This window comes from Ovis aries, chromosome 2 (assembly GCF_016772045.2).
Source record: "Ovis aries strain OAR_USU_Benz2616 breed Rambouillet chromosome 2, ARS-UI_Ramb_v3.0, whole genome shotgun sequence".
Taxonomy (NCBI): Eukaryota; Metazoa; Chordata; class Mammalia; order Artiodactyla; family Bovidae; genus Ovis; species Ovis aries.
This window is the reverse complement of record NC_056055.1, coordinates 2343647-2487825: the sequence shown is the minus strand read 5'-3', so window position 1 is coordinate 2487825 and position 144179 is coordinate 2343647. Positions and strand designations below refer to the sequence as shown.

Genomic DNA, 144179 nt, shown 5'->3' with positions numbered 1-144179 from the left:
GATAAAACAAAGGAAGGTCTTGGAATGCAGGAATGGAAAACCAGACCCTTATTGTCCTTCCCTCCCCCATGTTGTAACTATTAATGGAACAGTATAACCTGTCTCCCCTCCTACTCTATAGGGAGAAGGTACTTGCCCTACTCTTCCCCCACCCATTATACATGCCTCATCCAATCAGCAAATGACCCACAAGACTCCTAGCCTACTCCTTGTACCCTTGGTATAAAAGTGGACTAAGGACAACTGTTCAACATCAGTCCTCCCTTGAGCTGGCCCGCTGTTCTAACGGTGTCTCCCACTCTAATAAACTTTATTTCCCTCTCATTCTGTCTCATGTCTGGAAATTCTTTTCCAACCCATGCCCAGACCACAACAGAAAATGGCAATAGGAACATATATATCAATAACTACTTTAAATGTAAATGGATTAAAAGTGCCAATCAAAAGACACAGACTGGCTGAATGGATACAAAAACAAGACCCATATTTATGCTGTCTGCAAGAAACCCACTTCAGACCTAAAGACACATATAGACTAAAAGCGAGAGGATGGAAAAATACATTCCATGCAAATGGGCAGCAAAAGAAAACTGGAGTAGCAATTCTCATATCAGACAAAATAGACCTTAAAATAAAGAAGATTGGAAGAGATAAGGAAGGACACTGCATAATGATCGAGGGATCAATCCAAGAGGAAGACATAACAATTGTAAATATCTATGCACCCAACATAGCAGCACCTCAATACACAAGACAAACACTAACAGACATAAAAGGAGAAATTGACAGTAACACAATAATAGTAGGAGACTTTAACACCCCCTCACACCAATGGACAGATCGTCAATACAGAAAATTAATACGGAAACACAAGTCTTAAATGATACATTAGATGAGATGGATCTCATTGATATCCTCAGGACATTCCATCCAAATGCAGAAGAATACACCTTCTTCTCAAGTGCACATGGAACATTCTCCAGGATAGACCACATCTTGGGTCACAAATCACAATTCATATGGAAACACAAAAGACCCTGAATGGCCAAAGCAGTCTTGAGAAAGAAGAATGGAGCTGGAGGAATCAACCTTTCTGACTTCAGATTATACTACAAAGCTATAGTTATCAAGAGAGTATCGTACTGGCACAAAAACAGAAATATAGACCAATGGAACAAAATAGAAAGCCCAGAAATAAACTCATGCCCCTATGGGTAACTTATTTTGACAAAGGAGGCATGAATATACAATGGGGCAAAGACAGCCTCTTCCATAAATGGTGCTGGGAAAACTGGACAGCTACATGTAAAAGAATGAAATTAGAACACTTCCTAATATCATACACAAAGATAAACTCAAAATGGATTAAAGACATAAATGTAAGACAAGAAACTATAAAACTCATAGAGGAAAACATAGGCAGAACACTCAATGACATAAATCAGAGCAAGAGCCTCTATGACCCACCTCTAGAGTAATGGAAATAAAAACAAAAGCAAACAAGTGGGACCTGATTAAATTTAAAAGCTTCTGCACACCAAAGGAAACTATAAACAAGGTGAAAAGACAACCCTCAGAATGGGAGAAAATAGTAGCAAATGAAACAACTGGCAAAGGATTAATTTCCAAAATGTACAAGCAGCTCATACAACTCAATGCCAGAAAAACAAACAACCCAATCAAAAAGTAGGAAAAGACCTAAACAGACATTTCTCCAAAGAAGACATACAGATGGCTAACAAACACATGAAAAGATGCTCAACATCACTCGTTATTAGAGAAATGCAAATCAAAACCACAGTGCGATATCAACTCACACTGGTCAGAATGGCCATCATCAAAAGGTCTGCAAACAATAAATGCTGGAGAGGGTATGGAGAAAAGGGAACCCTCTTGCACTGTTGGTGGGAATGTAAATTGATACAGCCACTGTGGAAGACGGTATGGAGATTTCTTAAAAAACTAGGAATAAAACCACCATGTGACCCAGCAATCCCACTCCTAGGCATATACCCTGAGGAAACCAAAACTGAAAAAGTACATGTATCCCATTGTTCATTACAGCACTATTTACAACAGCTAGAACACGGAAGCCACCTAGATGTCCATCGACAGATGAATGGATAAAGAAGTGGTGGTGCATGTACACAAGGGAATATTACTCAGCCACAAAAAGGAACGCATTTGAGTCAGTTCTCATGAGGTGGATGAACCTAGAACCTATTATACAGAGTGAAGTGAGTCAAAAAGAGAAAGATAAATATCATATTCTAATACATATGTTCAGAATCTAGGAAAATGGTACTGAAGAATTATTCACAGGGCAGTAATGGAGAAACAGACATCGAGAACAGACTTATCGACATGGGGAGAGGGGAGGAGAGGGTGAGATATATGGCAAGAGTAACATGGAAACTTACATTACCTTATGCAAAATAGATAGCCAATGGGAAATTTCTGTATGGCTTAGGAAGCTCAAACAGGGGCTCTATATCAATCCAGAGGGGTGGGATGGGGCGGGAGATGGGAGACAGGTTCAAAAAGGGAGGGAATATATGTATACCTATGGCTGATTCATGTTGAGGTTTGATAGAAAACAACAAAATTCTATAAAGCAATTATCCTTCAATAAAAAAATAAATTAAAAAGAATAAATAATGCTTTGTACACTTAATTTGTTATTAGGGAAAAGTTAATGCTAAATGTTCTTACCACAATAAAATTTTAAAAGTTTAACTTAATTTTAAAAATCTGCTGTGGGAGTAGTGAGGATTTAGAGGGAGAATCAATGTGGGTCCAGAAAAGGTAGTGTATTTTTATAAAAAGCATGTTCCTGTGAATTGGTTGAAAGCAATTACTTACCATCTTGTTGGGAGCCATCTGCATCTCACTGGTGAGGACAGTGAGTCCTGCTAAGCAGAACACTTCAGCGTTATTCCTGCCACCACCTGTTCCACAGCCTGGGCATCTTTATCTAAAGATTGAAGTATCTGTTCAGAAAGAAAGTCACTCCCTCAAAAACAATATTCAGTGGCTATTGCAGGAAACAGTTGACTTACGGATACTGTTCAAGTCATTCACTGACTGAATATTAAAATCTAATTCTCCAGTTTTCCCAGCCTTTCTTGATTTCCCTAGTTTTCACCTCGTGTGTCTACAGATACGTGCTGTTCAACAGCTAAGCCTTTAGGCAAAGAACATTGATAGGGAAGTTCCTAGAAAACAGTTTACACTCTCCTTTCTTGGAGCTTTATGCAGTGCATTAACTAATAAGATATCCCTCGAGCAGTTGAACGAACGAATAAGTAAATACTGACGACCCCTCGTGGTCCTTGCTAGCTCTAGTTTCTACATTCTGAACCAGATGACACCCTCTATTTTATTGTTCCACTCCGGATAGTGCAAAACACAAAGGGGATACGGATACTCAATGAATTATTTTTGTTGAGAAGGGTTGACTCCTCATCAAAATTTGTGACCATGACTTGTGGCACCCAAAAGAAGTTATTGTGGGTTGTTAGGGGATAGGAGGGGGAAAGGGCAGGTGAGCAAAGAGAGATTCATGGCTGCAGCTCTCATGGGTAACCATATAGTTTCCCAAATCACGCCCCTATTTTCTGCTCCCCTCTTTATTACTTTTCCAATAAATTATTACACTCACCTCACCAGAACACTAGTATTTTCAGTCATATAAGTTCCGTGGAGTGAGCAAGAAACTAATTTTATGCATTAGCTTAAAAGGTACCCTCTCTCAAAAGTCAGTAAGGTTATTGCTTATTCCAACGAATGGCTTAATAAATATGATGGTGTCATCAGTCACTGAAAGAAAGTTTACCATTGGTTGCACTTGAAAGTTTGTTGCTGAATGCAGATTGAATTATGTTTTAATTTATTCCCAGAGAAAACTGCCCTTTAGCATTTCATTGAGGCTATTCCCAAATATGTGTTCATCTGATACAAAATAATCAGCGAGTAATTTAACTGGACAGTTACCCTTTGTATACCCCAAAGGATAACTAAAGGGGTTAACTCTAACCAACCAAGTTTGTTTGATTCTACTCTGTGCAGAGATTCTATTCTGGCCCTAAGTAACCTAATGTCTCTTAGTTTTCCATTATCAGTAACATAAGAACTCCACTAGTAAGACCTTAATGTATTTTAAATATTTTTATTATTGATATGTCTCTCACAGGATTGTTGTGAATATTCGATATGATAATAGGTTTAAAGGTCTTATAATGATATTCAGCATATAGTAAATGTTCAGTAAATGTCAGTTGTTGGTGTTATTACGCTTAAATTTAGCTTAAGAGACAGACATTGAAGTAATCACATCTTATTTTATTCTTCTCCCATGATTAACCCATAGAACTATGAGACAGCCATAATGGCCATTTGGCCCCAAGTCACGCCAAGCATCAGTTATCACAGCATTTACCCTACTTAACTCTTTCCATATGATTTTTTGCTTCTTTCCTGGAAGCCATAAACCACTTCTCACTGATGACGATGTTACCCATGATTCTCTCCGAGTTTCCATAATAACAGATATAGCTTCATCTGGAGAATATATATCTTTATTTGGAGACAGATAGATCTGAAATTCAGAGAAAGCAATGGCACTCCACTCTAGTACTCCTGTCTGGAAAATCCCATGGGTGAAGGAGCCTGGTGGGCTACAGTCCCTGGGGTCGCGAAGAGTCGGCACGAATGAGTGAATTCCCTTTCATTTTTCACTTTCATGCATTGGAGAAGGAAATGGCAACCCACTCCAGTGTTCTTGCCTGGAGAATCCCAGGGGCGGGGGAGCCTGATGGGCTGCCATCTGTGGGGTCGCACAGGGTTGGACACGACTGAAGCGACTTGGCAGCAGCAGCAGCAGATCTGAAATTAACTGGAAAAGAAAGCATCTTCGTGTGAGATTAAACGGTTATTCAAGAGGAACTCCGGCGGGGGAGGGCATCTGCGGCTCACCTGGGGCTGGCTGCCTCACTTTTCTTCAGCATTGTGGCTCAGACGCCCCTGCTGCTGCTGCTTTCCCGTGGCGAGATAGTAGGCCAGCGCACAGGCAGCAGGAACCATGTGCGGAGTCACGGAAAGGCTTAGAAGTTGCTAAGATGAACCTGTGAGTTTCCTCTCTGTGCTGAAGCGTACAACTCTGCCCTCAGAGAAAATCTAAAAATACACAGCGACAAACGTGCATCAGAGTGGGTCCAATGTTGCGCTGGGAACTAGAAAGGTGATAAAACTGAGGAGAACTGATGTTCATCAAGCATCTTCTATACATTAGGTACATGTACTTGAACACATTCAATCACAACTGTATATTGTGGCTTTATTAACCCCACTTAGTAGTTACAGAAATTGAAGGTCATAGATGTAAGCTGTCCCAATAGTTTAAAAGGTACCTCTCTCAGAATCAATAAGGTTATTGCTTATTCCAACAAACGGCTTAGTAAACAAGATGTTATCAGTTACTGAAAGAAAGATAGTTTGGAACTGTTTGTATTCAAAGGTTCGCTTCTAAACGTGGATTTATCGAGGCAGGAACCTTGATCTTGTTGACTCAAAGCTCACGCCTTTTCCAGTATATCATGTTGCCATCCTTGCTAGTGTATATTTTGAAAAACTATGAAAAATGCTTGGAATCACTGTATCTGCCCTTGAGCATAGGACTTAAACTCTTCTCTTTGTAAACATGGTATGTTCTTGAGGAACGTTGGCAAGGCTTAGCAGTCCAACGCTCGGTAATGCTCTGCTTGGCCATAAAACATTGCCGAGGTCACAGACTAGTCTGGGGACTGAACGCAGGCTCTGATCAAACCCTGGGCACTGTGCCCTGGAAAGAAGATCTGTCTAGGAGTCAGAAGATCTTGAAGGAAATCCTAAACCTACTAATTACCTGTGAATATGGCAGGTCACTCAGCCTCTCCAGGCTGTTTCACTGTCTGCTGAGATCAAAAAAGTGTCATGAGACTCTGTGGAGAAGATGTTTGTGAACGTGTTCTATGGACTACAAAGCGTGACGTAAGCTCATCCATTCATTTGCTAAACATCCACTGGATACTGCCCCGTGCTGGGGCTTCCCTGGTGGCTCAGCAGTAAAGACTCCACCTGACAATGCGGGGGGTGGGGGGTGGGGGAGGGTTCAATCCCTGGGTCGCGAAGATCCCCTGGAGAAGGAAATAGCTATCCACTCCAGTATTCTTGCCTGGGAAACCCCATGGAGAGAGGAGCCTGGAGGGCTACAGTCCATGGGGTCACAAAGAGTCGGACACGACTGAGCAACTAAACAACAACAGCAGCAAGTGCTGTGTGTCGGGTAAGGAACCATTTAAAGAATTATTTCCATAAGTAAAGAAAGCGTTGCAAGTAGGGGACTAGATGCGAGTAAGATATTGAACTTACCACGTAATTGTGTGTAATCTTGCCAGCACATGGACTTTTAGGGGTAACCGTTATGCTCAGATGTTCTCCCACAAGCAAACTCTTGTAACTGTCCAGCTAAGCAAAGGGAAACTCTGGCTGCGTGATGAGTAGGCTACTGCTTGATAGTCATGGCTGGCCTGATATTCTTCTGAAAGGTCTGGGTCATCAGTTCTAACCTAAAGAAGACAGTGTCAAAAACTTGTAAAACCTGATACTTTACTTTGCATTGCTGCTGATGGTGGTGGTAGTGTGGTGCTGGCAGTAAGAGCACTTTGCTAGCCTTCACTTAGCGCCAGGTGTGGTTCTGTGAAAACATTTTACGAAAAGGTAAATTAGCATGCCATTGCCTTAATCGTGATAAGCTATGTTATCAAGTAACTACAGAAAGGCTACTGATTTTAAAAAATAATAAAGTTATATGTGAATGTCTAGCCTAATTATGGAAGAGTTCAGTGAAGTGAAATAGAGGAAAGATCCCAGGGACCTCCCTGATGGCCCAGTGGTTAAGAAATCTGCTTTGCAATGCAGGGGATGCCGATTTGATCCCTGACGGGGAACTAAGATCCTACATGCAGTGGAGCATGCAACTACTGAGCCCGCATGCTCCAGAGTCTGTGTGCCACAGCTAGAGAGCCTAGGTGCCCCAGCCACTGAAGCCTACATGCTCTGGAGCCCACACCGCCCACACACCACAAGCAGAAAGTCCATCTCCCCAGCGAAAGATTCGCGTGACGCAAGGAAGATTCCACGTGCTGCAACTAAGACCCGACACGGCCAAAATAAATAAATTAAACAAACAATTTTTAAAAAGAGAGAGAGAAAAGATCCTAGACCTAGGGTTGACCTCCTTTCTTAAATGACGTACCAACTTACTGACTCCTTTCCTTCTGCCATAGGCTAGTAGGAATTAAGAATTTGAGGAGTGGGAAAATGTGGGTAGGAATGTGGCAATTGTTCCTAAAAGTTAATAGAAACGTTGGTTGTGAATGAAAACAGTGGTGAATAATCTCACTGCTTCTCAGGAAAGGGGCAGGGAGAAGAATCTAGGAGAGTAAACATCTGTTCACGACGGCAAAGTACAGGGTAGTAGTGGGTGAACATAGAGAAGGCGCTCAGTCGTGTCCGACCCTTCGCGACCCCATGGACTGTAGCCTACCAGGCTCCTCCGTCCATGGGATTTTCCAGGCAAGAGTACTGGAGTGGGGTGCCATTTCCTTCTCCAGGGGATCTTCCTGACCCAGGGAAGAACCCGGGTCTCCCGCATTGCAGGCAGAGGCTTTGACCATCTGAGCCACCAGGGAAGAGCCCCTACAGGGTAGTAGGGAACTCATAAACACGAGAGTTACGCTGTCCCATCTCTTGAACAGGAGGCTGGAACCATCTGTGTTTTTCTTGAAGCTGAAAATTTTGATATTATTTGCTAGTGAAGGTGAATGACAACTAATGAACAAAAGAACAAAGAAAACATACTTCATGCTATTAGCATAAAGGGAGACTGACACTTGGCTCTTGCGTAGGTTTGGAAAGAGAAATATGTATGCATTTAGCCAGTCAATATTTTATGTTCCCTAATGTATGTCAGGAAATATGCTAGTTTCTGGGGACACAAAGATGAACAAGACAGACACAGCTCTTGCCCTCAAGAAACTTGAAATCCTATCATGTAAGAATTGAATCGCCAGTCTATGTCTGACGCAGGATACAGCATGCTTGGGGCTGGTGCATGGGGATGACCCACAGAGATGTTATGGGGAGGGAGGTGGGAGGGGGGTTCATGTTTGGGAACGCATGTAAGAATTAAAGATTTTAAAATTAAAAAAAAAAAAAAAAGAAAGAAACTTGAAATCCACGAGACTTTCATGGAGTAAGAATACATCCCTTGATCAGCAGAGGTAGTTACAGAAGGCTCCTTGGAGGATATGATTTAATAGCTGACCCCCAAATATGTAGGAGTTAGAGAATCAAAGAACTGGGAAGGAGAGTCTAAGGTGGGTTAAAAGGCCTTGTGGCAAGAGGCAGCAGAACATTCAGGACCTGCAAATTGTCCAGCGTAGCTGGGGTTTGAAGGGTGATAGAAAGAATGATGACTAATTAGTTTGGAGAGGGGATCAAGGGGTCAGTTGAGATGACATTTGTGTCAGAGAAATCACCCCATTCCCTTGCACAGTGAGGACAGTGGCTGGGAGGAGGGTGAGGAACCAGCTGGCTGTGGGGTCATTCACTAAAAGGCAGGAGGAGGAGGCCCAGGCTTGAGGCTGGCAGGCAGTATTCAATTTTGGACAAAGCGATGTTTATGCTTCTTCAGAACAGCAAGAAAAAGATATGAAGAGGCAGTTCTATAAGAATCTTGAGTGTTTAGGATGAGTCTTCAGTATAAGCTATGGGAACCATAGAGATAAATGTCATGTAGGAAGAGTGGAGAGTCTAAATAGAACCCTGAGGATCACCCTCATTCAGACGGCAGGTTAGGGATTCTGGCTTCAAAATGGAGGCTATGAAGAAGAGAACCACGACAAAACAAAGCAAGGAAATGTGAAGTCACAGGGGCAACACCGGGCTACACATAGTGCCCCCGAAAGAGGACGCAGGCTATTCTCTAGCAGCGTTGGCACGCGAACTGTGAGAGAAGGAGAAGCGATAATACCTGGAAATAACGGGCGAGAGACTATGTGTGTGCTTGTATTCCGCCGGCAATTCTTACCTTAAGTTGTCCAGATGTGAACAGCACCATTTAGCCTAAGAAGAAAAAAATTATTTCTAAAATATAAAATTGACAAACTCATAACCTTTCATGTGATACTCAGTACATTAAGTTGTATTTCTTGTGCCCATAAGTCAAAAGTTTCAGAGAAATTCACTAGACTTACATATAAAATTTCCCTCATCTTTCGTGTATTCTAGCTACCACACAGACTGAAGGGCTATTAGAAAATGCAACAAATGAGAATTTGGCTCATGTGAAACTCCAGAGCTGTCACATCAGAGGGAATATTAACCACAAACGAAGCTACTCCATCAATATAATTTGTTGTACTTTTTCTTGGAACAAGATCTGTCTTCTTCTGAGTTTTATCCACTGTTCCTGCTTTCAAGGTTACTCTAATCCCTCCTATGAAATGGGCAAACACATCCCTCACCTGGACCTATTGGGCCAAATTCATTTCAGTAGTTAATGTTGAACCTTTTACAAAAGGAAAACCTCGACTAAGCCCCAAGCAAAACGTTGGCAGAATTTAGTTCAGCAGTCAAATGTGGGTCTCTTAAGTTGGTACTTTAACCACTCCAGGGATATATAATATGAATCACATTCAATTCAATGTATAGCTATTGTTTTTTTAATAAGGACACAACACTGCGCTATATGCTTGTATGTATGCTGCGTGTGTGTGTTTGTGTGCGTGGGTGCGTGCGAGAGCGTGCGCACGCGCCTGCGCGCTCAGTCATGCCACGGATTGGGTGAAATGATTACCGTGTGTAGACTTCTGGTTTTCATCACAGACTTGGTGATTGGCTTGTACTATTCCTCACCCCCGCAGTGAACACCCCCACGGTCTGTTCAACATAATAGATTTTATAATCATCTAACTTTTATGAAGTACTCTTGCCTGGAAAATCCCATGGACAGAGGAGCCTGGTGGGCTGCAGTCCATGGGGTCGTGAAGAGTCGGACACGACTGAGCGACTTCATTTTCGCTTTTCACTTTCATGCATTGGAGAAGGAAATGGCAACCCACTCCAGTGTTCTTGCCTGGAGAATCCCAGGAACTGGGGAGCCTGGTGGGCTTCTGTCTATAGGGTCGCCCAGAGTTGGACATGACTGAAGTGACTTACCAGCAGCAGCAGCAGCAGCAGCAGTAACCTTTATGGAATATGGAATCCCAGGTTTCAGGAAAAGTGAAGTAGCAACCAGATCCAGTGAGTAAGGAGAGAGGACATATTTGACATCAGTTAGTTTGGTTTCTTGAAAGAGTCTACCTAATGGAATAATAGGTTGATCAATCTGAGAATTTGACAAGCACAATGTAGTCCATTAATCTGCACAGGGGCCCACTCTCTCATTTTCTATTTCTTAATTTGGATAAGGACATGCCATTTGCCAAACCCTTGGTCATTTCACGTGCAATTGTGAATCTAAATTCGGATTATTGCTATGGTTACCCTGAAAGAATCTGGCCATTCCATGAACCAGTAAAGTGCAATTTGCATGAGGTTGGTGAGATGCTCATTCATCAGTTTCAACTACAGTATCCTGCTGCAGGGGCTTCCCTTGTGGCTCAGCTGGTAAAGAATCCACCTGCAATGCAGGAGACCCCAATCCAACTCCTGCGTTGGGAAGGTCCTCTGGAGAAGGGATAGGCTACCCACTACAGTATTCTTGGGCTTCCCTTGGTAGCTCAGCCGGTAAAGAATCTGCCTGCAATTCAGGAGACCTGGGTTTGATCCCTGGGTTGGGAAGATCCCCTGGAAGAGGGCACTGCAACCTTCTCCAGTATTCTTGCCTAGAGAATCCCCATGAACAAAGGAGCCTGGTGTGCTACAGTCCATGATGTCGCAAAGAGTCAAACATGACTGAGCGACTAAACACAGCACATCCTGCTCCAGACTGTTTATCAGATCGTTCATCCCTCCTCCCTCCCTTTTTTTTTTCAAGTAATGGAGCAGAATGTCAATAATCCTGTGAAAACAGACACTCACTTGTGAATAGTTGGTTATAATTTCCAAGGCAACATTAAAAAATTTACCAGGTAGTGTGGTAGAAAATATGTGTTAAAAATTTAATAATATGTAAGCAAACACTCAAATGACTCAGGAATGCTTTCATATACGAATAATTGTAATATATCATTTGTTTGTTGCAAGCAAAATTGTCTGGTACCAGCATTATCTGCTCTTTTCAATGACTTAAAAGGCTATCCATTACATGTGGGAGAAGGGGGTCATCACTGCAGAAAGATGTCTTTCATGAGCATTTCCCCTGCACAGAGCTGATGGATAGTAGTTTGGTAGAGCATATCTGGTAACTGTATTTGCCCAACATTGCACCAATAATAAGTTTCAGATTTCTATCTGAACTTCGGAAAAAAGAAAGAAATGTGAGAAAAGAACTTATAGATCAGTTTGGAACGCACCTGTACTTTCTTGGATTTCCACAAAAATACTAAGATACTTGTTATTTAAATCTTTTAGACTTTTATATGACAGGTTTTCAATTGCTTCTGCTGTGTTAAAAATGATTTGTGCAACTCCATCAATCAACTGTTTTTGAAAGGAGGACAAAAATGTAGAAGGTACAGTATTAGAGAACAATTCACTGCTAGGGATTAACAAATTGGCTTTCATCAGCCTGCGAAATCTTCACTTGACAATGACATCATAGTTACAGCTAGTGGTAATACAAAGCGTAAGCTTGATTCTATGGCATGCATATTTTTGTCTTTAACTGAAGGATAATTGCTTTACAACACTGCTTTGGTTTCTGCCATACATCAACATCTATGGCGTATATTTTTAACTGATTAATATTTAGGTCATTTCTTTTAAGCTTGAAGCCTCTGGTCATGGAGAAATGACCCTGGGTGGGGCTGAAAATCTCTGATTCAAAACCATGTCTCATCCTGTTCAGAAACGGAGACTATAATTTGCATTCTCTATCTGACGGAAGCTCATCTCAGGTCCAGGATACCATGTCTATAAAGGGAGAAAACTGCCTCTGGGAGTAGGTCTTTGCAAACTCAAGCCTCAAAATGGAAGACAAACATCACTGCAACTTTCTGCTTTCATTAATAGAACTTCCCAAAGTCCCAAGTATTAGTTGTTCTGTTATGTTCTGTTTGGTGCTGTGAACTCTTGGGGGTGAAAGCTCATTTTAAATCTCTACACTGTGATGAATTGACCCCCAATTCTCCATTTCTATGAAGGTAACTTGATTTCTTCTTTACCTTTGTTTTCTGTGTTGCTTCAAGCATCATTTCTTTCCTGCTGTCATTTAAATTTTCTCTTATCTCAAAAGAAGCAGAAACTTTAGCTTCAGTTACATTCTTATTGTAAGAATACCAGTTTTAAAAGAATACAATTACCCCCTTTTTTGGTAAAGCAATTATTGTAATGAGATATAGATGTATTTTTATTTCTGTGACAAATGAGGAGATTGAATCCCAGAGGTATAAAAAGAGCTTACTCAAACTTCCCACAGTATTTAACTTCATGGCGAGTTAGTGGAGACATGAACTAGAACCCAGGTCTCCTATTTGTGAGAGGCCACACTTCTTCCACACCACAGCAGGGTGTGTCTCCCAAGTGATACTTTTAGCAAAAGGGGCGACATCATCTTCCTAACGTGTACTGGAGCTGTTATTTTTAATTTAGCCTCGTATTTTTCCTTTGAGTCAAAGAAAAACATTAACTTTCCTTATTTAAATATTAAACAGGCTAGCCAGTGCTCCCATGAATTTGTCTGCCAAGTGTGATTTCTGGGCCTGTTCAATCAATTCCATAAATACTTTTCTTAATTGTATGATCAATTAATATTAACAAATAAGTGGATATTTTCATATCATATTTTTAATACTTAAACAGTTACAGTCACCTGAACAGCCACCGTGATATTTCAATCTTTAGGATTCTTTGCTTTTGTTAAACAGCAGTAAGACTGGAATCAGCAGATGCCTTTCAGGCAAATTTCCTTGAACCCACTTCCCACAGCTATGGCAGATATTATTAACCACAGTATTTTTGACATTGAACCTCAGAGTCTTTCTCAACACAGGACCTCAGGCAAGCACTAGCAATAAGTCATTTTTTAACTCTTGAATGGAAACTGCTTGCCATTCAGAGGCTAAATTGAATCCGAAAATAATAATTTTCTTACCTAGCTTTTATAGTAATCTTGAAGTCCTCAAAGGGTTTATGGCTAATGAAGAAATTCTCTAGTTCTACTAGGATAAAGAAGTGTGGTTTCACTGAATGTAAACCTAAGCAAAACAATTACACAGTTTAAACTATATTTGTAACTGTATTTCAAACAAAAAACTTTAGTACAATGAGCTAGAGCAACAGCAGCAACAGATACTTCCCTCCTCATCATGAGGGCCATCAGTACCCCGGGAGGCCTCTTCATCCTTCCCTAAGGGGTCAAGCTCATCTCTGCCTCGGCAGTCATGTCCTTACTAAAGCATGTGTGTTACTATCAAATTATGAGCTCCATAAGGATGTCTTGATCTTGCTTGTCTTCATAAAGCCTTTCACATATTAATAGTGTCTAACAGATATTCATTAAATTGCATCTTGCGTTTAGCAATTCTCTTCCATTCAGTGTCCAAAGTATGAGCATAAATCGCGTATCGGAGAGACATCTTCTAATTATTAACTGTAGAAAATGACTTTCTCACAAAAATGAATTCGAACAAAGGGGAGTTTTAGACGTTCTAACTCTTTGATACCGTAATTCAGAAATAACACTTCTGACTGCTTACAGATCTGTGTGCTTTCCTTATGCCTGTCCGGAAAGCTACTCTGCGTTTCACAATCCTGTTTATCACGCACTGCTCTGGAGGCTGATTACCCAGTGGGAGAAGCCTGCCCTTCGGAGAGAAAGGAGCCTTGGCTCGAGCAGGGCAGGTGGTGAGGGGCTGACTGTTCAAGGGAAGAGAGAGTGTCTCACTCTACCGGCTGCCCTTTCTGTGTCAGAGAAAAGTGCCCTCCGGCATGCTGTCGAAAAACAGAGCAAGGGCTTGGTAAACTACGAGCAGCGTCCAGGAGTGCTATTAAACAGCTCCAAAGTGGAGCTTAATTGGCTCAGAGCATATTCTGTTGCTGTGGTTTTAGCATGTTAAATGTTTCAGATTTTTACATACGCTTGCCCTTTCTTCCAGAGAAGGCAATGGCAACCCACTCCAGTACTCTTGCCTGGAAAACCCCATGGGTGGAGGAGCCTGGTAGGCTGCAGTCCGTGGGGTCATGAAGAGTCGGACACGACTGAGCGACTTCACTTTCACTTTTCACTTTCATGCATTGGAGAAGGAAATGGCAACCCACTCCAGTGTTCTTGCCTGGAGAATCCCAGGGACAGGGGAGCCTGGTGGGCTGCTGTCCATGGGGTCGCACAGAGTCGGACACGACTGAAGCAACTTAGCAGCAGCAGCAGCAGCCCTTTCTTCATTATAAACACCTCTCTGCCTCCCTCAATCTGATGGGCAGAAATCATCGTTTAAATAGCTTTAACAAAGCTATTTAAGAACAGACACGTTAACATTCCAGTAAATGCCTCTGAGAGGTGAACAGAAGGGAATATAAGTTAACTGCTAGTAAAATTAATACAGATAGCTCCAAAATAAGTGTATTTTGTAATTGTCCGAACACATCATCAATTTTCAGGACTGACAGGAGGGGGCACTGGCTTGGGATTCAGAGGGGGCATCCTGCATTCTCATTCTCAACCGGACAAAGTGGCTGTGAGAACGTAGATCAGTCTCCCCGATTCTCCGGGGTCTGATTCTTCTTACCTGGACTCATCTTTAGATGAGGAGCTCAGACTAGGTCATCCTGAAGACAGTCAAAGAACCATGGATCTTGCAAGAACATTATCTGATCCTACCTTCTTATAGGACTTGACCTTTGCAGAAGGATAAGAAAATAGGGTCCAGAGAGTCCGTGACTGAACTGTGGCCTGACCCCCAGGTCACCTCTGTCCCCACCCCTCTGTGCCCTTTATTTCTTAATGAGTTCTTGGTCAACAAAGTTATTGAGAATGGTTTAGTAAAAACATACATTGGAAATCTCAGTAATTTATGAGAGATTACCAAGATTTTTAATCTCAAAATATGCAGTTCCTATTGTTGTAAAGTCCTCTTTGTATTTAGCTTTAATTGTCCATAAGCCATACCTGTGAAAGTGACACATTTAAAATGTTAGATATCATCAAATAATGTATCTGTAATTCACCCAGTGATTGTAGCTAATATTCATATAGGCACTGGTATGTGCTTTACATATGTTAACACATCGCATCCTCACCAAAATACTAGAGACTAGCTTATATTATCATCTCCACTTTATTAGCAGAAAAATGAGGCCCAGAGAGGTAAAGTAGCTTGCCCAGGAACACACAGCTAAAAGGTGGTAGAGCTGGGATTTAAACTTGGTCATTCTGGTTCCAAAGTTCTTGGCCACGCTCCACACTTAGATGACTCTGACAGCAGTTTCAGATTTATGCTCCATCTAATTAATATACCGTATCTGAAAAATGTCTTAAAATCATGAACAAAGAAGTTCATTTTAAGAGAAGTTGTACAGATACTGAAATTTACATTATTAGCTCATTTTCTAGGATGCAATATATACATATTGAGCTAGAAAATATTTTTCACTTAGTGGCATTGTTTATACAGTTAATGAAGCAATTTTAAAGTTTAATCCTATTAATAGATATACTATATAGTATATTAAAAAATCAAGACATCATTTCTAGGACCATTTAGTGTCAGGTTAAACTTGTCAAAATAATATAAGTATATAGCTTTGGAAATATTGCAATTTAAGGGCAGTTTTTGAGCGGCAGCGGCATATTACAGAAGGAAAGAGTAAGGATGAATCTGGTCATTGGTGAAATCTGGGTATCCATTTCAGCTCCACCATCAAAGGCTGTGTGGTTGAACAAACTTATACATTTCTCTGAGCCTAAATTTCCTCATATTGGAAATAGGAATGATACAGGATTTAGCAAAGTGCTCCGCACATAACAGGAGAGCCATAAATGTCCCTTCCCTCACTGCTTTGAAGTGTTACATTTTCAAGGCATTACGCAATGTAAAAGCCTCAAATCACGCCTCAGGATGTCTTCCAAGTTCTAAGAATAAATGTCAGAGAAAATTCCGAAGCATCTATGTAATATTAAACTCTGCTAGCAGACATCTTCCATTTGCACAGTTTTTCCTCTTTTGCATTTCATGCTCAACATGTTAGGAGCATGATCAATCTGCCACAGTGTCTAGTACCTGGACTTTGCTGCGGAAGGTGCTCACTAAATTGAATAAACACACTAGCATGGTGCTTACAGCTGGCAGTTGTTGTATCAGTATCCCCCATCTCGATGCGGAAGAGTCCCAGCCGGTGCCACCTTCCATTAGGTAGGAAGGACATTCACTGGCGTGTTAAGATTAACCGAGGAACATCTGCCTCCTTCAGTCACATGCTGATGGTTCCATCAGACTGTTCAGTAACCCAGTTACCTTCACTGCTTTTAAGAGAAACAACTGTACCAACAAATCATTTAAAATACTTAGGATTAGATGGAATCTTGAAGTCACGAAAACTGATAATTCCGGTAAAATTGTTTTCCTTGTCTCAGCAACTTCTGACCCTTCTGGATCCTTTGAATGAAAAGAAAAAAAGTTTCATTTTTTAAAACTATCTTTAAGTACAAAGGTTCACACATTGAGCATAATCTGTAATTGGTAGTTCTTATAGAAATATTCACTAAGCTCTATGAAACATTGTTGAAATTAAGCCCATATAGTGTTTATGTGGATTTGAGGCAATGGCTGTCAACTGGTCAGGTTTGTTAACAAAGACTAATGTCTAAGGCAGAAAGGCACATTTTCAACAGACAAAAGAAGTGCAGTGGATATTTAGAATGTTAAATAAACTCCCAGTGAGGTTCTTCTCCACCATGCTTCTTCTTGAACAGGACCTCCAGGATAATTTTCAGACACTGTGTACACGATGCCATGCCATGCCCAAAAGGCTTCCTGGGCTCCCTTTGTCTTCAAGATCACCCTGGGACAATGCCACAGCAATGGCCTCTGACCTGTTCAACGTCTTCTCTCTGTGGGGAATTCTAACAAGGGAACGATGGGTTCCATGGGGCCATCTACCTCTGTGACGAGTTCACCGAACCTGCTGTCCCCTCCCAGAACTCCCACAGTGTAGAATGGCCCACCGAAGCTGCCCTGATCCTCCCGGGAGTTTCCAGGCCTGGCAGCCGCCAGTCCACTCACTGCCACGGTCAACTCTGCACCTAGCTTCTTCCTGGCTCCAGACCTCTGCGCCTCTAACATGGACCCAAAACGTGGTCCAGCGTCTCTCTATCAAACCCCCTCTGTGGTTTAAAGGCCTCTCTTGGTCTTAAAGACCAAGCTCAGGACCTGCTCTCATCCCTCCGTAATTCCCTCCGGAGTAATAGAATAATTATCTCCAGCACCTCCTTTCCTTCGGGCTGATCTGCTATTGGCCCTTCATTATCCCCTGCTTGGCTTACTGTGTTATGGGTGCGTATTTGCCCTTCTGAACTCAAATGCTTATGAAGGACACATCCCATAATCCCCCAAATAAATCAAGAAGGGCTAAGTGTGGAAGCTCTGGAGAAAGACGGACCTGGATTTGAAGCCTGATTCAGCTAATAATTATGAGAGTAACCTGAGCGGCTACTTAATTTCTCTAAGCCTCAGTCTTTTCGTCTATAAACAGGAGACGATCCTGTTGATCCTATAAGGTTGTCATGACGACATGGCGTACACCGTGCACTCCCCACTGGTGCCACAATTACACTGTGGCAGCCCTCGCCACATCTGCCCGCGCTCCACAGACAGCAGGAGGATGCGAACTAATATGACTCACGCAGGAGCACAAAGAACGCCACCAAAGGGCGTTCTTTAACGGGTCCATCAAAACGTATTTCAACTAGCATTAAATTTACACAGAAAAAAGTCAGCCAGGATAACAGAAGTGTAAAATTACCAATCGTACCCACAATAGATGCTAAATATATACTTGCTTCTATTCTATAATGGATAATTTAATGCCATATTTTACTGGTATTATAATGATGAAAGCTGTTCATATAATGAAAATGCCATAGTTAAATTTCTATTTAAATTAGTGGCATACTTAGTATAATAGTTAAGGTAACTTCTTTTTGCAATGGTTTTAGGTTTTCATCCAATGAATAAACTCTAACTTTTACTGTAAGAAAAAAACTGTCATTATTAGAAACTCTGTTCAACTCATAAGCTGACAACATTATTAATAATCCTACAATATGAGGGCCCTGAAATTGAAAGTGAAGTTAAGAAAGTCAGAAACATTAAATCCAAGTTCAAAGGGAAAGATGAACCAGGATGTTGCACATGAACTGTAAGGTGGAAAAAAATATTCTTTTCACCAAAAATTTCCTGGATGGGGTTCCTTTAAATATTTCTCTTTTTTCCATTTAAAATATCATTAAATTTATTAAAAAGCAGTTTTATACAACCTTTTTTATTTTTAACCACTGATAGATAAGAAAGACTGCAGCTCACCGGTGTCTGAATGAACTGTAGAGTAGAGGAGAAGGAACATAAGCAGTGAGTTGTGTTCACAGAACCTAGTGAAGCATTCTCTAACACAAAATCTGCATGTTTAAGCACTGGAGTACATGGAGGCCTTCCCCAGTGGCTCAGCGGTAAAGAATCCTGCAATGCAGAAGACACGGGTTCAGTCCCTGGGTCAGGAAGATCCCCTAGAGAATGAAATGGTAACCCACTCCAGTGTCCTTTCCTGGGAAATCCCATGGACAGAGAAGCCTGCTGGGCTATATGTATGTGGTTGCAAAAGAGTTGGACACAACTTACTGACTTAGCAACAACAAAGTAGGCCTGCACGTTCAGGGAAGGTTACTGGAGGCATCAAATTTGAACAAGGCCAACCCCATCCCATGCTAAAATCTAAGAAGAGGGAGGAAAACAAATTTTGGGGGCCTTCCCAGGTGGCTTAAATGGTAAAGAATCTACCTGCCAAAGCAGGAGATGCAGGAGACTCGGGTTTGATCTCTCGTTCGGAAGGTTCCCTGGAGGAGGAAATGGCAACCCACTCCAATACTCTTGCTTGAAAAGTTCCATGGACAAGAGGAGCCTGGCAGGCTACTGTCCACGAGGTTGCAAAGAGTCAGACACAGCCGAGCGACTGAGCATGCACACACGTGCGTAGAAGGATGGAAGCTTCTCCTTAGATACAGACACTTCTGATCATGTGTCTAAGAAATACTTCTGACAGTCTAAAGCCAGGTTAATTGTATACTGGCAGGGACCTGATGCTAAAATTATGTCGGTGATCTCCATCTTGGGTCCGTCTAGTCAAAACTATAGGTTTTCCAGGAGTCATGTATGGATGTGAGAGTTGGACCATATAGAAAGCTGAGCACTGAAGAATTGATGCTTTTGAACTATGGTGTTGGAGAAGACTCCCTTGGACTGCAAGGAGATCAAACCAGTCAATCCTAAAGGAAATCAGTCCTGAATATTCATTGGAAGGACTGATGCTGAAGCTGAAGCTCCAATACTTTGGCCACCTGATGTGAAGAACTGACTCATTGGAAAAGACCTTAATGCTGGGAAAGATTGAAGGCAGGAGGAGAAGGGGATAACAGAGGATGAGATAGTCAGATGGCATCACTGACTCGATGGACATGAGTTTGAATTGAGTAAACTCTCGGAGTTGGTGATGGACAGGGAAGCCTGTCATGCCGTGGTCCATAGGGTAGCAAAGAGTCAGACACAACTGAGTGATTGAACTGAACTGATCTCCATCTTATCTTATTAGATGATGTTTATATAATCAACACCATCTTCAATGGTCATTCATAAAGGGCAGCTGCATTCAGTACATCCCCATTAGATCAACCTTCCTTCCCACACTGGAGATAACTAGTAGACGAAATTTCCCAAAAGAAGACTGAAACCATTTTGAACTGGAAACAAGGAGGCAGACATAGCTAGGTGAACTTTGCAATATAGTTCACAATTTTCAATGTTAATATGAAATTGAAATATTTTTATACAGGAAGATGATATTAAGAATTAAAAATTAGATTTTTAAAGTCAAAATTCAGCCTCTGTATTAAGTTCTATAATACATCATTGTTTTTTTTTTAAACTATTTTGAAAGGAGTCTTGGCATCATTCTAACAAAGGTATTTCTACCTCCAAATTACACTCATTTTTTGCTGATTCTTTGTTTTATAATTTAACCTTTAGTTTGTCAGATCTTTACTTTTGTGTAGGGTGTAATTTGGAAATTAACTCCATTTTTTCACCACAAAATAAACCACTTGCCCTAATACCATTAATCAGGCCATCTCACTTTCCCCCCAGAAATTATAACTCTCTTTTATTATACCTGACTGATCTGAATCGTAAATAGATTTATCTGTCTGAATGATGAGAAATCCATTGTCATAGTGTAGTGGAATTTTTGCTGCTTTTGAAAAATAAGCAGATAAAGCTTCTAAATATACATGTGAAATTGCATTTGGTCCTCCAGATAAGTCTTTTGGTTGTATCTGTTAAAAAATTAATGGATGAATATTATATAACTGAGATATTAAGATGATATAATTTATTATATTAATTATGAAACATGATTATATTAATCATGTTATTAACTGACTTATATAAATATATTAAGATAATAAAAACATATGTCTTTTAGGTATATATGAAAATGAGTTGAGTTGTTATCTACATGCAACATATAGAAATTTTATAAAATTAAACAGTAAATGTAGTTCTACAAACACCTCTATATTTTAGTTTCTTATCAAATTTAGTTTGAAACAATCACTTTTAAAAAGTTGATCCAGGGTAAATGTCTATTAAAAATGACAGTCACTAAAGAATTCAATTTTTAATAGACAAGATAACCAAAAGTCATTAAGAAACATTAAGAAGCTCAAAAGTTAATCAGCAATGGGTGAGTGGAAGAATGGGAGGATTCAGATATCAGGTAGAGAATGGACTAAATCACTTATCACACGGTAGTATAAGTGAATAAAATATCTCATATTTATTTAGTTACACCTAGACTTCTATTGAAAATCAAAATCTTTCTTTCCATGATGATTTTCATGTCCATTGGTCATTATATAATTAGTAAGCAGCCCTCTTCAAGTACACTGCATATGATCAGTATATTTTATAGAAACAGAATTTTGACTTTTTTTTTTGAGCATCATTAGCAAATTTGTTTGGAAGAAAATTTGCTTGATTCAAGCCTAAACAGAAAGTAGTAAAAGCCTGTGATAGATACATATGTTAGGGAAAAAATTAATTTTTCTAGAATACCATGGGATTAGAATGTTAAATATAGTTTAGGAAAGCAAATGTTCAAAGTGTTCTCTGCTAACTTCTCTGAATTTTTAAAATCAAGTCAGACCGATTTTTATGCCTCTATATATTAACATTTGTTTTCCTCCTAGTAAATAAGTATCTAAATATTTAAGTATCTAAATTATCTCTTTTTAGTATTTATTGTGTAATTTTAAAACAAGTACATGTGTTGGTTGATTTGGTTTTCAACTCATGTCACCAAATCTTTTCACCTAATAACCTTTATCTGTTTCATTCAAACTTTTACATTTTTCTACGTTGCCCCCAAGTCAGAAACAGAGTCTCTATTTAACATTTCCCACTTACTTCCAAGTAAAATCATTTGGCACTTATCTCTCACTAACTAGTGAACTCTATAGTGTAATGTATCCACATCTTTATCCACATATGTAGAAAGGATCAGTACACCATCTACATATGGGTTCTATAAAGAAACATTTTGCATATAAAAAGAAACTATAAGAAGAATACATACAGTTAGGCTTGCAGAGCTTTGAAATTTATTTTCTGGAGATAAGTTAACTTGGTCAGAAGAATATGTAAAACTTCTGTCAGGATAACTTTTAACAGCAATGGTTACTGGAAATGATTTTGTGTATCCATGAACTTGAATTACCACATTTTCAGAGGCTCCAACATAGAATACATTAGGTGCTGAGACAACATATCTGCTGAAACAGTTAAAATTATTCAGTACAACATAATTTTTAATGTTTTTTACTTAACTCAAATTAGCAAATTTTCTTACATTTAACAATATGTGTTTTACTTCTCAAAATTTTATTATCTAGGATAAAGTCAGGACAGTGTCCTGAAAAGCAGGCAGATGGAAATTATTTTAATCAGTTGCAGCCAGGGTAACACTTAATAGAGTCCTCTATAAGAAGTGAAAATAGGATCGTGCTTCTGTCTGGAATTTTTAACCAAACATCAGTCAGTAAATTACTCTTCCTCAGGGCACAGGCCAATAGTCTGGGAATATACAGAGTACTAGAATACAAGTTATACTAGCTCACAAAGTATTCATATTAAAAAGCAGGGAAATAACATTAGACAATAGAGAAAAGAAATTCACTTGGATTTCTCAGGACTAGAAAGTTAATTTCATGTGGCATTGATTGAATTCTGCTCTCTATAAAACTATAATCAAAACACATTCTAAATGAAAAAGGGATCCTTCACTTACATTTGCTCCTGTTCCCAACTTCTTCCCAAGCAGAAAAAAATAAACACTATGCTTAAAATGTCCATGGCTGGGTTAGGATTCAACTGTTGATACAATCTTTCTTGAAACTGCCCTTTCTGTGTGTGAACTCAGTTTGAAGAATTTGGTTAAATAAGTCCTCAGGTTAATTATTAATATCAGATAGTGGGATCACTGAGAAGGAAACCTAAGAATTTAAATGATAACCTTTTAATGTCCACAGATAAGTTTGGAATTCAAAGCAGAGAAACTTGTTTTGATGACTAAAACAGAAAAGATACCCAAATGGGAGTCTCTAGGAAAAATGTTTCAAAGACAGACACAGAATATTTGGAGGCTGCTGTGGTCCTGAACACTTTCCTGATATAGTAGATGCAGTTGATGCCCTGGTCAGATCCCCCTTTCTGGGCCTGGTACACGCATGCTACAGATGCTGTGAATATTGGTTGCTTAACTTTTCTAATTGCTCACTTCTCCAGGTATTACTAACTCACCTCAGCCACTGGAGACGGCTTGCCCAGAAATGCCTGAGAAGTTATATCCTCTTCCTGGGAATGGTCCACAGTTAAAATTGACCAGTTCTGGGGATAGAACAGACTACTCCCTTGACTCAAGGTGGGACAACCTTGTAGTACCACTCATGCTACAGAGCCTCTCATGGGATCAGGTTGAAGCAAGATCTTGGTTGAAACCACATTTTTGCTTATTTTCTCTCCTGCCCTGTCTTGCTTCTCTCACTACTTACAAACTTCTCTTAAGAAAAGTCTCGCCACAAACCACTTGCAGAGAGTATTTCCCAGTCTCAGGCTCTGCTTCTAAGAAATCATTCAAAATTTAATGAGCATGAAAGGGGACTATCTTCCTGGACTCTGGGTAGAAAGTCTTAGATATGGAAATGATTCTGAGGCTTCCCTATAGTAAGTCTGGTTTGAATTGTGCCCACAAGGCCTGTACTGATCCATTTTAGAGCAGATCTGAAATCCCAAGACAGTCTTCCTATGTGCTGGGCTGTTCCCAAGAACTCTCTACTCTGGGATTAGAAATGACCCATCAGTGACCAGGATATGGACAAGGAAACTGTGAAGCTATTGCTGTCTTATTTTCCTCAAGGCTGCATTCAATTACCTATACAGATTCATCCTGAACTACAAGTTTTCAGATGTCATCAGGATGGCTGGTGGTTAGGATGGTGGACTGTGTAGTTGCTGCTTCGCTTGTCTGATTTCCCTTCCAGATTACAGTTCTATGATGACAGGTACTGAGTCTAACATATACAATGGGGATACACACAGAACTTTTCACAGCACCTAAAAGGTACTTAGCCACTCAACAAATTGTTGCTAAATGAATATGAACAAATAAACGCGTCATCAGGTGCATCCAAGGAAGATGATGTTGAAAGGGCAGTCGAGGGCCGGATTGTATATGGCCATGAATGTCACAGTAAGGTGTACAGAATGGAAATTAAGGACATTTTGAACTTGCTGCTGTGACACTGAGGATGTAGCCATCTTTTCTTGAGGTACTAGTATTCTTTATAGGCTTCCTCGGTAGCTCAGACAGTAAAGTGTCTGCCTGCAATGCGGGAGACCCAAGTTCAATCCCTGGGTTGGGAAGATCCCCTGGAGAAGGAAATGGCAACCCACTCCAGTACTCTTGCCTGGAAAACCGCATGGACAGAGGAGCCTGGTGGGCTGCAGTCCATGGTGTCGCAGAGAGTCGGACACGACTGAGCAACTTCACTTGCACTTCCAAGTATTTTTTATTTCATGAAAAGAATAGACAGGTAGTACATGCTATACAAAGAATTAAGAAAATTGTTCTCTACGGTAAAACACAAGCAGAAACTATTGAAAGTGTGAGACACTTTCATTCATTCACAACAGCAACTTTAAAAAATGATCTACCATAAAAGTATAAGATTTTGATAGTGTTTGTTAAGTAGGAACCTCATTGCTGTAAAGCGAGACTTCATTTTGTTGGTAATTGTAATAACAACGGAATTGTATGAGGAGTGAGTGAACATTCTCATGGAAGTGATGCCGCTGACGTGTATGCTGTTGCAAGACCGTCTTCTAAACCGGGACCAGTAGGCTAATATTTGAACCACTGAGTCTTGAACCATATCAAGCAGGAACAATGATAAGACAATTACTAAGCAAAAGTATATTAAAAAGATTTAATGTAAAAGGATTTTTAGATTGCAACTGGTGCAACTGATAAGTCTGGCATCAATTCAGTCCAGAACATTTTCACACCGAGAGTCAGAAACACTCTCAACTCTGGTGAGAGTGACTGTAGCTGTAGTTTAATTTTTGGCCAATTGGTTCTGTAACTGAAGCCACGAAAAGGGAAAAACATTTTATTTCAAGGTCATATTTAATATATGCCAACTCTTCTCACACAAACTTCAAAACTCTGGTCACAAGTAGACAATGTGTGTTTCTTATTTTGTGTGCAGGCCTACGCATGGACTTAAACTATAGCTAAGAAGAAACAAACACAGTGACACAGACACGGAGCCAAAAGAGCTTCTGGTCAAATTTCACATCATTTTCAGTACTATTTACACAGTACTGAAATAGGCCACAAACATCTGTCACTCCCTAATACTGAGGAGGGAGATTCCCCTCCTCCCCACTTGTGACAAATAAAACTATGATAACAATGAACAAAAAAATGGTAACAACTGAGGTTATCCAAACTTCCTCAATCATAGCACTACTGACATCTGAGGCTGAATTACGTATTGTTGTGGTTGCCCTGTGCATTGTAGGCTATTTAGCAGCATGCCTGATACCATTAGGTGTCAGTACAACCTTCCCAGTCATGAAAACAAAATGTCCCAGACATTACCAATGTCCCCCTGGACAAAATAACCCTTGGTTGAGAATCAGTGGGTTGCTGCTGTATGGCTTAGTATTTAAAGGGAGAATGAGGAAAGTACTTACTTATGCTCCTATCAAAGATACAGAATTTAGCAGGCTCTCACTTGAGCTGTTTGACTATTTTAAGTTAACATTGCAAACTGTAATTCCCTCGATCCTAGTAGGTTACAGTCCATGGGGTCGCAAAGAGTCGGACACGACTGAGCGACTTCACCTTCACCTTCCCTCATAAAGATATTATTACCTCAAATACCATCTCTCTAATGATGACTTCCAAATTGATATCTCCAGTGAGAAACTCTCCTTCTAAATATTGGTTTGCTCCAGGGTTCTGGTCTTTTTAAAAATCTTTTTCTACATACATTTACTGGCAGGCAATCTCATTTAATGGCATGGATTTCAATCCCATCTCTGTATACCAATGCATCTAAATTTCATTCCCTGGAGCTCTCTTCTACCTGCCTTACTCAAAACCTCCACTTGAATATCTACTGCCTCACTTAAAATCTCCACTTGGCAATCTAATTAGCATCTTAAATTTAATACATCCCAACTGAAATTCTAAAGATCTCCTCCACCACAACAGAGCAAACAACGAAAAACTGTCAGATGTCTGAAAAAAGCTTCTAACATAAATTTGTTAACATAAACTTTCCCCCTAAAATTAAGGAGGGGAAAATCTTGCAGGAAATATAGCTTATACAAAGTGAAGAAGACTATTACCCTTTCCACAAAACAAACAAATGAGACGTAACATTCTTGTAAAGATATATTGCATTCATGAAGCTAGAATAGGATACTATTAAAAGGAACATTCAGAAACAAAATGAGCTCTTGGATATGAAACACATGACAGCACAAACAGAAAACTTTGGAAGATAAAGCAGAGTAAATCTTCAAAGAAAAAATTAAAGCAAAAAGACAAAGGGATGGTAAATAAGAGAAACAAGGAAAAGATGATTAGAGGGCCAGCATGAATAATGGGAGCTCCAGAAAGAGGGAACAAAAAAGAATGAAGGGAAGTTTCATCAATGAAATAATAAGAAAAAAAATTAAGAACAGAAGGACATAGTTGTTAGATTAGAAAAACCTTCCAAGTGCCAAGCAGAAAGATGAATATATATTGATACCAAGGCACATCATTTGAAACATTTGAGACACTAAGAACAGAAAAATAGATCCTACTAGTTTCCAGAGAGAGAGAAGGAAAGGTGACATATAAAGGAGTAGGAGTTGAAAGGATTAGGAGTTAGAATGGAGAAAGGTTTGGGCTTTTCAGCATGGGAAGAAGACGACGATGAAGTAATATCTTCAAAGTTCTAAAGGAAAATTATTTCTAATGTGGAACTCTATATACAACCAAATTATCCATCAACTGTAAGAACAAAGACATTTTTTAAAATGCAAGATTTAGAAAAAGTTTTTCCCTTCTGTAACTCTATGCGAATGTGCTACTACCAGAGTGGTAGAGAATGTGCTCTACCAAAATAAGAGAAAAAACCAACAGAATAGAGATACGGGATACACGTAACAGGAGGCCCAATGCAAGACGGAGGCAAAAGGATTTCTCAGTAGAATAATGAAGGGAAAATCCTTGATGACAGCAGTATGCAAGATTTACAGGAAAACCTAAACACTTGGAGCAGCTGGGACTCAAAGGACCTAGATTTATGTTGCTCTTATATCATTTCTCTAACTTGAGGTAAGAACACCCACGTGAATCTGATCTAGGTTCCTATTTGTATTTGGCATAGGCCTGGCGTGCTGTGATTCATGGGGTCGCAAAGAGTCAGACGTGACTGAGCGACTGAACTGAACTGAACTGAACTGAATCACATTCTCTGGAGAAGAATCACATTCTCCTACTCCAGTATTCTTGCCTGTAAAATCCCATGGACAGAGGAGCCTGGTGGGCTACAGTCCATAGGGGTCGCAAGAGTTGGACATGACTCAGTGACTAAACCACCACCACCACCACCAATCACATTCTGTTGAAATTCCTGCTTTTTGCTCCTGACCCACACTACTCCCTATCAGGTGCCTAGTTGCCATGATTTCTGTTCTTACTCACTATGTGACCATGTACACTGACATCCTAAGAAACAGTTCCTATATACTCTCAAGAGATAAAACAAGGTTGTGATCTAGAAACTATTCACCTATCTACTTTAGGGATCCTAATAATGGCAATCTTGACCTTTCCTTAAGTAGGCTTTCTACTTTTCGTTTTCTACTCAGCTATTCAAAGCTAAATATTATATTTGTTGTTGTTAAGTCAGTATGTCACGTCTGACTCTTTTGTGACCCCATGGACTGTAGCTTGCCAGCCAGGCTCTTCTGTCCATGGGATTTCCCAGGCAAGAATACTGGAGTGGATTGCCATTTCCTTCTACAGGGGATCTTCCTGATCCAAGGACGTAACACATGTCTCCTGCATTGGCAGGCAGATTCTTTACCATTGAACCACCAGGGAAGTCCAAAATTATATTAATTAAGGACAAATATACACTTGGAAAAACTATAGAGAAAAGCAAGAAAATTATTAAAAGTAAGAATTATTAATATAAAAGCCATTTTCCTTTGGGAAAAAGGGTGGGAAATGATATAGGGGATGGGTACATTAGGGTTACAAAGAGAGCATTTGTTTCTTAATGTGGGTGGTAGATATGCAAGTATTCATTATGTTATTATTCTTTAAGCTGTATTTAAATTTTTATAACCTCTTCTATATATGTGATAAATAATAAATGCCATGTAAAAGATTAAATAACACATTTTAAGAGTGATGAGTGCTTTTTACAGAAAAATCTAAGCGGAAGGTAAGCACAATATATTCTATAAATATTTATGTGCTCTCCTTTCTTTTGTCAGATTCTTTAATAAACTTAAATTATATAAGGTAATAATAACAAAGTACTGGGTGTGTTAGTAACATATATGTGGGTTGTAAGTACTATAATAATAGCACAAAAATGGGGAAAGAGGAAATAAAGGAGTAGCATTTTTATGTTTAACTGGCATTAGATTAGCACAAATATGAAGGAGATTTCTATAAGTTAAGGTGTATATGGTAAGCCATAGAGTAATCATTAAAACAAGAAGTGTTTTTTTAAAGTTAATTAAAATGCTAAAAAAAAAAAAAAAAAAAAACTGCAGATGGTGACTGCAGCCATGAAATTAAAAGACGCTTACTCCTTGGATGAAAAGTTATGACCAACCTAGATAGCATATTCAAAAGCAGAGACATTACTTTGCCAACAAAGGTCCCGTCTAGTCAAGGCTATGGTTTTTCCTGTGGTCATGTATGGATGCGAGAGTTGGACTGTGAAGAAGGCTGAGTGCTGAAGAATTGATGCTTTTGAACTGTGGTGTTGGAGAAGACTCTTGAGAGTCCCTTGGACTGGAAGGAGATCCAACCAGCCCATTCTAGAGGAGATCAGCCCTGGGTGTTCTTTGGAAGGAATGATGCTAAAGCTGAAACTCCAATACTTTGGCCACCTCATGCTAAGAGTTGACTCATTGGAAAAGATTCTGATGCTGGGAGAGATTGGGGGCAGGAGGAGAAGGGGATGAGATGGCTGGATGGCATCACGGACTCGATGGACTTGAGTCTGAGTAAACTCCGGGAGATGGTGATGGACAGGGAGGCCTGGCATGCTGCGATTCATGGGGTTGCAAAGAGTCAGACACGACTGAGTGACTGAACTGACTGACTGACTGAATCCCTTGAATCTATTTGTCACTTTGGGATTTGATTTAGGTCATGCCTGAATGGTCTAGTGATGGTGACTGCAGCCATGAAATTAAAAGATGCTTGCTCCTTGGAAGGAAAGTTATGACCAACCTAGACAGCATATTCAAAAGCAGAGACATTACTTTGCCAACAAAGGTCCATCTAGTCAAGGCTATTGTTTTTCCAGTAGTCATGTATAGATGTGAGAGTTGGACTATAAAGAAAGCTGACTGCAGAAGAATTGATGCTTTTGAACTGTGGTGTTGGACAAGATCTTGAGAGTCCCTTGGACTGCAAGGAGATCCAACCAGTCCATCCTAAAGGAGATCAGTCTTGAAAATTCATTGGAAGGACTGATGTTGAAGCTGAAACTCCAATATTTTGGCCACCTGATGCAAAGAACTGACTCATTTGAAAAGACCCTGATGCTGGGAAAGATTGAAGGCAGGAGAAGAAGTGGACGGCAGAGAATGAGATGGTTGGATGGCATCACTGACTCAGTGGACATGAGTTTGAGTGAACTCCGGGAGTTTGTGATGGACAGCGAGGCATGGTGTGCTACAGTCCAAGGGGTCACAAAGAGTCAGACATGACTGCACAACTGAACTGACTGACTGACCATTCTCTGGACTTTGTGTATATTTTCGACAGCTACTTATTAGATCTACACCAGCATACCATGATTTGACAATGGACCCTACCTGAATATCATTACAGACTTTAACAGGTATAGCTGTGAGGTGACACAATAAATCTAATTCTCTGTCAGAAAAGAGAAGAAAAAACAAAACAAAACAAAACAAGTGTCAGAAGAAAACAACAAAAAATAATAGAGCTAAAAGTCAGCAATGTACACATTCCAAACTAAATATCATCTGAGCTTAGAATTTTTTTTAAAAAAGGATAGATCTTCCTTTCAATTTAAAATGTGGGGCTTTTCATGAATTTTGACTTTTCTAGAGCTCAAAGGGTCTCCTGTGTTGCTTAAATACTAGTGGGGGAGAGAGAAGCATCATTCACTTAAATGTGAATGTGAATGGAGCCCCCTGTTGAAAACTACCCGAATTTCTGATTCCTGAATCCATCTCTGCCTTTCAGAAAAATTACAAGTGCTTAAGATGGTTCATAATAAGGCCCCTCTTCTTGCTTTAGCTTCTGCACTCCAGATTTTTGGCTGCCATCCTGATTTATTTAACATCAGCTCATTGCCAAGCTCCTTCTCCCCATTCTTCCTGGGGTTTGCACAAGTTGCTCCCTTTGCCAAGCAAATTTTTCCCCACTCCCATACTCCTTGATAAGTTCTTTGGTTCTTCCAAGACTCAAGGATGAGGCATCATTTCCTCTGGAAAACCTTTGCCTAATACTAAAATAAGTAAAACATACTGAGAACTTATTACAGGACATAAGAAAGAACTTAGAACTCTTTCCACATGCACTAACTTTTATAACTATCAGGAAGTGGGTAGGATTATCCTGTTTCATAGAGGAGGAAACTGAGGCACAGAAAGAGGAAATTCTTAACAGTGTTACACAGATAGACCACGAATTCTGAAGGAACTGACTATGGAAAACTGGTAAGAACAAGGGATGTGAAGTCACAAGGAAGGGAACTGTGCTAAGAGGGGGTCTTCCAAGCGAGCTGTTAAGATTGGAGAATTGTGGTAAAGGAGACTTAATGCCTGCTTTGGCGGTTTTTGGAGATGGTGCAACCTCTCATGGTGATACCGTCCAGGGTACCAGCTGGGAAATGGGAAGCTGGAATGGAGGAACAGTGTCCTTAGAGACCAGATTTTTAAAAAGAATTCACCGTATTTCCCTAGCATTCAGCACAGTAAGTGCTAAATTCTCTTAAACTATGAGTTAAAAGTATGTGGTGAAATGCCGCCCTTTCAGGCAGGCCACAGCCGAAGTTTCTTCGACTGCTTCTTGTTTTGGCTCTCCTGTCACAACCTGAGGACTATTCTCAGCCAGGACTCCCAGGCTGCTCTCATTCCCGTAACCTCGGGTGCATCTGAAACCTAAAGTGCGTTCCCTCAGAGGTTCATCTACGTCTGGCCTGTCTGGCCCCTGAAGAGAATTCGTCTCAGAAACGGGCCGTGCGAAGGAGGAGCGTGCGGCGAGGCACACTAGTTCAAAGCCAGACGGCCGGCAATGGGAATGCGGGGGCTTGGTGACAGCGCTACATCGTCTCTCAGGTGGTCCTCAGGCCCAGCTCCCGCGGAGCATGTCAAGGCCTGAGCACGAGGAGTCAGCCGCTTCGCCTCAGAGAAAAGAGCGGAACCTCTCGCCGCCGGCAGCGGGAAATCTCGCCTCGCGCGGGCTCCCGCGGGCTCCCACGCGCCTTTGCGCGCCCGCGGCCCTGGCCGACTGAGGGGCGGGAAGCCTGGTCCCGCCCCCAAGCTCCGGGGAGGGGCGTGGCCGCTACAGGCTCCGCCCACGCGGCGCGCACGGCCCCACGGCAACCGGCACAACACAACAAAATGGCTGCCGCGCCGCTGGGCGCCTGAAGGGAACCACCGGCACCTCTCCGCGCGGCCTCGTCCGGCGGGCTTGCTCGGCCTCGCTCCTTCGCGGTGAGTGCCAGGCCTGGTCTAGGCCGTTCTCCGGCCTCCAGGCGGAGCGGGTGGGGACCAGCGGCGAAGGCGGGAAGGCCTGGACCCAGCGAGGGATGGGTTCGGGGCGGGGGCGTGTGCCTGGGAGTTGGGATTGGACGGGAAGGAGGGGAGGGCCCGGAACCGGCGCGGGGAGGAGGCTGCAGGGAGGTTTGGATAAGAAGAGAGGAGGGCACGGGCGGGGGCTTTGGGATGGAGGACCGGAGTGTGGGGAGGTGTGGACGCGGGGGGTGGGCGAGTGACAGGTGGGGTCCCGCTGCCGAGCGGAGGAGGGTGGAGGTGCGCCAGGCGTCTGCGGGGATGGCTGGGAGGCGGGATGGTGTGGTGCCCTGACGGGCGTCCTGAAACCAAGCGGAATCCAGTACATGGAGAAAAAGGAGAGTTAGGGTATGGGGAAGAAAAGTTAAAAGAAAGGGAAGAGCAAGTACTTTGTCGTATAACGGTTAAGGGACAGGTGCATTTCAAGTCAAAGCTTGGCTTCACGTCTTGATTCTGCCACCTGTGCTACTGACTGTCTGTGAGATTGGGGCTTGGTAATGTTTCCTCGTTTGTGAAAATACTCACTGATCACTTTTGAGTGTACCGTGTGTGCCAGATTCAGTTCTCCGTCCTTTAGTCCTTCCCATTAACTGATTTAGAATGTAAAATAACTTGAACGAGGTCATCATTCCCATCTTGAAAGATGAAACTGTGGGTCAGAGAGGTTAAATAATTTGCCTATGTCACACAGAAAGTGGGAAATTAACATTTGAACTCAGACTTAGTTGTAGAAACCAAGCTCTTAATTCTTAATGATACAGTGTCACTTATAAATGAGGCTAATAATGGTCATAATATACATTATCTGCAAGAATTTGTTTGGTAATGTCTTTAGAGTGGGGCACAGCCCTTCACTCATTCAACAAATATTTATTGTGCAGCAAACAATACAGCCTCTACTGTCTTGTGGCCTAAACTCTAGAAGGAGAAACAAGCAATAATCAAGTTGTTGCACAAATAATCATTTAATTGTAATTTTAAGGTGTTGTGAAGGATGCTGTTGGGGCAGAGACCTGATCCTGTTGTGTGTTTTGAGTGTGGAAGCCCTGCCTTCCCATCCCTGTATTCTTAGAATCTAGCACAGTTCTTGGTGCCTTAAAGTTGTGGAATAAAATTGAATGACTGAAAAAAAATAAACTAATGGAAAGGTTTGGGAAGCTTCCCCCCCTCCCCATACCTGAGTAGCATGGAGAGAGATGTGAGAGGAGAGCGCGGGATGTTACTAGGATACAGAGGGACATAGGTGTCAGGGTGCTAGAAGGGAGAGGCAAGTAGATAGCCAGTTGGGTTGAGATGAAGTGGAGTGGATGGAGACTGGAGTATTTTGTTTGAAGAGGGGATAATTAGAAGCCAGAATATTCGAATGAGTTAGGGGGTCAGAATATTTGCTGTGATGAGCAGTTTGGGAAATCAGGATGAATACAGAAATGTGGAGGCAGGGCACTGGAGAGAACTGTAGTGAAATGGAGAAGACTAGTACAGTGTTAGGGAAGAGACTTTGTGGGAGAACTTGGCAATCAGAATGGGATGAAGGGTGGGAGGCAAAGGCTGATGAGCACAGGATGGGAGAATTGCTGTTGGTGAGGAATAGGAGTCAGGATATTTGAAAGGACTAGTTGGAGAATAAGAGTGTTGAAATGGGTCAGAGGGTATGGGATGAAGTCAAATTATAGGGAAAGTACTGAGATGTGCTTAAAGGGCTAAGGGGTGCCATGGAGAGGCATATGGAGGTCAAGAAATGGGGATGGATATTTGCTTACTGGAGTAGCTGGGAAGAGAGATGGAAGGTTTGTGAATTATAGAGATCTGCCTCATTTGGATGGAGAAGACAATGGCACCCCACTCCAGTGCTCTTGCCTGGAAAATCCCATGGACGGAGGAGCCTGGTAGGCTGCAGTCCATGGGGTCATGAAGAGTCGGACATGACTGAGCGGCTTCACTTTCACTTTTCACTTTCATACATTGGAGAAGGAAATGGCAACCCACTCCAGTGTTCTTGCCTGGAGAATCCCAGGGACGGCGGAGCATGGTGGGCTGCCATCTGTGGGGTCGCACAGAGTTGGACATGACTGAAGTGATTTAGCAGCAGCAGCATTCTCATTTGGAAAAGATCAGAGATGATGGAATCTTAGGAAAGGCTGGATAGAGGTGAAGGTGTAGACTCTACTTAGCTGTGGTGGAGGGGGTTGTTAGATCAAGGCAAGTTTCCAAATCTGAGCGGGACAGGATGCTCAATCATATGATTTTGACTATCACATCATTCCAGTGGCTTTCTTTTATTCTGCAGACTTCCTTCTGGGTTTTCAGACTATCTCCAGCTCTGGGCTTGTTTTGATTTCGGTTTATCCTGCCCCTTCACACACACTAGCCCTGCCTCTCATCCCTGTCTTCTCTTTTCTATTGCTCCGTCTTTCTGTTGTTTATGTAATTGCGGACCGCAGCCTTGGTTGAGCAACATCGCGCTCTCTCTCCTAAGCTCGTGCTTCCAGGTTTTACTGCTGCCCGGTGTCCTTCCTCAAGTACAGTAAACCCCATTTTACTGAGTTAGCGCTTCTGTGAGATCGTATGTCCAGGCTCTACAGGGGCTATGGCGACCCGGGGAGGAGGTCTGGGAATGCACTGTGACTTCGAAGCCATCATTTAATCTTTCAGGTTACAATTCATTAAAGGAAGGAGTTGATTTTGATTTCTGGAATCCATTCTAATATATTTATTTCACTCTATTATTGAGTAAGGCAGAGTTTTTCTAATCAAGAGACATCTCACAATATTCTAGTGAGGCCCAAAGAGTCTTGGTCATTAGGATGTTGTGAGAGGAATTCAGGATGGTTCATTATTTTTAAGAAGTTAGAGATAAGACTAATGTGCAGGGTACAAAATAATTGCATTGCATTCAAATGTAGGATGTATGTGCATTTTGAAACGAAGAAACTAAAAATGTGTATAAAGCGTATCTCTGTAGCATGTCGCATGCTGTCGTTCTGATTGTATCATTTTCTATCATGCTGTGAGACAGAGAAAGACACACAGAAGTGGGAACTGGGCCCTGTACTGCTCCTCTCTTATTTTTTAAGTCCCTTGCCCTTATGAAAACTGTATTTAATTCAGGAATGAATAAAGTTGTGTTATTAAAGCACATGCCTCTTAGCTCTTTTCAAGCTTGAGTACATTATTACTTAGAAAGAGAGCACCAGTGCAGTCTAACACAGAATGAGGCATATTACTAAGAGACTTTTTGCCTTGGCAGAATGTTAAGATAGAAATTGTTTGCCACACTTGTGAAATTAAGTCCTAAAGCTTTGTGGTTAAGACATCAATAGCAGTTGTGTGAATTGAAGGAAGCTTTTCTGACCTTTGTGGATGATTTGACATGAAAAAACGAAAGAGAAAGTAAAGACATAGATTTGCATTTTAAAGTGATTTAGATTGTTGGAACAAGGCAGTTGTCCTCGTTGTACTGTATACCTGTGAAACAATAATCACTTAAAAAAAATTTAGCAGGTGTTTGTTACCTTCAAACTAGTCGCCTTAAGATGCTAGATCATGAGTTCAGTGATGCTTTTGTTGTATTAAATTTTCTGTTTTTCCTTCAAAAAAATTAAAATGTTTTTAAAAGCTACCATTTATTTTTATTTCTTTTCCTTCCTTCCTGTTTTTATTATTTTTTTGCCATGCCTCACACAGCCTGTGGGACCTTAGTTCCCTGACCAGGGATCGAACCTACAGCCCCTGAATTGGAAGCATGGAAACGTACATGGACAGCTGGGACAGTCCCTGGCATTAGGATTTGAGCTATCCAAAAACTCTGGGTCGCAGGTTGCTTTTCTAAACATTAGTTTGTGTTTTGTCTTCACACTTCAGGGCTTGCCTGGTGGCTCAGTGGTAAAGAATCTGCCTGCAGTGCAGGAGACCCAGGTTCAGCCCCTGAGTCGGGAAGCTCCTCCGGAAGAGGGAATGGCTACCCTCTCCAGTATTCTTGCCTGGAGAATCCCATGGACAGAGGAGTCTGGTGCGCTGCAGTCCATGGGGTTGCAAAGAGTTGCACCCAACTGGGTGACTAACACATACACATACACACACTTTACATTTTCAGTAGTGAGGGTACGGGAGATTATGGATATTGAGCAAAGTAGAATCATTGTTAATGCAGCTTGTTCAAGACCTGTACATCTTATAACATTTTTTGGTCTTAAAGTTTGGCAGATTTATAATGTTTGCAATGTATTTATAAGAGCAATTGTATACCATGAAAATCTTTTTTGCATAAACCTAACTTGTAAGTTAGGACTCTTGGTATTGAGGACTGATACTGCTTATGAAGATAGCCTTTTAGTGAAGTATTGAATAGCATTTTATTGTTTCTAGGTTCTTTATGAATAATGCATTCAATAAATAATAATTATCTGCCATCTTCTAGGCTTTGTTCTTGGCCTGGAATACATCAGTGAATAATGTCACTACTTTCATGGAACTTACATTCTACTAGATTAATTGTGTGATTTGACTTACAAGTTAATTTGAGAGAAGAACTGATTCTCATCATTACTCTAGCTAGCATTCTATCTGAATTTGGACTTTTACCTAATACCACTGGGTTTGGCAGTGATTTCTTGAATATGACATCAAAGGCACAGGCGGCAAAAGGAAAAATAGACCAGTTGGATTTCTTTAAAAATTTTGAACGAGTATCAAATTACAGTATCACAGGGACCTCCTTGGTGGCCCAGAGGTGAAGAATCGCCTGCCGGTGCAGGAGACACGGGTTTGATCCCTAGGCCAGGAAGATCCCACATGCCACAGAGCAGCTAAGCCCGTGTGCCACGACTACTGAGCCTGTGCTCCAGAGCAGAGGAGCCCCAGCGACTGAAGCCGGAGCACCCTAGAGCCCGTGCTACGCCTCAGGAGAAGCCGCCACAATGAGAAGCCCTCGCATGGCAACTAGAGAAAAGCCCAGGCAGCATCGGAAGACCCAGCACACTAAAAATAAATCGTTTTATTTTTTAAGACAATGGCAGTTAGTAGAAAGGAAACCACAGGGTGGGAGAAAACTTTTGCAAATTATTTATTTGACTAAAGTTAATATGCAGACTGTATAGTGAGAACTCCTGAAAAGGTTAAAAAAAAAGAAAGACCAAAGGCAAGCATTTGCAACACCAGAAATTAGATATAGAGGTCTGTGTGGCTCCAGCCCACAGAGTCTAGGAAGCTAGTGACAGATGTGAGGCTAGCGAGACAGGGCCATATCATGGAGGATCTCTTCGGTCAGGATAAATATTTCATTTATTACAGACCCACAGATTAACCTTTTAAATGGATCACTCTGGCCACAATGCAGTGATGGAAGAGGAAGGGAAGAGAGCTCGTAGACAGATCAGCTGAAGCTGTTACAGTAGCTCGATGAGTGTGGGGGCCAGAGTGGGCGAGGGGGTGGGGAGAAGGGGAGTGGGCGAGGGGGTGGGGAGAAGGGCTGATTAGAGAGACACTCGGGAAGTAGAATTGACAGAACCTGGTGACTGGTTACGGGAAGAAGGAAGTGACTCCCAGTTTCTGGCTTATTCCCAAGAGCATTGTCCACTAGCAAGGGAACGCTGGGGGAGGAACAGGATGGGAAGCGAACGAGGGCGGAATGAGGGAAATGATAAGCTCAGTCTGGACATGTTGATTCAGGATGCCAAGGAGATGTCAGGTAGGCAGTTGAGAATAGGTGTCTGGACTCAGAGAAGAGTTGGATTGGAAATGTAAATATCAGTAAAAAGGTGGCATTGGGAACCATGGGTGTACATTAGATTGTGTCAGTTGAGTTTAGAGAGAGATCAGAGGAGACCTGAGGAGCTCTGACATGTAAAGAGTGACTAGACGAGCCTTGGCCAGGAAGGCGGGAGGAGAGTGTGGTGTCCCAGAAGCCAGAGGAAGAAACTGTGGCAGGAAGGAGAGAGCACTGATCAGCATGAAATGCTACTGGTTGTCGAGTATTTCCAGCTTTATGCACTCCAGAACTCTTTGTAACTAGAAGAGGCACCGTGACTAGTTTGGTCCAATAAACTGAGAACCAAAGTGACAGATGAGGCTTCTGGCTGGAGTATATGTCAGTACAAGACCCGCTGGAGGTCTCTCTTCCCTCTGGTAAGGTAATCAGCAATGCCTGAAATGGTGTCTGCTTCCATCAGCTTGGAGTAGTGTGGGTTATAGCATCTATAACTTCTGAATTTAAAACTTTGTAGTCTTGAAAGTTCTGGAAATAGACTAATAGTTTTGATAGCTCTAAAAATTAACCTTGTTAAATATACTGGAAACTCTTACAGGTTTTGATGGATACCTGGCTTTATTCTTGCAATGAAGAAAGGTCCTCAGCAAAAAATTTCCAAAACAAAGATGCCACCATCATCTCACTCTCCTAGTCCATCATCTCTTACGTCCAATATGAGATCTAGGTCACTTTCACCTTTAAACGGATCTGAGACTCTGCCTTTTCATTCTGGAAGACAGTGGTATGAGCAAGTCGAGATTATAGGTGAGAACACTATGCTTCTGGACTGCCACGACCAGAAAGGTAATGCTTTTGAATCTGCAAATTTCACCAAATACTCTTCTAAGTACAGATGGAAAATATTGAACTTACATTTTTGATCCAAATATAACGTGTATCCATCCTACTAGTAATGTGACCCATTGTTTTTGACAGAAATTGTCTAAGGACAGTGGAGGATGGAGGCTTCTGGTTGAGGGTGAAGATGTCTGAAAGGGTTAGGAGAAGGGTTTCCAGAAAGAGGAAGCTTTATTTCCTGTGGTAGGAGAGGGCTTTAAAGTTCATATGCCAGTTTACCATCATCCTTGGTTGAGGGGAAGGCATATCTGGTCACTTAGTACTTTAATTCCGTATAAACATGTTGTCCACCGCTGGGCTGTTCCAGTCTGCTTATAGGCAAGCTGCCAATCTGTGAATGGACTGATTCTCAGATCAGGGACATACATATGAATGTTCACCAAGGTTTTTTTGTTTTTCTTAAAAGCATTCCATCAGTCTAGGAATCTGTTTTCAAAAATGGGTTCTTTTTTTAAGAAATTTACTTACTGTGATTAAATACAAAGAAAACTTTTTTGTGATTTCTTTCCTATGTCATGAAATCACGGTCATCAAATTCTATTGATGAATACTGCTGCTGCTAAGTCACTTCAGTCGTCTCCGACTCTGTGCGACCCCATAGACGGCAGCCCACCAGGCTCCCCCATCCCTGGGATTCTCCAGGCAAGAACACTGGAGTGGGTTGCCATTTCCTTCTCCAATGCGTGAAAGTGAAAATTGAAAGTGAAGCCACTCAGTCGTGTCCGACTCTTCATGACCCCGTGGACTGTAGCCCACGAGGCTCCCCCGTCCCTGGGATTCTCCAGGCAAGAACACTGGAGTGGGTTGCCATTTCCTGCTCTGATGAACACCGGTCAGTGTTTATTCATAAATATCATCAGCATTGAGTTTGGACTGTACCCTTGCTGCCCACTGGCACATTGTTATTTCTAATTTGATTAACACTTTAGAATATTTTCTTCTCTAGATTGGGCCAAATTTTTAAAATTATTTTCTTTTGAACCAAAATAAATGTAATATATACTTATTATAAGTAATCATGGGGAAACGTTGGCCTACAGCCTGGATCTGGGCTCCGAAATCACTGGAGATGGTGATTGCAGCCATGAAATTAAAAGACGCTTCTTCCTTGGAAGGAAAGTTATGACCAACCTAGATAGCATATTAAAAAGCAGAGACATCACTTTGTCAACAAAGTCCATCCAGTCAAGGCTATGGTTTTTCCAGTGGTCATGTATGAATGTGAGAGTTGGACTATAAAGAAAGCTGAGCACCAAAGAATTAATGCTTTTGAACTGTGGTGTTGCAGAAGACTCTTGAGAGTCCCTTGGACTGCAAGGAGATCCAACCAGTCCATCCTAAAGGAGATCAGTCCTGGGTGTTCATTGAAAGGACTGATGTTGAAGCTGAAACTCCAATACTTTGGTCACCTGATGTGACGAGCTGACTCATTTGAAAAGACTCTGATGCTGGAAAAGATTGAGGGCAGGAGGAGAAGGGGACGACAGAAGATGAGATAGTTGGATGGCATCACCGACTCAATGGACATGGGTTTGGGTGGACTCCGGAAGTTGCTGATGAAAGGGGAGGCCTGGCGTGCTGCGGTTCATGGGGTCGAAAAGAGTCGGACACGACTGAGCGACTGAACTGAACTGAACTGGATCTGAACCCAGGATTAATTGTCTTCGATTCATAAAGAACCAAGAGACAATTTTCTTTTTATGGATGCTTTTGTAGAATTCAACTTGGCTTTTTCAAAGTGTTTTTTTAAACTGGAGTTTAGTTGATTGGCAGTGTTGTGTTAGTTTCACACGTGCAGCAAAGTGAACCCGCCATTCGCACGCACGGGCACACTCTCTCTCAGGTTCCTTTCCGTGGACGCCGTTACAGACTATTGAGTAGAAGTTCCCTGTGCTGTGCTAACATGGCTTTAATAAGCTTGGATTGTAGTATCCAGGAAGGTCTTGAGATAGGGTATTCTATCCATTAAGTTAGTACTTTATAAAATATGTTGTGATCCCTTACCATGAGTTTCCTACCATAACAAAAAATAGGAAAAGGACATTTTTAAGAATTCCATTATTTTTTTACTTGATTAGATTTGTTTAAAACAAAAAACTAAATAATCCAATATATTTTTTTAAAAACTAGCATTAAAATTCTGCTAAAAACCTCAGTGCTGCCCGTACTTAAAAGTATAAGTTTTAGATTCATCTGCCTAGGTTCAAGTCCTAGATCTGCACATTTTTGGCTGTAAGAGCTTGAATAAATTGTTTTTCTAATTTTTTTTTATAAAGGAGAATAGTAATTTCTATCCCAAAGGTTTGTTGTACAAATTGCATTTTTTAATGTAAAGCGTTTAATACAAAGCTTGCACACAGTTAATATTTATGAAGCATAACTCATTGTCATCATTGTGAAATGCTACATGAAGTAAAATATTACTTAAACATTCCAATTAGAGCTAGCTAGCTGTTTTTACAATTGCATGGTTTAAATTTTTGTTGTTGTATAACATCAATACAGTTGGTTTCTCAAAGTGTTCCTGTCTTCCTCTTCTGATAATGATCTGTTTGTGTAACTTCAGAAGCTGATTCACAAGCCGGAGTTCGGTATATTACAGAAGCCCTTGTTAAAAAACTTACTAAACAGGAAAATTTGGCCTTGGTAAAATCTCTGAACCTTTCACTTTCCAAAGATGGTGGCAAGAAATTTAAGGTAGGTTACCAACATTTCTGAATACAGACATTGATTTTAATTTTTGCACTTTAAAATGAAAAAAATATAAATATGGGATTTACACTGTTTCACCCTAATGTCGCTGGATTTGTTGCAGATCTTTTAGTGTTTCTAGTGAAAGTTCTCCCTCAGAAGTGTGAAGTGCGACATCTTTAAATTCATAACCTCCTGTTATTCTACATGTCATTGATTCTTTCTAGAAAGGGTCAGCAAACTACAGTCTAAACGCCAGATTAGGCCTACTGCTTGTTTTTGTTAATAAAGCTTTATTGGAGCACAGCTACACTCATTTATTTCCATATTGCCTGTGGCTGTTTTTGTGTTACAATATCAGAAGTAAGTGATTGTCAAAGAAACTATATATGCCTCACAAAGCCAAAAAATAGTTACTACCTGGCCTTTTGCAGAAAAAGATTACTGATCTTTGCTCTAGACTGTTTGCTACTTTATTCTATTCATAAACTCTATACCATGAATACATTGGAATTTAATTTTTATTTTTTAAAATAAAAATAATTTTGTTTATTTTTTATTTTATTATTTTTGTTTATTATTATTTTTATTATTTACAACTTAATATTTTTGGTTGGAAAAAATATAAACTTAGATGCCTCCTACTCCAGCCACAAAAATTAATTCCAGGACATTGACAATCTTAATGAAAACAAAACAAAAATCAACCAACAAAAGTGCTATGAAAGTATTAGGAAAGAATATAGTTTTAAATCTTAGAATTGGGAAGGCCCTTCTAATTGAACACCAACCCTAATACCACAAAGAAAAATATTGACAGATTTAGCTTACATAAAGATTAAAAAGTGGTGTTTAACGAATTATTATGTTTTAAAAAGTTAAAGAAAAACAACAGGCTGGTGGGTAGTGTTTCTAGCATGTGTAACAGTATCTGCATGATATAAAGAGCAGCTGTGATTCAATAGAAAGAGACAACCAAACGGTAAATGTGCAGAGGATAAGTCTGTTCACAAGAGTGTTATAAATGGCTGTTAACATGAAAATATATTCAGTTCCATTAATGTCAAAGAGATGAGAACTAGAACAATGGTTTGATGCCATTTTCCATCTTGTATGTCTAATGGACAAGAATTAAAAACATTGTTTCAGCATTCAGAAAGATGTGAGAAATGGATCTTCTCGTTTGGTCTTAGTGGATGTATAGATGGGTACAGCATTTTAGGAAAACAGTTTGATAGTATTTATCAAAATTTCAAATGTACTTATTTGATCCAGCAATTAAGTTTGTACTTACTGAGTTTATACTCACCAACATAGTAGTTCTACTCCTTGATGTCTATTAATATTTACACATGTATCCAGAAGTATCTGAAGAGTAATGTTTATTAGGCATTATTTAAAATAGAAAAATTGGAAATAACCAATTGTCTGTCAGTGGGGAATTGCTTAAAAATTATGGTGCAGTAGACCATGGAGTGGGCTTCCCTGGTGGCTTGGTGGTGAGGAAGCCACCTGCAGTGCAGGAGCTGCAGGAGACACAGGTTAATCCCTGGGCAGAAAGATCCCCCGGAGCAGGGCATGGCAGCCCACTCCAGTACTCTTGCCTGGAGGATCCCATGGACAGAGGAGCCTGGTGGGCCACAGTCCATAGGGTCACAAAGAGTTGGACACAACTGAAGTGACTTAGCATGCACGCACGCCATGAAATACTATCAAGTGTCTTGAAAAACAAGAACAGAAGCAAAAACTCCCAGAACTCTATGTATCAATGTGGGAAAATGGTCCAGTATGTTTAATGGAAAAAACAAATTCTAAAATATTTTTAGTAAGGTCTCAGAATACTGTTTTAATGAATAGAAAGGTCTGGGTGTATATACACTGGTCTGTCAACAAGGGTTACCTTTGAGCAGTGAGATTTTTTGATGGGGAAAACTGAGCTGAAGACCTGATGAAGAGAGCTTTTTAGGTTTTGTCTGAAATTTGTATTAGAGTATATTTATGTATTATGTAATTAAACAGGAAAAAAGGAGACATCCTGGAGTTTAAAGATTGTAAAAATGAAATATCAAGTTAGTAAGTCCTTACAGTGTGGTTTCTATATATGCCAGGTATTACATTAGGCTGTAGGAATAAATATAGTAGTGAATAAGCTTAGTTTCTGATTTGGGGAACTTAGAACTGAGTGTGAAGACTGAGTGTGAAGAATGCCTAGAATTAAGAGGAGAAATATTGAGGGGGAATCAAAGGAAGTGAGTGGGTCTGGGAGAGACAGACCCAGTGAAAAAGTCTGAAGGGGCTGTTGGCATAGAAGATCCAAGAGTGTGGTGAATGGAGACCAGCGGAGGAGGGACTTCAGGAGGAGGAGACACGCTGTAAAATGTCAGAGCATCAGCCGACCGCGTGGAGACTGGGAAGAAGCTGTTTGATTTGGGTGTAAGAGGCCCTCTCCGTTCTGGAAGCCCACCAGCTTCATTCTTTCAGGGTCAGTGCTGCTTGCTTTTTTCTGCCTGGTATTCTCTGTCTGCAGATGGTCACACAGCTAGCTTACTATTAGCGTCTCGCCTCAGTGCGCCTCCTCTCTGTGAGGTCTGCTCTTACCGCCAGCTGCAGGTAGCTGCCTCCTCCGTCACTCCTTCTCATTCTGCCCCGCGACAGAGACTGGTGTGGCGCCCACTGCGCGCCAGGCACCAGTACCGAGTGGTGAACACAGCGACAGAACCTGCCCCCATGGCGCTTCTATTCTGCCACATCAGGTTATCTCCTTGCTAGTATACTTCGGTGCCTGGAAGCTTTGTTCTCTCTATTTGTTTATTGGCTTTCCCTGTAAATGAAATCAAGAGCCTTGTGTTCCTTATCCATCACTGTCTTTTCCATATTTGCAGTACCCAGAATAGCTCCTGGCACATAATCCTTGTTTGATTAGTATTTGTTGGAATGGGCGAATGAATGGCTATCTTGCAGAGAGCTCTTTGAATACATAGTAGGGATGGAAGACGTGTTGCCTTACCAATAGACTAATACTGAATGGGAGGCCGCAGAGTGAACAGAGGTACACAGGTTTTATGAGAACATTTACGCTTACTCCTTGGAAGGAAAGTTATGACCAACCTAGACAGCATATTGAAAAGCAGAGACATTACTTTGCCAACAGAGGTCCGTCTAGTCAAGGCTATGGTTTTTCCAGTAGTCATGTATGGATGTGAGAGCTGGACTGTGAAGAAGGCTGAGCGCCGAAGAATTGATACTTTTGAACTGTGCTGTTGGAGAAGACCTTGGACTGCAAGGAGATCCAACCAGTCCATTCTAGAGGAGATCAGCCCTGAATATTCATTGGAAGGACTGATGCTGAAGCTGAAACTCCAGTACTTTGGCCACCTGATGCGAAGAACCGATTCATTTGAAAAGACCCTGATTCTGGGAAAGATTGAAGGCAGGAGGAGAAGGGGACAACAGAGGATGAGATGGTTGGATGGCATCACCCACTTGATAGACATGAGTTTGAGCAAGCTCCGGGAGTTGGTGATGGACAGGGAGGCCTGGCGTGCTGCAGTCCATGGGGTTGTGAACAGTTGGACACAACTGAGCAACTGAACTGAACTGAGCATGTTGAGTGTAGATTCCAGTGACAGGGAAATTGTCTGGTGCACTGGTATGTTTCCATTGCCTGGTGCCACATCTGGGATGTAGCAAGTGTGTAGTGAATATCTGTTGAATCATGACTGTTTCTATTTTTTGGCCATACCACACGTGGCATGTGGGATCTTAGTTCCCCAACCAGGGATCAAACCCATGCCCCTTGCATTGGCAGCTCGGAGTCCTAACCACTGGACCATCAGGGAAGTTCCGAATAGTGACTTTTTCTAAACTTGAGGGGAAGAACCAGGAGAGAGAAAGGCTGAGGATCCAAGAACAAAGGGAGAGGAGACGGGAGACATTGTGCCAGAGCATGAGCGCCTCAGCTGGGCCTTGAAGGAAGGAAAGAGAGAGGCAGAGGCAGAGGGAAGTGGAGGAGGCGGGAAGGACTGGTGGAGAAGCCTCTCGCGGAATAGGCTTCAGCTTCTCAGTATGTAGGAAGCGTCATCTCCTGCAGGGCAAGAAAAGTTTGGCAGCTTGAGGAGAGTGGCCCCTCCTGACCAGAGAGAGCCGCACCAGGGTTCTGTGCAGGGGAGCAGGAACGGGGAGCAGGAGCGGCTTGGTCTCTGGTGACTGATCAGCACAGCCCCTGATGCATGTGCTCATATGTCGAGCTTATGTCGAGGAGTCTGTTGTTTAAAGCATTTATTCATTTGTTTCCAATTAGTATATTGAAAATTTGGAAAAATGTACTAAGCTTGAAATACTGAATCTCAGCCATAATCTCATCGGGAAGATCGAGAAGGTGGACAAGCTGTTGAAGTTGCGTGAGCTCAACCTATCATACAACAAAATCTGGTGAGTAAATGCGTCCTTGGGTGGCACTGCAGGCTCGTCATCTTTGTTAATGAGGTAGACTCACACTGCCTGTGTTACTGAAGGAATCCTTTGAAAGAGCACACTCTTTGGTTATTCACTTGTAGTCTAGCCCTTCACATAGGATAATTGTCATATTTTGGCATTTCTAAAGAACAGAATAATACCTAGCATTATCAAAGAAGGAGATACACTTTTTGATTACCAAATCGTATCTTAGTTCCATTTTGACAGGACGTTTTCCCAGCTGCAGTCTGTGATGAACTGCCTTATTCATTAAGGAAGTTGGCATGAAGCAGAATGTTTTAACCCTGTCGTTTTGATCCTAAAGATATTTCGACCTGTTTTGAGCCTATGTATTTTATCCTGATGTTCTTTGCTCATTTCTGTAATAAATATGCCCTCAGTCTTGTTTCTACTTCATTATATATATTACTTACTCTGAGAAATAAACATAATAAAACTGACAGAGGCTAAAAATACACATAGAAAACGTGCTTTAGGCGAAACGATACAGTTATCAAGTGCTGAGAGTCTTTGCGTCTGTGTATTTTCCCTCCACGTAAGACTTGGTGTATAGAATGTCCAAAGGACAAAACAACCTAACTGTAGCAGAAGCTCTAATATGGAAAAAATGAAATGGGAAAATATGATTAATGAATTAAATCCTTAATGTAAAGTTTGTATAAAAAAAATTGATCCTGATGAAAATACTTTCAACAGAATAAAACTGTAAGTACGTTTGCCCAGTATAGAGAATTGACAAAGGAATTAAATTGAAATCAACTCAGGGAAATATTTCATCAATGAAAATTCACCAATGCAGGTGATAAATGTTTTATTAAATATTGATTAAAACATCTTTATTCATAAATACAGTGTCATTCTGGGGCTCCACCTGCTCAAAATGGCAGCGTGTCTCATAGCTGGCATGGCTAATCTTTTGGTAGTGACTTAACGGTAGTAGTCAAGGGCCTCTTCTCATGCGGGGCTAGAAGCCTGGAGAAGGCTGCATAGCACCGTGTGTGCTGTGGAACTTTGCAGCTCCCCCCTTGCTGCCCCACTGGTAGTCTTCACAGTGCTTAGTGAGATTCTCCCAGGCAGCCTCCTCTTTTCTGTGTTGTGGGATCCTAAAGGCTGATAGTAAGAGAGTTGGGACTCCTGGACACGGACAGTAATGGAGAGTTTACTGGAGCTGTTCTGGTAAATTTGTTTTTAGCCACTATTTTAAAATTCTCATTTGTAAATTATAGCTGTGAAAGCACCTCCACGTAAAACCACGCCTGTTAATTTGTAAAATGCACTGAAGGGACACTATCCTTGTGCTTAATAAGTTTGCTTTTGCGCTTTGGTTTCTAGCAAAATTGAAGGCATAGAAAATATGCACAGTCTACAGAAGCTGAACCTCGCAGGGAATGAAATTGAGCATCTTCCAGTGTGGCTAGGGAAGAGGCTGAAGTGTTTGCGCGTCCTCAACCTGAAAGCCAACAAGATATCATCGGTAAGTTATTCAAAGTAGCAAAAGTACTTAAATTTTTTGGACTTGTTGAGGTAAAAAGATTAAAATCTAAGTGTTGTTTTTTTTATGGGACTTCTTCTGATGTCCTTGACCAAGCATCAGATTCAGACAGAGCTTAGTGTTCTCTGTGGTAGTTGAATAGACACAGACGTGGGTTTGCGTGATCACATAGTGATGAGAGCTGGCGTCACGGCATTTTCCCATCTTTCATTTCATCTGAGCCTCTGAGTTCTCTCCTTATGGAGACAGTGCAGGGGTTATTTTTATAATTCTGTGAATTAGGTGCCATTTTATTATTCCCATTTTGAAGTGACGTCTCAGAGAGGTTAACTCTCTTACCCAAAGTCATTCAGCCTGTGCTAGAATCCATGTCACTGCATGCCTGGAGCAGAGTTCTTTTTTTTTCTTTAATTCATGAATTAATCTGAATTAACCTTGGTTATAGTATTAAGTGCTACAGGAAGTGTTAATCACTAGCTTTTTGTAGTAAAGCAATTTTATCATGGTTCACATAAGCTGATGGTGACATGTATTTTTCTCTGTCATAAAATATATGAGTATATTTTATAATTTTCTTGTAACATTTATACAGTTAGATATTCAATAAGCATTGCAAAGTGAAAACATTAATTTATTTAAATCTGTATTAAAATGGAAACAATCCTCCTATAATTTAAAGAACTTAAGCCTTAGAATAGAAAATAAAAGAGGTGACTTCCAGTATGGGTCTAGATTTGCCTTCTGTGATCTTTGGATAAATTTTCATCTGTCTAAAACTCACTGTTTAAATTGGAAAAAGTTTATCCCCTGCCTTCTTTATGGAAGTGGTATAGGGCTCAGGTGAAATGATAAAATGTGAAAATAAAACCTTTAAGGAATACAGCCTTAGAGTCATTTAGTGTCTTAGACTTTTCCAGTATAAGGGAGCAGTGATACGTGCCTTTTGTTTAATGCTGTGCAGTGTCTCTGCTTTGCTGCTCCATCCTTACGACGGTCTGATAAGGTGAGTCTGCTATCTCACTCTGGCAGCCCCAAAGACTCAGAGCCGAGCCCCACGCCACGTTGCCCAGCGTCACCTTGGAGAGCTTGGGGTTTAGCGGGTGATGGGAGGAGGTAGCCACACATGTTCCTAAAGTAGTTGATCCCTAGTTAATACTGTTAACTGTACGGAAGCTCATTCAATAAATGCTTATCTGTTACTATTTCTAGTTTTGTACACTCATCTCAGTTCGTATTTGAATTGCGTTCAACAAGAGCATCCATTCGGGGAGATTTGTTTGCGCTGGCTATTAGTAGTAGTATTTCTCAACCTTTTAAAATCCCTCTCTGGATAAATGTAAAAATCTCACTTCAGGACTGTGAATGTTTCTATGTATCCTTATTTCTTTTAATTATCAACTATAACAGTTATCTGAAGATTTACAAAATTTGTCTTTTATAGCCATTTATATTTTTGATTTGTTCATTCAGAGTAATGAAAAGATAATAGGATTAGAGTTACCCAGTCTTGAATTCAAATCCTATTTCATTCACATATACTCTCTGAGCTTTGAACAAGTCACCTAAACTCTTTGAACCTCAGTTTCATGATCTATAGAATTCAGATGCTATGTCATAGGTTTCTGTGAGGAGTCACAGATGGCATGGCATGTGGAAAGTGCCAGATATAGCTCTTGATACATTCTAGGTCCTTAGATATTCCTCTCTGTCCCTCCCTTCAAACTACCATTGGATAATGGGTTTTATGAATAGGTTCCTTGTCATGATAATTGCAATTTCCTTGACTTACTACTTCCCTTAGGTATGTTTAGGATGTTTAAATTCAATTATGCCAATAATAATATTACGTATCATTTTAGCTCCAAGATGTAAGCAAATTGAAACCACTTCAAGATTTGACTTCTCTGATCCTAGCTGAAAATCCAGTTGTGACCCTTCCGCATTACCTTCAGTTCACCATTTTTCACCTCCGATCCCTGGAAAGTTTGGAAGGTCGGCCAGTAACCACTCAGGACAGGCAAGAAGCTTTTGAGAGATTCAGTTTAGGTAAGGTGACATATTTTTTTAAAAACTAAATTTGGATGGGAGAGGAATTTATTTTCAGAAATAATTCAGAAAAGATATATTTGTTTTAACTTTATAATGCTATTAAAATTGGCATAGAAAATGGCACCACAGATCAGTGAACTCAGCGAGTACTCATCAGGCCTGTGCTGTGAGCCAGGCTCTGTATGTGGCACTGAAGATAGGGCTAGCAAGACGTAAGGCACTGGCCTTCATGCAGCTTCCATTCCAGTGGAAAAGACAGACAACAAACAACTAAAGCCAGGCAAAGGAACAGAGCTGAACCCCTTTTTGGAAAGTGGTGTAAAGGGACGGCTCTCTGAAGAAGAGACATATAAGCTGAAGGCAAAGGCAGAAGAGGGTGAGAGAGAGGGAAAAGCTTGTACTTTGCCGTTGGGAAGAGGCTGGTGGGTTGGGACAGAAAGAAGACTAATCTGACAGGAGGATAGCTCAGGTTCAAGTTTGGAGAGGCAGGGGCAAGATGACACAGGGCCTGGGCTTTGGGTGTGTTCCAGGCGCAGCAGAAAGCACTGACAGCATTTAAACAGGTGTTGTATGTTAAGAAGATTATTTCTGATGCAGGATGGAGAATGACTTAAAGCAGGGCGAAGTGGTGATAAAGGGGCGTGTTAGAAGGCTATTGGCTTAGGAATGTTGGTGGCCTGTATTTAGATGATAGATGTGGAATGCACAGATCCACTTTGGAAGCGGAATCAGCAGCGCTTTCTAATGGATTAGATAATCCTCAAGCTTCTGGTAAAAATGGGAGAACTTAGAACTCTGAGTTTGAATGTCTGTGAGGCAGCCAAGAAGAGAATCAGAAATGTGTGTCTGCGTTTCAAAGAGATCTGTCCTAGAGATGTAAATCTGGGAGTCGTCAGCATAAAAATGATACTTAATTCCACCTGAATCAACTAGCTCTCTCAGGCAGCCGTTGGGGAGAGCAGAAAGGGGAGCCAGTTAAGAAAGCAGAAAGAGAGGCCATCAAGGAAGGAGAAACCCAGGAAGTAGTGGGTTGCAAAAGTCTGAAGTTTTCAGAAGAGGAAGTGGTCGACTGTGGGGAGTGTCACTGAGACGGAAGAGAAGGATGCGCACAGAGCAGTGCCCTGGACTGGCAGCGTAGCGATGAGCTTGACGAGAGCAGCGGTTGGAACAAATGCTGGGTTACAGATGGAAGAAGGGATGGGAGGAAGACATTTGGATAAAGATTTGAAATTTCCTCCCACAGTTTCTCTCCCCTCGTACCTAATAAGTGAGTTTTAAAAAGTTTAAAAAATTTCACCAATCACTTCCACACCAGGAAATTGTCAGAAGCATCAAAGCTGGTAATCAAAGAAGCAGAATATTCAAGAGTTAAGTGAAGAAATAAATCATGGCTTAGTTTCTTTGGTCCTTGGGAGGACAAGGAGATGAGACCACAGAAGAATAAAGAATGTCTCTTGATAAGTGGGGTGGGACACTTTCTCTATCAGAAGGAAGAGAAGATGTGTGTAGGTGTTAGTTTTGTTGCTTTGGGGCTAAGAAAATGAGGAGTTTCTACTGATGGGGTCTGTCTTATTAATAAAGTATGAGCTCATCAACTGAAAAAAGAAAATAGGAGTATGGGAGTTTTGAAAGGAGGAGGAAGATATGAAGTAGCCTAACACAATAGTTATGTAATAGTTACAGGCCATGAACCTGTATGTTCAACCATTTGAAATTGATGTTAGTCCTTGTTTATTGATAAAAACAGTGGTTTCATGTGGTTTGATCCAACACTTCAGAAATGTGGTAAACGTTTATTAGTTCGGGATCCCCTAACTCAACATTTGTTTCCCAGAAGGTGATGTTTTGGAATCATTAAAAAACATAAATGAAGCAAAGAGAAGTCAAGTTGCGGGAAGTGTTTAAAGTACCTATGATTCATTTGCAGCTTTGAGTGTTAATGAGGAGCTTTTAGTGATGCTGAGCTCTTGGGAAGGCAGACAGCAACCCCCCTGTGATGAGGGCCACAGCAGAGGTGCAGGGTGGCATCGTAGCATTCCTGAGAAGCCTCTTATCTGGGGAGGGTAGAGTCAGGGCTGGCTTCTCATAGTGTTTTATATTAAAAAACCAAACCTGGAAGATGCAAAATAGGCCGGTAGGAGATAGAGGAAGACAGTTCCGGACAGAAGGTGTGAATAAAAGCCTGCAGATGAGAACAGGCATCAGAAAACTGAAGAAGTGGAATCATTTCAGAAATGTGTGCTTGAAAACAGGGCTGGAGAGGGGATTTGGGACCAAATCATGAAAAGCCGTGTCAGTTCTTGATGAAAACCTTTTGGGTCCTATCCTAAGCATCATAGGAAGCCTTAGAAGGATTCTTGAGACGTCTTCTCTGGAAGCTCAGCTGGTAGAGAATCCACCTGCCATGCAGGATAATGTGGTATTTTATTTTGTAAGCCTGCTTGCAACATCCTTCAAAGTGTAATCACTAATATCAAATAAAATTTTGCATGTTTTTTCTAAGAGACTTGGGAAAAGCCACCTCATTTATCAACACACAGATGCTTGGAATTAAAGTATTATCTTTTAAAATCGTTATCCAGATGATTATGCCTTCCTTCCTTTTAGTATAAATCACTTTCTAGCTCAAAATAGTCTTTTTTTCCCTAAACTATAGTGAATAATTTAAAAAGTAGAATTGTATTTTTACTATTCTAAGACTTCTTCTGCTGTTATTTAAGAAATAGTCCTGCCTTTCTTCAAATAGAAAATATAATGATTCATAAACTATTCAATTTTTACTGGTAGAAGAGGTAGAAAGACTGGAAAGAGACCTGGAGAAGAAGATGATGGAAACTGAAGAGCTTAAAAGCAAACAAGCACAGTTCCTTGAAGAAATTAAAAATCAAGATAAATTGAACAGATCATTAAAAGAGGAGGCTATGCTACAAAAACAGAGCTGTGAGGAGCTCGAGAGTAACCTTAACACGAAAAATGAACTGGTAAGTCCATATTTTACATTGCTGTGACTGTATTCTCTTGAAATAGAAAATTCTCTGTTCTTAGGTCTGAAAACACAACTTCCTGGCCGTAGAATGGCGAGGATGTGGTTTAACGGAAATAGCTTGCTGCAGTTGACTGCTCACTGCATGGTATGGCTGCCCAGAAGATGCGTGCTGTCTGGGACTGTGCCCCAAGCCTGCAGATAGTCAAAGGGCTGTTTCATGGAAGAGGGGCTGGAGTTACTGATGAAGCGCCCAAGACATAAAATTAAGTGGCAACTAGTATTATAGGGAAGCAGTTTTTCGTTTAGTAATGAAGAGGAAATCTAATAGCTGTCTTGAGATAAAATGTGATGACTCTGATTGTGTTTGCTCTCACTGAAATAGGCATGTACTCAGGGTTTAGGAAAAATATTAAAAAAAAAAAATTAGTCAGGGAGACGACTAAATCACCTTAAAAGACTTCTTCAACCTAGAGAATCTGATCCTGTAAAATTATTAGGCTACTTTCCTTGAAGGAAAAAACAGCTGTTGGTACTCTTTTTTTTTTTTTTTTTAACTTGACAATTCTTCCTCTGATCTAAGCATAACTTCAAAGAACTGTATTTCTCTTATAATTAATAGAATCCTTTATACAGTTAATTTTTTTTTTTTTTTTTTGGTGTCCCTCTTTCAAAATTGGCATTCTGGCTTAATTACTTGATTTGTTGACAAGAATTCTGCCTAAACACTTGCATTTTTAAACAAGGGGGGAAAAACGTTCCCTTCTCTGTGTGGAGAGAGAAATCGTTGCTTAAAGTCTACATACCTCTTTCTTGAGCACTTCTTTATCAGTGGGGGACATGGTAAAAATAAGGACAGCTTCCCCAGCTCTATTAGTCAAATATTCGTAACATTTGTGGCTTTCTTCATATGCCTTTTATTTGAAGGTAGTTTTCAAATATGCCTACCGTATTCTGAAGGCAGGTTGTCTATGATGTTAATACTTCAGTGGTTATCAGTGGTCTTACGCGTACGCCGTGCTCCTTTCCAGAATGGAATGGATCATTGAAGGCTTACTACAGTCAGTTTCATTTTAGCAGGGAGCTCTTTGTGCCATCCCTTAATGTTTGTATTTAAAATACAAAAAACAGTACTTAAAAAATAAAAACAGTACTTACTGTGGTAAGTTTTCAGTATCGCGTTACATTTGTGAACATTTAATAAATTTTCCTGAGTTACTGATCTTTTCTGACAATATAAAATTCACTTTTATTACTAAGATAAAGGAAGATTATAATTTCCATATGCTGAGATATTCCATGCATGTTAGTCAACCTGTTGAAAACCTTGGCAAAGTATTGTATTTATTTATTTATTTATTTTAAATTGAAGGATAATTGCTTAACGTATTGCGTTGGTTTCTGCCAAGCATCAACATGAATCAGCCTTGGGTTTACCCATGTCCCCTCCCATTTGTATTTATAATCACGTGCTATCCCAAATTAGGAGTTCTTACAGTTACCTAGTTTTCTCTTTTGTTTGTTTATAATGTTGATATGTTTGTGCTATAAATAAATGTTTTGTAAATCAACAGTTTTTGCTGTTTCTTTTCTGTAACTATTTTTGATTAGAAGACAGACTGGGCTGTTTTTTAAGTCTTTATGTTATTTTTATCGTTAACTATTTAAATCACATTATATACAAAGTTAATATGTTTATTATACCAAATTCAGACAACACAAATGTATACAGTGGAAAATGAAGGTTTCATTCTTTCCTATCCCAGTCTTTGGAGGTTAATATGGATCCATTTTGTTTTCTATGCTTATGTAATATATATTAATTACACATGTAATTGAATATATATAGACATATATATACCTTTGAGTGTTTTCTGATTTAAAAAGGATCTTACTGTATATTTTTAAAATTCTGCCTCTCATTTTTAATAAAACAGTATATCATTGGCCAGCTCTCCAAGTTAAAACTACATTCGCATGTACATGTGTGCGCACGTATATGCACACACACATAAGTTCTTTTTCTTTTCAAAGTCTGTCTTGTGTTCTGTTATATGGGTTTTCTGTAATTTATTCAATCTATTGAATATTTAGGTTGCTGCCACTTTTTTGTTATTAGGAACAGAACTGTAGATAAAATCTTACTTTAAAAAAATCTTCATGCCTTATGCATTCATACTCATAATTCCTTAGCATAATCACTGTACGTTTAAAATTTCTAATTTTGGCTAATGTTAACGCACCCTCAAAAAGCTCATAATTGCTTCACACTCCTATAGGAATGGGCGAAGGAACCCAGTCCTTCAGTTGATATTATTTTGAACTTGTAAATAGAGTAGAAAAAAATAGAATCTCACTGCTTTAATTTCACAGTGTTTTTAGTTATTGAAGTACTGAATATATATTTATTAGCTATTTTGTATTTCTTCTTTAAATTCATCTTGTTTTATTTGTTATTTTATGATTCCAAAGAACTGTTCTATGTTTAGAAAAAATAATTCTGTGTCTTATTTTAAGAACCTATATTTGAAAAACATTTTCCTTTATCTTATGCAGAATGTCTGGTGGTAATATCATCTATAGTTGTAAAATATTCTAGTTTCATGAAGTAATTCCTCATGTAGTATGCAAATTAACTTCTAAATGAAACATAATAGCATTGAAGGAAAACTTTTGGTGGTCATTTAACCTGTAATGGTCCTTCTCTCCTGCCACCCACAAATAATTAACTTTAATATTAATATTTCTCATTGTCTTTTTCAAATTATTTAAGTTATTTAACTCTTGTTCTTGTTTCCCCAGTTTTAAAGTGAGGACTATTTACCTGCCCTGTGACTAAGTGAGGTTATGAATCTGAAAATGCTTTAAAATGAACTAAATTAAGTAATATGGTAGTAAATTTGAAACTCATAGGTAGGATGATGATAAAATGCACCCATATAAAAATAATGCAGGTGTTAATAAGCATATCTTCCCAAGGTAAGTTGTCAGTAAAGAGCAGCTTCCAGTGTCACAGCCTCATTCTCTAGAATTCTCCAGGTGATGCTGTCCGTCTGCTTCTTTCTCCTTTTAGCCCTTGTCTTGGCTTCTTGCAGACCCTTGTCTGCCGATTCTTCATTCCTCCTTAAAGGTAGTCTGTCCAGGGCTGAATCGTACACTGGTTTTCACGGTTTGCATGGTAACTTGTGTTAATAGACTTACGTCCATTTTAAGTTTTGAAACTGGCTTGCCTTTCGAGAAATGTGCTTGTGTGTGTACATATTTTTTTTTAATGAATGTGTACATAGGAGAGTGAGTATGAATGTGGGGAAAAGAATTTGTATTATTTTTCCTACTGGTAAATATGTTAAGTTCAGTCAACTCTTGATTATCCACAACTAATACTGTGACTACCCTACTTTACAGGGCCTTAGACTCCCAGTTTGTTCTCATTTATTCATTTCTTCAATGGACATTTATTGAGTGCCTACTGTATGCTAAGCCTACTGCTGTAAAAGACACAAAGCACAGAGTATTTATTGGTAAAGTTGACCCTTGAACAACATGGGGGTTAACCCATGTAAAACTTTTAGTTGACCCCCACTATCCTTAGTTTCTTGGTATCCATGGATTCAACCAACCACTCACCGTCTAGCACTACAGTAAATACTATTGGAAAATACGTGTAAGTGGACCTGCTCAGTCAAACCCGCGTTGTTCAAAGGTCAGACTATATTTGCCTGCAGAGGCCAATTCATGTATTCTCCATGGTCCAGTCACATTTGTTTTTCCCCACTGCCACCAAAGAAGGCAGTGGCCACCCGCTGCAGTACTCTTGCCTGGAAAACCCCATGGACAGAGGAGCCTAGCAGGCTACAGTTTATGGGGCTGCAAAGAGTCAGACACGACTGGGCAACCGAGCATGCACTGCCACTGACCTTTGAGGAGCAGAGCCCAAGAGTCGTTGACACTGTGGGTTGTGAGTTGCTTTCTTGAGACTCAGGGACTCGTGAGCACTGGTGAAAGCATCTATGTGGGTAATGTGCTTGGCACCCCACAGCAGGACATGGAAGGCGGTGTAGTATAACAGAGTGTTAGATTTGAAATCAGGAGACTTGGAATTGAGCTCTGCCTCTTCCACTACCAACTGTGCAGCTGGGCAACTTACTTAACCTCTCTGTGCAGCTCTCGTCATCTCATTGGGTGGTTGTGAAGAGTTAGTGAGATAGCACATGCCAGATGCCTAGCACAGAGTCTCGCATCCCGTGAGTTCTCAGTCAGGATTGCCTGTTATCCCCGTTAGCCTTGCTTCCCCTCAGGTCGATAGTCAGGAGGTGACTGAAAGCTGAGTCATGCACGACTTTGGTTTCGTGGGCCTTATAAAATGTTCTGTGTCTATTCTCTTCAGCTTGCGTTTTCATATTAAAGAAGTCTTTCTGCATGCATGTTTTTTGTCTAGTATCTACTGTTGGATGCTGGGGGCAATGAAAAAGCAGAAATCACTTAGTGGACCTTTGAAATGAATCAAGAATTGGTTTAGTAGAAAGGGAGCTGGTACTGGTAGTTAATAAAATATTTAATTTCTACCACTGATTATTTAACATCTGGCAAGTCAGTTAACCAATCTGGGATTCAGTTTCTTCTTTAAATTTATTTATTTTAAATGGAACAAAGATGAATATTTTTAATGACAAAAGGTACAATTCACAAAGAAGATATCATAAACCATTGGCACCTTAACAGCAAACAAAGAAAGATATAAAGCAAAAGTCAGAAGAAATATAAGGGAAAAGAAAAAATTCATAATCATATTGATACATTTCTCTGAGAATATTTTATCAAGTGCAGAAAAAAATAAGACTAGGAGCATCTTAAGTGATGTCATTACTAATTTAAATATAATAGATTTATATTTAACTAATCTATATTAACATATTATACACAAATATATTAAAAATTTTTTATCTCATGCATTGTTATTAGATGTCCATAGGACATGTAGAAAAACTGGCAAAAGATAAGCATTACTAAATTTCAAAAAGTAGAATTCTTTTTTGTGTGTGATTCAGTTATACATATATATGTGTGTTATTTTAAAGTTTATTTTCCATTATAGGTTATTACAAGGTATTGACCATAGTTCCCTGTGCTATATAGTAAACCTTTGCTGCTTGCTGCATATTGTTTTAAATTAGAAGTCTAGCATTCTAGTCGTACTGTCAAACATGTGGAATCAAAATGTCATAAATTTTTTAATTAGGCAAGACTTCGTAAGTTTTCTAAAACATATTATTCACATATTTATATATATGTGTGTACAGAAGCTTTTCTACTGTGCTCAATAAAGTCTTAAGAACATCAACAGAGAAAACAGGGACGGGGAAATTGGAAAACGTGAACTGAGTGAAATGGGGCCCTGCATAGGAAATAGAAGGGAAACAGAGTAGCTGAAAGTGAAAGGCCCTCATACAGGCCAGTTGTTTTTAGACTTGGCTGCTCATTAGAAACAAATCTGGAGCTCTGGCAAAAAACAAAAGCAATACTTGGGCATTTGTAGTTTATTTATAAATTCAGAAGATTACATTAGATGATTTGTTTTCTTTTAGCTCCTAAAATTTCCAAGAATAACTGAGGAGTTGTAATATGGTAGGATTACTTTATTAAAAGTTTAATACCATCACATACTTGGATCTGATTGAGCTTGTTTGCATCACTTATCCTCTATTACAAACATAATGCTCTGAGCACTTAGGACCAAGCTGTTGTTAGTCATAGCTGAGATAAGACAGCGAGGGCAGCGCACCAGTCAGAGCCAATTTCCTACTTTCATCCTCCCCACTCCTTCTAATTTCTTTGTAATTAATGTCTAATATCATGCCTATCCATGAAGCTGTTGTAAATAAATTAAGTAAATTAGTACCAATTATTGGAAAAATCAGGAAGCAGATACTTAGTAGACTAGTTACTTAAAAATAATTGTTAAGGATTATTTTCACATTTGGATAAAACAAATTTAAATGATTTTTTAAAAAACTTTTCATTACATCCTAAAATAACATATAAACTTCAAAGGTCTCTTATGTGATCTCTTATGAAATGATAATGTTGTATTTCATTTTTTATAATACTTTAGAATTAAGATAAAATGCTCTTAATGTTCCATCTGCAGTGGGATTTTTTGAAATCTAATAATCAGTTATGATTAGAACTTGCCACACCAGTCCACCTTTACACTAACTTATTGAATCTGTCTGTTGTTTCTTATCAAACTGGGCCAACAGCTAAGACAGAAGACCATGGAACTAACGCGAGCATGTCAAAAACAGTACGAACTGGAACAGGAGTTGGCTTTTTATAAAATCGATGCTAAATTTGAGCCACTGAATTATTATCCCTCAGAGGTGAGTTATTTTAATTTTGTAGTAATCCAAATTAAAGACGGGATAGAAGGGGGCAGGGGAGGGCAGGGTACTGGTGATGTTTAAAAATATCTTATTGTTAATCATATTCATATTATGAGGATATCAGCAGAATAAATGTATCTTGGTTCAATCTGTGAATAACCTAGGTCAGTGAGATAGAGCAGTGTCCATAAGAGTTTAAAAGCCCTAAAATGATATTTGCCCACATCCATATTTGTAACCCAGAGCAACCTTCTAATGCTCAGTTATCTCACTCAGAACTGTAGTTTGATCAGTTAGTTCAGTCACTCAGTCGTGTCCAACTCTTTGCAACCCCATGAACCGCAGCACGCCAGGCCTCCCTGTCCATCACCATCTCCCGGAGTTCACTCAGACTCACGTCCATCGAGTCCGTGATGCCATCCAGCCATCTCATCCTCTGTCGTCCCCTTCTCCTCCTGCCCCCAATCCCTCCCAGCATCAGAGTCTTTTCCAATGAGTCAGCTCTTCACATGAGGTGGCCAAAGTACTGGAGTTTCAGCTTTAGCATCATTCCTTCCAAAGAAATCCCAGGGCTGATCGCCTTCAGAATGGACTGGTTGGATCTCCTTGCAGTCCAAGGGACTCTCAAGAGTCTTCTCCAACACCACAGTTCAAAATTCTTCAGTGCTCAGCCTTCTTCACAGTCCAACTCTCACATCCATACATGACCACAGGAAAAAACCATAGCCTTGACTAGATGGACCTTAGTTGGCAAAGTAATGTCTCTGCTTTTGAATATGCTATCTAGGTTGGTCATAACTTTTCTTCCAAGGAGTAAGCGTCTTTGAATTTCATGGCTGCAATCACCCATCTGCAATGATTTTGCAGCCCGCAAAAATGAAGTCTGACACTGTTTCTACTGTTTCCCCATCTATTTCCCATGAAGTGATGGGACCAGATGCCATGATCTTCGTTTTCTGAATGTTGAGCTTTAAGCCAGCTTTTTCACTCTCCACTTTAACTTTCATCAAGAGGCTTTTTAGTTCCTCTTTGCTTTCTGCCATAAGGGTGCTGTCATCTGCATATCTGAGGTTATTGATGTTTCTCCTGGCAATCTTGATTCCAGCTTGTGTTTCTTCCAGTCCAGCGTTTCTCAGGATGTACTCTGCATAGAAGTTAAATAAGCAGGGTGACAATATACAGCTTTGACGTCCTCCTTTTCCTATTTGGAACCAGTCTGTTGTTCCATGTCCAGTTCTAACTGTTGCTTCCTGATTTGGATACCGATTTCTCAGGAGGCAGGTTAGGTAGTCTGGGATTCCCATCTCTCTCAGAATTTTCCACAGTTTATTGTGATCCACACAGTCAAAGGCTTTGGCATAGTCAAGAAAGCAAAAATAGATGCTTTTCTGGAACTGTCTTGCTTTTTCCATGATCCAGCAGATGTTGGCAATTTGATCTCTGGTTCCTCTGCCTTTTCTAAAACCAGCTTGAACATCTGGAAGTTCCTGGTTCATATATTGCTGAAGCCGGCTTGGAGAATTTTGAGCATTACTTTACTAGCATGTGAGATGAGTGCAATTGTGTGGTAGTTTGAGTATTCTTTTACATTGCCTTTCTTTGGAATTGGAATGAAAACTGACGTTTTCCAGTCTTGTGGCCACTGCTGAGTTTTCCCAATTTGGATTTTGGAAGTTTGGATTTAAGGAAGCTGAAACTGCTAGACCATTCTGGTATGACCTAAATCAAATCCCTTATGATTATACAGTGGAAGTGAGAAATAGATTTAAGGGACTAGATCTGATAGATAGAGTGCCTGATGAACTATGGACTGAGGTTTGTGACACTGTACAGGAGACAGGGATCAAGACCATCCCCATGGAAAAGAAATGCAAAAAAGCAAAATGGCTGTCTGGGGAGACCTTACAAATAGCTGTGAAAAGAAGAGAAGCGAAAAGCAAAGGAGAAAAGGAAAGATACAAGCCTCTGAATGCAGAGTTCCAAAGAATAGCAAGAAGAGGTAAGAAAGCCTTCTTCAGCAATCAATTTTGGCATATTGAGTGCAGCACTTTCACAGCATCATCTTTCAGTATTTGAAAGAGCTCAACTGGAATTCCATCAGCTTCACTAGCTTTGTTCGTAGTGATGCTTTCTAAGGCCAACTTGACTTCACATTCCAGGATGTCTGGCTCTAGATGAGTGATCACACCATCGTAATTATCCGGGTCGTGAAGATCTTTTTTGTACAGTTCTTCGTGAAGATCTTTTTTGTACAGTTCTTCCGTGTATTCTTGCCACGTCTTCTTAATATCTTCTACTTCTGTTAGGTCCATACCATTTCTGTCCTTTATCGAGCCCATCTTTGCATGAAATGTTCCCTTGGTATCTCTAATTTTCTTGAAGAGATCTCTAGTCTTTCCCATTCTGTTCTTTTCTTCTATTTCTTTGCATTGGTCGCTGAAGAAGGCTTTCTTATCTCTTCTTGCTATTCTTTGGAACTCTGCATTCAGATGCTTATATCTTTCCTTTTCTCCTTTGCTTTTCACCTCTCTTCTTTTCACAGCTATTTGTAAGGCCTCCTCAGACAGCCATTTTGCTTTTTTGCATTTCTTTTCCATGGGGATGGTCTTGATCCCTGTCTCCTGTACAGTGTCACAAACCTCAGTCCATAGTTCATTAGGCACTCTATCTATCAGATCTAGTCCCTTAAATCTATTTCTCACTTCCACTGTATAATCATAAGGGATTTGATTTAGGTCATACCAGAATGGTCTAGTGGTTTCAGCTTCCTTAAATCCGAACTTCCAGGAAAACTGCACTGCCTGCTTTAGTGTCCATGGCATAGCCGTATGCCTGTATTGTTTGTTCAGGAATCACTGGGTTCACTATTCATCAGTCATTTATACAAATACCATAAATGTCACTGTAATGGAAAGCCATTTAACTTCCAAGATCCAGTGATTCCAATCAATATCATATATCATTTAGTAAAAATTAAGTAATTAAAACTTATTAGACTGAGATTTTACTTATATGCCAGCCAAGAAACCACAATACAGGAGTTGGCTTTGAGAGATCTGCTTTGAGAGATTGAGCAGTACTTAAAAAAGCACATATCTGTAGGTACTTCCATAATCAATCAATCCAGCTCGCTCTTCAGGGATAGGAAGAGGAATCTTTTTGAGACCATTTTTTGGTTCTAGTTCCTTTTTAGTATTAAGAATAAGATACAATAATTCTGTATATAATTATATATATTTTTAACTTCTGTATGTAAGATTAGTATTTAGGCAATTCTGTGCTATATTCTTCACTAATAAAACAAAAAACGTCACTTGACTGCATAGCAGTTACTTAGTAAGCATAAGCTCTGTTTATTTTGTTTTCAGTATGTTGACATCGATAAAGCCCCAGATGAAAGCCCTTACATTGGCAAGTCCAGATACAAGAGAAATATGTTCGCTACAGAGAGTTACATTGCAGATAAGGCCCAGCCAGTCGAGATAAAGAGGATGGAGCCAGAGGAAGGGGAGCAACTTAGAAACGAGCATGTGAACTTGAAAGCCCGTATGCCACTGGACACGGAGCTGGAAGACAAAGAGAACAAAATAAGTACAGGTTAAAACAAGTTACTTTGAATTCTTTAAATATGTAAAAAGACTGAATATATATGCTGACTTTTTAAATTCTTCTAGTTAAACATGCTGAAGGTATTTATTATGATGGTGTTTACATGAGAAGTTTAAAACAAAAGTAGTGATTGATTGAGCAGGTTATTTTTTAATCATCCCTGTTAGGAGGGAGAATTAAAATCTGACCATAATTTGGCAACATGTCCAGGGGCTCCAAGAAGGCTTAAATCTGGTTGTCGTGACAACAGATTGTTCTCACCATTGGACCTGCACATTCAAAGGCACAGTTAGTAATTGAAGCAAGTACAGTTACTGATGCCTGTGCATGCTGCTAAAACCTGAAGCAGTGCGTTGGGGAAGCGGGATTAGTGTATTCTTCTTAGGCTTGGGTCCAGGGCTGACTTCTGACTCTTCCTGACCTGTCCCACACTCCACCTCCTCAGCTGCCTCCCAAATCATGTAATTCAAGGAATCTTACCACTTCCTGGCAAGTCATAAAGAGAAAGAAATCATCCCAAGGGGACACTTGGAGACCGTCCAAATGGCAGAGTTTGAATGCACTTACCCACTTAGCTCTATGCATATGAAAGAATTAGAAAGCAGTCTTGAGTTCACGCGTCTATCTCACTGGTAACCATGGCCCATTGTGGGGATCTCAGTCAGTGAGATTAGTGGTCCGTCCTCCCATTTCGCTGGTTGGCAGCTAAATGGAAGAACTCAGAAGGCCAGTAGAGGTTGACCTGGAGACAGGAGAAACGAGGCTGGCTGCCATGTCTGCGTGCGCTTTCCTCAAGGCTCTGGAAGGGAAAGGCAGACTGCATCAGACACCTGTGCTGGCCAGCTTCACGGGGCTCACGGTTCCATAGGAGGCGGGGAAGGAGGGAGGGAGAGAGGGATTGGAAACTCGAGGCAGAAAATCATTTGTAAGTACATATTTTCAAGTAAAATCCTTAGTCTCTCAAAAGTTCCTTAATCTGGGGACTATCAAGTAAAGCCCCTTTTATGTTAAGAATTTTACAAGTAAATGGATCAATTATAGCTCTATATCATATCATGAAACTATTCTATAGATTAATAGAGAGGAAAACCTTCATCAGCAATTACTTTTTTAATGCATGTGATGTATAATTACAGAATTTAATTGGGGAAGTTATTGCTAAGAAAAGGGTAGAAATTTGAGAATTAAATATTTTTCTTGTGTGTGTCTGTGTGCATGGTTTTTAAATTTGTAGCACAAGCTCGACTATCAGAACTGCATGATGAAATAGAAAAGGCAGAACAACAAATTTTAAGAGCCACTGAAGAATTTAAACAACTGGAAGAAGCTGTACAGCTTAAAAAAGTAGGTGAACGTAAAGCTGTATTGCTGAGAGGACACGCCGAGAGTGAAGCGTGCTTCCCTCTTCACAACTGTGTAAAGACCGTCTTCAAACAGTCTTTACATCAGTGCTGCCTATTTAATTGTGGAATAACAAATTTCAGAGTCAGACGTGGTTCTAGCATTTTCCAATTTCATTTCCTACCATTCAGGATGACATCCTATTAGCATTTTATAGATTGTACAGGTATACGTTACTTTTATGTAAAAAAGATACATTCCATCTACTCTATTATGAAAGTGTCTAATTTATCAAGGGAAGCAGCTTCCTAATATCTTTCTTAATTTAATTAAACAGTCCCCAGCATTAAGATCTTACCTGGGACCTAGATTAAGAGCCAGAAGACATCTCTGTAATAACATTATTAAACACGGGCAGCAAAAATATAAATGATATAAAATGTAGTATGTAAAAAGACGATGTCATGAAAAAGTAAACAGCTCAAAACCTGGGACGTAGCTGAATAGGAAGAGAGTTCAAAAAAGGAAATATTCTGACATTTTGGTTTTTAAGTATGTAGAAGGTTTTGATTATTTGCAACTTCTAAAAATCAATAGTTCAAAATTATGATGGTAACTGTATTCACACCATAGTAAGTAGAAAAGAACATGAAGTCCAAGTTATCTGTTCTTTTAAAAAGATACCCTGTGTGTTACTTTCAGATTGTTTAGTAACCAGAAACTGATTCAGGTTTGTGTGGCCGTTGCTGACTGGGCTGCGCCCTGAGTAATGAGCAGCTGTGTTCCTCCCACAGGGACAGGAAGTAGGCAATAGATAGTAAAAATAAGTGTAGCAGAAATGTGTAGGTAAACAGCATAGGTTGTAGGGAGGGAAGAAACGAAAATTAGGAGAAACGACAGAAAGGATGCCGAGTGTGGCGGCCCACAGAGGCCTCGCTGAGGAGGCGACAGTCAGGCTGGGAGAGCGTGGCAGGGAGCCAGCGAGGCCTCCAGGCAGAGGTGACAGAGTGTGCAGAAGGCTTCAGACTGAAGAGCCCTCTGCAGAGTGAGGGAGAGTGTGTGGGAGATGAGGCTCAAGCGTGTGCCAGGCATCACAGACCCTTTTAAGGGGTATGAATTTATCCTGAATGGAATAGGAGACCTTTGCAGGACTTTAGGTGGTAGAGTGGCTGGTCTTGTTTGTATCTTTGTAAGGTCGCTCCCCTGCTTGATGAGATGAAGTGGGTTGAGAGAGATGGACGGAATGGAGATGAGTACATTGGTTTGGAGGTTGTTGTCTCGTGCCGGCGGGGTGCGATAATGGCTTGGACCACAAAGGTGGTGGTAGTCGTGGAGAGAAAGGAGACTAGGTAAAAATCTGGAAGGAGAAATGGCGGGAGTTAAAGGATTGAAAGTGGGAGACGAGGCAGACAGAGCTGTCAAGAGTAGTTTATAAGAATTTATGATTTATAAAAATAATTAAATAAGAATGTTTTAAAACAGCACTGGCCAAAGCTTTATATAGATAAATTGATAGAAGTGAATAATGTACAAAATATTTAAGTAAATAGATCCTTATAAAATGTACTTAGGAAAAAACTATTTCAAGTGAGTTATTTAAATATTTTTACAATATTTATATTTTTAAATATAATAAAGCCTTATAATAAAGGCTTTTAATTACACTGTCAGTTTTATATTCTAATACAAGGGTAAGTGCTAAAGTCAACTACCATTAAGGCTATGGTTATTATTATTAATAATTTATGTTATTTGTACTAGAATGAAAAGTTTCATTACTACCTGCATTTATTTTCTCATAAGCTCTTGTAAAATAAACATTTTTACGTGTAATAAAGATAAAAGTGTAAGCTAGGAATGGATTGCCGAGATAACTCTTACATTTTACTTTTGCTAAGAAAATCTGATAGAGCATGCAATTATACTTTTTAAAAATTGTGCTAGTTGTTTTCCATAAATTTGAAAATCAGTGTTTCTGTCCTTTGCTAATTGTGTATTGGGGTGTGGGGGGAATTAGATTTCAGAAGCAGAGAAAGACTTTCTTCTCAAGCAGCTGAGTGGTAGGATACAACTTTTAAATAAATTACGCCAGGAAGCTCTTGATCTAGAAATGCAGATGGAAAAGCAAAGAGGAGAAATTGCTGAAAAGCAGGAGGAGATCAAGGACCTCCAAAGAGTTATTGATAGTCTGGATTCCAAAGACCCAAAACACGTAAGTAAATGAAGAGAGCTTTGGCTTGGTCTGTGGGGGTGAGAATATCACTCCTTCTGTTAATAGATATTATGTCTCATCATTTTTAGCCTCAGAGTCCTTTCTGAAAATCTCTTACTTTGATGCACAAATGTGAGCGACGTGTTTATGTGTGTGTGTGTATATATAACATGTCTGTATATACATACTGTTTGTTGTTTTCATTTAGTCACTAACTCATATCTGACTGTTGCGTGACCAAGCTGTGACCTGCCAGGCTCCTCTGGGATTTCCCAGGCAAGAATACTGGAATGGGTTGCCATTTTCTTCTCCAGGGAATCTTCCCAATGCAGAGATTGAACCTGATCTCCTGCACTGCAGGCGGATATTTTACCACTGAGCCACTGGGAAGCCCACATGAAAAATTAGAGATTTTAAATAATATATAATATGGCCAGCAAATTTGGAAAACTCAGCAGTGGCCACAGGACTGGAAAAGGTCAGTTTTGATTCCAGTTCCAAAGAAAGGCAATGCCAAAGAATGCTCAAACTACCACACAACTGCACTCATCTCACATGCTAGTAAAGTAACGCTCAAAATTCTCCAAGCCAGGCTTCAGCAATACGTGAACCGTGAACTCCCTGACGTTCAAGCTGGTTTTAGAAAAGGCAGAGGAACCAGAGATCAAATTGCCAACATCTGCTGGATCATGGAAAAAGCAAGAGAATTCCAGAAAAACATCTATTTCTGCTTTCTTGACTATGCCAAAGCCTTTGACTGTGTGGATCACAATAAACTGTGGAAAATTCTGAAAGAGGTGGGGACACCAGGCCACCTAACCTGCCTCTTGAGAAATCTGTATGCAGGTCAGGAAGCAACAGTTAGAACTAGACATGGAACAACAGACTGGTTCCAGATAGGAAGAGGAGTATGTCAAGGCTGTATATTGTCACCCTGCTTATTTAACTTCTATGCAGAGTACATCACCGGAAACGCTGGACTGGAAGAAACACAAGCTGGAATCAAGATTGCCGGGAGAAATATCAGTAACCTCAGATATGCAGACGACACCACCCTTAGGGCAGAAAGTGAAGAGGAGCTAAGGAGCCTCTTGATGAAAGTGAAAGAGGAGAGCGAAAAAGTTGGCTTAAAGCTCAGCATTCAGAAAATGAAGATCATGGCGTCTGGTCCCATCACTTCATGGGAAATAGATGGGAAAACAGTGGAAACAGTGTCAGACTTTATTTTTTTGGGCTCCAAAATCACTGCAGATGGTGACTGCAGCCATGAAATTAAAAGACGCTTACTCCTTGGATGAAAAGTTATGACCAACCTAGATAGTATATTCAAAAGCAGAGACATTACTTTGCCGACTAAGGTCCATCTAGTCAAGGCTATGGTTTTTCCTGTGGTCATGTATGGATGTGAGAGTTGGACTGTGAAGAAGGCTGAGCACTGAAGAATTGATGCTTTTGAACTGTGGTGTTGGAGAAGACTCTTGAGAGTCCCTTGGACTGCAAGGAGATCCAACCAGTCCATTCTGAAAGAGATCAACCCTGGGATTTCTTTGGAAGGAATGATGCTAAAGCTGAAACTCCAGTACTTTGGCCCCCTCATGAGAAGAGTTGACTCACTGGAAAAGACTCTGATGCTGGGAGGGATTGGGGGCAGGAGGAGAAGGGGACGACCAAGGATGAGATGGCTGGACGGCATCACGGACTCGATGGACGTGAGTCTGAGTGAACTCCGGGAGATGGTGATGGACAGGGAGGCCTGGTGTGCTGCGATTCATGGGGTCACAAAGAGTTGGACACAACTGAGCAACTGAACTGAACTGAACTGAACTGATGGCCTATAATGTCTTCCCTTATCGCATTTATTTGTTCAAAAGTTGACCACCCTGTGTAAGGCCTCTAAGGACAGGAACTGTATCCCCAGGGGTCAATACTACGTTTAGAATGATTGCATTAAGGAAAATAGTCAAGAACAGGCCTATAGCTACTACCCAAACAAAGCTCCTTTCCTCCCTGTTTGAGTTCTGTGATCTATGAGTGTAATTACACCCTAGATTGTCTGTTTGCTTTCAACAAACAACTGTGATAGTCTTGGCATACAGGGAGTCTAATACACACTGGGTGTCTGTAAAGTATTACATATAGAAAGAGGTTAAATGAAAAGTAGGAAAGGCATGCAAGTTTTGAAGGTTGTCACAATCAGTGTATCAGTGGAGACAAAGCATGCAGGCCAGATTTTAAGACTCCTGAAGTTCAGTTCTAGGGCTGTAGCTTTAGTCTCAGTACCAGAGGATGTCTGTTTCGCTCATTTACCCAGAAGGAGCATTTTTTTTCTGGTTTGTACAAAGTTACCTTATTGGCTAGTGTCTGGCCCCCATTTTATTGCTGCAAAATGTGAACATTTTAGCAAGAGGGAAAGAAGCATGGTATTGCGCATATTTTTCTGCAGATATAGACTAACCTTTATTATCAGATAAAGTATTTTTCTGAATTGCAAATAGAATTTAAAAGTAAAAGCTTGACAGATCAGAAAGCGGTAAATGAGATATGATGAGAAACGTATTAAGTGACAGTGATGTGTCTTGCATTGCGCTTGGTTTTAGGATATACTGTGAGGAACTTTATTTTATTACAGCATCCAAATGAGATTGGTGACTTTTTAACTTGCATAAGAGTAAAAAGAAAAAGAAAAGGGGAGGGGGCTTCCCTATTTCCCAGTGATTTAAAAAACAATCTGCCTGCTAATGCAGGCAATGTGGGTTCCATCCCTGGGTCGGGAAGATCCCCTAGAGAAGGAAATGGCAACCCACTCCAGTATTCTTGCCTGGAAAATTCCATGGACAGAGGAGTCTGGCGGGCTACATACAGTCCATTGGGTCACAAAAGAATCAGACTCAACTTAGTGACTGAACAACAACAAATAAGATAAAAGTGAGACCAGCCCTGGGATTTCTCTGGAAGGACTGATGCTGAAGCTGAATGAAGCTCCAGTACTTTGGACGCCTCATGTGAAGAGTTGACTCATTGGAAGACTCTGATGCTGGGAGGGATTGGGGGCAGGAGGAGAAGGGGACGACAGAGGATGAAATGGCTGGATGGCATCACTGACTCAATGGACGTGAGTCTGAGTGAACTCCGGGAGTTGGTGATGGACAGGGAGGCCTGGCGTGCTGCAGTTCATGGGGTCACAAAGAGTGGGACGCGACTGAGCGACTGAACTGAACTGAACTGAAATGATTTCCCAAGTCTCTCTTTTAGGAAGAGGCAGAGCCCATGCTTACGCTACTAGATGACTTTCTCCTCACAAAGGAGTTACAAATCTAAAGAGCTTAATTACTTTTAAAATTAAATCAGTGCCAAGCCTAATCAAGTTTTCAACAAACGCAAGCATTTAACTAGTTTTCAAAAGCAAAAGATACTATGTAAAAATCAAATCCCTTTAGTTAGAGAAAACGGTTCACAGTTAGAAGCAGAAATATCAGAGGAACAAGGAACAAATGTAACAAGGGGGGATTTGTATCCCTGTTCACTATCTAGCTATGCCCTACGGAAGCAAAAGGTAACAGTACCCCTAGAGGCAGTCAGCCTGTGGTAATCTGCTGCAGACGTTTTCGTGATTGGCCTGGGGGAGCTTCCTGTGTTGTGATTTAAAGCGTGGAGGGTGGGGCCTGCTTGCAGAGGCTGCTTGCGATTGGACGGGCTGGGTTGCCGCTCAGCCTCCGCCAGGAATGTGGTTTGAAGTGCTGGGAGGTTAGAGGCTCGGAGGCGCTTACAAAAATGTGGCTGTCAGAGAGGGAAGTGCACATGAGTTCCAAGGCAACATTAGAAAGCGTTCCGCCCACAGCTCCTCTGTTCTCAACGGCTCAGTTTTAACAGGACACATTCTAAGTTAAGGTATGACCATTTTCTCTCTCTCGATCTCTGTACGAGGACTTAGAAAGGAGGAGGAGTCAGAGATGTAAGTTCCTGTTTTTACAATACCTCTATTGTGAGCTCCACGGTAGGGAAGATCGCTGAATATACTTTTGCTCCCATGTGTTTAATGCAGATCATTGACGTATTGAACTAATTTTTTGTCCTGCATGTAGAGATTTCAGTAGAAGTTTTAATGGTGAATTTTTAAGATTTATTGATACAAGTATGAGGGCAGAAGATTTTAAAAATTTACTCTGAGCCACAAAAATCCTAAATTTACTCAGAATTTAAGCTTTTATCTTTAGTTACCTTTTGAGAAAGATTTCAGATGGGTATTTTGGGAGAGTAGGAGGAGTTTTGAAAATCCCATTGAGTCAAGCTGGCTCTCATCTGTTCTTCAGAAATGAAGAGACTTTCTTTCTTGTCTTTGGAGGCAACAGCATGTAAAGCTGAGGACTGTTCTTTTATAGTGAAATTACAGTCTTAGACTTGAGAAGAATGGAGTTTGTTACTCAGATGGATATAGCTCTTTCTCCTGATCACTTTCTCTTGATTTATTTTTGTCCTGTTCCTCTGATCCTGTGGGGGCAAGCTAGAGCTCTGAGAGTGTGTGTGGGAGGACACAGGTTCTCTGGGGAATCATTTTGTCTCCATATGAACAGTCGCCTGAGGAGACCTGGGCAAGTCATTTGGTGGACCTGAGATTCCATCCTCATGCGTGAAAGAAAGAGGTAGACTAGAGCATTGGTTCTCAGGTTTTTATCCCAGCACACCTGAGAAATGCAATCCAGTCCTTTCAGTTAGCAGCAGCTCCCTAAAGCAGTGACTGTCAAGGTCGATGTGGGTGTGTGAAAGCTTTTTTTCTACCAGGAATATATGTAGTGGTTGGAGGAGAAGGGCGTGCCTCCCTAGGGCCCTCCGTCTTGAGGATCACTGGCCTAAATGGTCTTTGAGGTCTCTCTCAACTCCCAGTTTATAGAACTTAAAAGCAAAATGTTTCTTTGTATAAAGAATTGGAAATAAAATTGAATTCTAAGGAAGAGTTTATTTCATGTCTCTATCTCCCCCAAAATATTATAAAAACATTACTTTGCTGACAAAGATCCATCTAGTCAAAGCTATGGTTTTTCCTGTAGTCATGTATGGGTGTAAGAGTTGGACCATAAAGAATGCTGAGTGCCAAAGAATTGATGCTTTTGAACTATGGAGTTGGAGAAGACTCTTGAGAGTCCCTTCAACTTCAAGGAGATCAAACCAGTCAATCCTAAAGGAAATCAGTCCTGAGTATTCATTGGAAGGACTGATGCTGAAGCTGAAGCTCCAATACTTTGGCCACCTGATGCGAAGAGCTGATTCGTTGGAAAATACCTTGATGCTGGGAAAGATTAAAGACAGGAGGAGAAGGGGACGACAGAGGATGAGATGGTTGGATGGCATCACTGACTTGATGGACATGAGGCTGAGCAAGCCCCAGGGATGGGTGATGGACAGGGAGGCCTGGCGCGCTGCAGTCCCTGGGGTCTCAGAGAAAGCAGCTCATGTGAAAACGACACAGTGTCTGACACAGAACAGATGCAAATCGTTACATTTTCTTTCCCATTCTTCCTTAGAAGTGTTATTAAGGATTATTATTTTTATAAACATTAAAAGAATTTGGATTTTTTTTCTATATAGTGCCATATGAAGGCTCAGAAAAGGGGTAAAGAACAACAATTTGACATTATGAACAAGCAGTACAAACAACTTGAAAGCCGTTTGGACGAGATACTTTCTAGAATTGCTAAAGAAACTGAAGAGATTAAGGACCTTGAACAACAGCTTACTGAAGGTGAGAATTCTAAGCAGGATTTGAGGTGTATCAGTTTCAGTGTTAGTAAAAGACAAATGACAGGCGTTAATCCAAATATCAGCTGAATATGCTGCAGCTGTTAGTGCTAGTATTTGATAGTGAAATATTTACAGAGTTCTCAAAAATGTTTAATAAAGTTAAAAATTTTTATTTTGGTTTTCTTGGGTTGATGTCCTAGTGAGTCAGGTTACTGTGGCAGGAAGTGCATACGTGATCATGATAAACACTGGTATGTGACTGTCTTCTTCTAAGGCATAAAATCCTTGTGACTTATCCCTGCTATCAAGCACTCAGTGTCTGGTTATAAGGAGAGTGCAGAAAAGAATTTTAGAATCTATTTTTGGAATGCAAATTTAAATCGTGGCATTGCTGAAACAGTGGAAGAGGAAGATACTAGACTGTAGTGATGAGAACCTTGACTTGGTGTAAAAAGATCCCAGGCCTCGTTTTACTGTTATCAGCTGTGTGACCTGGGACAAGTTATTTTTGTCGTGATCATTTAGTTTTAGAGAGGTTTAAATGAGATAGTGTTCATAAAGTGCCTGGACATAGTAGGCAGTCACCCAGGATGTGATTGGTGGTGGTTTTTTTAAGTCTTCAGGTTATAGGTTACTGCTGCTGATCTTGGCTTTGACTTGGTTCTGTTCCGTGTCCAGTAGTAAGAGCTCAGTTTTGTTGCACATTCTTCATTATTTTATTTGGAAATTACTACTTGAAACTTTTTACAGCATGAATTAAAGCATTTCATAAGCAATGCCAGTGATCATACTATTTTTACTGTATACGTGCTTGATACTCCCGTACCATGGATAATAGGGGGGAAGCTATTATTGTATCTTAAATATGAAAAATAAGATAGTAGGAAATCATTATTAGAATCAAATTTCATTCTTAGCTAGTAACAAATAGCTAAGGAGTCTAAATGCAGTAATAATGTATCCTGAAAGCATCTTCTTGTATAGACCATCACCTCCCCTTTCTCTGTCTTGCTTAGGCCAGATAGCAGCAAATGAAGCCCTGAAGAAGGACTTGGAAGGTGTCATCAGTGGGCTGCAAGAGTACCTGGGGACTGTGAAGGGCCAGGCCGCTCAGGCCCAGAGCGAGTGCAGAAGGCTGCAGGATGAGAAAGAGGTGTTGCTGCAAAGGTTGACGGAGGTCGAGCAGGAAAGGGACCAACTGGAAATAGTTGCCTTAGACGCAGAAAACATGAGGAAGGTATGATTTGTCTCTTCCTGTCTGCTCTCCTTAGCCTCAGAAGTCGATGGTGCCCAAATGAAGTTAAGGACGTTGGCGACGCTGCGGTTGGAAGTGGCAGAAGCGGCAGTGGCTGTCCTGTGTTTTGGGCTTTTTTCCCCTTTGTGATGTGCTGGGAATGACTTTTTTTACTTTACTAAGAAAAGGAAGATTATTTTAGCAGAATTTCTATCCCTGAAAAGTACTGTGCTCAAATAGCTTGAAAGAATAAGAAAGTGTAGCTATTATAATAGGAGAAGGCAGTGGCAACCCACTCCAGTACTCTTGTCTGGAAAATCCCATAGACAAAGGAGCCTGGTGGGCTGCAGTCCACGGGGTCGCACAGAGTCGGACGCAGCTGAAGCGACTTAGCAGCAGCTATTATAATTACTATATTAGATGTTCATATTTTATTATTTGTGCAGCAAAATTAAGTACAACATAATTTTTCTTATTGTTATTACTTCACGATGTTAGTGTTATTTTACAGATGACAAGATGGACACGGCGTCGTAAATTAACCCTTCCATGCTTGGTTTGTTGACATTCATTCAGAGAGTTCACTTGCTTTGTTTTAGTTGTTTGGCAAACTTTATACTGCAAGAGAATCCAGATTCCCAAACCTCATCCCCAGTAGGGCTGTCTTTGGAAATTTGAATTAATGTGTTTTAAAAGAATATCAAAAATATTTAGCACCATGTACCAACAACTCAGCTTAAAAAATAAAACAGACATACTTGAAGCCCTCTGTGTACTGCCTCCTAGAAGTAGCAAAACCCTGGGTATGGCTATTATTTCCCTGTATATCTCTTCCTTTATTTTATGTGTGTCCATCTATACAGATATGTAGTGCTGTTCAGCATCATTTTAGGATTTATATAAAAAGCACATAGTGTATTCTTTGGCCACTTCCTTTCTTCCTTCATGTTTACACTTTTGAGAATTGTGCACATTGATACAGTTAGCTCTACTTTACTTATTTTGATGTTTGGAGCATCCCATTGTCTGTGTGTACCGCAGAATTTATTGCTTATTCATCCTCTTCTTGGGGGATATTGAGATGGTTTCTAGTCTTTCGCTATTATGATACTGAGAGTGACATTCTTACATACATCCGGAGCATGGGGACTGTGCTTACAGGGGACTGGGGGTCAAGGTATGTGCGCCTCCTCCAGTTCACTAGACGTCATCGAATGGCTGTCCATGTTCACTCTGTGAGTTTCTGCTCCACCCGCAGTGTGAGGCTGCCATCACACCGCATGCTTGCCATCTGACTGTCGTTCTGTAAAAGCCTCAATTTTGAAACGATTTCAAGCACACAGGAGAGCTGCAAGAATTACTCACTGTAATTTCCATTCAGAATCACCGAGTAATACTTTACCACGTTTGCTTTATCTCATATTTAATTTTACATGATTTTATGTATATTTTTATATTAATTTTTTTCCTAATCATGTTAGAATTAGTTGTAGGCAGTCATGCTCTTTAGCTTTGAAATACTTCAGCATGTCTTTCCTAAGAACAAGGACATTTTCTAACGAAAGCACAGAATAAGGATCAAATTCAGGAAATATAATATTTTGCCAGACTTAATGTTTCCCAATCTGCTAGGTTTGAAATGATCTTTGTGTTTTTTTAACTTCTACAGGAGAGTTGAAAGAAGAGTTCACTGAGCTTCTGTGTGCTCTCCTAAATTAAACAAATAGTTTACCACATATATACATATATATATATATATTTTGCTGGGTCATTTGAAAGTTGCAGGTGTTAAGACATCATCCCTTTAGGCCACCTCTCTTTAAACGAGGCTGTTTTCTGCCATCGCTGTGGTCCCCTTATTGCACCTGGAAAGCCAACAGCAGGTCCTTCCTGCTGCTTACTCCCTGAGCCGTTTTCCCGTTTATGCCAGGGGTGAGCTGCACAGCTGTGTGTGTCTGTGTAGAACCCACCAGTAGTTCTGTATGGTGTCCCACCTTCTAGGTGTGTCTGATTGTCTCCTCATGGTTGGTTTAACTTGTTCCTCGATGCTCTGTGCAAAGTAATGTCTTGTTTTAACTACACTTGCCCCTAATTACTGGAGAAGTTAAGTACTTTTCATCTGTTTATTTGCCGTTCAGTTTTTCTCTCCAGTAAATTCCCTCTTCATGTTCTTTGCCCACTTTTTTCTGTTGGATTGCCTGTCTTTTTCTTAATGATTTGTAGAAGCTCTTTATATATTCTGGATATTAATTCCCTCCTGGTTTTATGGAGAATCTGCATCCTGGACCAGCAGCCCAGATGATTCAGATGCCAGCTGGTCTGTTATCACCCACTGAGAAACTCTTCTGTAGAAGTCCTCATCACAAGATGCTCCTTTGTGATCCAGAGCAGTTTGGTCTAATTCTTCAAGATCCCAAATAAATAGATGAAAATTATAATGTTTAATCATTAAAAAAAATGGACTAAAAGGGATCAGAACTATGGCATACTAATCAATATGTACTATAGTTGTCAACATTCATTTAGGTTTCTCTATCATCCTTAATATTAGAGAGTGCTAGTCCCACTTTGTTCTTCTGGTAAGTGAACATACTATGGTTTAATAGAAAGTTTCGGCTTTGGAGTCAGAAATCTCAGTTCACATTCTGACTCATCGTTTTTTTAGCTGCACAGCCCGGTGCTGTTTATCTTGATGTTCATTCTCCATTTCCTCATCTGTAAATCTGGGATAATACCTTGCCTTACATAGTTACTATGCGGGTATAGTGAAATAACGAATGTAAAAATATTTATTCCAATGTCTGAAGGAAAAAAGGCCTTAAATTTTATCCTCTTTTTTTTTTCTTTTATGAATACATAAGACTCGTTTAAAGGATCACAGCTGGTTACTCTGAAAAACACGTTGTAGCTTGCTGATTTTTCTGATAACAGTCAGGGTTTTGTTTTCCAACCTAGATTCACACAGCCTGCAGCCTCATCATATCGCCAGTGAATGCTGTCTGTGCCTGGGCAGCAGTGGCTGGCCAGCATTTGGTTTAAGTGCTCGGGTTACTTATAATGACTTGCAGATGCTTAAGCAGCACGATGAGGGTTCTGTACTTACACATACACTGAATCCTTACAGGAGCTTGCGGAGCTAGAAAGTGCCCTGCAAGAGCAGCATGAGGTGAATGCGTCCCTGCAGCAGACCCACGGAGACCTCAGTGCCTACGAGGCTGAGTTAGAGGCGCAGCTGAGGATGAGGGAGGCCGAAGCCAGCCAGCTCAAAGAAGAGCTGGGAAAACTAGCAAGGCTCAGCCAGGTGAGTAAGAGCATGAAGCCATGTAGAAACCAAGTAGCCTGGGCCTTAACATAACAGCTTTCCTTTCATTTGCGCTAATATTAAACCCTTTTTAAGCCCATGTGGACTGATGGGCCTCCCCGGTGACTCAGTGGCAAAGTATCCACCCACAATGCAGGAGACGCGGGTGCGATCAAGCCCTGGGCTGAGAAGATCCCCGGAAATGGAAGTGGCAGCCCGCTCTAGTGTTCTTGCCTGAGAAGCCCTATAGACAAGAGGGCCCTGGCAGGCTACAGTCCATGGGGTCTCAGAAGAGTCAGACACAGCTCAGCAACGAAACAACAGTGTGATGCGGTGAGAAGAGCACATGTTTGGAGTCAGACGGCCTGAGCCCAAGTATGGCCCCTGTGTGAAAGCGGGCAAGTCACCTCATGGCTCTGAGCTTCTGACAGATACTTACTTCTTCTGTCATGAGAGCTATGGTGAGGATAAGTGAGACAGTGGACAGGAAGCACTAACAGTTGGTAATCACTAAATTCTAGTTTTTCTTTCTCAAACCAGCTTCAAGAGACCTCTTTCAAGTTGATAGTAAGTTTTACCGTGCTACTTTCTGTTTTGTTTGGGTGAAACATTCACGAGTTTAAATTATACCTTGAAAATTAGATGAATATTTATTCACCCAATAAATACGTATTGATTGGCCATTAAAGACCAGATGCCCTGGGTGCTGTAGAGAGAAGCACAGCCATGGTTACTGTCCTTGTGAAGCTGACAGTCTGGTGGGTGAAACAGGTGTTAGAGGGAGAAAGGGGTAGGGCCCTGTGCTCGGGGAGCAGTGGTCAGGGAAAACTGCCCATGGTAATGATGTTTCAGCCGAGACTTGGAAGATGACTAGGGTTTGGCTGTGCACGGGGAGCAGGGGTGAGATGAGCAGAGGTAAGGGATGTGTTCTAGGCAGAGAGGCAAGGAGAGAGAGCATAATGCATTTGAAATGCTGAAAGTATGCCTCCAATATGCCAGGGATGAGGAGAGGAGTAGGGATGAGAGTGAGGAATAAGGGCAGAGAGGCAGACAGTGACCAGTTATAGTATATTCTTGATCTCATTAAAATACAATTTTGTTTAGCTGTTAGACAAATGGGTTGCATTTTCTACCAGGAAGCCCACTCAGACCTTCCACTGTATCTGCTGAAACTCTGGGTTCAGGACTCTGATTTTCCTTTAACTTGTGTTCAAAGCATTTTATCCTGCATGTGAAATCAGAATCTGTTTAGATTGTCTCTCCTGCTAGACTCAGAGCACAGTGAATGCCCAGACTGCAGGTGCCTGTTCCAGTACCTGCACCTGAGGAGGGTTAATAGCTTCTCACTGGGTGAAAGTTAAGTAAGGTAAGATAGTTTGAAACAGGCACAGGAAAAGATGCTCAACATTGCTAATTATTAGAAAAATGAAATCAAAACTACAGTGAGGTACCACCTCACACTAGTCAGAATGCCCATCATCTACAAACAGTAGATGCTGGAGAGGGCCTGGGGAAAAGGGGGCCTCCTGCACTCTTGGGGGGAGTGTAAGTTGGTACAGCCACTATGGAGAACAGTATGGTGGATTCTTAAAAAACTGAAAACAGTTACTGTATGATCCCGCAATCCCACTCCTGGATCTATATCTGGAAAAGAGGACAACTATTTGAGAAGATACGTGCAGGCCAGTGTTCACAGCAGCACTGTTTATTGATGCAGTAACCAGGACTTTGGGAGCAACTTGAATGTAAATAGATGAATGGACAAAGAAGATGCAGCGTGTGTGTGATGCTACTTAGCCATAAAAGGGGATGAAATACCATTTGCAGTCAAGTGGAGAGGCCGAGAGATGACCATACCAGGTGAAGTAAATCAGAGAAAGACAGTTAGCACAGATCACTTACATGTGGAATCAAAAAAAATGATACAGGTGAACTTATTTACAAAATAGAAATGGACTCATAGTCGTAGAAGACAGATTCATGGCTACCAAAGGGGAAAGGGAAGAGGACAGATAAATTGGGAATTTGGTATTAATATATGCATGCTGCTGTATTTAAAACAGGCAAACAAGGACCCCCCTGTAGCACAGGGGATTGTATATAGTATCTTATAATCTATAATGGAAAAGAATCTGAAAAAGAATAGGTGTGTATTTGTACACTGAAACATTATAAATCAGTTATATGTCAATTAAGAATAAGGTAATTAAAAATTGAAGTAGTTTGAATCCCAGGAATTCATGTAAAATCGCTTTCATATGATTAGAAAAGGAAATAAAAATAGGTTGGCTTATTATAATAATTGTGTTACTTTCCATTCGTTTACTTATTAGATACTAAATGACCATTTACTGATTGACAGCATTATATTTCTTAAGAGTACCAAGTTTTATAAAACTGTAGTTGACCTGATCAGAGTGTGGAAAAGAGGAGATTGGAAAGAAAAACAATTAAAATAGCAGTAAATATTAATATATTTTGTAACTAATAGTAAATACAATTTCTAGATGATATCTCCTTTGAAATAAAATTTAAATGTTTAAGCCAGCCCTTACTAGCTTAAAACTCTTTTGTACTTCCCTTGTCCTTTTTTAATTTTTCTTATAAGTCTTGACAAAAATAGGCCTTTTCTCAAATTCATGTGGCATTTAAAAGGGCATTCCCTTCCTTGGCATCAAGACTACCAGCACTGGTCTTCCAGCTGCACGTGGAGAGCACGGGCGTGACAGACCGTCTCTCTCGGCTGTACAGGCCTCTGATTGGCACCTTTTAGTTATTGAAGTCACTTGTGATGCATGTTAAATGCAGGTTCCTGGGCCGTGTCCTAGCAACTCTGGCCCATCAAGCCTGCGATGGAGACTGGGCCTCCACGCGTTTAACAAGCGTGCCCAGTGATTCTGGTGCAGGTGGTTGAGACCACAGTGTAAGAAATACGGGTCTAAGGGAAGGGAGAGCAGTAGTTGTTGACTCCCTCACAGAGCTTTTAAAGGTTGGTATCTGGGCTCCCTCCTGGAGATTCTGATGCTTACCCGTCCTTATGTGTTAATAGTTGAAGGAGGCCTGTGAAAACCCTACCTTGAGCCTTTTAATTTGGAGGTACAAACATAAAACTGAATTATAAAACCAAAGCTCCCAAGGGATTGCATGTGTATGTAAGTTTATGCATATGTGCTAAGTCCCTTCAGTTTATTTATGCCTTATAAGATCATAAATTATTGCTATTTTACTTTTTTGTATCATTGCTTCCTATGGCAATAGCTAGAACAGTCAACTCTACAAACAGAACTTGAGAAAGAAAAACAAGCCCTCAAGAATGCCCTGGGAAAAGCCCAGCTCTCGGAAGAAAAAGAACAAGAAAACAGTGAGCTCCGCACCCAGCTTAAACAGCTGCAGGTAGGGACTTGCTGGCTCCAAATGCATTCTTACTTGGGACGCCCGAAGATGCTGCCATCCATTAGTCAGACACTCTGCAACCTGCTCTGACATGCAGTAAGCTATTTGCAAAAAGGAATTTGAGCTAGGATAGCCCCGTAGCTTCTGTTCCTCGTGAGCCCAGAGTTCTGAGATTATTACTGTGCGTGTCCTTTGTGTGGTTATGATGGTGCTGAGAGATGCAGGCTGTGTTGATCCTAAACCGAGAACACTGTAAGCTGATGGATGGCAGCAGTGCCTTGCATTCCCCCTAATGACACCATTGTCACCAGCCTGGGCTAAAGTACGCAGCTGGACACATTCTTCCTCCACTGAAATATTCTTGTAATTATCCAGGAATATAACTAGAACTTCTTAATTGTAAAGCTTTCACAGTCTCCTTCTCAGAAGTGATATCATTTTACATTTGTGAGAGTTTTCTTGGGCATATTAATTTTACAGCTATTTTCACAATAACCTGCCCCATAAACTGCAGGAGAAGCAGGTGGACAGGATTTTCCAGGTAATTAAACGTTCTCAAAGAGGACAGGTGCCTGAAAAAATGAGTACCTGGACCAGCACACAGGCTTCCAGGTCTGTGGGGTTGGGGGCCTCACAGCTGAGGCGCCAGCTGTTCCCCTTCACCAGAGACCGAGGGGCAGAGTTGTGCTTATCTGTGAGGAGGGCTCCAATAATTCATGTAGGGGGGTTGTGACAAATAAGACTATATAAGCTCACCTGAATTCTCTCTCTTTTCTCCCAATGCATAGAATATTTTTTTCTCAAAGTTTAAGTAGATCTAGTTACCTGGAATCTTGTTTTTACTGCTATCATTTCAGCTTCTGAAGTGAATATCATAAAAAATATACATGCTTTCTATTCTTGTGTGAGTTCTGTGTTTGTTAGGTATTCTTTTATTTTTACTATGGGAATTTGCAAATCATTACAAAATCAAAGAGGAAATACCCTTAGCCCTTTGCTCACTCAGCTCAACCGGTTGCAACATTCTGCTATTCTTGTTTCAGTGAGTCCACTTTTTTTTTTTTTTTGGCTGGGATACTTTAAAGAAAATATCATACCTCTTTATTTCAACACTAAGTACTTCAGTATATATCTGTTAAAGTAAAGGACTTCAGGAGCCTTCTCTCCAAAGGAGAAACTGAGATCAGCTTTCCAGAATGCTGGTCCATGCTATGAGATTCTCTTAGTTGGAACTGGGTCGTTTGGTTGCTTGGCCTTCTAAACTCCTGATACGGAGCTCAAATTAAACTCTGCATTTATCTTCGTCAGAAATCGTTGAGTTGCCGTGAGCCAAAACCTACTAATGCTAGCTCAAGGAAGGAGACAGGCAGCTTGCTAGGGACCAGAGCTGCTTTGTCAGCCTCCCATCCAGGCGGCTCTCATTCCTCCTGCTCTGTCTCCCTGGACCCAGCATCGACTCCAGGCCTGCGCCAGTGTAACTTTACAGGACTCGCTCTCCTGCAGACTTGCTGGACAGGATTTTGGTTCTGATACTGGAGGGAGTGAGAACTCTCTGTCTAATCAGTGGGTTGGCTGTCCTGGGTCAAATCACCTGTAACCAGGATTAGATAGTAGTGCAAATATGGGTGCCTCGGGGCAAAGGGCAGAGACAGTTTACAGATAAGAGACTCCAGGTGGACAGACCTGTTCGTTGTAATGCTGAATTCACCGTATGAGTTCAGCTCAGTTGTGTCCCACTCTTTGCGAGCCCATGAATCGCAGCACGCCAGGCCTCCCTGTCCATCACCATCTCCCGGAGTTCACTCAGACTCGAGTCCATCGAGCCAGTGATGCCATCCAGCCGTCTCATCCTGGGTCGTCCCCTTCTCCTCCTGCCCCCAATCCCTCCCAGCATCAGAGTCTTTTCCAGTGAGTCAACTCTTCGCATGAGGTGGCCAAAATACTGGAGTTTCAGCTTTAGCATCATTCCTTCCAAAGAACACCCAGGGCTGACCTCCTTCAGAATGGACTGGCTGGATCTCCTTGCAGTTCAAGGGACTCTCAAGAGTCTTCTCCAACACCACAGTTCAAAAGCATCAATTCTTCGGCTCTCAGCCTTCTTCACAGTCCAACTCTCACATCCATACATGACCACAGGAAAAACCATAGCCTTGACTAGATGGACCTTAGTCGGCAAAGTAATGTCTCTGCTTTTGAATATGCTATCTAGGTTGGTCATCACTTTTCTTCCAAGGAGTAAGTGTCTTTTAATTTCATGGCTGGAATCACCATCTGCAGTGATTTTGGAGCCCCAAAAAATAAAGTCTGACACTGTTTCCACTGTTTCCCCATCTATTTCCCATGAAGTGATGGGACCAGATGCCATGATCTTCATTTTCTGAATGTTGAGCTTTAGGCCAACTTTTTCACTCTCCTCTTTCACTTTCATCAAGAGGCTTTTTAGTTCCTCTTTACTTTATGCCATAAGGGTGCTGTCATCTGCTTATCTGAAGTGGTTGACATTTCTCCAGGCAATCTTGCTTCCAGCTTGTGTTTCTTCCAGTCCAGCATTTCTCATGATGTACTCTGCATAGAAGTTAAATCAGCAAGGTGACAATATACAGCCTTGACCGTCCTCCTTTTCCTATTTGGAACCAGTCTGTTGTTCCATGTCCAGTTCTAACTGTTGCTTCCTGACCTGCATACAGATTTCTCAAGAGGCAGGTCAGGTGGTCTGTATTCCCATCTCTTTCAGAATTTTCCACAGTTTATTGTGATCCACACAGTCAAAGGCTTTGGCATAGTCAATAAAGCAGAAATAGATGTTTTCCTGGAACTCCCTCGCTTTTTCCATGATCCAGCGGATGTTGACAATTTGATCTCTGGTTCCTCTGCCTTTTCTAAAACCAGCTTGAACATCAGGAAGTTCAGTGTTGAAACAAAAAACCCAATATTATACCAGGTTTGAAGAAAATTAATCATTGAAGTAGCATATAGGTATTTGGGATGTAGAACTGTTTTTCTGTCTAATTTAGGGAAATTTTATCAGTTTTTTTTTTTGTTTTTTTCACTTGAAAGAGACGTTATCTGGATTTAATTCTGGGGTCTAGACGTGTTCACTAGTTTGTTAGTGAAGATATGCTCGCGTATAACAGATACTCCCACAGAGTATTGTGAGCTGTTAGAGAAGCTTCGGTGCCATGGGGAGGTGTTTCTGTTTCTGTTTTTTCTAACTTTGAGTTGTGTCCATTCTCCAGCATATACCAAAGTAGAATACTGAGGTGAATCCGAATGTATGTATCACTCATCTTCAACGCATGGCCCATCCTACTTCATCCGTAACACACCTCTAGTCTTATTTTTAATCTATAACATCCTCCACCTTGAGAGCTTGTTGGGAGGTTCTAGAATGATGCTGTGAAAGTGCTGTACTCAATATGCCAGCAAATTTGGAAAACTCAGCAGTGGCCACAGGACCAGAAAAGGTCGGTTTTCATTCCAGTTGCAAAGAAAGGCAATGCCAAAGAATGTTCAAACTATTGCACAATTGCACTCATCTCACATGCTAGTAAAGTAATGCTCAAAATTCTCCAAGCCAGGCTTCAGCAATACATGAACCGTGAACTCCCTGATGTTCAAGCTGGTTTTAGAAAAGGCAGAGGAACCAGAGATCAAATTGCCAACATCCTCTGGATCATGGAAAAAGCAAGAGAGTTCCAGAAAAACATCTATTTCTGCTTTATTGACTATGCCAAAGCCTTTGACTGTGTGGATCACAATACACTGTGGAAAATTCTGAAAGAGATAGGCATACCAGACCACCTGACCTGCCTCTTGAGAAACCTAAATGCAGGTCAAGAAGTAACAGTTAGAACTGGACATGGAACAACAGACTGGTTCCAAAGGGAAAAGGAGTATGTCAAGGCTATATATTGTCACCCTGCTTATTTAACGTATATGCAGGGTACATCATGAGAAACGCTGGGCTGGAAGAAGCACAAGCTGGAATCAGGATTGCTGGGAGAAATGTCAATAACCTCAGATATGCAGATGACACCACCCTTATGACAGAAAGTGAAGCCTCTTGATGAAAGTGAAAGAGGAGAGTGAAAAAGTTGGCCTAAAGCTCAACATTCAGAAGACGAAGATCATGGCATCTGGTCCCATCACTTCATGGGAAATAGATGGGGAAACAGTGGAAACAGTGTCAGACTTTATTTTGGGGGGCTCCAAAATCACTGCAGATGGTGATTCCAGCCATGAAATTAAAAGACACTTACTCCTTGGAAGGAAAGTGATGACCAACCTAGATAGCATATTCAAAAGCAGAGACATTACTTTGCCGACTAAGGTCCGTCTAGTCAAGGCTATGGTTTTCCAGTGATCATGTATGGATGTGAGAGTTGGACTGTGAAGAAGGCTGAGCACCGAAGAATTGATGCTTTTGAACTGTGGTGTTGGAGAAGACTCTTGAGAGTTGGATCTCAAGGAGATCCAACCAGTCCATCCTAAAGGAGATCAGTCCTGGGTGTTCACTGGAAGGACCGATGCTGAGGCTGAAACTCCAGTTCTTTGGCCACCTCATATGAACAGTTGACTCATTGGAAAAGACTCTGATGCTGGGAGGGATTGGGGGCAGCAGAAGAAGGGGACGACAGAGGACGAGATGGCTGGATGGCATCACCGACTCGATGGGCATGAGTTTGAGTGAACTCTGGGAGTTGGTGATGGACAGGGAGGCCTGGCATGCTGCGATTCATGGGGTCGCAAAGAGTCAGACACAACTGAACGACTGAACTGAACATTCTCCACACCCCACCCCCACATCTGTTCACACTGAATTATTTTGAAATAAATCCAAAACATCTGATTTTATCTGTAAATAACATACCATTGTATGTGTCTCTGGAAAAGAAGGGCTTTAGAAAGAAGCATAAAGTAATTCCCTGAAGGCCTTGTCGTTAGGCTTCTGGGCTTTCAGTGCCATGGCCAGGGTTTAGTTCCTGGTTGGGGAGCTGAGATCCCACAAGCTGCACGGCATGGACAGAAAAAAAAACAAAAACATAAACATAGATGCCATTGTGATACCTTAAAATTATGGTCACCCCCGATATCGTCAGATACCTTAAGAATATTGAAACTGTCTCGTTTTTAGAAGTGTTTTTTGGAACCCAGACGATGTGTTCACCGCGCACTTAGTTGACTTGATTCTTAAGTCTCCTGTAATCTACAGGTTTGCTCTTTTCTGACCTTTGTTCCACACTGAAGAAAACCAGGTGTTTGCCTTGTAGAGCTTCCCGTAGTCTAGATTTTGCTGGCCACATCCCCACGGCGTTGATTCACATGTTCTTATGCAGAGGTTCATTTAGGTTCACGTCATTTAGTTTTTGGCAAGAGGAAGGTCGTGTCCACAGGTGCTTCCTGTGGCGTCACCACGACAGATCGTAGCGCCTGTTCGTGTCTTTTGTGACTTGGATTAATCAGTGGATTCAGATATTGCCAGCCGAAGTGGAAAGGATTTTTTAAAAATTGGTGAAAGAAGTTGGCTAGAACTGTTATATGGTAAATAATAGAGGCTGTGCGTGTATGTGTGAGTGTATTTTTAAATTTTGTTTTGGTAACTTTTACCCCTCTTCATTTTGCCTCCCTCCATAGGATGACAATAACCTGTTAAAACAGCAGCTTAAAGATTTCCAGAGTCACCTTAATCATGTAGCTGATGGTCTGATTCATCCAGAAGAAGTGGCAGCTCGTGTAGATGAAGTAAGGAGAAAATTGAAATCAGGAGCTGGAGAGATGAGGTAATAGAAGGTTAGGACCGCCTGGTATAGAGTGGGCCGAGTTGCGAATGTGGGCTTCAGTGATGAAATCCCCTTTCCGCAACTGTGGATGGCTGATTTCTTTTGTAAGGTTTTCTCCTTATCATATGACCATGATTGAGACACAGATTACTTAATTCAAGTTGTCCATCACTGATATTTTTAATCTTTTATATGTTTTGTTATTATTTAATTTAAAAAACATAAAGGTTTTATGAGTAACTCATTCTTGAAAGCTTACTGCAGATGGTCAGGAAGTAGAGTCATATTATACACTTTAAGTAGAAAACAAATAGCTAAAGAAAAACAGGCTAATTTGAAAATGTGAAATGGACGTTTATTCTTTGAACACACATTGTTAGCCTGAAGGTAGCCTGTGCTCTCAGAGCGGCAGCATCAGTTGATAAAACAATGCTTTGCGCTCTGGAGATGCACAGTGATTTGCTGTGGACTGACAACAGGTGCCGTCCCACACAGCTCTTCTTCTCATGCACTAGTGTTACTGGCGTGCTTGCGTCCAGTGTCAAAAATAAAATGTCACGTTTATAACACCTTTCCTCTCCCCCCTTACCAGAATCCACAGTCCTTCAGATGTCTTAGGGAAAAGTCTTGCTGACTTGCAGATACAATTCAGTGAAATGCTGACACGTTCTCAGTGGGAGAAAGAGGAAGCCCAAGGGAGGGAAAGAAAACTCCAAGAAGAAATGGCTCTGCATCGGGAGAAGCTGGCGGATGGACAGGAGGCGTTCAGGAAGGCCTGTGAGAGCGCGCTAGAAGCAAGGGTGAGACATGGGCAGGAGGCAGCCGGAGGGAAGCCTTTAGAACACATGCACGCTTCTCAGCAAGTCACCTTGCTGCCTTTTTTGTGTAGATACAGTGTAGGGCATTCCCTGGTGGTCCAGGGGTTAAGACTGCTCACTTCCATGGCCAAGAGCTGGGGTTCGATCCCTGGGTGGGAAACTGAGATTCCACAAGCAGCATGGCATGGCCACAAAAAAAAAGTGTTTGTTATATTAATTTTACCTTGATAAAGGTAATTATACCTTTAAGGTATAATTAATAAAGCTATAATTTTTTAAAAATACAGTAATTGCTGTTAAGTTTCACTCCTAGTAAGTCAGGCTGTGTGTGACTGAAATGTAGCCCTGAGTGTGGTGCCCGATGGCAAAGTCAGGCTCCCGCAGGACGCTGTTTTCCTTGCTTTTGGAAGCAAGTGAGCTGTTTCTTAACATGCAGGTCAGTAACACCGCGTTGCTAGAGCATAGTATGGTGCCAGAATCTGAGTTTTTGATGTAGCTATTTTAATGAGGCAAATGTTAAAATGGATCCTAGAGAACAGTTGTGATTAACCCATCCCCAGTAAGCCATTAATACTCTTTAGTAAAATGAAATACAATTCTCCAGAAGGTGTTTATTTTGCTCAAAAAATATTTTGCTTAAAAATCAGTTTTGAAACTTGATTTCCTCACAGATTAATTTTGACAAGAGGCAACACGAAGCAAGAATTCAGCAGTTAGAGAATGAGATTCACTATTTACAAGAAAACCTAAAAAGTATGGAAGAAATCCAAGGCCTTACGGATCTGCAGCTGCAGGAAGCTGATGAGGAGAAGGAGCGAATTCTAGCCCAGCTCCAGGAGTTAGAGAAGAAGGTGGGCAGGGCCAGGGAAGAGACACACGAGCCCTGCTGCCAGGGCCCTGCCCTCAGCGAAGGGGCAGCTCAGAGGGCTGCGGCCCACGGCCACCTCCAGCTGCACGGCTGGCTCAGGGGCCTGCCCTAGAGAGGCCTGGGTGCACATCACTGGATCTGGAGCCTGAGACGAGGGAGCGTGGTAGACGGAAACAAGGGGATTGGGACGTAAGGAGCGCGCGAAGAGTCGGCTGGGTGGTACTTAGGTGCTGTTGGGATGATTTGCCTCCTTCCACGCCCCTTTCCAAACTGGACACATCTGTGGAACATTACTTCTCCGCTCCTCACTTTTCTTTCTGATTCCCTGGCCTCTCCTTAAGCTTCTCCAGAGCTACCGCAGCCCCTACTCCCCTTGGCACACCTTGTGCAGTTCAGAAGCTGCCCCCAGCGTCTCTGAGGTCACGAGCGGAGCACCCCGACTGACCACAGCCTCCTTTGCCGTCAGCGCCCTCGCGCCGCATGATCCCAGCGCCTGAGCCCCGGCTTTCCTTGCCTGTGGCTCTCCTGTCCTTGCTTTCTTCCTTGTCCAACTTAAATCCCACGGTCTCCCACTGTCGTCATCGTTTGCAGATATCCTCAGCTTCCTTGCTCCTTTGCCCTGTCCTCTGTGACAGAACAGCAGCTGTCTGCGTTCTTTAGCCCTGCACTCGTGGCTGAGTGTTCCTGAGTTAAAACCCACCCATCCAGGCATAGCGGTAGCATTGGGAGTGGTTGCCAGCCTCGATGGCGGCCGCCTCGCTTCCAGGTGGTGGCGCTGGGAGTGTTTGCCAGGCACGGATGGGCAGCCGCCTCATTGCATAGTGGTGGCACTGGGAGTGTCTGCAGCCTCGGATGGCGGCCGCCTCGCTCCTCTCTGGAACCTCGCTGTCAGGCTGCACTGCTCTGTACCTTCTCCCAGCCCCTGTGAGTGGCCTCCTTCATGCTCTAGTGAGAACACATCAGTTCCCTAGTCTTACGAGTCTGCCTCCAGAATCTCTCTGGAGTGTCTGCACTTTGTCCTTCTCCAGGGCCACCAGCCTCATCCACCGTGACATGTCATCTCTTCTGGACAACGGCTGCGGCCACGGCACAGCCGCCGTTTCCACTTACCACCGGCTCCACGGAGCAGCCAGCACAAAACAGAAACAGACTCTTGTCAGTCCCTGCCATCTTCCTCTCCCTCCAGCAGCCTCTGTTGTTCCTAGGATAAGGACTGAAACGCCTTTGCCTCTGAGCCGCCGCAGGCTTGGCCTCCGTTGGCGCCCCCTTTTCTCACCGTGCTGCTGCTTGCAGTCCCCGAGACCCCCAAGTTCTGGCTCCCCCTGCACCACGCCTCTCCCCCTCTCTTCTCCCTGAATCCCTCTCCCACCAGTCTAGGTCTCTCCTGCCAGCCTCTCACAGAGGTGGGTCCCTTGTGCTCTCCCTTGAGAGCACCACTCACAGTCTCAGTTACACATTTGCCTCGGTGTTCGTTTCACATGTGTGTCTCATAAGCCCCTCGAGGGCAGCAGGCAGGCAGGTCTGTTTGGTTTACCACCATATGCCCCAGTGATCACAAGGGGCTGGTCCATTGCTTGCCAGTGGTGCCAAGAAAGGTTTTTCCAACAGATGAATGGATTTACGAGCACAAAGCTTCCAGACTAAGTGTACTGATTTCATTCTAAGTTACTGTACAGTTTGGAGGCGTTTCTATTTTTTAACTCCGAGCACCTGCTGTGTACCAGGTATTGTTCTAGGCATGGGGTATGTGAACAGAGTCCCTGCTCGCATGGGGCTTGCATCTTAGTTCATTGCTACCAAATGAGTCATCTCTCTGTTTTTTTGTTTGTTTGTTTGTTTTATCTCAGAAGAGACTTGAAGATGCCAAATCTCAGGCGCAGGTTCTGGGTTTAGATAAAGAATTGAAGAAACTAAAGAAGGCTGTGGCCGCCTCTGATAAGATAGCCACGGCCGAGCTCACCATTGCCAAAGACCAACTCAAGTCCCTTCATGGCACCGTTATGAAAATTAACCAGGAGCGTGCAGAGGTGAGTCCCACACACAGCAAGTGCCCACCAAGGCTGCCGCTGCCGAGGCACCAGCCCCTTGCATTTTTGAGCTCTCATTAGAGACTCTGGCTCTTGCGTAAAGTTGTCTGTTTCTCTTCAGACCTGATGGGTGCACTTCCACCATCACAGCCCTGCCATGGGTGTGGTGCTCTAGAGAGTCCCCAAAGAACCATCAGATGAAGCGTACCATCCTCCCCTCAGAGGGTAGGGGTCTGCTGAGGGCGGCAGCTGTCAGCGCACAGCTAAGCAGGAGTCTGCAGGCCCTTGGGGTCATCCTCCTGAGCCTCAGCCCTTCCATCACGTATAGAGGCACATGGGTCTCTTCACAGGGTTATTATGAGTCCTGCCCGAGATGAGTCTGTCACAGCCTGTATAGGACTCAAATGCTGATGCGATTAAGACTACGGGTCGTAGGAGGGAGAAGCCTAACCACGGGAGCCCAGAGTCCCCCCAGTCATGGGAGACTGTGGGACAGGGGAGGAAAAGCTGGTCTGTGCTTTTTGATGTAGCACCCTGCTCACTTGGACCCCACAGAGGGCTTTGAGGGGCTGCCAAGTGATGGGTAGGCGAGGTGGGGCCGGGCGCCTCCTGTGCAGGAGGTAGCCGGGCGTGCGAGCCGACGAGAGCAGAGGCTGAGTCTGGGAGGGAGAGAGGAGAGCACAGCCCGCAGTGCCGCGCTGCCTTCCCCGCGCCTCCGTCCCAGCAGGACCTGCAGGAAGCAGAGCGGTTCAGCAGAAAGGCAGCACAGGCTGCGAGGGATCTGACCCGGGCGGAAGCGGAGATCGAACTCCTGCAGAACCTCCTCAGGGAGAGGGAGGAGCAGGTCAGTGCCGGGACCCCGTGAGACCACCTCCTTCTTGGGTCCTTCTCAGTTCCTAAGCGATTGAATTGTGGTAGGGACCCTCTCAAAGGATTCTGAGGTCCCGTCAGCAGTCAGTCAGTACTCAATCCTCTGCTGTGTGCCGGGCATTGCGCGGTTTAAATGCCCAGAGGAATGGGGTTCCTCATTAGTGCAGTAGAAGTAAAAAGTCAGACGATTATAAATCACACTGCAAGGAGAAATGCATCTGGAAAAGAATATTCACTGGCAACTTCTTATATGTGATTTTTTAAATAGCTTCGAATTGAGATGGAGAAAGTAGAGGTAGGCACCCGAGGAGCAAGCTCACAGGTGCTGGAAATCGAGAAATTGAATGAGACCATGGAGAAACAGAGGAGAGAGATCGCGAGGCTGCGGAACCTACTAGACCTCACCGGGGCTGGTACAGTACTGGGCTTTGGTTTTAAAATCAGATCATTCTGTTTGTTTTTTCCCTTTAGCAGATTGATTTGTTACCAGTCAAGCCCATGCTTGATTTATAGAGCTGTGATAGTTAGCTTAATAAGTAAAGAACTTTTTCCAGTGTATATAAGTGCAGTATCAAGGGACTTGATTACAAAGAGAGAAGAGATTCATTTTTGTATTTTCAAAGAAAGGAATGTTTACAAATCTGTTTCTTTCTCTGGCTCGCTTTCTAAGTGAATAGCAGTGGGGTATCTGTCCTCTTTAAGTGCCAGCAAACGCTTACTACCAAAGGACAGCTGTGAGGAACTAAGAGTCATCGGCTCTCGTGGAGCCACTTTTGTATTTTGAGAGAGAAAGGAAGTAGATGACTTCATGCCCAACTCATGGAATAACTTTCCTTTACAGATAACAGAGGAGGCATTGAAAATATTTTGGAAGAAATTGCTGAACTCCGATGTGAAGTTTCTTACCAGAACGATTATATCAGCAGCATGGCAGATCCTTTCAAAAGACGAGGCTATTGGTACTTTATGCCACCACCATCATCATCAAAGGTAGGAAGTCTGTGTTGTTGGGGATATATACTAAGTTTTCTTTAAGAAAATGTAACAAAGTTGCCTTCCGTAAATCTGTGATCCGGTGTCAAGAACAACATATCTAGGCTAAGCCATGCCTTGAGGTTCTTAAGTGTTTACACTGAGATCGAAGTAGGGCGTTCCCAAGGAATGTGGCAGTTGCCCACTCATGCTCAGGTGTATGTGGTGGGCTCCTAGAATAAGGATCCTATAAGGGAGATAAAGTGACTTGAGCCCAGAGAGCCTGTTGAAACTGTTGAAAATGGCAGTGGAATTATACAGAGGCTGAGACAGAAAGCTAGGCACCTGGATTTCATTTCCTTTTAACAGTCATTCATTCAGTGCTTACTGAGGTCTAGGTCAAGTGCAAGACTTTGGTGGGAAGCCATGATCAATGATACAGCCCCTGCCCTCCAAGAGTTCATGAGCTGGGGAGGAACACAGTTACACCAGTGTAATTACAAAACAGTGGCATACACGTGACAATAGACCAGACGTCTCTGCCCCCGTTGCAGAGAATTACAAATTTATCTCATGGGAATGTTTAGGAAAGAAGCCTTCACAAGCAGGGGCGTGAAGTAAGTGCTAAGCAACCCTCACAGGATGTGCTCTCAGGAGCGAGGGGACAGCCCGCAAGGATGAGGAGCGTTGGGTTAGCCACGGCAGGTAGCCTTGCGGGGCTTGAGGGTGGGATGGGAACAGTGAAAGGCAAAGTAGATTGGGGCCATGAATTTTTTTTTTAAGGGACTTCAGAATCCCTTAATTATAGGCCTTGGGAAACTGCGGTTGTGTGTGCCATGATCAGAGCTCGAGCTTCGGAGGAATAGTCTGGCAGAGTGTGAAGGCTAGACCTGCAGTGCGTGAGCTGCTCTGCGTGGGGCTGTTTGAACTCACTTGGGTGAAGGATGGAAGAGGCTAGAGCAGAGGAGCTGGAGGAGAGGAGGGTTGAGGGGTGTTTAGTGGGCACAGAGTGAAGGTTTGTGGCCTGAATCTGGGAAGGAAGGAAGGATTCCATCCTGCTGGAATCAGCTGACAGCCATAGTCGGGAGAAGCAGCCGTAACCCGCTGGGATCCCAGGGACGTGTGGGCTTCCTCAGAACCCCAAGAGCAGAATCTAAGATCCTCCTCCCAGATCCCTAAGGAAGCCAGACATCTTGGCACAACCAGGGCCACAGGTGGAAGCAGCGTTAAGTTAGAGCAGAGCCCGAGTTGGCTGAAGGTTTGGAGGGCCAACCTGCAACTGGGAAGGAGAAGGAGCGTAACAGTAGAGCTCTAAGGCCCGGCCCGGCCCCCAGCGCCGCAGGAGACGGAGCCCCCAGGCAGCCTGGTGAGCACCTGCTCTCCACGATCTTACCGAGAGGAGAGAGGCCGCTCGGGAGGATGAGTGCGGGGCCAGGAGGCTGGCACCCACACAGGCTGTATGACCGCGTGCCCGCGTCTCACTCTCATGTGAGAACGAGAGCTATGATGCAGGAAGAGAAACCAGTTCTGTGTCGGCGTTGCTGTAGACGCTGATCTTTCTCCACGTCAGTCTTTTTATCTTTAAGAGATGCTGTGCGCTTCTGTCATTTGTGTAGGTTTCCAGCCACAGTTCTCAGGCCACTAAGGACTCTGGTGTCGGGCTGAAGTATACAGCCTCAACTCCTATTAGAAAACCACAGCAGGACGGGAAGGAAGACGGTGCCCCTCCAGCTGCCTCGGGATACTGGGTTTATTCTCCTATCAGGAGCGGGTTACATAAATCGTTTCCAAATAAAGGTAAGTCAGATCACATCCGGGAAGTTGCATTTCTCTTGCCTGGTTAATGACTTTTGGTCCCCTGAAATCCATAAGGTACAGCCCAGTCTCTTCCCTTGCTCGGGAGGCCCTCTGTGACCTCGTCTTGGCCAGTGGCCCCCTTGCCTCCCTTCCCGTCGCTCTCCTGCCTGTCAGCCATGCCCAGCTGCGTGCTGTGTCTCACGCCTCCGTGTTTGAGCCCCTCTGTTCAGAATGTTCTTCTCTTCTTTTCTCTCCCAAACTATTCCTGCTCATCATGACTTCAGGAAGACCCAGGTCCTCAAAAAGCACTCTTCTTCTGGACCCTTCCTCCTCACTGCCTTACCCAGGCACACTGAGCAGCTCACCTGTGCTCCTAGAACGTGGCAGTTTACATCCTTGTTTCGGGGTTAGCAAACTAGGTAGTTACTGCAACTGAAATGAAGTATTGCAGGTCTGTCTTCCAGAGCCCCAGAGGAAAGAGTCGGACCTGGGGTAAATCCCAGCTCTTTCACTAAGTAGCTGTGTCATACTAGGCAAATTATTTAGCTGCTCTCAGAGTGTTAATCTGTAAAATGGGAATATTACATTCTGAGAATTTGTTCATTCAGGAAATGGAGTGCCTGCTGTGTGCTTGGTTCTCTGTCATCAGTGATAAACACAGCTAGTTCTTGCTTCCTGGAGAGATAAGTGAGCAAACCCCCGCCGAGAGAGGCTGTGCGCCCTGACAGTGGTGGAGCTTGGTGCTGTGGGTCTCATAGCACTTCCCTGCTGGCCTCATGTAACATGAAGCAGGCACCCAAATGTTGCTGAATGATGAGTGAGTGAAGACGGGACAAAAGCGAACCAATGGATAGGTGTCGGAGAAACTCAGGTTCACCTGGTGGAAAGAATTGGAATCCCTGTTTCGATCCACTTTTCAAAACTGCTTTTGACCTTTTTACAAAATTTTATTTTTGCATCTCTCATATCTTGGCCTGAATGCCGCTGTTCTCTGCTAAGTGTGTTTACCTAGTAAGCCAAGGGAATAAGACACACTCCTGTGTTTCTGTTTGAAGATGCAGACAGTGGAGGAGAGAGCCGGGAGGAGAGCGAGCTGGATGACCACGACGACCGCCCGTTCGTCCCTCCTTCTGGATACTTGATGTACACCGTGTTCCCCGACGGCTCTCCTGTACCGCAGGGCATGGCCCTCTACGCACCGCCGCCTCCCTTGCCCAACAGTAGCCAACCTCTCACCCCTGGCACTGTTGTGTATGGCCCGCCCCCTGCCGGTGCCCCCATTGTATACGGGCCCCCACCCCCCAGCTTCTCTGTCCCCCTCATCCCAGTGGGCGTGCTGCACTGCAACGTCCCGGAGCACCACGCCTTAGTAAGTGGGGAGATGCGCGAGCCCGGTCCACACTGCTTCCCTGGGGGCCGCCTCAGAGCCTATGTCCCAGAAGTGTGCTTTTAAGGCTGATGTGTAGAACCCAGCAAACTTTCTGTTATTAAAATACTGTTCTGGTCAGAAGTTAGGGTGCCAGTCAGAAGTTGTGGTCTAGTTTAACCATTTTATAACAAAAATGCTTTCAGCCCAGAAATTAGCCGTGTTTAAAGAAGGCTTATTGTGTGTGTTTTTGTTGATAAGCGCTGTATGAGTGTGTATGTGTGGGCATGTGCTTGCCCAGTCGCTGCGGTTGTGTCCGGCTCTGTGACCCGGCACATGCGCGTGCCTGCCTGTGCTTGTGCACACACGTGTAGACATGTGTTTACGTGTAAACACGTGTAACAGCAGCACAAAGTAATGCTTTGCTGGGGATCATCCCTCGCTGCTGAGATTGATGATTATTCTTTCTTTCCATAGCTCTCTTCTTCTTGTGCCCATAATTTTGTGTTCTGTTTTTCCTACTTAACGTTACAGGCATTTTTCCCATGGTTTTCATAGACATTTTCAAGCAGTATTTTAATGACTGCATAACACTTCTTTATTTGTAGGCAGTGTAGTTCATTTAACTTTGTATAAATTTTACTGTATTTCATATTTCTCCTCTAGGCTAAATTCAAGAAATGATTCCTTCCTAGTCCCTAGCTTACTTTTCAAGCTTTTGGCACTAAAGAAATAAAATGCATTGCAAGTACCTCCTTCAAACTCAGGACACCTGGATCCTGATGTTTTCCTGAGCTCTTGATTTTTCCCTTTTCCTCTCAGCAAACTGAGAGGAAGATAAAGGATTCGAGTACCTGGGTGTGAAGCCACGAGCCCAGTTTTAATCAGTCAGCCTAGTTCCAGAGCTGTGGATATTTGCATGGTTAAATGGCCGTTACTCTTGTTCGCCTGCCGTGCTCTGCTGCACACTGTTCTTGGAACAGTTCTGTTGGCTCATTTGTTAATCTCTTAAGCTGGCTCTTTCACCCTCAACTAGTACCAGCTGTCTATATGGCTCCCCAGGTATGCCTTTATATCTCCTATATTTGTACATTACTTCTTCGGCTTAGATATTTCCTATTTCATTTCTTCTTCAAAACCAAGCAGAGCACCCCTTCCTCTAAGTAGCCTTCTCAGCCCACTCCCCTCCCATGTGTCCAGAGGAGGGGGAGACGTGTACGTCTGTGTCTCTGTCAGATGCTGAACTCTGGGACCAGACAGCACCCGCAGGAGGTGCCTGCTGACTGTTTATCAGGAAAGCATAGCTGGACTGGGGGAAGAGTCGTAGGGTCTGTCGGTCCGTCCATTGCATCTATGACCTGTGAAGACATTGGCTTGGCTTACTTTTTCTTTTCAAACTGAAGTCTTAGGAAGCTACCACTATTTTCAGGGCATAGATACCACTTTAACCACAGTTCGTTTCAGTTTGGGGCAGGAAAAAGGGGAAATGACCTAATGAGATATTTCAGTATTGCATTTTTTTCTTTATTCAGGAGAATGAGGTTTCTAGATTGGAAGACATAATACAGCATTTAAAATCAAAGAAGCAGGAACAGAGGATGAGCGTGTCCCGGCGGCAGTCTGAGAAAGAAATAGAAGAACTGCGCCATAATATTGATGAACTTTTGCAAGAGAAGAAAGACTTAGCGCGCGAAGTAGAAGGTCTGCATAGAACCATCCAGAAACATCAGCAGCGAAAGTAACTATCAGCCATTTTATTTTTATGATTCAGATGAATTAGTTATTAAGGTAACCAAAATCAGTGTTGTCCTGTAGCACTTTCTGTGATCTTGGGAATGTTCAAGATCTGTCCCATCCAGAACAGTAGCCTTAGCCATGTGTGGTTGTTGAGCACTTGAAATGTGGCTAATGAAACTGGGGAACAGAACTAAGTTGAGTTGAATAGCCACGTGGTGATTTCTAAGTTCTCGTGGCCAATAGTCCGAGCCAGCGTCTCTCGTGGTCGCTCTTGGAGAATGGCATCCCTCCCCGTCGTCCTGGCTGCAGGCTTGCTAGCTGTCCTCAGCACTGCCCGTTCCGTCTACTCCCCCAGGCGTCCAGCTGCTCTCAGCCCCGCTGACGCTATGCACAAAGGGCTCTCGCGCTGGCCCCCTTCTTTCATTGTCGCTGCCCTGGCCTTCAGGCACTCTCACCCTAGGTCAGGTTCTCCAGGCCTGGTCTCTGTCGCTCCGTCCCACCCTCGACGTGGCTGCAGCCCTGGCCGTGCGTGCCCTCATGCAGTGCTTATTCCCACCAGTGGACATTCTGCTCTCCCGGCCCTGCACCCTGCCTCTCTGCTCGTCTTTCTCTTCCCACGAAGTGCTTATTCTGGCCCTGCGCGCTTTGCCGCGGTTTCCCTGAACACCGCCTTTCCTCCTGCCGCCCCACCTTTGCTTGCGCTGTCCTCTGCCTGCCCCGCGCAGCTCCAGTGTGTCTCTCCAGGTGAAGGTCAGGGACCCCCTCTGATATAAGAGGTTTCTCACCTCAGGCTCCCACAGTTAAGAGTTGGCAACGTTGGGCATAGTGCTATTCATACTGTGTTGTGCGATACCCAGGAGGGCAGGTGGGCAGGCGCAGGGCCTCCCTCTCTGTGCCCCAGTGTCTGGCAGAGCGTTCGTCAGCTAATGCAGTATCTGCTGCATGGGTCAGTCACACAGAAGCGCATCTTCTGCACTAGGCCATGAATTATGACAGTTCCTCAGTTTTTGTCCATTTAGCCAGACTGGCCCATGTGCCAGGGTTGGAGGAAGACCTGTGGAGGACCTTGAGGTGGGTGAGATGTGGTCTCGGCCTTGTAGGAGCAAATGCAGGAGTGACTAACAGACCTGGCAGGAAAAAGCAAGGGCCACCGAGAGAAGGCTGGACTCGATGCTTGAAGGCTTACAGGAGGGTTATTTCATTTGCATAGGTGTATATGAGGGGGTAAAGTTTTTGAGGGGGATGTAGGCCAGTGGGACAGCCACTTCTTTTCCTAGTTGTAAAAATAAATTATCATTTGGGGGAATTTGGATAACACAAAAACGGTCAAAGAAGAAAGTAAGAATTGTCTGTATTCATTTAAAGACAAACTGTTAATATGTCAAGTTTACTTTCACGCTTTTCTGTACAGATAGTCCCATTTTCAAGCAGGTTTGCCTCTAGCCTTGCGTTACTAAGTCCTGTGTTATGCTTCTTGACTTGTCAGCTATCGTCACCACAATTGTACTCTAGCAGAAATGTAGAATAATTTTGAGGGAAACGGATGGTTGTCTTGGGAGTGGCTTGCTTTATTTTTATACCACAGAAGAATTGAAGTATCAGCATTGTCTTGACTAAGTGTTGATTAAAAAAAAAATCTTTATATTTAAAAGGGAAAAACAGGAGCATCATACATTATACATACTATTCACTTATTGTCAGCAATATGCCACGTTGAGTAAAAATATGGTAACATAACTTTGAACTTAGGTATACTTAGACCTTGAACCAGGGTAAACATAGGCCTTGAGCTTAATCAGATGTAGCTGTCTGTCCTATCCCTTCTCGTATTAGAAGGTCAACGTGCATCTTTTTATCACTAGGCTGTAGGTATTGATATGGTCACATTTAAAATCTCTCTATGTGTGTGTATGTGAATTTTTTTTAGAGACTTCATTGATGGAAATGTTGAGAGTCTTATGAATGAGCTAGAAATAGAAAAATCACTCAAGCACCATGAGGATATTGCAGATGAAATTGAGTGCATCGAGAAGACCCTCCTGAAACGTCGAGCGGAGCTCAGGGAGGCTGACCGACTGCTGGCGGAAGCCGAGAGCGAACTTTCATGCACAACAGAGAAAGTATGTGCTGCTGTGCTTGGATGGAGGGGCTCACTGTCCCCCGCAGGATGGGTTAGAAGGAGAGCGTGTAGGAGCGCAGTCGTCAGAGTCAGGCTGCACTCTGCTGGTTAAGGAGCTGCAAGGATTCGGGCAAGTCACTTAAGTCTCCGAGCTTTGCTTTCCTCAACTGTAAATTCAGGCTAAGAAAACCTAAGCTGGGGAACTTCCCTGGTGGGCCATTGGTTAAGAATCTGCCTTCCGGGGCAGGGGACACAGGTTCAATTCCTGATCAGGGAGCTAAGATCCAACATGCTGCGTGGCAGCTAAGCCCACACGTTGCACCTGCAGGGAAGACCCAGCACAGCAAGAAACAGACCGCCTAGGCTGCTCCGGATGAATGAAACGAAGTCGTGTATTTAAAGCTCCTGAAAGTCGTTTAGTTCCTAACACACCCCACCTCCTTATCCTGTGTGTGTTAAAAATTACTTGGGCTCTAATGTTTATTAAATGGGTTAATCTTATATTCTTATAAAATAACAATGGACCTCATAGTCAGACTCTTAGTTATTCTCCAGGTTGACAGTTGATATAAAATCAAGTATTTTTTGCCCTGAGGTAATATTCTTGAGACGTCAACACAGAGTAATTTGGGGAGAGAAAGGAACTGCCTCTTATTGAGCCCCTGTTAGGCCACACGTTGGCTGTTTTATAAATACTTCTTCATTTAATTTTCCTGGCAACCCTGTTAGATGGTCGTTAGCCCAGTTCCCAGATGTAACTCAGAGAGCCTGGTCTAGCCTGTGGTCACATGGCTGAAGTCCTGCCTCACCAAAAGAGCTTTTTAGCTAGATGGGAATTCCAGGGTTAAAAAAAAGTCCCTTATCCACATGGGGCACCTCAGGAACTACTATTTTTACATTGTTGTTTCAACATGGACCAATTTGAATGAATAGAAATCTGTTACCCAGGAGCTGAAATGAAGGGTTTATGAAAGTAATTCTGAGTGGTAGCTTTTTAAGAATGGAAAAATGTCCCCATCTTCTTTTCAGATGATCAGTTGCCTCTTCTGTCATATGGTAGATCACTGTGAGAGCAAATAGGTGTGTGAGCAGGACCAGAGAAAAACCTGTCGGTGGTGTGTAAAAGATTACTGAGACCGGTAGTTGGCAGAAAGAGGAAGTGAACCTAGGTTCAGGCTAGTAAGCTTCTCCTCCTTCACCTCCCAAAATGGCTCAGGGAGACAGCTCGCTCAGGAGGAGGAGGGAGGAGAGGGCGCTGTGTTTTGTAAGGAATGTGCCAGACTTGTTAAAACGTGACATACACGGAGATAAGAAACTGCCTGGAGACATGCTGGCTTTCCATGGTGGGTAATGAGTTTTGTCCAGTGGCTTGCTGATGAATCTGGCCGAAACTGGCCATCCAAAGTGGAAAGCAGTGTGGTGAAATATTTAGCACTTCGGGAGCCAGCCAGACCCTCTTGTGTCCACACAGAGTGTTTACCAGGTGAGCTTCACATACAGACATCTCTGACTTGCGTGCAACTGCAGTGCAAAGTGTCTCGCTGAACAGTGAGTCACTGCCCAGCCACCTTCTAACGATACTCTGTTTTTGGATCTCTCGTGACATTGTTTTTAAGCCTCTTATTTTAGACAGAAAAAGAAACCAAGCTGATAGGGAAGAAAATGCTATTTTTGCCAAATCTTGTATAGGAAGGTTTTGAAGTATTAAATATTTGATTCCCAGTCATAATTAAACTATCCTTAGAGTAATGGGATTTTACTGAAGATAGCATCGAGAGTAAAGGCGGAGGCTCTAGGAACTCCCGCGGTGGTCCCGTGGCTGAGAGTCTGCCTGCCAGTGTGTGAGAAGCAGGTGCAGTCCCTGGCCTGGGAGGATTCCAGGTGCCGCAAAGCGACTCGCCCACGCGCCGCCACCGCTGAGCCCCAGCTCTGGCGCCTGTGCTCCGCAACAAGAGAAGCCCCTGCAATGAGGAGCCTGCAGCTGCGCCTGGAGAGCAGTCCCCACTCACCGTGACTGGGGAAAGATCACACGCAGCAGTGAGGACCAGCTCAGCTGGAGATAAATCAATAATCTTATTAACAGAAAAATCTCTATGGAGGGAATTTTGGTAAAATAACGTCTGTGCCACTTAATTGGGTAGCTATTTATTCACTTTTTTCTTCTCTTTTTAAATTTTTTTTTGAGGGGGGTGGATGTTTTGGTTTAGATAACTTTTACATGAAAAAAATAATAGTACAGAATATTTTTAAATAGAAAATCATCTACCATCTCACCACCCTCAAATTACTGTTTTTAATTTTGAAAGCCTTTCTCTTTGTTGACAAGATACAGTTTTATATAGTCGCTCTTATAGTGCTTGTACCACTTTAAATTTATTTTTTTAGTTAACATTTTATCATTAACATTCTTCCATGTTACTACCTTGTCATCTTATTTTAAAGACTACGCAATATTCCATTGTGTTGATGCATTATCACTTACCGAATCAATTATTTGTCAAGCCTTTCATTGTCTCAGTATGCAGTGAGCAGTTTTATATAGCAGTTCTGAATTCTTTTCTGAGAACTGGCAGGTGAAAGTGAATGAACATTTCTATCACTCTTTCGGTGTTGTTTTCTAAGAGTTGTGCCAAGTTACAATCCCAATAGTTGTAAGAGAATATTGCAGCTGAATTGCTTTTAATGACAGTTTCTTTTCTAGACAAAAAATGCTGTTGAAAAGTTCACTGATGCCAAGAGGAATTTGTTGCAAACTGAGAAAGATGCTGAGGAGTTAGAAAGGAGAGCTCAGGAAACAGCTGTTAACCTTGTCAAAGCTGATCAGCAGCTCAGGTAGGCAGACTCGCTCGGCCACTGATACACCCAGTGAGATGAATGGGAAGTTTGATTCTAAGAGGATGGTAATTGCTTTAGGATAAATAACACGTCATGTCGAGGTTAAGGAGTCTGGGGGAAATAAAGCGATATATTTCAGATTGTTGCAGGCTGACACAAAGGATTTGGAGCAGCACAAAACCGAGCAAGAAGAAATCTTGAAAGAGATAAACAAAGTTGTTGCAGCAAAAGACTCAGACTTCCAGTGTTTAAACAAGAAGAAGGAGAAACTAACAGAAGAGTAAGTACGGCCTCTGCCCGGCTTCTCGGGGCCTGTGCCGGGTGAGGGCCCCCGGGGCTCGGCCTCTCTACCGATTTGCTCTAGTGCTGCCGGTGCTTTGTAGGCTGCAGAAGCTGCAGAAAGACATCGAGACCGCAGAGCGCGCTGAGGGTCATCACCTGCAGGTCCTGAGGGAGTCGGAGGCCCTCCTGCAGGCCAAGAGAGCAGAGCTGGGTGAGCTGAAGAGCCAGGTATGGCAGCAGCGCCTTGAAAGCCAGCTCCTGGGGCTGGGGAGCCGCCGTTCGTGTTGCGGTTATAAACATGATATGTGTTTGATTGTGGGAAAAACTGGAAAATGCATAGTAAAGTGGGATTGAGGCCATATATCCGAGTGGATAGGAATAGAGCCCAACCCAAATTTGAATCTCAACTCAATGTCTTATTGAATGAGTGAGTGTGAAAACATGATCTTTCTGAGCTCGTTTATGTTAAGTGTGTGTGCAAATATTTGTGTTTGAATTTTTAGTCTCTGCCAAAGTGCAGACATGGTCCTCTGATAAGGGAGGGCAGTGAATGTTGTCTGTTTCCTTCCTTTCACGTGTCTGCATTTTCTGTTTGTCTGAAACTGAATATGTATTGCCCTTAAAATTGTAAGTTTTAAATTTACAAAACGAGTAAATTTCTTAAATCCCTGCCTGACTTTCATTGCCAGGGTGGTGTCAGTTGGAATGAAGCACAGATAGAGAAGCTCTTTGAAACCCTGACCTGAGGGGTGATCGTTGCTTTCCTGTCATTGTTCTCACTGTGATTTGAGCGAGCTCAGGGCCTTTATTAGGCATGTCATGCCTGCATTCCCCAGCCTGGCCTTTCTGACTCTTGCGGCCAAGATAACTAAAATTAGACTACCACCTCCACACAGCATTTGGCTGGACGAAATATCCTCCATCTCAGCACTTTGGTCAAGCTGCGTATTCTTTCCCTCTCTTTGATGCAGGTGACGGGCCAGCAGCAGGAGATGGCTGTCTTGGACAGACAGTTGGGGCATAAGAAGGAGGAGCTGCACCTGCTCCAGGGAAGCATGGTCCAGGCCAGAGCTGACCTCCAGCAAGCTCTGAGGTTGGGGGAAACTGAAGTGACTGAGAAGTGCAGCCACATCAGGGTGTGTTTCTCAGTACTTTCTAAGGGCCCTGTAGTTCTGTAGATTTATTTCTGGATGTTTCTGCTGGTCCCCCCAAGATGCAGACATGAGTCCCTGAGTCTCGCTGCCCGCCCCGCCAGCTCGCTAGTCTCGAGCCTCTGGGGCTGTCGTGTGCCTCTGGCCCTCCGTGTTTTCTGGCCATGCCTGAGGTCTTCAGCCTCTGCGTTTCTCATGCTGTTTCTTCAGGACTTTCCTTTCTGGGAATACCCAGATCTGACCTAGTTTGCATAGTTCAGCCTCACGCCACTAAGGGACTTCCCCAGCTTTTCCTGGAAGCGATTTATCTTGCTTCTGAGTTGGTAACGCTCTGCACATTTCCTACAGAACCTCAGCCTTTCTTGATCATGGTTCTGTCCCTGGCCTTACTTCCCCAAAGGTACTAACAGCCCCTGGAGGGCAGGAGATGGACCTGAATCAGCCTTTTCTCTGTAACACACAGCCTTGCCCATAGTAATAATTGCATATACATTTTAAATGTAAATATGTTAGTGTAAATACAGCGCTATTCTTAATGTAAAACACAAGATGAGCTTATTTTCAAATGAGAATTTATATGTGAGACAGTTAATAACAATTGATTTTAAAGTATTTTCTGTTCATAACTTGGTAGAGGTGGGTTGACTTTCTTCTTTTTTTCTTTGCATAGGAACTAAAAGGTCTTCTGGAAGAACTGAGTTTTCAGAAAGGAGAACTGAATGTCCAGATTAGTGAGAAAAAAAATCAGCTTTCACTTATAAAGCAAGAAATTGAAAAAGAGGAAGAAAGTCTTCAGGCAGTTTTAGGGCAGATGTCTAAGCATAAAACTGGTGAGTTTAGGGTTTAACCTTAGTTCTGATCAAAGAAAGGCAGGTTATAAATGGAATATTTAAATTAGCTGAAAGCAAAATTTTCATTGCTACCAGAGTGTGATGAAAGATCACTTACAGGCTGTTGATTGAATTATAAAATGAAACAACCTCCCAGTGTCTTAAACTCTTAAAATACACACCTGTCAAACTTACTAGGTAGCCATTTATATTTATCTAGAGAGGGCAAGCATTTATGCACATCACAGCAATATTTATTTCTCTTTTTCAGTTTTATTAAGAAATAAGCCTTAATTTCCTTGTTTAACAAATTTAGCTGAGTTACTTATAGTAGAATTTATGACAAAATTTGGAAACAAATGACCAATTTAAAAACCATGTTTTAACATTTAATGACATGCAAAAATACTGATAAGAGTGAAAAAATAGATGAAAACCAAGCATTGCATGTAGTCTTAACTTGTTTTAAAAAATATGTGGGGGGGACTCCCCTGGCAGTCCAGTGACTAAGGCCTCGCCTTCCAGTGCAGAGGGTGCAGGTTTGATCCTGGTCGGGGAGCTAAGAGCCTACATGCCTCACAGCTGAAGAACCAAAGCATAAACGAGAAGCCCTGGTGCAGCAAATTCAGTAAAAACTTTAAAATGGTCCACGTCAAAAAAAACTTAAAGAAAAACAGACCGTTAAAGTCTTAAGTGAAATGAAAGTCACTCAGTTGTGTCCGACTCTTTGCGACCCCGTGGACTGTAGCCTGCCAGGCTCCTCTGTTGATGGAATTCTCCAAACAAGAATACTAGAGTGGGTTGCCATTCCCTTCTCCAGGGGATCTTCCTGACTCAGGGATCGAACCTGAGTCTCCCACAATGCAGGCAGATTTTTTTATTGTCTGAGCCACCAAAATATTTAAAAAGTAAAATATGTGTGTGAGGGTGTGTATATGCCCACACAGAAGCTTCCGGAAGGAAATTGTCAAGGTGCTGTTGCAGTGGTGATCATCTTCGGATGGTAGGATAATGATGGGTTTCAATTTTTTTCTTTTGTACTTTTTTCAGATTTTCTATAATGAACAAATATTCTTATAATCAGAAAAAGTTGTTAATATTTAGAAATCTATATTTCAGAGGACAAAAGAATTGATATATAAATTTCAGCTGATATAGTTTGAAGTTTTTCTGTTTGATTTAAAATCTTTTAGGTAGGGTATAAGTTCTTTTAGAACTAGATCTTTTTTGAATATTTGTTTAAATTTTTTCAGCAAATTAATGTTTAGCAATACTTTTAAAGGATTTTTTCATTCAAAATGCAATTAATTAGCTCCATTAATTCAGCACAACAAATATGTATTTTATTACCTATTGTTACATCAGCCAATAGCATTATTTTCTGTTTCATTTTGTAAATGTTTCCACATTCAATTAATAGCCTGGACCATGCTTTGTTTCTGTTAGAACTTAAGAATATTCTGGACATGTTGCAACTTGAGAACAACGAGCTGCGAGCTTTGAAGCTACAGCATGACCAAAAGATGTCTGAGTTAGAGAAGACTCAGGCTGACGTGCTGGAGGTAAGACGCCAAGGCATTTCGCTGCTGGCCGACCACGCAGCCGCTCCCCATCTGTACGGCTGAGTCCTCTTTCACCTTCTTTAGGAGAAGCTGGAGCTGGAGAATTTGCAGCAGACAGCCCTGCGACAGAGAGGGGAGATCGAGTGGCAGAAGCAGCTCTTAGAGAGGGACAAGCGAGAGGCTGAGCGGACCACTGCTGAGACCCGAGCGTTGCAGTTGTGTATTGAGTCTTTGTGCAAACAGAAGGAAGATCTCGAGGAGAAATGTGACAGCTGGGAGAAGAAGCTGGCACAGACCAAACGGTGAGAGCAGGGGCGAACAAGCTTGCAAGGCCCCTTCTGGAAGGCCAAAGCATTACAAAGACACTGTTTAAAAAATTGGAAAAGGCAAAAAAAGGAATACAAAATACACCAGAAACTCAATATCACAGTACAATTCACCAGTAGCATTTTGGGATGAATTTTCCTTTTAGGCTTTTTTCCTCCCTTAAAGCATTTTTTTTTTTTAATAACTTGTGATTTAAGTAAAATAATGTATGCTTGGAATATGTGAGTCAGTGGAGAAATATACCTTGTTGTGGGTAGGAAGGCCCAGTAGTAACCCATTGTTAAGATTCAGTTCTCCTCAGATCGATCTGTAGATTCAAAACAATCACAATTAAAATCCCAACAGACTTTTTAAATAGAAATTGGCCATCTGATTCTGAAATTCTTATTGAAATGCAGAGGACCTAGGATATAAATGCAGAGGACCTAGGATATAAATGCAGAGGACCTAGAATATAAGACTTTTTAGATATGACGCCAAAACAACTTTAACAAAGACTAAAAGCTAGAGCCGACAGCGTGTGATTCTGAGACGGTGCGCAGCCATGGTGGTCGGAAGCACGGTGGGCTTGGCGTAAAGGTCGGGAGAGAGGCCAGTGCAGCAGAGCAGAGTCTGCAAGTGAACTCACAGAGCATGCACAGCTGGTTCTGACGAAGATGCAAAATAGAGGAGAGATGGTTCCAAAATATGTTGCTAAAAGCACTGCGAAAAAATGAACCTTGATCTATACTCACACCAAGTATGAAAATTAACTCAAAATGGGTCATAAACATAAAGGTAAAACCAAAATATAAAACTTGTAAGGGAAAAACTAGGTAAAAAAATCTTCATGGCCTTGGGTTAGGCAGAAATTCCTTAGATAAGACCCTGAAAGCGTGATCCGTAAAAAAGTAAGTTGATAAAACTGAATTTCATCAAAGTTTAAAATTTCTGTTTCTTGAGAATCCCCTGGTGATCCAGTGGTTAGGATTCCATGTTTTCACTGCCAAGAGGGCAAGTTCAATCCCTTATTGTAGAACTAAGATCCCACAAGCTTCACAGTGTGGCTGGGGGAAAAAAAAAACAAACAAAACTTGTTTCGCAGAAGACACTGTTGAGGCAATAAAAAGACATCTCAGACTGAGAGAGAAATCTTTGCAACTTGTATCTGATGAAAGACTTGTACCCAGGATGTACATACATGGATCACGAACTCTCAAAACGCAGTAATTAGAAAATGAAGAACCCAATTTGCAAATAGGCAAAAATTTGAACATTTTATTTAAGAAAATAGATTAATGGCAGATAAGCACATGAAAAGATGCTCAGTGTCATTAACAATTAAGGAAATGCAAATTAAAACCACAACTAAATATCATTACATACCTATTAGAATAGATTAAACACTGACCATACCAAATTCTATCAAGGAATTTTCATACACAATTGGTGGGAGTATAGAATGTCAGTAAGAGTACTTTGCAAAATAGTTTGGCAGTTAGACTTAAAAATGCACACGTACACCTACCAGGAGATGTGGCTTTCCCACACCTAGAGGTGAGAGCGTGTGGCGTGTGCGCACGCGGCCATGCTGAATTGCTTCCATTGTGTCCCCCTCTTCACAACCTGTGGACCGCAGCCCACCAGGCTCCTTCGTCCATGGGATTCTCCGGACAAGAAGAGTAGAGTGGGTTGGCATGCCCTCTTCCAGGGGATGTTCCCAACCCAGGGATCAAGACCACATCTCCTGTGTCTCCTATATTGGCAGGTGGGTTCTTTACCACTGGTGCCACCTGGGAAGCCCAGAGGTTAAAGCCTGCATCTGTATAAAAACTGTACACTGGTGTTCATAGCAGCTTTATTTGCAGTAAGCAGATACTGAAAACACCCAAAATGCCCATCAGCTGTTGGATGGGTTGGCAGATTATGGTATATGCATACCATCGAATGGGCTTCCAGCTGGCACAGTGGCGTGGAACCCACCTGCCTATGCGGGAGACACAGGTCCACTCCCTGGGTTGGAAAGAGTTCCTGGAGTAGGGCCACCAGGAATGGCCACCCCGCCAGCATTGTTGCCTGGGAAATTCCATGGGCAGAGGAGCCTGGCAGGGTGCAGTCCATGAGGTCACCAAGAGTTGGACAGGACACAGCACACACACAGGCGCACCGTCGAATGGGCTTCCCTGGTGCCTCAGTGGCAGGGAGTCTGCCTGCTGGCGCAGGAGACGCGGGTTTGATCTCCGGGTTGGGAAGATCCCCTGGAGAAGGAAAGGACAACCCCCTCCAGTGTTCTTGCTCAGGAAACCCATGGACAGAGGAGCCTGGCGGGCTACAGACCATGGGGTCACAAAAGAGTCGGACATGACTTAGGGACTGAACAATAGCAACAGACCATAGAATACTACGAGGCAACAGAAAGCAAAGGAGCATTAATGGCATGCAACTACGTGGCTGCGTCTCAGAGCAACTATGCTCAGTGAGAGAAGCCAGACAAAAACCAGTCCATAGTGTGAAAAAAAAAACAAACAGTCCCCAGTGTGACTCCTGTTCATGTAAAGGAACACATGCTCACACGCACGTTTTTTTTTGACAAATCTTATTATACATAAAATTGCGTTTTTTGCTTTTTCACTTATAAGTTAAGTCCATTTTAATCACATGTTTGGAATTATAAGTGCTATCCATGTTGTCCCTGATTTTTATAAAACTTCAATTTTAGCAAGTCACTTTTTGAAATGACAAACATTTCCAAATGTTCTATTTGGAAAGCTGAAAATAAGGGTTTTTTTTTTTTAAGAATGGGTTGAAGAGCCTTACAGTTTGTTAATACTTATTAATGTTTGTTATGTTAGTAAATTATTAATAATTTATTAATATCATCCAGACTCCACAGCTGCATTGTGACACGTAACACTATTCGTTAGTTGTCTCATATTTGTGCTTGGACATTTTGTGTTTGACAGCCTAATAGTCTCGCTTGTATCGTAGGGTTTTAGCAGCCACAGAAGAGAGTAGCAAAGCAAAGCAATCAGACTTGGAAAAGTTGGAACTGGATATCAGAAAACTGCACCAGGAACTAGACCAGCTAAACAGAAACAAGCTCTCACTGCACAGAGACATCGCGGCTGTGCAGCAGCAGCTCCAGGGTAAGAGGCGCGGCGGGGAGGCAACTGTCTTCCTTCTGCGGGAGTCTTTGTTTAATTGTTTGCTTTCTTATTACAGAAATAGATCATGCTGGAGGGCATGGGGTTTCTTTTAGAAGTGAGAAAAATGTTCTAATATTAGGTATGGTGATGGTTGAACAACTCTGAATTTACCAGAAGCCATGAAATTATATACTTTAAATGGGTGAAATGCATTATATGTGAATTACATCTCAGTAAAGCTGGTTTTTTTTTTTTAATGAATTCATATTCCTTAGAGAACAGTGTTAAAACATAGCAAAGTGACAAAAGTTACTATTGACCACACTCTTCAGAGATAATTTCTACTAGCAATGTAGTAAATATCCTTCAAGATTTTTCCTTGAGGGGTAGTGTGTGTGTATAGATTTAAAAGCAAAGATGGAAATAACGTATTTATGACCAAATCTTTATAAATCCTCATGATTGTTTATTTATGTTACTAAGTAATTCCAGCCAACAGTATACTTGTTGAACACTTCCTGTGTACTGGGCATGATTGTAGATGTTTCATATGCATTTTATCATTTAATTCTTATAACATTTTTATGAGGTAGAAACTATGATTTCCCCCATTTAAAGAAGCCAGCTTAAACCCAGTTTCCTCAGGACTTGCTTAAGCGAGAAGTGACCTGCTTAAGCTCACCCAGTTAGTAAATGACAAAACCAGTACAGATAATAAAATTTATTTTCAAATTGTCTTCCTGAACGGTTGTACCAAATTCACATTTTTATCAGCAGTGTGGAAGGCGCCTGTTTTCAAACCACGCACCTCATCAACACTAGGTATTGTGTGTGAGTTTTTCTAATTATGAATTTTTGAACGTGTTAATCTTTGTTTTTTTAAACATGTAAGTCTTTAAAAAACGCAAGGCCCCAAGCCCAGGTCTGGCTTGCGCGTGTGCCTCTCTCTCGGCCTTGAATAAGATAGGATGGCGAAGTCACCTGTTACACCGTAACAGAAGGAAGCATGAATTCACTGTCAGTCTACATGTTTAAGGGGACTGATGGGAAACTGGAAAACGTATGCATATGTATTTCTTACTCTATGTAAACGTTATTTCTGTAGAAAAACGAGAAGCAGTAAACTCATTACAGGAGGAACTAGCTGACGTCCAAGACCATTTGAACCTAGCGAAACAGGTGAGCCTAACAAACGTAACCTTCCAGTAGTGTCCCGCAGGTGTGCAGATAGCTGCTTGAAATAACAGGTCAGAGGCTGGTTCCTTCTCATATGAGCAGGTCCCGTAGAGCCTTATCTAACACAAATGTAATATATGCAAAACCTTTGATGCAGAGCAATAATTTTCTAGTTTATTTTAGCCCTAGAATTCTCCATTCAAACAATGTTTCCTCAAAGCTAGTAAGTAAGGTGGCTAGAAGATCCCCGTAGTTGCTCAGCCGCCATTCTGGGGGCTTCAGGGACCAGACGGACCTCTCTTCCCCGTGGCACAGATGAGGCCTTTAGGCTTCTCAGCGTCTTCCTGCAGGGATTCAGTGTTGCCCTGTGAGAGTATTGCCGTGAGCTGAGTTCCAAAGAACCTCCGGCAAGTTTCAGGCCTTAGTCTCTGCTTTGTAAGTGGCGGGTTAGGCTGGACACCTGATGCTCTTCCTTCTGCCTTTACGATTCTGTGTTTCTAAGATGGATGAGACTTACAAAGTATTCTGTCCTTCAGAAAGTCTTACACGGCTCTTATGAACATTTTTTATGTTACTGGAAATACGGAAACTTTTCCAAAAGCGTTTAATTAGGGTTCTTTGAAGAAAGAAGTATTTATTGTTTTGTGAATTTTTTTAAACCTGTATAAATATTTCAGATGGTAACAAAACCATGACGTCAGGTTCAGTTTCAGTCAGAATTAAGGCTTGTTCACAGCTCTTCTTAATCCTAGCAATCCTGTGAGGTGGGTGGTGTTTATTCCCAGCTCAGTGACGAGATGGCTAAATTTCGGAGGAATCAAGTCTCTTGCTGAGGTTCTATCATCTTAGGTACTAAACAGAGGGAAGTCAGTGATTAGATGGAGCTCTGGGTGCCTTCGCATGTTTGCTGCAGTGCTGAAGGATGTGGAGCTTCCATCTCACCGGGCTTAGGTGGCGCAGCTGTGGCACTGGCGCCCTAGTGAAGGCGGCTCTGTCCGTGGTTTGAGTTGTTCTTTGCCCTGAAGGACCTGCTCCGCACCACCAAGCGCCAGGACGTCCTGCTTGGCGAGCAGACCAGGCTGCAGGAGGACCTCCAGGAATGCATGAAGAGGTTGGAAGTCTGCCAGAAAGAAGAGGAAGCAAAGCAGCAGCACCTGCAAGCGCTTCAGAACGAGGTGGAGGAAAGCAAGACCGAACTCGCCCGCCAGGAGACGGTACCGCACCCCGCGGGCGCTGCAGAAGAGCAGATGCTTCCCCGGCGGAGCGCTGCTGAGGAGCTCCCGCTCTGGGTCTCGCTCGCTGTGCCTGCCCTGTGTGACCTGAGGGGGATTTCACACCAGCTCTTTGCCTCCCTTGGTATTAATATTGTAGGACAGGCCCCATAAAGAACCGTGGTGGCCACCTGTCAGTTCCTGCGTATCCCCTCCTCACATGCTAGCCAGATCGTTTTCTGTCCCCACCTGATGTCTTTTGCAAAGAGAACTCCCTCTCTATCACCGCGGGCTATTCGCTACTTTCTATTAGAACTGGAGTCCAACTAGTGTCCATGAAGATTCCCGTGGGACGTTGTTTGTTAGCTGGTGACTAACTGAGGGTGTTCTCTAATAAGACGTTTCAGAGACTCCAGAAAGAGAGAGAAAGTGAAGAAAAAAAGTTAGAAGCCAGTCGAGCGACCCTGCAGGAGCAGCAGCAGCAGCTGGAAAAGGAAATCGCAGACCAGAAGAGCACGCTGGACCAGGTGCTCAGCCAGGTGCTGGGGGCCGAGGAGCGCGCCAGGACTCTGCAGCAGGAGGCGAGGTGGGGTGAGACCCTGGAGAAGACGCTCTCCCAGACCCGTATGTATTCCGGAGCGCTGCCAGGGTCGGGGGCGGGGGGGGGACCCGCTGACTGTCCTACGAAGCGTGTGGAGGAGGCCCGGGCCTCGGCCGTGGCCCAGACAGGGCGCAGGACCGGTGTGGGGGACGTGCAGCCCCTCACTCGGTCCTCCGGGTCCTGCGAGAGATGAGGAGGCCGGCCCAGAGCAAACAGAGTCTGTCTTTATAGAGACGGAATTTGACCCCGACACAGTCAGGTGTTTCTCCTTGACTTTATCGCTTTCTTTGAGACTGCTTTTTCAAGGAAGTGGAATATTAAGGCAAAGAAGTGCCAAAAGGTGCCCTAAAGGCTTTCTATAAAACTACATTAATTCTGAGCTTTGGAACAATGATCCATTTCATCTCAGCCTGTTACAAAAAACAATATTAACAGTTCTATGATACAGTTGTTGGCCATTGGGTCTGTTTATTCTTTTGAGCCATACATAAATGAACTTGACTCCAGGGCAAAAGATGGTTCTTACGTCAGTAAATGAATTCTTTTTCCCTCAGACTTCAGATTTTAATAATGCTCAGAAAATGATGTTCTCCCCTGTGGAAACTTTGAGGACTTGGGTTTTGAAAGGGTTATTACTCCTTTTTCCCTGGGAACTCTTGATTCAGACCCAACCTTTCACATTCTGAAACAAGCCTGAATATGCTGAGCCCGACCCCGGCAGAGGCGTGAGAAGCGATGTCTGGGCAGGGCTGTCCGGGCAGGGCGCTGCTTTACGCAGGCCGGTCAGGAAGACCTGTGTTAGGTGTCACTGTTGCGTGTGAGCGTCATCTGTTGAGTATACTCACCATGCCTCAGGTGTTTGCACGCATGGTCCCCATTAAACACCAGGAAATGGGCTCCTTCTGGAGAAAATAAGGCTCATGCCACTCCAGAGCCGCTGTTCTTTCCCTGCGCTGCCTCCCATGAAGGAAGAAATACTGTGCCCCTCCCTGTATTTGAAAGGAGGTTTATAACAAAGCATTCCAGGGCTTCCTTGGCCGCCCAGCGATTGAGACTCTGCACTTCCAACGCAGGGGCGCGGGTCCAATCCCTGGTCGGGGAGCTAAGATCCCGCGCGCCTCGTGGAGCAGCTAGAAATGTAACAGTGGAGAAGGGGCGTGAACAGACATTTAAACGGGCAAGTGAGAAAGTAACTGGCGTCTCGGCAGTCTGCTCCGTGTTCCACGCGCCTCCCAGGATTGGTGCTCTCGGGTCTCAAAGACTCAAGAGGAAATGGTGGCCGCCTGTCACACTGGAATCAGGTCCTTCAGGAACAAACTACATCAAAGGGCAGCCTTCTCTGAACCTTGCTCCGGGCTGCCGGCGTGGGTCGGGGGAGGTAGACAGCTGGCTGGCGGAAGAAAGTGGCTGAGTGAGCAGCATGTCCTGTGCGGTCTGCCCTCAGCCAGCCCAGGGCCTCGGGCTAAGCTACCTGAAATGCTGTTTCAGAACGCCAGCTCTCCGAACGGGAGCAGCAGTTGCTGCAAAAGTCAGCTGAGCTGCTGGCTCTTCAGAAGGAGGCCGACTCTATGAGGGCAGACTTCAGCCTCTTGCGAAACCAGTTCTTGACAGAGAGGAAGAAAGCTGAGAAGCAGGTAGCCAGCCTCAAGGAAGCGCTCAAGACCCAGCGCAGCCAGCTGGAGAAGACCCTTCTCGTGAGTACCCACTGCCCCGCCCCGGCAACTTGTGTGCTGACGCCTTTCCATTGTTAACTAGCATACGGCTGGCTTCCACGTAGAGAAAAGACTGGGCAGCCCAGTCCCTAACCCAGCTGTTGCTCTGGGTACCTCTTTGCGTAGTTTGTGCCTGAAGCTCATGGTAGATTTTGCCTGTGTCTGGGCTCAGCCCTGGCGGAGTCGGCTGGCTGGCTGGAACGCTGATCACAGGCTCAGACAGCACCCTCGGCGAGCCAGCCTCTGCACACCTCTCCAGCGAGGGTGCAGGGGTTTGGGGGCGGGAAAGCTTCTGAAGACCCTCTTCCCCAGCTGCAGTCTGTGCTCCCAGGCTTTCTCACCGTGCCCTTTCTGGTCAGCGTTGGCTTTAATCATTATCCTAAAACTAGGAGGCTCAATCTGTCATGCTCTCATCCCTGAGACAAATTGTGGGTGGTGGTACTCAGATGAGTTGAAAACAGTTTCTGATGCCTCGAGACCGATGGGCAGTGATGGGGGCTGTCCCAGAAAAGGGTTTTCCTAACCCTCTGGAGGAGTTCATGTCACCATGCAGTGTGAGTGTGGCTTTGCGTCCGGATGTATTTCCCAGAGGGCAGCACCACTCACAGCCAGTGTCACGGAACAGGACTGCGAAGAGAGTAGGCAGGTGTCTAGGCTTTAATCCTCCCAGGGGCCCTGTGATGGTGGCTGTTGTCCACGTCTCCCAGACAGGAGAGGGTAACCTGATCCCAGTGGTAACACGGCACACCTAGGGTTCAGGCTTTCTGCTCCCGGCTCTACCACCGCTGCTGCAGAAGGCTGGTCGATCGTCCCTTTTATAGCTGGAGGCCAGACAGGAAACGAAGTCTCAGAGCTAGTGAGTGTGCCAGGCAGCCGCGCGCCCCTCCTGAGTTCCTCTCCTCCTCCCCTGCTAGGAGCAGAAGCAGGAGAACAGCTCCATGCAGAAGGAGATGGCAACCATCGAGCAGGTGGCGCAGGATAACCACGAGCGGGCCCGGCGCCTGATGCGGGAGCTCAGCCAGATGCAGCAGGAGTACGCGGAGCTCAAGGAGCAGGTGAGCCCGCAGCCCCGGGCGCAGGGCTGGTCTCAGCGGTGCTCGTGCAAGGGGCGCGGCTCTGTGGAGACTGTCAGACTAGCGATCAGATTGTTCTTCTAGTCCTGAAATTTAGAACTTTCCACAAGAAGAAAGTATTTGTTAAAGATACACTCTTAAAATGCCCCCAAGATACACTTTTGAAATGCCTCAAGTTCACCAAACTTAAGTTAGTTTTTGAAAGAAAAATGGCAGTTCTTCAGCATAAAATTTTATCAAGTCCCAAAGTGCTGTGTTGAAATACTAGATTTTATGCCAGAAACCAATCTGTAAGAGACAAACTCCCAAGGAAACCTCTGATCATCTGTTGTGCAGCCAGGCCGAGGAGAGGAGGACGGTTCGTCCTCGATGGAGGGTCTCACCCTAGACCCCCCTGTGTCCCTCAGCCCGTGTCAGGGACTGGGCCGCCCCAGAACTCTCTAGTCAGCCCACTCGGGCCCCTCGACTGACCCTGCTACACTTTGTCCTTTGGATGACCGCATGTGGCCCTTTAGTTTCATCTCTTCCTATAACCACCCTCCCAAAACACACACACGCACACGCGCACACACCATCCCACCCCACCCCACCCCACCCCACCCCCTGTTTGGCTCAAGAAAAAATTACTTTTAAAGGCCCCTCGGCCTCTCTAAATTTGGGAGGGCAGTTAGCAGAGAGTATGACTGTAGTTTCTCCACCGTGCTCTTTATGGAGAGAGCCCCATAGAGTGGTCTCGGGTATTTAACACAATCTGTGGCACCTGAGGAAACCTCCAGACTCCCCACCACCAGATTCTTCACATATAAAATGAAAACATTCAAGCAGACCTTTGCTAAGCCCCGTTCAGTGCTAACATTTATAACCTAGACCACCTACGGCTTCTTTCAGTAAATGCCCCTTTTCTCATTTGAAGACCACTAAGGTGCCGCATATGAATTCTCACCTAGCTCTCACGTTTCAGGACACAGGAGGTTTAGGAGTTAGCTAGCTTGCCCTGAGTTGTCCTGGTGCTGTCTATTGGAGGTGGGGCTGGAGCCCAGCTCTGTCCAGCTGCAGCGAGGCTGGCTTTGATGGTGTGGGCCACCTGCACGCAGCACCACCCTGGGCTTTTCCATACGGGAGTCACTCCGGTTGGAAGGCCAGTAAAATCGTTCACTTGGTAGCTTAGAGATACTTGAGTAGCTGGGAAAATGGCAAATTTTTACAGTTCTAATCATAATAAGTAACATTTGTAGGTCTTTTGGTATATGATACATGTATTTAAAATGTTAAATCATTAAATAACAGTTCAGTTCCAGTACCTGGTGGTATTTGACTCTCACTCGCTCTGTAGATGGTAAACCAGAAAGATCTGGAAAGAAGACAAGTAGAAATCAGTGAAGCGATGAGGACGCTTAAGTCTGAAGTGAAAGACGAGATCAGAGCCAGCCTAAAGAACCTCAACCAGTTTCTCCCGGAGCTGCCGGCAGACCTGGAGGCCATTCTGGAAAGGAGCGAACACCTAGACGGAGGGCTGGAGAGCTTGAAGGAGAACTTTCCATTCGCCCTGAGTGAGAAGCTATCACCTTTTGAAGAGAAACTGCATTTTTCTCACGTTCACATAATGGTAAGGGCTTGTTTATCCTGCTGTTCCCTGGACTTCCTGAAAGGGCCCTTTGGTCCCCACCTCCCCCAGAGAAGTTCAGACAGACTGGAGGGTGGGAGGAGGGAAAGGCGGGTTGGTTATGACGGTGGTGCTCAGAGACTCTCTGATGGTTCCCTTTTCCTCTGAAAAAGGATGAACACTGGCGTGGAGAAGCTCTCCGGGAGAAACTGCGTCACCGTGAAGATCGACTCAAGGTTGCCCTTTTAAAAGAAAAAAAAAAAAGTATAAGCTGCTCAGCCTGTTGAGAGTGGGGGAACGTGCTCTGTCTCAGCTCTCGCGGCAGTTTTATAGGTTACACGTCTGAAGCTCAGAGAGGTTGGCGTCACAGTTAATCAGCGCCAGGGTCAGGGTTCAGAACCATGAGTTCTGGTGCTCAGCCCAGGGTTCCTGAACACTCGGTAATGCTGCTTTGCCTCAGCTGAAACTGATAGGACCCGCAGACAGAAAATAGAGATGCGCTGATGAAAACGCGGTTCACAGGCCTGTGGTCGGGGGAGGGACTGGGGAAACCAGAAAAGTAGGCTTGGGTGTCAAATGAGAAGCTGTTTGGCTCAGGATATGTTGAACTTGAAGGCTTCATGAGACACACAGGGAAGGATGTCTGTCTGTAGGCAGCTGAAAATAGGTGTCTAGAATTTAGTTGTAAGTTCAGTTCAGTCGCTCAATCTTGTCCAACTCTTTGCGACCCCATGAACTGCAGCATGCCAGGCCTCCGTGTCTATTACCAACTCCCAGAGTTTATCCAAACCCATGTCCACCGAGTCGGTGATGCCATCCAGCCATCTCATCCTCTGCCGTCCCCTTCTCCTCCCGCCTTCAGTGTTTCCCAGCATCAGGGTCTTTTCAGATGAGTCAGTTCTTTGCATCAGGTGGCCAAAGTATTGGAGCTTCAGCTTCAGCATTAGTCCTTCCAATGAATATTCAGGACGGATTTCCTTTAGGATGGACTGGTTCGATCTCCTTGTAGTCCAAGGGACTCTGAAGAGTCTTCTCCAACACCACAGTTCAAAAGCATCAATTCTTCAGTGCTCAGCTTTCTTTATAGTCCAATTCTCACATCCATACATGACCACTGGAAAAACCATAGCCTTGACTAGACGGACCTTTGTTGACAAAGTAATGTCTCTGCTTTTCAATATGCTGTCTAGGTTGGTCATAACTTTCCTTCCAAAGAGCAGTTCAATTCAGCTGCTCAGTCCTGTCCGATTCTTTGTGACCCCATGAACCGCAGCATGCCAGGCCTCCCTGTCCATCACCAACTCCCAGAGTCTGCCCAAACCCATGTCCATTGTGTCGGTGATGCCATGCAACCATCTCATCCTCTGTCGTCCCCTTCTCCTCCTGCCCGCAAATTTTCCCAGCCTCAGGGTCTTTTCAAATGAGTCAGCTCTCTGCATCAGATGGCCAAAGTACTGGAGTTTCAGCTTCAACATCAGTCCCGCCAGTGAACACCCAGGACTGATCTCCTTTAGGATGGACTGGGTGGATCTCCTTGCAGTCCAAGGGACTCTCGAGAGTCTTCTCCAACACCACAGCTCAAAAGCTTCAATTCTTCAGTACTCAGCTTTCTTCACAGTCCAGCTCTCACATCCATACATGACCACTGGAAAAACCATAGCCTTGACTAGACGGACCTTTGTTGGCAAAGTATTGGCTCTGCTTTTGAATATACTATCTAGGTTGCTCATAACTTTCCCTCCAAGGAGCAAGCGTCTTTTAATTTCATAGCTGGAATCACCATCTGCAGTGATTTTGGAGCCCAGAAAAATAAAGTCAGCCACTGTTTCCAGTGTTTCCCCATCTATTTGCCGTAAAGTGATGGGACCAGATGCCATGATGTTAATTTTCTGAATGTTGAGCTTTAAGCCAACTTTTTCACTCCTCTTTCACTTTCATCAAGAGGCTTTTTAGTTCTTCTTCACTTTCTGCCGTAAGGGTGGTGTCATCTGCATATCTGAGGTTATTGATATTTCTCCAGGCAATCTTGATTCCAGCTTGTGCTTCCTCCAGCCCAGCGTTTCTCATGATGTACTCTGCATTGAAGTTAAATAAGCAGGGTGACAATATACAGCCTTGACGTCCTCCTTTTCCTATTTGGAACCAGTCTGTTGTTCCATGTCCAGTTCTAACTGTTGCTTCCGGACCTGCATATAGGTTTTTCAAGAGGCAGGTCAGGTGGTCTGGGATTCCCATCTCTTGAAGAATTTTCCAGCTTATTGCAATCCACACGGTCAAAGGCTTTGGCATAGTCAATAAAGCAGAAATAGATGTTTTTCTGGAACTCTCTTGCTTTTTCCATGATCCAGCAGATATTGGCAATTTGATCTCTGGTCCCTCTGCCTTTTAAAACCAGCTTGAACATCAGGGAGTTCACGGTTCACGTATTGCTGAAGCCTGGCTTGGAGAATTTTGAGCATTACTTTGCTAGCGTGTGAGATGAGTGCAATTGTGCAATAGTTTGAGCATTCTTTGGCATTGCCTTTCTTTGGGATTGGAATGAAAACCAGCTTTCTCCAGTCCTGTGGGCACTGCTGAGTTTTCCAAATTTGCTGGCATATTGAGTGCAGCACTTCGACAGCATCATCTTTCAGGGTTTGAAATAACTCAACTGGAATTCCGTCACCTCCCCTAGCTCTGTTAGTAGCGATGCTTCCTAAGGCCTGACCTAAAAATGTGGGGGTGAAGAGTATAGTGGGGAGCTGGGAAAGGAGAGTGAGGCGGGTAGAACCAGAGAGGACAGCGTGCGTCTCTGGAGAGCGGCCACTCGCCTCGAGGCCTGGGAGGGAGCCACGTGCAGTTCCGAGGGAGTGAAGGCCCTTAACATCAGATAGCCTCCGGCCACACGTGGCTGTTTAAATGGAAATTCACTGTCATTAAACCAGGTTAAAAATTCTGTTCAGTTAGCACACTTCACGTGCTCGGCAGCCACACATGGTTAGAGGTTACCATAGAGGGCGGCAGATTTAGAACATGGAACATTCCTGTCGCCGCAGGAAGTTCTGCGGGACAGTGCCTGCTGGCAGCGTTGACTAGAGGATCGTTTCAGAGGTGCCGTGGGGGAGCCGGGAAGCCCTGTTGTGAGACACTCAGAAGGCCTCAGTGTGAGCCCGCCATCTGAGTCTGAGCAGGCGTCTATCGAGGAGGAAGCGGAAACCCCGAGGGTCGTGACAGTGGCGCACAGGCTGAGGGAAAGGCCCAGTTAACGAGGCCACACAGGAGACGTCTGGCACCTGCCCGCCCCACCTTCCCCCCTTTAACTTTTGAAGACAACAGGATTTTCAGCAGCCACTTCTGTGTTCTGACAGTCAGATTCGCCTTTCAAATGTTAAACGTGAGGAAGCTGCTCAGCACTAGTTCTGACGCATCCCTCTGTAAAGCCCTAAGTCTTCTCGTCACACTTTCAGGCCCAGCTCCGACACTGTATGTCCAAGCAGGCAGAAGTGTTAAGCAAAGGGAAGCGGCAGACCGAGGGCACGCTACACAGCCTGAGGAGACAGGTCGATGCCTTAGGGGAGCTGGTCACCAGCACGTCTGTGGAGTCCACGTCGTCAGCCACTCTGTCTCAGCGCGAATCTTCCCTTGCAGAGGACTCCCATCTTGGACCAAGTCAGGTAGGAGGCGGCTCTTCATAAGTGGTCTGGCTTGTACACGGAAAGTCCCTGAAAGCTTTGAGGCCCACAGCCTAGAGGAGACTCAGAAGGACACAAGACAGTGAAAGTGAGAGTCGCTCAGTCCTGCCCAGCTCTGCAGTCCTGCTGACCATACTGTCCACGGAACTCTCCAGGCCCGAATCCTGGAGTGGGTGGCTGTTCCCTTCTCCAGGGGATCTTCCCAACCCAGGGATTGAAGCCAGGTCTCCCACATTGCAAGCGAATTCTTTACCAGCTCAGCCAGCAAGGAAGCCCAAGAATACTGGAGTGGGTAGCCTATCCCTTCTCCAGTGGATCTTCCCAACCCAGGAATCGAATCGGGGTCTCCTGCATTGCAGGCAGATTCTTTACCAGCTGAGCTCCAGGGAAGCCCAAAGGGCATGAGTTTCCCCAAGATTTGAAGGTGGAAGGACACGAATGTCACCTTCAGATCTCGGGGAAACTTGTCTTAGGGAAGACTCACAAAAGTTTTCATGGTCCCTGGGAAAACTGGAATCAATTGGTTGGTAGTAGATGTGTAAAGAGGATAAGCTGATGATTTAGAAAATCAACTAGGAAACAGGGACATAGCTAATTCTCCTATGAAGGCTTTCCAGTTTGGATTTCCTTATCATCTATTTGGTAAATATAACAAGTTTAGGTAATTCCCTGGTGGTCCAGTGGTTAAGGATTCTGTGTTCTCACCACCGAGGGCCCGGTCTGCCTCTCATTGGGGAGCTAAAATCCCATAAGCCATGTGGCACAGTCAAAAATAGAAGAGTTGAGACCTCTGAAGCCAACTTGTGTCCCAGTTTAGTCTGTCCACTTGGGAAAGGTGATTGTGCCAATTGTTAGTCCTAAGTGAAGCTTGAACACAGTTTGAACTCTTAATTCAGAATCTATTTAAAAAACCACAGCACTGGATTTTACATGTTTTCTGTGTGAGACCTAGATGAGGTTAGTAATTATTTAGAAGGAACATGAAATATATTAATGGAATCCGCAAATAGGAAGACAGTATTCCTGCCAGACAATAGCTACCATGTTGCATGCCTAGTGTGGGGGTGTGGTGGCTCAGCGGTAAAGAATCTGCCTGCGATGTGGGACTTGTGGGTTCGATCCCTGGTCAGGAAGATCCCCTGGAGGAAAGCATGGCAACCCACTCCAGTATTCTTGTCTGGAGAATCCCAGGGACAGAGGAGCCTGGCGGGCTGCAGTCCATACGGTCAGAGAGTCAGACACGACTGACGCGACTCAGCACGCAGCGTGTGCACACTGAGCACTGCGTGCGTCGCCTCCCTTACATCCTGGGAGCCAGGATTTATCCTTCTCTATAAATAAACTGGAGAGAACAAAAAATGATGTCACGGTCACAGCGAAACACGAAACCAGGATTTAGACGCTGACCTCTCTTCACTGCAGAGCAGTGTATTGTGTGTGGGCCCAAGAACATCCAAGGCCAGTTTGCGTCTTTAACAGACACACAGCTTGCTCATTAGCAGCAGAGCCACGATGTGAGTGCAGTCCCCTTAAACCTTCCACGGTAGGACCCAAGTCAGGTACAAGCCAGGACCGTCATGGGCCTCAGGGCAGGCCGTGAGGGTGAGTGTCAGAGGCACAGAGCTTTGTAGAGATGGCGACTCCGGAGGTGAGCCCTGAAGAGTGGGGGACAGGCACGCAGGGGTGTGGGCGCCAGCTGAAGTCTTCAGCTCCCGTGGCCGCGAGACCCGCAGCGCCCCAGGCCCAGGAGGGCAACGGAGGCGGCGGGAGAGCTGCAGCATGTAGAGAGGGTTTTGTCAGAAGTATGTTGGGTTCCGGAGTCTCAGTCTATTGTTATGTGGGATGAAAATCTGAACTAGGTTGGAGTTAGGGGTCTGGCTTCCGAGCCGAACGCTTTATCTTCTTCTTTCCAGAGCTCCTTCCATCAAGTTCTGCAAGGTCCGTCACGATCAGTGGACAGTTACCGACACTGATGCTGTCCTCAGCTTCCTGCTCACAGGGTACATGTTACAGAAAGTTCTTTTATTTATAAATAACTAGCACTTTCAATTGGCAGATGTTGAATTGTAGCTTATCATACACTCTTAAGAAAAGTAACCGTCTTAACTTTTATCCTGGGTAATTTGTACGATGGGTCATCTTAAAACAATTTTCCAAAGAAGTACTCAAGTATATTTACCTGTTCGCCATGATGCTATCATCTAGTTGTGTGAATTTTACTGTTGCAGGAATTCACCCTTAGTACCTTCTCATCCTGTTGTAGGACAAGTGGCTCAACCAGATGGAGGAAGACTCTCTTGCCTAAATATGAGGAAACAGCTTTCTCCACTACCTCACTAACTTCATTAGAATGTCACTTGGTTTTTGTCGAGAGCCAGTCAGTCCAGATGCTGAAAACCCCACCGCGGTTCATCCCACTGCTGCTGCGGCTGTCAGCGGTTTGGAAGTCCCCTGCACATACGGGAATATTGTATACTGTTTGAACCAGGGTTGTATATGGCTGAGGGTTTTCTTTTTTAAACCTTTGAAATGCATTATTATGAAACCAGTGCTGATCTGAATCTATAAACTGGTAAAATCTGTAGTTAGAAATGTTAAGAACAACATACTTAGGCTCCTCTTTATTTATAGTGCCAGAAGTTATTTTTGGATTTTGTTTAAAATCTATTTTCATATGAAAATAAAAGATAAAATGTGGGTCTGACATCTGACTTTACATTTCACACATCTACAGTAAAGCCATATATTTTTTACCCTAATTCCAAGAGAATGTCAAATCTTTGAGATGGCTTTCCATCTCTGTCTGCAGGTTGAAGTATGTTGTATCCATCAGTGATTTGAAAATGCCTGTCATAAAACCATAATACATACTTCAGATGCCTTTCCTCAGCAAGAAACATTCTTTGGTGCAAAATTAGAATTTTGGAAAATCCACGTGCATTTTCAGTCGTTCAGTCACGTCCGACTCTTTGTGACCCCCCACGGACTGTGACCCACCAGGCTCTTCTGTCCATTTGACTATTCGGACAAGAATGCTGGAGTGGGTTGCCATTTCCTCTTCCAGGGGATCTTCCTAACCCAGGGATCGAACCCGTGTCTCTTGCTCTGGCGGCTAGATTCCTTACCACTGATCCACCTGGGAAGCCCTTGGAGAATCCGACTCAGTGGTAAATTCAAACTGTGTTCAGACTTTAGGGTTGTTTTAAAATATTCCCAGGAACTATTTTGTAGGTTCCTAGACAGCTTTTGAACCAGAATAGGTATTATATACCATGTTACTATATATAGTATAGCACTATTCTCTGACCACCTGCTGAGGTTTATATTCCTAAGTTGTTTGCCTAGAGCTGGACCATTAAGGTCTGGGATAGGGACTGACATGGGATAAATGATTAAAGACAGTGAAAATGGCATAAAACTAACACCCAGTAAGTTCTAGAAAACATCTACTTCCAATGTAAAGTTGATTTGATACGTGTCTTTTTTACTTACATTGTTTCATCTTCACAAGTCTTGGCAAAATGCTTAAAAGCCTGGCCTATTCAACAATTACTGAAATCCTTCAAGGACAGTTTCCTGGTCTGTCCATGTGCTGAGTGGGGGTAAAATACTTTCTTCCTAAACTGCCACGTGAACAGGAATCATTTGTCTTCCGTTAAGGTTGCGAACTGAGCCACACGTTTATAAGAAAAGTGAAAGCGAAGTCGCTCAGTCGTGTCCGACTCTTTGCAACCTCGTGGACTGTGGCCTACCAGGCTCCTCTGTCCATGGGATTCTCCAGGCAAGAATACTGGAGTGGATTGCCATTTCCTCCTCCAGGGGATCTTCCCAAGCCAGGGATCGAACCTGGGCCTCCCGCATTGGAGGCAGACTCTTTAACCTCTGAGCCAAGAGAGCACACTTAAAACAGGGGTGTGGAGAACTTCCTGAAACTACAGTCTTATTGATTTAGAAGGTGATTTGTGTATGAAACCAAACACCTGGTCTCAAAAGACGTCTTTCCAAAGAAACTACTCCCTCCAACTACGATTATGTAAAAATCACCAGCCACCACCCCGCCCCCCCCCAAAAAAATCAGAATCACTGCATCAAACACTTTATTGTCCATGAAAAATACTTGAACATCATACTGGAATGTCTAACGCATGGAGTACTGAGCACCAATTACTACTCAGGAGGGCCTCATAGGTGCAAGGGCAACAAGGAACCCAGAAAAGCAGGTGACCACACAAGTAATAAGCTCTCCATGGGTTAAAAATTAAAAGAATTTCACATTCTCCCCAAGGTGTACTTGCCCAATATCTGGCACACAGATGCTTACAACGGTCTGCCCCTCTCTCTCAGAGCACCCAAGTTTATTACAGGGGATTACACATGCAAGTAACAGAACCTGGTCCCAGGCAGCAGGGAACAGTGTCCGCCACCAGACGTGCTGGTCTCACACTGGAGGAGGCCAGACACCACTGAGTGTGATCTGAATGCACGGGTCGGCCTGGAGCTCCGTTACCAAGTGACGTGGATTTATGTGCTACTGACGCAGACGTCTCTTTTTAAACAAGGGCAAGTTCTGCAGTAAAAACTGGCAACTTAATGCCAAACAGCTATTTGCCTGAAGAAAATGTGAAATCCTGGCATAATTTAGAAAATAAGGCAAACAATTTTACTTTAATCTAGATACAGGTACTTTATTTACAAATATTTAGATTAATAGCATTTTGTTACATCAAATGAAGAGCACAGCAGTCTGAGTAAATCCTGTCACAGAACAATTAAGACCCACTGTGACGAGCTCTGGGAACCAGGGTGTGCACCGAAACACGCCACAGGCTTCCGTCTGTGATGGCTGCCCTGCACCCCGGCGGGTGGGTGGGTGGTTTTGTTTTTGTGAATATATACACACATACCAGCAAGTCATGGTCCCTGGGTGAGCCCCTTGTGATCCAACAGTGTAAGCAAAACGGATCACTGTGCGTCCTTAACAGCACATTCCCGATACACTCCAGGTATCTTGTTTTTTAAAAAAGTTAAACAAAGACAAAAATAAGATGAGTCCACAAATTAACCAAATCCTATTTTCTGCACATTCCAGTTTTGGCTTTTATTTAACATTGACTATACAATACTCTGGTACTACCACGTGTTTACAACCCAGAAAGCAGTATTTTTTACTTTAGTGTCTGTAAATAGGGATTTTAAATGTGTATTTTAAACACAGCAGTTGAGCTGAGGGTGCATTTTATATAACATACTGAGGTTTTACCTATCCTACTTCAAATAACTTCTCAATTCCCAGCCTGAACCATAAACTCAATTAGGAATCAATCAACAGAAGTAGAGAGCTTGGTAAAACGTAAGTTTGCTGTCTACAGACATGAGATCGTTTCCTTGCAATACAGTATTCAGTGGCCACACCGCCTAGTGCAAAGTAGTAACTTACTTTCTATCAGTACAAAGACTGCAACACCATGAGAAACACTTTCCCCTTCACAGACAATTTATGCCAACATGACATAAATACACTGAGAATACAAGGGTATCTTAAATTACTTCACTGTAGTGTTAAAAATGCACTATTTAAAATCCCTTAACAGCAGACCTGCAGTTCTGGCTGTCTGGTTCAGAATCTCACCATTCCGAGATACAGGTATAAAAGCTTAAAATGTGCAATAAGAAACCCAGCCTTTTTTCTTCTTCTATACAGTAAGGCAAGAAATGCAGCCTGTGATGCAAAATGTTTACAGAAAGAGAAAAGCAGGTTAGCACATTGTTGACTGCACGAGAACAGTTAAGAAAACCAGCAGGGAAGCCGCAGTGCAAAGATGGAGCAGAATCTGCCTAGTGTTAATCCTCTGACGCCAGGAGCTCTTTCCAGCATAACGTCCCCAAACACTGCCAGCACCAAAGGGTGGAGCCAGTATATCATGTGAACAGAAGTTGTGTCTATTTCCTCGTGTGAAATGGAAGGGAGTAACATAGGTCACATATAGGTCCTACTGTACAAACTGGTATTTTATACTGTTCCAAGGCCAGTAATCAATTTATTTTCTTCATTAAAATAATATACACAGAATGTATTGTTAGTTCGGTTCCTTCAAATTTTATACATATTTACTTTCTGCTAAAGAGAAAAAGATAAAATGGTGTAAAAAAAAAGGATAAAGCTATTAATTAAGCATAAGAAAAAAGATAAATGGATATTTCCCCTGTGCAAGGCTAAGACAGAAGCAAACCGCCTTAAGAAAAATGCCACCCACACAACAGGGAATTTATCCGACAAAAACAAAAGGCTTTGAAGAACGCTTTCTCTATCATCAGAAGTCATTTCACAGCAATAAATTTATGGGTTACAACAGACATACCTGAACAGTTAAAGATGGGAAGAAAGCTTAAGATATCATCAAATTAAACCGTACAATAGACAAAGCCTTGCCAAAAAGAGGGAGGGGTAAACAATCGAGTCCAGCATCAGTGCTCCGTCTAGTCATGGACTCTGGTGGCCGCACACCTGTCAGGAGGACAGTCGGGGGGAAAGTCTCGATTTACCATGCAGGAGAGATTTATTACTCTACTTGCCTTTGATAACCTGATTACATCTAATTGTTTAGCAGTTTAGTATTGTGTTAAACTGTTTTTACAATAGAGTTGTTTTTTTCTTTTTAATTAAACCCAGTAAGATGTACAGAAGACAGTGAGGCAGTAAAAAGTACTGCTTCCAACAGACAAGAGGTGAAAGGTCGAGTGAGAGCCACGGCGAGGAGGTCACTAGCAGCCGCAGCCTTCCCTCTGGGGCTGGGGCTCGCTGGTTAGCCGGCCCCCCTGCGGGGCTGAAGGTTTGTGCTGTACACCAGACTCGGCGGCGTTCAGATCCAAGCTTCCATCCTGAATGTTCTGATAGATCTTCTTGGCAGCCTCAAGGAAAGCATCTTCTACGTTCTCTCCCCTAAGAGGCAATCGACAACTTTATTGGCAAACCATAGCTTTCTCCAAAATGTAAGACATTACACACTGACCTTTTGCTAACCTTTAGTCAACTGCCATGATGTCTTCAACTCAGCCACTGTCATCTAATAAGGGATTACCTGAAGACTGAGCTGAGAGAACAGCATGGGGAATACTTTCTGTGGAAAGCGTACAAACAATACCAAGAGCTCTTTGTGCAAACCTATCTGAAACTGTACAGTGCTCTAATCATTAAAATGTTATATAGTAATATGTAACAATAATTAAGCAGGCCATAATGGGGGGTGTTCTACACAGAGAGAGAATTGTCTCCAAACAGTATTCCAGGTCTTGAATGGCCTGATTAGCCAAGCATAAACTGTACTGTTCTTACCACGCTTAGCCATGTTCACGTTTGATATTGGCCCTTTTAGCACCAACAGCATAGATTGAGGCTAAACACCTTTTGTTTAGGAGTGGAAAATTTTATAGGAGTGCTGGGGTTCAATAATGAACGTGGAATAACAATTAGAAATGTTAATTATGCTTCTAATTCCTCTTAAGACATTGAATATTTCCTAAAGTCATGCTTTTACTAAAATGAGAAGTATTAAATCAACAGGTTGAACAACCTTGAGTCCAAGATGCCAAATTCAGCCTTGGTTGTAAAGGTCACTGTTAAGCCTTTACACAATTTGTGTTAACACAATTTCATTTATTAACCTGTATTACCAATGGGTATAATCAAGGTATAATATTTTAGGGAAAGTAACAAAAAACATTATTTTGAAAAGTGAAACAAGCAAAGGGATTTTTGCTGTTTTCCCTGCCATAAGCATTACACATTTACATATTATACACTATATGTATATATACATTATACATTTATATATATATGGTTCTACTTTCAGAAATTTGAATATAATTAAAAATGATCTACTAATCTTAGTCATACTTACGTTTTTGCACTTGCTTCAAGGAACAACAAACCTAAAAATAAAATTCAGACTATGAAGAACATTTCAAATTAACTCACAAGGACATTCTCTTCAGTGACTTCTGAGTAAAACTTTCCCATCAGCTTTCAGTACTACCAGCACAGTATTTTATGAAAGACTATGAGTTTGAAATGGAGGGAATCTTTATGTCATTAAATAATTCTACTGCCCTCGAAATGAATCTCAAATACAAACGCATTTTGTTATTTCCTCATTCTTCGATTTGAGCAATTTGCACTTAAAAAAAGAAAAAACTGTCCAATCATCTGCACGGTCAAAACCCCATTTCTCCTTAGAAATTCTCCCAGTGTGACCCAAAAAGCCATGAAGTCTCAAAAGAAACCCACCATTTTCTTCAGCAAACTGTTTGGCTTCCTCATACGTCACATCCCTCTGAGCCTCCAGATCTGCTTTATTCCCTATGAGGATTATCACCTGGATTGTAACCGAAAGAGAGACGTCTTACACAAAAGCAACCTTTAAATCAGACATGAAAACTCTAAAATCCAAAAATCTGGAGGAAAAAACATGCAGGTCTAAAAAAGAAACTAAATACTAGCAATTACCCATCAGACAATGGCTACAGAATCATGAAGGTGTAACTATGAAGAGGGACAGAGGATGTCTCCCAGGACACTGCCTGCAAGAGATGGTTTCTGCCTTTCATTAGATTTTCTAAAGTTCCTGGAATCCACAGAAAGCTTTAAAACTACTAGTTCAACTTCTGAGGCTATAAGTAAGGAAATTAATACTCAAATAAAGCAAACAAGGACTTGTTAAAAGATCACTCCAGAGTCTGTGGTAGGCAGACATTAGAATCAGGCAGAAAACCCAAACTGTGGCCTTCCAATCCTGCCCTCCCCTGCACCATCCGCAGGCTGGGCCAGGTCTGTAGCAACTGGTGACAATGATGCATCCACGATGGGGGACAGCGGGGGTGGGAGAGCGTATGTACAGTGAGTTCAAATTGAAGGCAAAATACGTTCCCCTTCAAAACTGATGTGGTAAATCGAGATACTTCAGAAACGGATGGTTTCAACTAAAAGGGCTGTCCATCACTGACTTCTTTTCATGTGAAATTTCAGCCCCTGGCCGTCCTTCCAAAACACGGTGTCCATGAACTGTAACTATTTTGACCCAAATGTCCACCTTTAGCATTCTTCAATCAGTGTGGACAAGTGCCCACTGAGGATGGGAAAACATTTTCACAAACAGTCAGTCCACCAATCCAGTACAGAATAAGGCAAGAAATCAAGGTTTTAAAAAAATCAAAGTTGGTAAAGTCACGATGGCTAAGTAGTACAGGGCCATTATAACACAGGCACTCAGTACAAGAAATGTTTGCTTAACGGAGACAACACTGCCTGCTCTCCATTCCTTAAGCATTTCCAAACCACGCTTCCCATCTTCGGGAGAGCGGAGGCATAACGTGGCGTGCTAACGAGACCGAGGTGCAGCATACACTATCAACAAATCAGAAAGCACGTGACTTCCACACAGAAACCAAAGGCAAAGTTACAGAAAACGCAACGTTTCCACTGGACCTTGAGAGTTTTTCTTTCTTCTATAATAAGATCTGGTAAGATTTTAAGAGGCATAAAGGAAACAAGAAGGACATGGCTAATTTTTTTTATTATGCTCCTCTAACGACTCTCTACAATAAACTGTTTTCTTGCTGTCTTTAATGTTTTACTTGAACATAACAAAAGAATCACAGAAGTTTACTGAAGAGAAGAGCTCTCATATATCCCTTTCACCAAGCGTCCCCGATACTAGGATCCTACACACTCACTGCGCACACTCAACACCAGGGAACTGACACCGGCAGAACCCGCCATCCTCGCTGAGCACCCAGTTCTCCTGCGTGCAGTTCTGGGCAGTTTTACTGCAGGGACAGACCTGTGTCACCACAATCGGCTTCTTCACTAAAAACAGGCTACGCCGCGCTGCCCTCTCCACAGTCAGCTCACACCTTCACCCCGTCACTAACCCCTGGCAACCACAAACCTGCTCTCCAACTCAGTAACTTTTCTTTTTGAGAATGTTTTATATAAATGGAATCATACAGTATGTACTCTTTCGAGACTGGCTGTTTTCATTCAGCACAACACCCATGAGATCTATGTATCTACAGGTGACTCCCTTGTATGGCTGGAGAGCATGCCCCAGAGCAGATGCACCAGACTGTTTCACTGTTTACCTACTGACAGCCATCTAGGTCGCTTCCAGTTTTTGACTACTGCAAACAAGGCTGTATGAACATTCACCTATACATTTGCATGTATACCTACAGTGGGTTTACTGTGATAATGAATAGGAAAGTTCCAGACACAGTCCCTGGCATAAAAGGCAAACCATGTTAACTGACTCTTAAAATAATTAAGTCGCTGTTCCCTCATGAAAGCCAATCTCACCACTGATTACATATTTACTAAATCAGGCCACTGCCAGGCTCTGGGGTACAAAGCTAAGTCAGACACAGGCCTTACTCTCACAAAGCTCAGTCAGTCCCAGCTCAGGGCCTTTCCTCACTTGTCCTGGAATACGCTCCAGAGAATCCACCAAAACCTTTTTACTCCTAAGTCCCAGCTCAAACACCACCTCCTCTGTCAACCTGGTTTCTCCAGACGGCACTGTTCATACTGGCTGCCCCTAAACACACCACCAGCAAGCGCTACCCCAGCCAGGCTGTGTCCAGCCTTCACTCTGCTTTCCAGCAGCCATCTCCCCACAGGTGATCTCCCTGCTGGACTACAACCTTTCACTGGCCAAAGACCCACATTCTGTTTTGTATACTGCAGAGCCTACCATAGTAGCTAGTCTTTAAAATCTCAGATAAATAACTATCTTTTCAGACTGGCTAATTTTTTATAATATGCAGAACTGTTTTTATTTTTAATTGAAATTTTATTGAGACTCATGTAGTAAGAAATTATAGAGATCCCTAGCACACTTTGCCCAGCTTCCTCTAATGGTACCATTTTACGAAATTAATGCAGACTGAAGTGCAAGTTTCAGATTTCACAGTCTCCACCTGACATGAGATCACCACCCCACTTGTCACTTTCATTTTTCTTAAACCACAAACATGAACAAAAACCAAGTGTAAGCGCAAAACCTGGCATAATCCATATTCGAAAAGAGGGTCCAAGTTTTCTTCAGTTTAAGAATAAAGATTCTCTCGTTCCTAGTACCCAAATACAAAAAGAGTCCACTTAGCAAATGGCTTTGCTTTCTGGGACAACTTAGATCCTAAGCGTTTTGTACAGCAGACGTCGTCTAACTCACAGTGTTTGGGTTGGTGAGGTTCCTGGCGTCCGTCAGCCAGCTGCTCAGGTGATTATATGTGCTTCTCCTGCAAAAGTTAAGAGTTTCGTTTTGTGACTGCCACATACCGTTGCCATTTCAATAGGGAAGAAAAGAAACTTCATCAAATATATTTTAAACATATACTTAAAAAGTATTTTTGATTTGACTAGACTGCTGCCCTAGAGAATTGTGGGATGTAAACATACACTTTTCAAATATCCAGCCAAACCTTTTGTTTTAAATAAACAACTCAATAGTCAACAACTTTGCTAATCACTTACACGTTAGGAGTAAATTATTTACATTTAAAAACATAAACAGACCAATGAGCAAGCAAGAACAAGATAAAAAATTGATGGAAAATAATTCTGAACTCTGAATTTTAAAAATTGGCTTTAAGAAGATTAATACATTTGACTAGAAACTGAAGTCCCCGGGGATACCAGAGAGTGAGTTTATCCTAACTGTACACTCTCATTTACCAGCAGCTAGATCATTTGGGGACTCAGAACGCCGTATTTCTCCATTTCCTCCAAATCTGAGAGTTTAAAATCTCCTGGCTCCTTTGCATTAGCCAAGTAGGACCTAAGACAGCAAACAAATCCAAATAATTTAAAATAATACATAATATACTATTAGTATCAGTTAGACTTTACCAAAAAGGTCAAAACATTTTTTAAATTTTGATGGTTAAAAATATTTCTAATTTATACAGACTCATAGGACATTAATCTATCAGGTGAGGCAACAGAGCCCCATCAAGAGGCAGGAATGATTTCGGAGCAGGTGCAGGGCCTTCCACAGACACTGTGTCCTGAAGTGTCTCAAGTTCAGTCTAGTGAATAATGTTCCATCATCTCCAGCTGCCAGTGTTCACACAGAATCTGATATACTCCTTTCCCAGAGAGAACGGAGAAGAATTCCTTACTCAGAATTTCTTTTTACTGTGCTATATCATATTATACACAAACCACCACCTACATGTCAAAAAAGTCACATAAAAAGTTTTTTCCCAGTGTTTTCAACTTGTCCAAGTAAACAATGATCAAATATAAATTTTAAAAAGCACAAGCCTTATCACTCATATCTCAATAGGCTGGAATTAAAAAAAGAACACGCAAAGAAAAAGCAAAACAATCTACAATACTATAGATACACTTAAGAACACATCACCGTAGTTAAATTTTATTAATAATGAATGCAGTTTTCAACTATGCAGCGCCTTCAGGAATGCATCCCTCACAGAAGGATGTCTGTACAAATGGCCAGGTGCTTTACCTGTCTTCCCACAAAACCACTTACCAGGTGCCTGGCTCCAGTGAAGAGCCTTAAAGCTGTTCCCTCTGTTTTGCCCTGAGACCACCTAATTCGAAAATTTAGTAAAACTTCAAGCACTATAATCATAATGATCCACTATCTTTATTCTAAATAAATAAAATAACCTTGCTGCTACTGCTGCTGCTAAGTTGCTTCAGTCGTGTCCGACTCTGTGTGACCCCACAGACGGCAGCCCACCAGGCTCCCTGTCCCTGGGATTCTCCAGGCAAGATACTGGAGTGGGTTGCCATTTCCTTCTCCAATGCATGAAAGTGAAAAGTGTCGTGACCCCCATGGACTGCAGCCTACCAGACTCCTCCATCCATGGGATTTTCCAGGCAAGAGTACTGGAGTGGGGTGCCATTGCCTTCTCTGAAAATAACCTTAGGAAACACCAAATTAAACAAACTTACGACTGAAGCAACTTAGCAGCAACAGCAGCAGCAGGAAAGAGTCCCTTTACTACAGAACTTCTCAGTGTGCCTCTTTGAGAGCAGTGTGAAGCACTTCCCAGAAGGAAACACACGTGCCAAGTCTACCACTTGGCCCCCCTTACTGATTCCTACCCGCTCAAAGATGAGGCAAGAGTCACTCTGCTTTAGACACTCTGCATTAATACGGAAGGTGGTCTAGTTCATTTCCTAGCTTACAGCAGACAAACAGCACAGCGTTTAATGAAGCGGCACAATTTTCCCAAATTAAACATTTAAGGTCCAGTTTTGTTATTCTCCATCAATTTCTTTTGAGTTTCCATAAATAGCAGAGCTGAAATAAATTTAATCTTGCAGCATGAAGTATCATGAGCTACTTCAATCCATTTTAGGACACAAAAAAATTTTAATAAATATTTCAGATTCAAGTATGAGAATTTTTTATAATCTACCACGTTGGATTAGCAAAACTACTTAATTCCTTTGCTTGGCCTTATTTTGAAGACGTGAACTTTTAACACTGCTGCTGCTAAGTCGCTTCAGTCATGTCCGACTCTGTGCGACCCTATGGACGGCAGCCCACCAGGCTCCTCCGTCCACAGGATTCTCTAGGCAAGAGGCTGAACAGAGTAACTCTTAAAAATTTGCTTGCTTTCTACTGAAGTGAAAATATTTGGTGTGAAATATTTCACCTCAAGTAATTCAACTAATACTGCTTTTCAGAAGAGTATTCTTTCACTAGCTCCACCAGCATCTCCCAAAGTTTTCTTTAGTCTTACCCACTTTCAGATAAGGAAATCAACATGTTATCAATGTATCAAATCTCACACACAGCAATTTAGAGAGAAAAACCCTAAAACCCAAATAATAAGTCATTTAACAGATACACAATTACAAACTATAGAATGCCGAACAATTTTTAAAAAATCACACTGCCTAAAGTAGATGTCCTTTCTCAAGTACGAAGGTTGGAAATTATTGACCTCTCACCTAGTGATGTCATACACCATCAGCGCTCCCGCGGCTCCTCTGTAGTAGCTCCGTGTGACAGCTCTGAACCTCTCCTGTCCTGCTGTATCCCAGATCTGCAATTTGATTTTTTGGCCACTAACTTCAATTATTCTTGTACCAAATTCAACACCAATTGTGTGAGGACAGTCAGCCATAACTGTTAGGGAAGAAAGGAAATACAATATTCCAACTTGCAGAAAGCTTCAAGTTTAGATCAATGGGAAAATGATTCTACTAGACAGCCAAAGGACTCATTAATGCTTATAGGCTATAAACAGAGTGAAGCTTGCATGGAAAGAAAAACATCAGCAAAAACCCTTAAGGAAGGAGCCCCAGGGATGTGACTGGAACAGGCTTAGAAATTTCTGCAAGGAACCAAATAATAAACAGTTCACATTCTGCCAAAAGACCTCTGTTACAGGACTCCACTCTGCTAAAGCACAAGAGCAGCCACAGACAACACATGGAATAGGCATGACAGCATTCCCGGAAAACTTCACTTCTAAAAACAAGCAGTGCCTGGATCTGGCCCACAGATTACTATTTGCTCTGGGCTAAAAGGATCTGCTAATTAAAAATCAGGATTTTAATAAACTTCATAACAACATTATACTATTTAGCCTTCTGACACTTCTTACCTAATAACAAATTAATGGTTTTAAGACTCTAGGAGTTTTCAGTCAAACTAGTATTTATTCTAAAAAATGTTATCAATACTTCAAAGATGGTCATGAAATTTAGTATGTATTTATAATTATATATTTGTAAGTCTAATCCAATAGGACAAGTCTATCAATCCTTTCTTTATAATCAGGCCACTGAAAACCTATATTCACTGTTACTCCTCTACAGCACACAGACTGCTAAACACTTCCTAAAATGCTACATTAAGCCAAAAAATGCCACAGAAATAATTTTAACTATTGGGAACAATTTCAACTATATTTAGCCTGTCAGTCACATGAAATAAAATGGCCCTTCTCCTGCCACACAAGACAGAGTAACACTGACTCTAAAATGACCAGCCGTGGATGCAGAAAGAACTCCATTTTAAATGATTCCAATCTACTATTATTTAGCTATTAGCAAATGGTATCTGAGCACATTTCCCTTAATAAGATAATTTCTACAACGGAAAGTCAGAGAACAAGAAAAAGATTATTTAAATTTGAAATTGTATATTTTTATTTTTTAATAGTATATATTTTTAAAACCGAAGTTTATATCATCAAAAATCTAGTCAATCAAACTATATATGGCATAAAAAAACACCACCATATATACAAGTATGTTTCATCTGTACCTATTAAAAAAAAATCACTTCCTAAAGACAAAAGTACATATACATAGGGAAAAGTTGTATTCTATTGCATAGAGTATATACTGAAAATAACTTTGAAAGGCAAGAAAGTGGCAGCAGGAATCTGCCGACGCTCCGCCTTACACACTGAACTTACACTTCTTCTCTGTGAACTGGTGAAGCAGGCAGGACTTTCCCACTCCCATGTCCCCTGGTAAAAAAAAGGTCCAGCGTTATCCTCTTATAACTACATGCAGCCTCTTTTACCATATTCCATCACAAACCTCTGGGCACTTAAAAGATTTACATTTTCATAATTTATAATGAGTTCAAAAGATCCAGAGGCAGGTTTTCACTGTGATATATAAACTGACTATTCCCAACCTTCACTGGTGGTAGAATCTGGTTATGAATTATGTCAATAGACAGACACCAGCTGGGAAAAGCTTTTTAACAGAGAAACTGCTGTAACGGTGTCTTCTACTTTAAACTATTGCAACTTTTTGTTTTTTTCCCTTAACCCACAAATAAAAGCCAAAACCTCCTAGGAGCGACCAACAGGGCAGCATATAGCAAGCAGAAATCATCAGCTTTGGAATTTGACTCACTAGGTCCCATGATATCTCCTATTTCTTATAGACTTTCACAAGAGAATGTGCATCACATGAAAATCCTAACAGAACAGATATCATCTCTGACTGTACTAACAGCAATTTAACCTTTGGTGAAGGAAGCATTACAATACAGTCACGTAAGCTCAATATTAAACCAAACTAATGGGAAGAATTAATAGAAAAATACGCATATTTCAACTTACTCTTACATATGGATAAACAGCATTGTCTTACTTTGAGCTAAATCTTCTTGGAAGTGGATTAAGAGAAAAACTACCATTATATTTCATGTATCTTACACAATTATTCTGAATTTTTATCAATTTTTGGAATCCAGGGGGCTCTGAGAAATCTCATGATATTTTTGGAATGTATCAATGCTCCTAGGAAATTAATCTCACTCCCAGTATTAACTTTCAGGTAGCCCTCAAGAAAAAACAACATCACTTCAAAGGTAGCCAGCTTTGTACCCAGGGTGACAAGGTAACAGGTACATCATTGATGAAAAATAAATCCTACCAAAGGAGTTTTAATTTTGCAGTGAAAAAGACAAGTATTCACTTCCCCTGGGGTACTATGTTAAGTATTGGCATGTAAACATTTTGTATTTTAACCTTTGGAGAACAAGAGTATAAGTTAAACAAGCTTACCGATAATAATATATTTAAAGATGTAGGAGTAGTTGTACGGGGCGGTTGCCATGGCGGCACTAGAAACAAAGAAAACCGAGTTACTTCAGGGAAAAGCGTGCACGAGTTATCCAGGCTGTGTGTCCTGTGAAGATATATACATGAGTTATCCAGGCTGTGTGTCCTGTGAAGACATATACACGAGTTATCCAGGCTGTGTGTCCTGTGAAGGTATATACACGAGCTACCCAGGCTGTGTGTCCTGTGAAGGTATATACACAAGTTATCCAGGCTGTGTGTCCTGTGAAGGTACGTAAAACAAACCACAGTGATTATCAGCAAAATGTAGGTCACAACAGCAGAAAAAAGTGCATTCCCCAAATTAATCAAATACACAAATTCTCTTGGATGAACACTGCTTCAACACTCTCATGTATTATCCACAGAAATAGAACATATATCAAAACAATTCCAATATTTCACTTTAGGAAATATCAGATAAGAAACGCTACTCTGGAAAATTTTGATCAAGGAAATCTTTATAAATTTAAGTTTAAACAGTATCATTATAAATAGTCCTCCTCCCCTGTTGAGGTCTGCGTCGCTGTAACTCATCAAGTCTAATCATCTATTTGTTTGGAACACTTTGATTTTACAATAGAATGTTATAAAAAGTAACCACCAACTTATAAACACAAAATAACCTTTTCACTCTACTTGAAATAATCATAGCATCCAAAGAAAAAGTAATCATATTATTTCTAAGCGAAACGTCAGAAACCACCACATGAATCTGCTTTTGTTGTAGATTTTTTTAAAAAGGCGATTATTGGTCATTTCATACAGTTCCTAATACAGCACTTGAAGGTTGCCAAATGTCTGCTATATATTCTTCCAGGAGTTAAAAGAAATAATGACATATTGTGGTTGTAAAATTTGAAAGTTTATGTATTACAAGATATGTTTGAAGATCACAGCTCATTTCTCACCCCCAGAGAAGACTTTAACCTAAAGAAATCTAATTTCTCTCCTACTTTTAATAACTTTAAAAAAAACCTCTCCAATTTACTCAAATGAATGCCTTGACTGTGTCTGACACTGGGCTAGGTCCTAGAGAAATAAGAGGTGAATTCTAAAACTGGTAATAACTTACAATAAACTTTATTCCCCAATAAAACTGAGAGGAAAAAAAATTTATTCTCAAAGCAGTTTTCAGCTGAAGATAAAAATTCTTTATAAATATTAAGGTTTAACCTCATTTTTACAAGAACTGATTTTCCAATATTTTTTTAATCTGGTTTTTACTGTTCTAGCCAACTGTCACATACTTAGCAGGATTGGGGAAACCCATTTACTGAAATTAACAGCTTACTATATGTTACATTTCAAATAAAATTTCTCAGTAACTAATAAAATTTAACTTGCAGAAAAAGTACATATTTAAAATAAGTGAATTATTGTTATTAGGGAAGAGAAAGCTGTTAATTATAGTCAATTACCAGACAATCATTTCACACAATATAGTCTTCCTACTTAGCTGTATGAATTACATTTAACAGAACTGGGACATGCTGTAACACATTTATCATCAGTCACATCACAGAAAACTCCCTTGACCAGTTCCTTCAGAAAAGAAAGTGTTTCTAGTTGGAGTAACTGTGATTCTGAACATCATACATTAGTACGGTTGATTCCTTTTTTCCAGAAACAAGAATGACCTTGGTCCTGAGGTTCAAACTGGTCTGTATTATTCACCTAATTTTGAAGAGAAGGAACAGAATCATCTCTCACAATAAGTGACATTTAAAGGCTATTAATTTCTTCTTGGGCTGCATTCCCTTCAGGTTCCTCTCTTCTAACTCGTCTTTAACTTCTCTTTTAAACTTCTCTTTCCCCATTCAAACCTGGGGGAAAGTAATCAGTCATCTTTAAACGACTGCTGCTGTCCTGGCTCTCCTCTGATGTTGCTGTATCTTTTCTTTCTTCTAACTTAGTTACAGCTGTACATACTATGCTTCCTTTCATTTTATAATATTAAAACTGTGGACTCTTAACAATCCCAGTTTCTACTTGAAATGCTCTAAAGGCTAATCATGAAATTATAAACCAGTTCTAGTTGTACTAATTTGTGTACTTGCTAATTAATCATACAAGCATTTGTTAATATCTGAGATGACTGATTTTGAAATTTTATTTCCAACCATTAATTAGTAAGCTATTTATAAATAAAAGAGAATCATCACTATTTCAGACTGAAAGCCAGCACCCTGTTCTCCACCTCACCACCCAATTTTCTGGTTAAGTTTCTTAAAAATTACAATAAAAATCCTAAAAAGCACAGGTAAAGGAGAACTACTCTGACTGACTAATTCCAGTAGACAGGCAGCGAAAACTGTCAAGCTCTGTAGCCACTAACACAAGATTCAAAAAGATTCCCATAGTTAACTGACACAGTTCACTCAAAATTATGTATTTGCAATAGAACCACGTTCACGTGGCCCCTTTTAACTCTGCTTGGGGCTTCCCTGGGGGCTAAGGTGGCAAACAATCGGCCTGCAATGCAGGACCCCTGGGTTCCATCCCTGGGTTGGGAAGATCCCCTGGAGAATGGCATGGCTACCCACTCTAGTATTCTTGCCTGGAGAATTCCATGGACAGAGGAGCCTGGTAAGCTACAGTCCATGGGGTCGCAAAGAGCTGGACAGGACTGAACACTTTCCCTTATTAATACTGTTTTAGCAAAGGATTTCTCAACCTCATCTTGTGAACACGAAACATACACCACTATTCAGGTAAGAAATGTATTTAAATGGAGTATGCCACTGAATGAAACGCTACAACAGGTGCTTTTTTTTTTTTTTTCACTTCATAGCAGCATGGATCTATTTCCAGGCCAATACATATAGGCCTAATGGTTACTAAATGCATGTTAAACACTAATCACTGTTGTGCCAAAATAGAATCACACTGTCTCCATCTACTGAATCAGACAGTGTTCCAAACAGAACTAAACATATAAACGGCAAGTTTTGAAATGTACAAATACAGAGGAAGGTAGGTACTTTCAAATACTGCACTTGTGGGAATCTGAAGTGCCAAAATATTTTGACTAAATAAAGTACATCGGTACTATGAAATGATACACATCTAACTGAAAAACCATTTAGATATATGCATTAACCTGGAAGCATAGTCACGATTTTAAGTGAAAAAAAAAAAACAAAAACCCATGCTGCAGAGTTCCATGAGATAACATATACCCATTTTTAAAGACACACACACACAATCCTATATGTATACAACATAGGAGGATACACACCAAACTGTAAAAATCAACACATGGAATGAAAGAGAAAAAAGGAAGGGGAGAACTATTAACTTTTTTTACATATCACTAAGAAAGAGAAAGTGAAGTCGCTCAGTTGTGTCCAACTCTTTGCAACCCTATGGACTGTAGCCTTCCAGGTTCCTCTGTGCATGGGACTCTCCGGGCAAGAATCCTGGAGTGGGTTGCCATTTCCTTCTCCAAGGGATCTTCCCAACCCAGGGATCGAACCCAGGTCTCCTGCATTGTAGGCAGACCCTCTGAGCCACCAGGGAGCCCTGATAAGTCACTGGGAGGACACTGTAAGTGTCCACTACATTCATCAGTAAAACCCTAAAATGTTAAAAGTAAAAAAAAAGGACTGTTAAAATATTCTAAGCATTTTTACATATAATTCTAATGTGAAACAAGAACAAAAAAACCCCAGCCATGATATTTCCAACATTACTTCCACATTTACCAATAAAATGGGGAACATCATATGAAGTGACTCGTGATCAGATTCAAAACACAAACAAAAGGGGGATTCCCTGGCCATCCAGTGGCTATGACTCTGCTTTCACTGCTGAGGGCCCAGGTTCAATCCCTGGTCGGGGGAACTAAGATCCTAGAAGGCCCCTGGCGCTGCCAAAAATAAAAACAAAACAAAAAACATAAAAACTAGAAACAGCTCTAATCCCCAATAATGGAGTATATTTTTTCATTTTCTTATTGTTAGAGTCCTTGCTGTATTAACTTACATGTCTATTCCTTTCACAGCTGTTACGTGGCATTTTATTCCACTCTTAGGACATAAGGTGTTGCTGTGTAATTTCTATGTAACCGATTCAAGACAACAAAGGAAAAAAGCAACCCCTAAATAAACATATTCTGGGTGACTTAAATTCTGACCCTTATAGTCTAAACTAAGCAAGGCTTTTTTATACATGAAAAATGCTGTTAAAAACACCTGAACCAAGATAAACTGCCTTTGTGATTCCAATATAAAAATTTTTAAATTATGTTAGGTTTTGACAATACAGTAATGATCAAAAAATACATATATATATATATTTATATTTATATATGGGCCCTCACTTCATGGAGCTCAAGAAGAGAAGCCCTTTGGTGCACTTACAAGACTGCACCTGATCTGTCAGTGAAGTGGACACAAAACTTTGGGAGTTAATCTATTAAACTAATCAAAATATGTGGTCAATTTCCTGTCCTCAACCTTGAAGCAACCTCTGAAAATAACCCACTCATCTCAGAGAGCCACCTAAAAATCACCTCAGTTTTGACAAGATTTTTGATATCACACTTTTTTATAAATTAATGTGGTAAGAAAAAAGTTGATTTCTCCATGTGTCAAGAGAAAGACAAAATTTTTTAGCTAATTATGATGGCACGCTGTGAACAGGAAATAAAGTAACACTGTACCTCTGTCCACAGAAGGAAAGTATTCACGAGAAAACACAAAACTAACACCCTGCACTTAGAATTAGAAGGATCAGAAATAGTGAAAAATTTACTGAGGAAAGGACGTCTCAGATTTGCTTCAAAATAACCTGGTAGGTGTAAAAGAATCTAAAGTAGAGTGGAAGGACTTTCCCGGTGGCGCAATGGATAGGAATCCACCCGCCAATGCAGGGGACACTGGTCCGACGACCCCTGTTCCGGGATGATCCCACATACTCGAGAGCAACGAGGCCCACACACCACAACTACTGAGCCCGACTGCCCGAGAGCCTGTGCTTCCCAACAAGAGGAGCCGCTGCAATGAGAAGTCTGTGCACGCCAATGAACACCCAGCTCAGTCAAAAACAAAAACAGAATTCTAAAAAGTAAACAAAAAAGTAAGAGAGTGGATATATGTGTATGTATAACAGACTCACTTTTCTGCACAGCAGAAACTAACACAGCACTGTAAGCCAGCTATACTCCAATAAAAAGTTTTTTAAAAATAATGATTTGGTGGAGAGGGTACAAGTACATATGGATGAAGTAAGACTGAGCGCTGTTGACACTGGATAATGGGTATATGGAAGCTCAGTACACTACTCTATTCTGCACATGTTTAAAACTGTCCAGAAGAAAGTTTCTCAAAAGCATAGGATCTTCGATACCTCTACCTGTACACTGCTGTCTCCAGTAATGCACAGCACTCTTAGTCACAAAAAAAGTCTCAAGTTTTAAAAAATGAAACATATCTCAGTAGCCCTAGTTTTAAAGTAACTTATTTGCCTTATACAAAGTTTCCTCTAATTGTATAATATTTTACTAAAATTATGCAAAGATACTTAATACTGATAAAAATCAGTTGTAAAAACACTCCATATTCTGAGTGTTGCAGTATGCACAACAATGAAGTTTAACATGAAATGTAAAAAAAAAAAAAAAAGGTTTTAAGTGCAGCTTTAATTCCAAGGGAATTTTTTAGGTTATTAAAATTCTAAAAGTTTTACATCTTTACAGTAACTGATTTACTGAGTGCCTAATATATGTCAGCTACTTTATAAGCAATCTCGAATTCTAAAAACTCACTTTACAAATAAGGAAGCCAGCTCAAAGAGGAGATACGTCCATGGTCATATACTACTAAAGGGAAAGCTAAGATTAAGGCTCGGATCTAACTCTACAGCTCTCCAAAGCCATGTTCCTCTCACTCACTCAACAAATCTTAGACACTCACTACTAGCCTGGCACTGTCAGAGACAATGGGGGCTGACCAAACTTCAAGCAATGTGCTAAGGGTTTTAAACCCCACTTAAATCTTCACAACAACTCTAAAATGTAGGTAGTTATCCCTTGAATGGACAAGGACCCTTAGTCTGAAGATGTGAAGAACTTGCTTGAAGTCACCAGGAAGTGGCAGTACTGGAGCCGGAACCCTCCAAAACTCCTAGCCACTACAAGTCTCAAAGGCATGACCAAGTAAATGGGTGTAAGCAAAAAACTGAAAAAAAATTCTGCGACGTCTTGAGGAATGGGGGAGTGGGAGCTGGGTGACTGCAAGGTCAAATCTGTCCTCGACAACCACACGGAAATACTAGGCAGTTCTGACAGCGCGGAAGCGAGCAGTCAACTTTGCAGGGCTTCACATCTGGACTCTCGACATTTGCTGTGGGACCACCAGGAAAGCATCTGCTCTCTGGGAACTCGCTTCTTCTTCAAACATAAAACGGAAATCTTGTCATCTATCCTCTGGGGTTGCAAGAATGTGAACTAGCAGTGTAGTGGCAGACAGACTTTGGGTTATAAAGGAGAAGTCAGCTGTTATCCAAACGCAAACATAAGGAAAAAGGAATCAGACTGTAGCTACACGTTCAGTGCTCATGTCTGTGCCCCTGGCCTCACCTGAGTTTGCATGTACCATCGTTACTCAGCCACATCGCACCTCCACACCTGTTTCCTCACCTGGCCGATGAAGATCCTCTCTTCACCACCCAGAGCAACGTGAAGGAAGCTAAACCTGCGGGTCTAGATACCTAAAATCCGCGTCCAGCACACAGTAAAGAGCAAACCACCGAAACACACTTGGCTCCGCCTTCTTTGCTTAAATTCTAGAAAGGCCAAAAACTTTTTGTCCTCGTTATTTCCACCGGCTACCGACGATCGAGACCGTACAGGACGCCACAGACATCACAGAGCTTCCCCCAAATCAGAACCTCGCCGCACGGACCCCCAGACCCGCGCCCAGCCCGAGGCCACGCCGCTCTACCCCCACCGGCAAGGACGCCGGAGTCGGTCCAAGCCGCCGGCGGGGCTCCGGGCGCCCGGCTTCTGTGCTCGGGGCCAGACGTGGCCTGCGGGCCAGGGGTCGCCACGTCCGGGGCTCGCGGGCGGCGCGGCTCGAGCGGACAGACCCGGCGGGGGCAGGTCTGCGGCGGCCGCAAGGAGACGGGGGCCCGCGGGCGGCGCGAGTCGGCCCAGGCCGGCCGGAGAGGCGGGGAAGGCGACGCCGCACCCACCCTTCCCCACGCCGCGCCCGGAGCCCGCCGCCGGGCGGGCACGAGCGGGGCTCCGGCGGGCGCCGCGCGGGGACAGCCTCGCCCCCGCGCGGGCTCCTGTCAGGCCCTGCGCCGCGGAGCCCCCAGCCGCCCGCGGGCCCGCCGCGGCCTGACGCCGCCCGCCCCGCGCCCGCGCCCGCGGCCCGCCGTTGCCCGCAGCGCTGGCCCGGGGGAGCCCGGCGAGGGGAGCCCGGCCGGCCGGCCCTGCGGGAGGCCTGGTTACCTGGGGGGTTGCTGGTGGCTGGGCAGCTTTCCGGGCGGGAGGGGGGCGTCAGGACGAGGAAGAGGAGGGCGGGCGCAGCGGGAGAGGGGCGGGCGCGGCCGGCCGGGGCCCGGGCAGGCAGCGGGCAGGCCGAGCAGCTGCAGACGCGCCGGCGGCAGTGGCGGTGGCAGCGGCGACTGCTCCCGCGGCTCCCTCAGGGTCTTCCTCGGGCTGGCCCAAGATGGCGGCGCTCCCTGCACAGGGTTTCCTGTCACCCTCGCGATGGGTCGGACCACAAAAGAAGGGGGGAGGCGGATGCGCGCGCAGCTGGCGGAGCCCGGAAGAGGGTGCGGGGCCCGGCCGGTGGCCACGCCCCTTCCTCAGTCCTCCCTCTGGACTCGTCGCGACGCCGCCGAGCCCGCCCCTCTGGTCCTCGCGCCAGAAGGGGCGGAGGAAAGCACTCGCGCGCAAGCGCAGTCTCGTGTCCTCCCCGCCCCGGGGAGCTACTGCGCAGGTTCGCGTGGGACCTGCGGTACCTCTGGGTCTTGCAGGTCTAGGAATGTTGCGCTGGGCACTTTTTACTATTCTTACTGTCACTTAATGGACGCTTGCCGTACACCGGCCACTATGCTAAGCACACATTTACGGCACTCATTCATCATGCATGTGTTGAGCGATTCGTACCTAACGGTGAACATGCTAGGTCCCTATCCAACAGCCCCAGAAGGTGCATATCACCGTTTTACTGATGGTAAAACTGAGGCTCAGACTGAGCAAGTCGCTTGTCCAAGATCATGAAGCTAGGAAATTACACTTTCTGCTCAGTTTCACCTCTGTCCCTTACAGCCTCCCTTGGAGGGGTACTTTTAATGAGAGAGAACTTGTGATACTTTTCAGAATTTGGCCACCCTCTTCCAGCTTAGGCTTCTGTATCCCCTCACTCGAAAGTTTAGTGCACACCCGTGCAAGACCGCATTCTGACTTTCGTGAGCCCTGGGCACTTTTGCTTTCTGCCGCGGATACATGTTGGCTTAAAACTCAACAGTCAGAAAACTA

General features: G+C 42.6%; 2 protein-coding genes and 1 long non-coding RNA gene across 15 annotated transcripts; 1 reads left to right on the top strand and 2 right to left on the bottom strand.

The window, feature by feature from the left end:
* Positions 1–4320: 4320 nt before the first annotated feature.
* Positions 4321–22876, bottom strand: LOC105606523 (uncharacterized). Of its 5 annotated transcripts, none has more exons than XR_009599101.1 (7): positions 22753–22876; positions 22042–22234; positions 11559–16796; positions 10261–10404; positions 6409–6605; positions 4975–5175; positions 4321–4894 (listed from the first exon to the last, which is right to left on the bottom strand). It is a non-coding gene; the product is annotated as an uncharacterized LOC105606523 (long non-coding RNA). The 5 variants fall into 5 exon arrangements; XR_009599102.1 differs by having other exon boundaries at positions 10261–10288; XR_009599103.1 differs by lacking the exon at positions 6409–6605 and adding an exon at positions 6650–6733 and having other exon boundaries at positions 10261–16796.
* An 8975-nt stretch (positions 22877–31851) lies between these two features.
* Positions 31852–121763, top strand: CNTRL (centriolin). 8 transcript variants are annotated; one of them, XM_027964048.2, is made up of 45 exons: positions 31852–31964; positions 38345–38592; positions 41213–41343; positions 45638–45768; positions 47146–47287; positions 49165–49351; positions 52142–52335; positions 55411–55467; positions 58598–58717; positions 62089–62317; positions 63564–63673; positions 65688–65882; positions 71466–71619; positions 72635–72855; positions 75977–76153; positions 79412–79546; positions 85181–85326; positions 85919–86126; positions 86816–86995; positions 88860–89039; positions 89767–89883; positions 90178–90322; positions 90751–90899; positions 92498–92678; positions 93734–94047; positions 95577–95782; positions 97709–97901; positions 100602–100732; positions 100875–101015; positions 101119–101245; positions 101989–102153; positions 102839–102998; positions 104445–104560; positions 104645–104862; positions 107855–108012; positions 109118–109191; positions 110214–110402; positions 110798–111023; positions 112489–112694; positions 113627–113767; positions 115119–115391; positions 115562–115624; positions 118835–119041; positions 120973–121059; positions 121323–121763. In XM_027964048.2, exons 2-44 carry the CDS (start codon positions 38376–38378, stop codon positions 121030–121032), a joined length of 7074 nt encoding a protein of 2357 aa, XP_027819849.1. In that variant the 5' UTR covers positions 31852–31964; positions 38345–38375; the 3' UTR covers positions 121033–121059; positions 121323–121763. The 8 variants fall into 8 exon arrangements, with proteins under 8 accessions (XP_027819849.1, XP_042098709.1, XP_027819850.1 ...); XM_042242775.1 differs by having other exon boundaries at positions 121288–121763; XM_027964049.2 differs by lacking the exon at positions 55411–55467.
* A 1376-nt stretch (positions 121764–123139) lies between these two features.
* RAB14 (RAB14, member RAS oncogene family) lies at positions 123140–143419 on the bottom strand. Of its 2 annotated transcripts, none has more exons than XM_042242774.1 (8): positions 143145–143419; positions 135629–135752; positions 134522–134575; positions 133044–133221; positions 130285–130351; positions 127344–127431; positions 126958–126988; positions 123140–125999 (listed from the first exon to the last, which is right to left on the bottom strand). In XM_042242774.1, exons 2-8 carry the CDS (start codon positions 135678–135680, stop codon positions 125822–125824), a joined length of 648 nt encoding a protein of 215 aa, XP_042098708.1. In that variant the 5' UTR covers positions 135681–135752; positions 143145–143419; the 3' UTR covers positions 123140–125821. The 2 variants fall into 2 exon arrangements, with proteins under 2 accessions (XP_042098708.1, XP_027819848.1); XM_027964047.2 differs by having other exon boundaries at positions 135629–135687.
* Between the last annotated feature and the right edge of the window lie 760 nt (positions 143420–144179).

What these genes read in the sequence shown, in the direction of transcription:
- CNTRL (XM_027964048.2), top strand. Translation starts at nt 38,376, where the DNA reads ATGAAGAAAGGTCCTCAGCAAAAAATTTCCAAAACAAAGATGCCACCA. An exon ending in TCAGGGAGAGGGAGGAGCAG is followed by an intron (nt 89,884 to 90,177) that starts GTCAGTGCCGGG and finishes TTTTTTAAATAG; the next exon opens with CTTCGAATTGAGATGGAGAA. An exon ending in AACTCGCCCGCCAGGAGACG is followed by an intron (nt 110,403 to 110,797) that starts GTACCGCACCCC and finishes TTCTCTAATAAG; the next exon opens with ACGTTTCAGAGACTCCAGAA.
- RAB14 (XM_042242774.1), bottom strand. Translation starts at nt 135,680, where the DNA reads ATGGCAACCGCCCCGTACAACTACTCCTACATCTTTAAATATATTATT. An exon ending in ATGGTGTATGACATCACTAG is followed by an intron (nt 130,352 to 133,043) that starts GTGAGAGGTCAA and finishes TAACTTTTGCAG; the next exon opens with GAGAAGCACATATAATCACC. An exon ending in CTTGAAGCAAGTGCAAAAAC is followed by an intron (nt 126,000 to 126,957) that starts GTAAGTATGACT and finishes ATTGCCTCTTAG; the next exon opens with GGGAGAGAACGTAGAAGATG.